Source organism: Saccopteryx bilineata, chromosome 4, assembly GCF_036850765.1.
Source record: "Saccopteryx bilineata isolate mSacBil1 chromosome 4, mSacBil1_pri_phased_curated, whole genome shotgun sequence".
NCBI lineage: Eukaryota > Metazoa > Chordata > Mammalia > Chiroptera > Emballonuridae > Saccopteryx > Saccopteryx bilineata.
In genome coordinates this window covers 205354930-205476825 of record NC_089493.1, presented here as the reverse complement: position 1 = coordinate 205476825, position 121896 = coordinate 205354930, and the positions used below count along the sequence as shown (strand labels likewise).

The window sequence follows — 121896 nt, the reverse complement described above, 5'->3', positions numbered from 1 at the left end:
GGCAGTCAGACAGACTCCCACATGCACCCGACCAGGATCCAACTGGCATGCCCACCAGGGGGTGATGCTCTGCCCATCTGGGGTGTCGCTCTGTTGCAACCAGAGCCATTCTAGCTCCTGAGGCAGAGGCCACAGAGCCATCCTCAGTGCCCGGGCAATCGCTGCTCCAATGGAGCCTTAGCTGCGGGAGGGGAAGAGAGAGACAGAGAGGAAGGAGAGGGGGAGGGGTGGAGAAGCAGCTGTGCGCTTCTCCTGTGTGCCCTGGCCAGGAATCGAACCCGGGACTCCTGCACACCAGGCAGACGCTCTACCACTAAGCCAACCGGCCAGGGCCAGGTTTATTTTTTTTTACTGTTTACTGTGCAAAAACTTTTTAGTTTGATGTAGTCCCACTTTTTTATTTTGTCACCCATGTCTGAGGAGACATATCCAAAAAGATATTGCTAAGATTGATGTCAAAAGTTTACTGCTGCCCTGGCCGGTTGGCTCAGCGGTAGAGCGTCAGCCTAGAGTGCGGAGGACCCGGGTTCGATTCCCGGCCAGGGCACACAGGAGAAGTGCCCATTTGCTTCTCCACCCCTCCGCCGCGCTTTCCTCTCTGTCTCTCTCTTCCCCTCCCGCAGCCAAGGCTCCATTGGAGCAAAGATGGCCCGGGCGCTGGGGATGGCTCTGTGGCCTCTGCCTCAGGCGCTAGAGTGGCTCTGGTCGCAACATGGCGACGCCCCGGATGGGCAGAGCATCGCCCCCTGGTGGGCGTGCCGGGTGGATCCCGGTTGGGCGCATGTGGGAGTCTGTCTGACTGTCTCTCCCTGTTTCCAGCTTCAGAAAAATGAAAAAAAAAAAAAAAAGTTTACTGCTTATGTTTCTTTCTAGGAGTTTTATGGTTTCACATAAAAAAATGTAGGTTTTACATTTAAGTCATTAATTCATTTTGAGTTTATTGTTTATTTTTATTTATTTAAAAAAGTGTAAAAACTTTATTCATTTTAGAGGGAAGAGAGAGAAAGAGAGGGAGGGAGAAAGAAGGGGGGAGGAGCAGGAAGAGTCAACTGCCCCCTGTGCCGTGCTTGACCAGACAAGCGCAGGGTTTTGAACTGGTGATCTCAGCGTTCCAGGTCAATGCCCGTTTAGTGTGGTGGCACCAAGGTCAGGCCATTTTGAGTTTATTTTTGTGTATGGTATAAGAAAATGGTCACATAACATTTATTTTTGCATCTGTCCAGTTTTCCCCATACTTATTGAGGAGACTGTCTTTACCTTATTGTACAGCCTTGCTTCCTTAGTCCTAGATTAACTGACCATGTAAGTGAGGATTTATTTCTGGGCTCTTTATTCTATTCCATTGATCTGTATGTCTGTTTTTATGTCAGTACCATACTGTTTCCAAATTTGGGAGAGTAATATTTCCTACCTTGTTCTTTCTCAAATTTCTTTTGTTGTTCAGGCTGTTTATGGAATTTCCAGGGTGAAGGACATGGCCTGGTTCAAACATAAGCATATTTTACTTTTAAGCACAAATCCAAAGAGTAAAAGCTGCATATCCAGGTCCAATTTGTAGTGGCTCAAGGAACTGAGGTGGGGTCCAGTCTTGATGGTGTGAGTTGGAAGATAAAGCCAAGACTGATTGTTTAATTTCCCTTTTAATTTTCCTCACTTACATCATATAGTCACCCATACTCTCTTAGCTAATACTCTGCTGAACCAGTTTCAATTGCTCATTGCTTTTTTTTGACACGTTCTCAAATTTTTAGATGGCAATATTCATTCCTACAGAAACAACACATGTACTGGAGTTTTAGGGAGTAGTGGTTATGCTTCGTGTGCCCCTCTCTGTCAGCATGTGGTCTGAGGCTGCTCGCTGCTGCCTCTGGCGGCTGGAGGCTGGAGGAGCCGTCAGCAGAAACACCTTTTGGGGTGGGAGTGCGAGGCCTGGAGCAAGGACAGCTGCACCTCGGCCCCATCCCCTCTGCACGGTGACACCCCCCTGCCAAAACGGCTGGGCTTTAGAATAACTGCCGGCCACTTATGTGGCGTTGAGGGTGCGTTTCCCAGACTCCTCTAAAACAAGACCATCGTATCAGCATCAGCTGTCACCAGACTAGTTTTTGTTGGTTTTGTTCTTTGCTTATCTGGGCAGCATTGGTACTCAAGTGAGAGCTACTTTGGGTTTTTTAAAATTAGTGTTTGATTAATTAAAGACATATTATAAAACAGTGTAAGTTCAGCTTAAAACTATTACTCTAGTCTATAAATACATAAATCATTACTTTTAGCAAAGCTTATATCACTTTTTAGCTTTTGATTGTTTAGTCCTATTTGAACACTTAGTTAATTCAATTTCCGTAAGCATTTAAAATTACATTTATAAATTTAATATATTCATCTAAAATAATAAAATACTATGTTAATTTGTAATATAAATTTAAGGTTTTTATTTTTAGATTTAATTTTTCTGTCACTTGTCTGACAAGACCTACAGAAGCACCTAAGTAACTTTTGTGAATTAACAAACATAATATTGTAGATTATAAGTTATCTTAACCACCTCACTATTATTTATATATTCAACCAAGTTCTCCCAAACATTTAAACCTAAAATCACAAGTCTAAAATCAAATACTCAACTATACTTTTTAAGTTGAAATCACAAGTTCAATTATGCCAAATTCTCTTAAATATTTCAAGTACTTTAAACACCACACATTTAAAGATAATTCTCAAATAGCATACGAATATTAGGATGATGGGTTCAGCATCTCTACACTCAGTACTAAGCTTTCTCAGGAATAAAAGAACCTCCCCTCGGGAAACTATTCTGTCTCAAGAAACTTGGGATAACTCAGCAGACCAAGCTTATTACACAAAGATTTGGGCAAGGGTAAGATGTGGAGCTATGGTTACTGAAGGGCTTTTTCCTCTCATGATACCAAAGGAAATTGAGCCCTTTTTCCTTCTCCCACCATTGTTAGGGACCCCGAGTGCATGCCCTCCAAACAGGGCACCTCATGTCTAACTCCCATGGATTCATGTTATGAATGACCTAGTTCTTAAGTTTCCTCACTTGTAGATCAGATTCTTTATTTTGTTGCTTGAGTATATTCTGAGTTATCTTCCTGGTCTGGCCCATAAAAAATGCATATATATATATTTAATTTAATTATTTGGGGTGACAATGGTTCACAAAATCATACAGGTTTCAAGATGTTTCAACAAAACATCATTTGCACATCGCATCATCACGCCAATTGCCACAGGCAAAGTCTCCCCCCCCCCGCCCCCTTTAGCCCATCCTTCCACCCACCCCTCCATCCTTAGAGATATTTAAATAATAGATTACTGGATTCTGCATCTTTCTCACTCTCTTTGACTATACAGCCCAGCACCAACATAGAGCTAAGGACAGTTACCTGTAATTCTGAAATACAGGAATACACCCTGGGTGGGGAGAAGAGCTCCCTTTCTTTCTTCGGTGGAGGCAAAATGTGCTCCACCCCTCATTGCACCTGCTCCCGTGCCTCCTCCTGTCCAAGGGCTCTCTCCACTTCCTGTGGGACTCCACCTGGACACGACCTTTCCCCCCATTACACACGTCTCTTCTCTTTCTCAGTCACACCTTATACCCCCTCAGGACCTGTGAGCTCGGAAGTTAGGAGGACAGGCAATGGAATTCATCCCAGTTAGTGAGTGATGGCTCAGACCCCTAGAGAAGTTAATATGATTCAAATGAGGAACTTACTAAGCTGGATGAACCTCTAATAGGAATTTGAATCATTTTGCTAAAGTTGAATATAAACATTCAAAAATCCCAGGTTGTGATCTATGGACTTTTCTCGTCATTCCCTAAACAATACAGTATAACAACTATTTGCATCACATTAAGTTTGATAGTAATCTAGAGATGGTTTATATTATGCAAATACTTTGCAATTTTATAGAAGGGACTTGAGCATCTGTGGATTTTGGTATCTGCAGGGAGGCCTAAAACGAATCCCCAGTGGATACCAAAGGGTGGCCGGGATGTTGACTGCAGACCAGGTCCTTTATTCTCAATCAGCTTACCCTCACTAGGGGGAGCCAGATGTACATAGAAATCAGCATAATTGTTGAATGTGCTGGGAGACAAGTCTCTGTGTTGTGGAGGGGAGCTCAGAATTAGCAACTCTGCCCCAGGATTCGCCAGGAAGAATCTTCATAGGGGAAGTGCTTCTGAACATGTTTCTGAGGGTCCCTGGCCAGAACAAGGAGACTGCTGAGGTGAGCAGAAACTTAGGATTTGTGTGATGCTAACTGCAGTGACGGGAGAGGAGACCTTGGCCCAGGCCTACTTTCCCGGCCACGCTCGGTTTCACCAACGGCCTGAGGGAGAGATGCCCTGCGGGTCCAGCACGGACACTTCAGGACAACACACACACCATCAAAGCCCAAGCCACAGTGAGTGATGTCTGAGGTACAGGGTTTTGAAATTCTGTTCTTTATTGCCACATTTATATAAAAAGTTTGATATAGTTGAGCTGGTAAAAGAAAGACACAGTGTATATAAAGAAAGTTGTAGGAAGTTAAAAATATATGGCTTTAGGGTTTGGAAGAGCAGTTACAAATTGCTTCTTCAGTTTTCTAATCCAGGCGATCGAAATTCTGGGTCTGAAACTCTTGGAAGTCCTCTGGGATGGTGTCTGCGGACAAGAACAGGCACAGGGTTAGCAAAGCTCCCTCCGCTCGGGAGTCCTGTCCCTTCTGCCCGGGGCAGGCGGCCTGCTGGGGGTCGCTTCAGCCAGCCCCACAAGCCTGCGGCCATTTCCTACTTTAGGCTGCTTTGCAAATCACTGCCTCGAAGTCCAGGAGTGACTCAGAGCCCTAAGGAAAGCCCGCCTGCAGGGTCAATTTTGAGTCTGTGATTACATTTGAGCCGCATGAAAATAAAGGCCACATGGAAATGAAACCTGACTGAACTTCTCACCTAACCTCTAACCCAGGCGTGGCCAACAGTTTTTGGCCCTGGGCCAGATTAAAAAGAAAATTTTTTTCACAGGCCAGACGAAATATTAAAATTAAAAAATGTTAAATACAAAAACGATTCATTTAAATAAACAAAATTTTATTATGTAATTTGTTTGTGAATAAATGTGAGTGAAAAAATTTAATATACAATATTATTTTAATAAAAATATATTTTAACAAAAATATAATTACATACCATATAAATATCCAAACTGTATCGCAATCAATCGAAACAATATTTAATTAATAGAGTAAGCTTGAAGGGGTTATATTGCAAATAAAATAATTATTTTGTTTTACAAACAGCCTGGACACGTTTTCAGTTACCAACTGCAGCTATTGTCTATGCTACAATGCCACTTGATTCAGCACACTTGACCACAAAAATAACAGTTTGACCTTGGGTGCGCACTGGCAAACTCCGCCTAAAAGAATGTGGGTTTCGCATCGCGGCTAAACGTCAAACAGTTCATATCGAGTACAGACGAGTACAAAGGTTGTAAATCTTTATAATGGGATTTTTTTTAAAAAATAAAGAAGTATCGCAAATCCATTCGACCAATTATTGGAAGTTAACCCTAGATTAGTCACACGTGGAATTGTTTTCCGCATATCACTATCTTCTTAAATATCTCGATTTCCAATAATCAAAGTCGGTTCCACTTCTGAGTAGCTGAGATTTTAAAGTAGCAGAGAAGATTAAAAGTTAAACCGCGGGCCGCATAAATTCATTATGCGGCCGGATCCGGCGTGCCCTAACCTTATGCCAAGAAGTTAGATGAAGAAATTGAGGCCCACTGTATTTATCAAATAGGAAAACTGAGACCTACCTTTGCTTCAGCCACACAGGGACTGGCAGGTTTAATGAATATGTGGCATGAGCTTTGGGCTTCTGGGAGTAAAGTATGCTCTAAAAATAAGGGGGCATCATTTGGTTAATTCTAGCACTAATATGTAGTGATAAGAATGTACATTACCATTGCAGCGGTACTTGAGGTTGGACCAAATGATGTTTTCTTGGGAGAAGCAGAACACGCCAAGCCGGCCCCCACGCATGGTGGTGTCTATGGTGACTCCGGAGTCAGCCACCAGCTCGGAGCCTTCATAAAATCGCACCCTGCAGACAACACAGCCCGAGTAGGAATCCATGAGACTCAAGCCATGCCAAGGGTGCAGCGCCTATCGCGAGCCCCAGGGCTCCCACTTCTTACACACGTGCGTCTTTGCCCTGTTTCCTACTCTGTTTTTCCCAGACCTGGACAGGCTCTAACGCTCCCCCCTTCCCTACTAGATTGGATACTCCATGAGGTCAGGGACCATGTATCCCTGTCTTCCCATCTGTTTCTCCAAAAGCCTAAGACACTGGGCACAGAGTCACACTCGGTGGGTCCTTGCTCATTAGTTACAGAGAAATCCCAATGTGACCCAGGATCAGGACGCTTTGTGACTTCATTGTCACATCTGTGAGGTACCCTGGGTAGACATCATGCTGCTTTTCCTTAGGTCTGAGTGGTTTCATGTGGAGGACTCTCAGGGCAATGGTTTTCATCAAGAGTGACAACACTGGCCCTGGCCGGTTGGCTCAGTGGTAGAGCGTTGGCCTGGCGTGCAGGAGTCCCGGGTTCGATTCCCGGCCAGGGCACACAGGAGAAGCGCCCATCTGCTTCTCCACCCCTCCCCCTCTCCTTCCTCTCTGTCTCTCTCTTCCCCTCCCGCAGCCAAGGCTCCATTGGAGCAAAGATGGCCCGGGCGCTGGGGATGGCTCTATGGCCTCTGCCTCAGGCGCTAGAATGGCTCTGGTTGCAACAGAGCGACGCCCCAGATGGGCAGAGCATCGCCCCCTGGTGGGCGTGCTGGGTGGATCCCGGTCGGGAGCATGCGGGAGTCTGTCTGACTGCCTCCCCGTTTCCGACTTCAGAAAAATACAAAAAAAAAAAAAAAAAAGTGACAAGTGACAACACTACCTGCAGCAGTTTTAGTAATTTGTGGGGTCATTTTTGGCTGTCACTGTGGCATTAGTAAAGCCAAGGATGCTGGATAGCTTTCAAGGCCCTGGAGAGAACAATCAAAACCTGTCCATTCCAGACACTTCTGCAGTGTTCCTGCAGAGCCTGGCCAGGCGGAGAGCCTGTCTAGTCAGTCCCAGGCCTGGACCAGCTAGCTCCCTTCCTGGTGGACATGTGGTTTGCACTGTTTTACTGCAGGGGGCAAAGGGAGGCTTATAGTTGTGGGTACACAACACAGTTTATTCTTGTACTGTCAATTGGTGTTTTATTTATTTGTGTTACAACTATAACCCTTCGTTTGCCCACCCCTGTATAAATAGAAAATTTCAGGATAAGTTGAGAAACTGTTGAATATTTTGTTCTGTTTGAAAATTAAAAGCTGTTCAAAAACAAACTGGTAGATACAGAACAAAAGGAAGCTTGCCAGACAGAAGGGGGGCTAGTTGAAGAAGGTGAAGGGATTAAAAAGTACAAACTGGCCCTGGCCAGGTAGCTCAGTTAGAGCATTGTCCTGATACAGAGAGGCTGCTGGTTCAATCCCCGGTCAGGGCACACACAGAAACAGATCAATGTTCCTGTCTCTCTCTCTCCTCTCCTCTCTCTCTAAAATCAACAAAATAGACATTTAAAAGCACAAATTGGTAGTTACAAAATCGTCACAGGCATGTAAAGTACAGCATAGGGAATAATACTGTAATTACTATGTGTGGTGCCCGGTGGGCACTAGAAGTATAGAAGGATTACTATTAAGTATAAAGTACTTACTGTCTAATAATCGCCATGCTGTCACCTAAAACTAATACAGAATAATATTGAATGGAAGCTGTACCAGCAGTCCCCGGGTTATGAACAAGATAGGTTCTATAGGTTTGAATATGTTTAAGTATTTATATGCATAAAGAGGTAAAAATACTATGTTAAAAAAAAATCTAATTTGCATTTAATAGGTAAATGTACCTGTTCCAATTTACATACAAATTCAACTTAAGAACAAACCCACAGAAATGATCTTGTTTTAATCCAGGGACTGCCTATAATTGAAAAGAAAAACCTGTTCATCATTTTAGAAAGTCACATTACTGTTGACAACACCATTGTAACATATAAGTCACCAACACAACGACCTGTAGAATTAGAATGTCACTGTCACAGTGTTTCCAGGGATAGGTGCAAATGTCTACTTTAGTTGGGTTTTGGTGTGGTTATGCTCAAGCATTTGCACGATTTTGTTAAAAGTATTTTTATTTCTCAAACATTAAGGATCAAACTGATTTTCTAAAACTATATGTGCAGATAGGTCATATTTCCTATTATTTCATTTTGGGACAGAAGAGGGGACATTTAAAAATGTTATAGAAAAGAGGCATTGGGCTTAACAGGGCTGAGAACAAGACATGGTTGCTGTGAGACAGAGTGCATTCTATGCAACATCTCAAAGGAGAATACAATATGAATGGCCCTCACGCTTTCTCTGTCCCGTCCACCAGGAGACTGCCATCAGTACTCCTGCATAGATGCACTACATAGGTTGGCGAATGAGAAAGTAAGTACTCTGTCTAAATTTCAAGGTTGCAGTCCTAAGCCATCCTAGCTTCTGAGAATGGTTTTTAAAGATCAGTCCTATAGGGAAATAAGGCTAAGTACACTGACTGACACGAAGGTCAGTTCAGGCCAGCAATGTGCCAGGTGCCAGGAGACCAAGATAAAGTAAGACCCCGGTCTGACCCTCCCAGAGTTTCTGTCTATGAGGAGGGAGACTCTAATGGACCCACTGCAGTGTGCACTATTCATGAGCACACTGAATGTGGCCAGACAGGGCCCGGGGCTACCACAGGGCAAGTGTGGACACTTAGCCACACGTCTCATGTGATGTGGGTCAGCATGTCAGCTCTCAGGCTTCTCTGAGGAACACGGCAAAAGAGCACTACTTCTCCTGTGCCGAACTCACCCCCCAAAGGTCCTTCTACCCTCAGTTTGGCCCTAGTGTCCATGTGGTCAGCCTGAGCCTGGGTGTCTCACGCTGCCCTCTTTTCTGTGAGCCGTAGCCTGAGGTCTCGGGGCCCCAGCAGACCCCGCTGGGTCGGGCCTGCTGAGGTGCGAGGCAGAAGGAAGGCCTGCTCTGCTTCCAGGGTGAGGTGCGACAGGTCATCCGCCTACCTGATGTAGCCCACCTGGGGCCTGTGCTGCAGGAACCACCTGTAGGACACCTTGTCCTTCCAGCCCACATTCCTGGAGTCCTTCCACAGCAGCCTGACCTGGTCGCTGGTGTCCCCAGTGTGCCACAGGGAATTTCGGAGATGTTCCCCTGGACCCGTCTTAGACTTAACAGCCTAGACAAGGACACGAGCAATGTTTTAGAACAGAATGCACAGACCAGCCTTCTCGGGTCCATGGGGTAGTGATGGGGTGAATGCATGGTCACAATCTGGCTGCCTTGGATTTGGACACGAGCATAAGCACTTGTGATGCCATTTCTACTGAGGGGATCCCAGCCCATTACTAATCAGCACTGGCCAATGCTCCACCAGCCCATCCCAGTTTCCCTGCTATAAACCCTCTGCTCCCCACACATGCCCGAGGAGGGGTCTGCCATCTGCCTTTCCTCCGGCAGGATTGACAGGCAGCCTCTCATTCCCCTGTGTGAAGTTGACCCCAGCAAGGAAACAGTTCCCAAGATCGTGTGCCAGAGACGTCTCCTCCACCTCTTGGGAGCCACTCAGGTTGGCAGTCTCATGGCTAGGGTCCCCCAGAAGTTAGAATGCGGCATGTACACAGGAATGAAAGCAAGGACCTGGTGGGCTCTCGTGTTTCCTGACTTAACACTCGCATGAATGCAACCACTTCTTAGAGGAAGTAATGCCATAAGGGAGAATACAGAATTTAAAAGGAGGGTGAAGGGATCAGAAGAAAGGCAGATGAATGACTGTGAACCATCAATACCTTAAGCTGAATGCCAGGTTCCGCGACGGCTCGGAACGGGGTGGCCTGCCAGTACGTCTGCTCTGTCTGCTTCCACATGACCACGTAGAAGCTGGAGCTATCTTGGTAACCAAAGATAAAGCCGGCATAGTCATCATCTGTCTGGGTATTGACATGGAAGGTCCCTTCGAAGTCAACTCCGTTAAAAGCCGTGTATCCTGTAGAGATCAGAGTGATATCAGAAGAATAGACAAAGCCACAGGATTCGCTAAAAAGAGTGAATTCTATACAACTGCAAACAGAGGGCCTGGACATACCTACTGCCAGCCCAGGGTCGCTGTTCATGGTCTGCACGATCTCCATGCCCTGCAGAGAGAGTTGAAGGAGGTAAGAGCAATCTTCAAAGGGACAGGGTCTGGGCTTGCCTGGTCAAGGCACATATGGGAGTTGATGCTTCCAGCTCCTCCCCCTTCATGCTCTCTGTCTCTCTCTCTCTCTCCCTCTCCCTCTCCTCTCTAAAAATGAATAAATAAAATAAAAAAATTAAAAGTTAAAAAAAAAAAAGGGACAGGGTGAGCTTGAGGAAGGCCAGGACCCTCAGGCATCATGGGTGAGCAGTCAGCGATGTCTGACCTCCACGTAAAGACTGCCTTATCTGAGGGACTGCTCTACCTTGCTGTGTGCTCAAAGTGGAATAGAAGTAATTTTGCTAAAACTATCATTAAGCTGACTCAATAAAGCCTTAATTGGAGAATACACTCTTCTTATTATTTTGAGAGAGAGAGAGACACACACACACACACACACAGACATTGCTCTGTTTCTGTATGTGCCCTGACTGGGGATTGAACTGGCAACCTTTCCGCATCAGACTGATGCTCCAACCAACTACGCCATCCAGTCAGGGCAGAACATAACACTTCTGATGAATGTCTTGCTGGGTGGTGCTGGGAAATCTACTCAGCCCCTCTGTGCCTTTCTCCTTTAGTTACACAAGGAGGACCCACGGTGGGGCAGACTACTGGAGAAATTAGGAGCATGGCTGTAGAGTCGGACTGCCTGGGTCTCCATTCCAGAAACCTCGGCCACTTACCTGCAGTGCCACCATGAGCAACCACGAAAGCTTTACAAGCCTCGATCCCATCTGTGTAACGGAGCTAATGAAAGTACTTCATCAAGGGCAGTGAGGAGTCAGTGTGACGTGGCACAGTGCCTGGCTGGCAGTCAGCACTCCAAACATTACCTGCCACTCTCAGGGGTTTATGTCGGTGTTGAGGCAAAGCTGAGATGTTGCCAGCCCTGTGACATACCTGGTTCAGGACCACCCAGTTGGGGTCAATCTGGGCATCCCCTTCAGGGTCCAGGACCACGGTCTGGTAGGCCCTGAAGTCGGTCAGGGTGATCTCAGCATTCTCCGGGCAGACATCGATCCGATCGATGACCTTGTCCTGGTCAAAGTCTGCCTCACAGGCGTCTCCCACGCCGTCATCTGAGTGAGATGAAGAAGGGGAGAGGAGCTTCCAACACCTGCACCCACCCTCAGTCCTCAAAGAGAAAGGGGTCAGGACAAGGAACACAAGTGAGCCTGAGGTCTTCCTCAGGGCTATGGCTTTTAACTGGTGTGGGTAGAGAATCCTGACACCAGCCTCTTCTGAGCCAGTCCCAGGCCGGCCCAGCGTTCTCGTGATGGGGGACTTCCTGGGGACAGCGTGCAGCGGAACTGTTCAGAACTGACCTTACTTTGGGTGTCCTCTGAGGACAGTGGGGTTCACCAACTGGCGGATCTTAAGCCTGACCTTACACAAGCAAACAGCTATAGAACTTTCTAGACTATAACGTATATAAAGCAAAGAAATTATTGTCACCAAAATTCATCTCAAAGACCATAATTTCTGATGGTTCTGAGGCACTTGGCCTACAGTGTGCTTTGTTCAGATGACAGTGTTCAACATCTGACTGCATAGCTGTGTACGGGCTGGCGCTCGCCGGCGCGCCCAGTGCCCGCCTGCTGTCTCCTCTCTGGCCTGGTGCACCTTTCCTTATTGGCGTGGTTCCTGCAGACGTAGAGTGTGACCCCACCTAAGCCATTTGCTGCCATGCCTTCTCTCTCTCCTGCTCCTTTGTTGTGACCTGGTGGAGAGCAGGCAAGCTGCAGGGCAGCTTGGCATGCCCCTGAGTGGGGGCCCTGGCGCTCCCTGTGCTGGTGAGCTCATCCTGCAGCAGCTTCTCCCTGACAGTGGGGAACGGGATCTACCCAGCGTCTACCGTCCACACAGCTGTGGCTGAGCAGAGAAGCGGTGCCCTGGGTGAGGGGTGCCACCTTGTGCTTGGCCAAAGGGAGCCTGGGAGCCCCATGTCGTCCTGGGCCGAGCTGCTTACTGTTGCTGTCCTCCTGGCCCGGGTTGGGGACCAGCCGGCAGTTGTCTGGTCCAGGGGGCACTAGGTCTGGAATGCCATCATTGTCATCATCATCATCACACTCGTCACCAATTCCATCCTTATCGGTGTCCAGCTGGGCACTGTTAATGACGTTGGGACAGTTGTCTGTACTGTCCTGGTGCCCATCACCATCACTGTGGGAGGAAGGAGAGGTCATTTGCATCACAGGTCAGCAAAGGGCAGTGCGAGCCCAGCTGTCCCGAGGGAGAGTGTGGGGTTGCCATTTTAACCAGGCCTGGTCTTTCACCAAACACATGTGGCCTTAGATAAAGCTGCCCTGTGGGCCTCAGAGACTATTTTCCCACTTCAACTTGATGAAATAATAGATCACTTCGTTGGCAAGAAGATAAGGGCCTAATTTATTATTTCGTACCTAGATGCTCCTGGAAGCTACTAGCTGATTCCCGATAGAATGTGCCAAGGGAAGAGAATGAGGAGTGTAGGGCCAGACTGCTTAGCCCCCTTACCAGCCTGTGACCTGAGGCCAGATACTGGACCCCTCTATGGCTCAGTGTCTTCACCTGTAAAGTGGGAATAATAACAGGGCCTACCTCATAAGGTTGTTATGAAGATTCAATGATTGATTAGAGTTTTGCATATTCAATTTTATTTATTTATTTATTTTTTGTTTTTTTTTTTTTGTTTTTTTTTTTTGCATTTTTCTGAAGCTGGAAACAGGGAGAGACAGTCAGACAGACTCCCGCATGTGCCCGACCGGGATCCACCCGGCACGCCCACCAGGGGGCGACGCTCTGCCCACCAGGGGGCGATGCTCTGCCCATCCTGGGCGTCGCCATGTTGCGACCCTCCTGGGTGTCGCCATGTTGCGACCAGAGCCACTCTAGAGCCTGGGGCAGAGGCCACAGAGCCATCCCCAGCGCCCGGGCCATCTTTGCTCCAATGGAGCCTTGGCTGCGGGAGGGGAAGAGAGAGACAGAGAGGAAGGCGTGGCGGAGGGGTGGAGAAGCAAAATGGGCGCTTCTCCTATGTGCCCTGGCCGGGAATCGAACCCAGGTCCTCCACACGCTAGGCCGACGCTCTACCGCTGAGCCAACCGGCCAGGGCGCATATTCAATTTTAATAGAGAAATAAGCAATTCTAAGAACCTGGTTGGAGGTACTACAATGTTTTCTTTCCTATTACTCTTCACAGTCCCTGGCCAGTGGATTTAAGAAGGATCAGCTGTGAATGGCAAAGAGATAGGGCAGCCCTTCCTGACAGGTGGCTCAGTCCTGGTCTAAAGCCCTGCTCAGAGCCCTCTTTCTTCCAGGCCCAGTGCCCTGTCCCCAGAGCTTCCCTGTGTTGCCGGCACCTCCCATGGCTATTCTGGATGAGAGCAGACACTTCTCTCACTCTGCTCCATCAGGGCCTATCTTGGGCTGAGAACTGTCCCTACATCATCCAGGATGGGACAGGGAAGAGAAGCCAGGGACCAGTCCATGCCCTCAGGCCATGCTTCCCAGGTGGGTCCCAAAAAAAGTGAGGCCAGCCTGGACCAGCAGAAGATGACTGCTCAAACAGTGGAATTCCTGTGCATGGAGCAGGGCGGCTTTTTAAATCCTACGATGGATGGAGCCTGTTCCATTAGCAGCTGTTCTCTATAGCCCTGGACATTTTTATGCAAAAATCAAAGCAGTGCCTATCCTCTTCCCCCAGGTTCAAGATTGTGGGAATTAAAATGTAGCAGAATGAATCATTTATTCCACACAGATATCTGGAGGCTAGGGTATTTCAGAAATTACTCAGACGGCCCTCAGAGTGCAGGATGACCTACACCAGGGAACGTTCTTGATGGAGACATTTAGGGAAGTTGTCAGGGCACAGGTCTCACCTTCACTCAAAAGCGGAGGCATCCTATGCTGAGTTAGGCTTGCCTTTTTCCACGCTGTTATAACAATAGCAGTCACCCTTTTCTGCAGGTCACCTGAGGACCAGTACTGTGCTGGGAGCTTAACCTACACTGTCTTTCATTTCACTATAACCTGTGAGACACACTTGGCTCAGCAGTAGAGCATCGGCCCGGCATGTGGAAGTCCCGGGTTTTATTCTCACCCAGGGCACCCAGGAGAAGCACCCAACTGCTTCTCCACCCCTCCCCCTCTCCTTCCTCTCTGTCTGTCTCTTCCCCTCCTGCAGCCAAGGCTCCATTGGAGCAAAGTTGGCCCAGGCACTGAGGATGGCTCCATGGCCTCCACCTTAGGTGCTAGAATGGTTCCGGTTACAGCGGAGCATCGCCCCCTGGTGGGAATGCCGGGTGGATCCTGGTCAGGCACATGTGGGAGCCTGTCTGTCAATCCTTGCTTCTCACTTCAGAAAAATACAAAACAACAACAACAAAAGGCACACTTAATTACTTCTACTTTGCAGGTGAAGAAATTGAGACCAAGAGATTGAGAGGAACGTTCAAGTTCAGGTAGCTGGCAGTACTTTGCAGCAGGGACACTGAACACCAGAACAAAGTTGGGACTTCGTAGGCCCTGCCTTTGAGCAAGGTTTGATTCCTGACCTGCTGTCTGCAGGCCAGCTTGTGAGAAGATGTTGAGAAGGGCAGCTATGTTTCCTCCTGCTTCGTCTTTTGGAAACCTCTCCCTCTCATCCCTGTCTCACACCCTCTGTCCTACTTCCCCATGGAGGAGAAGGGGTTCAGGGCCTGCTTCTGCAGGAGCCTCCTAGGAAGAGCTGCACATGCCTGTTTCAGTGATGTTCTGGCAGCAGCTGATCCAGCCCTGACCTAGGACTCCATCTATGTGGGGCCAAGAGGGCTGACAATAGAACAACTACACTCAAATAAGTGATGTGGAGTGAAGGCATTCCAAGGGCCATGAAGTCACACTGACCCTGCAGTGAACTGACAGCTTTCAATTTTGGGATGGCAGTGAAGCTTCCCTGAGCTGAAAGAATAAAATAGTAAAAGAGCTAGAACATATCTACTGAGTGCTATCTATGTAACAGAAACTGTAATAGGCACTTTTTGTAAATTGCAATAGTCCTATGAACTATATTCCATCATCATCATCCTCATTTTACAGAGAAAACAGGCCCAGAGATGAGGCGCCTGCCTACGGCGTCAGTTTGTAAGTGGAAGAACTGGGATTTACATCTAGCTGGGTCACTCCAGAGCCCGTCTCTGAAGTATAATACTATACTGCCTCTCTTGTAATAGACTCTCACTTGCCAGAATGCCTAGTGGCCCTCCTGACACTGTTACTGCCCCTAATAAGAACTCTCAGGGAGGTGTGGTGATCCTAACCAGAGGCAGGGCTGTTGTCCCACCAGCAGCTCAGTCTACCCAGACAGATCCCAAAGCATGGTAGCAACAGAAAGCTCTGAAGGATAAAACCCTGCCCAGATGTTTCACCTGGCCCTGTACAGCTGGGAGGTGTGCCGTACCTGTCCTGATTGGTGTCACAGGAGTCCCCAACCAGATCGTTATCCACATCAGACTGCAAAGAGAACAGAATGTGTTGTTGTGTATCCCTGGACCTGCGTGCACAGAATGTTCCAGAGAAGGCAGACCTGCCCATCACTGGGTCTCAGGAATGACTTCTCTGGAATGGGATGGGACAGAGCTGCAAAAGGACAGCACCATATTGGTGTAGGCACAAAGCTGAATTTTCAGAAAAGCCTTCCAAAATATCAAGCTACATGGATGGACTGCCCACACACTAGATGAGCTGATTGGAAAAGAGCACCGGGCAGTGGTGGCAGGTGGAGACGCAGAACACGGTACGGGTTGGAAGGGAGCCAGGGGACGAGGCACGCTGCCTCTGCCTTGCTTCTGCAGCTCGGAACTGAGCCGGAGCGGGAGGGAGTCACAGAGGGCAGCGATGAGAGGAGGCACGCTGCCTCTGCCTTGCTTCTGCAGCTCGGAACTGAGCCGGAGCGGGAGGGAGTCACAGAGGGCAGTGATGAGAGGAGGCACACTGCCTCTGCCTTGCTTCTGCAGCTCGGAACTGAGCCGGAGCGGGAGGGAATCACAGAGGCAGCGATGACTCCCTCCCGCAGGGCTTTAAATATACAAGACATTCATCCCCAATTATCCAGACAGGAAGGAGGAATGAAAGGGAAAAAACACGTCACAGACGACTTAATCTGCAATGTCCATACATAGTCTGCGTAGGGGTTTAAAGGCTAAAAGGGACATGAAGTTCCCAATGGTTAATTTCCATGTTACATTTTCATTTCAGCAGAAAAGGCTTGTTTGGGCATCACTAAACTCCTATTATTAACTTCAGAGAGCACACTACAGCCTGTGAGATTAGTCCAGAGGGACTCCGATTTTCTCTGATGTTCTTCCAGTCACCTCCAGGACTCAGTGTGCACCCTCACCCCCTCGGCTCTGTTAGGTATATAGCAACGCAGAGAACTGAGCCAGTGGGCTCTGCTGTTGGCTGTAGACACTGCTCTCACACGTGTCTTTGCAAAGGAGAGTTTGGCCTGGAGACTGAATTCCCTTATGTCCTACCAACCTGGTTAGGGTTGCTGACATCAGGACAGCTGTCACAGGCATCCCCCACGCCGTCTCCATCCTTGTCCCGTTGGTCACGATTGGGAACTCTTTGGCAGTTGTCCAGAATGTTTTTTATTCCTATGAGAAAGGGTGCTTCCGTGAGTCAGGTGGACATCAGGCAGGTCTGGAACACATGCTCCTCAGCGCCTTAGAGTCTAGGCCTGTCCACAGCACATGGGAGTGAGGTCTGCCTGACCCCCTCAGACTGCCACTACCTTTCCCAGCAGTTATCAGGAGGTAAGGTCAAAGGGTGCATTCTGGGAGACTTAAAAATGAACAGTTATCAGAGACAATGACCTAATGAGTTATAATTTGCCCAAGATATCAAAGGATATCTCTGTAGCCAGATGAAGTCATGAGGGCTTGGTGGGCTGACGCTGGAAAGGCAGGACGTTGTGGGTGTGTGTGCCAGGCCTGGGATCCCCGGATTCAGGATTCGGCAGTGGTATGCTGGAGACAGCCCCCACGTCCCTCTTGTCCCAGCTTCCCCTGCAGTCATGTCCACTCGTATTGGTAGTTTGAGCTCAGATGATGGGAGTGGCATTTACATTATGGAAACTGGCAGATGCTACAGCTTGGGCTTTTCTGGTTTGTTTTGTTGAGTTGGTTAATTAGCATAGTACTGGATCTGGGTCATCAGTTGGGCTTATAGAAGGTGAGGTCATGTTTTAGGGAGCTGTGGATATTTTTGAGTAGGTTGTGTATGTGTGCATGTGTGTGCGTGTATAATATTGTACTTGTAAGTGGATTTTCCTTCAAGGCCCTGTGATGTGATATGTTTTTCAGAAATGACTGGAACCAGCCTATACTTTGATGATGGTCATATGTGTGTTATGGAAGCTATAGAGGAACAACTGTCCTTCCTCAAGTCCTGCGGGGCACCAGAGCTCAGGACTGTGCTACAGGGGGTGCCATCCACATAGATCACAATCCGAGGCCCCTGCAGCGGACCAGGCACTGGGTACTGCAGCCACCCTGCCTCGCGGCTCTCTCCAGAACAGGCAGGGATGTCCGCATCTCTTCGGAAATGCCCGAGTTTCTTCAGGAGGAGCCATAGGTAGCCTGTGGCTCTGCCCAGGCCTGCTCGCCCAATTCTCCACCTTCAGGGCCCGCATGTGCGAGGAGGATGCTGGGCAGTGGGAAAGGAATAATCTGGGAGTCAGATACCCTATAAAGATATAGCCTTGACTAGATACTGCTTAAAGTACTTCCTACAAGGTTTCTGGCAATGATATAGAGTTCCAGAAATACCGGGGATTTTTAAATAGGGGAGTGGGCTGCCAAGTCCCCTCCCACAGACAAAAGTGGATCCTGGGTTCCCCAGACAGGCGGCATGGAACCACTCAGAACGGAGAGGCCTTCCTAGTCAGTCACTCAACTCCTGCTCCTCAAAGAGAACAGGGCAAAAGGACAAATGAGTCCCAAATACCAGACAAAACGTGACAACCCACCATCTCCATCCATGTCATCATCGCAGGCATCGCCTTTTCCATCCCCATCAGTGTCCCTCTGGTCGTTATTTAGTATGTCCTGGCAGTTATCACAGGCATCCCCAAAGATATCTTTGTCACTGTTTCTTTGGTCCACGTTGTGAGTCAGGACACAGTTATCCTAAAGGATCGGAAGACCGAACACTTACTCCGACTGCTGCTGCATCCCTACTGTGTGCTTGGTCCTGGGTGGATGCTGGCCAACCTCCACAACCCCCTCCACCCCGGGTTGTCAGAACTCGGGAACCCCACGTTTGTCAGTTTTATATTTAAACATTTGACAATTTTAAACAAAATGTTGCAATGCTATGGGAACACAGGCATGGGGACGAGCATCTGGGATGACTTCAGGGGCTTTCTTGTAGCATCCCCGGCGTGTAGCAATTCCCAGGCTCTCCCAGCAGAGCTGATACCTGCTCATTCAGGATCCCATCTCCATCGGCGTCCTCGTCACAGGCGTCGCCAATGCCATCCCCATCTGCGTCTTCCTGGCCGGAGTTTGGCACATACTTACAGTTGTCCTAAGTGGGGAAACACAGCTCAGAGAGACAGCACACCTGTCTGGTGTTTTTTAAAGCTTTATTAAGGTAAAATTGACAAATAAAATTTAAGACATTTAAAGTGCACTATGTGATGGTTTGGTATACATACACAGTGTGGAAGGATAAAGTGCACTGTGTGATGGTTTGGTATACATACACAGTGTGGAAGGATAAAGTGCACTGTGTGATGGTTTGGTATACATACACCGTGTGGAAGGATAAAGTGCACTGTGTGATGGTTTGGTATACATACACAGTGTGGAAGGATAAAGTGCACTGTGTGATGGTTTGGTATACATACACAGTGTGGAAGGATAAAGTACACTGTGTGATGGTTTGGTATACATACACAGTGTGGAAGGATAAAGTGCACTGTGTGATGGTTTGGTATACATACACAGTGTGGAAGGATAAAGTGCACTGTGTGATGGTTTGGTATACATACACAGTGTGGAAGGATAAAGTGCACTGTGTGATGGTTTGGTATACATACACAGTGTGGAAGGATAAAGTGCACTGTGTGATGGTTTGGTATACATACACAGTGTGGAAGGATAAAGTGCACTGTGTGATGGTTTGGTATACATACACAGTGTGGAAGGATAAAGTGCACTGTGTGATGGTTTGGTATACATACACAGTGTGGAAGGATAAAGTGCACTATGTGATGGTTTGGTATACATACACAGTGTGGAAGGGTGCCCTCCATCAGGTTCATTAATGGGTCCATCATCTCACATATTCTCCTCCCTCCTTTTTTGTTGAGAACATTTAAATTCTATTCTCAGCAAATTTCAATTACACCGTAGTATCATCAACTGTAATTACATTATATTTAGACCCCTGGCCTCAGCAATCTTATAGCTGAAAGTGTGTACCCTTTCCCCACTGCTCCCCATTTCCCTCTACATCTGGCTTAAGTCAGATCTCAAGACAACGGTGGATGCCTGGCTTATTATCGATGGCCGTTTTGGCAGAGCTGAGATGCAGCCACTCTAAAAATGCAAATTTCAATGGAACCCACAGTACCTTTCCTTCATATAAGATGTCACTTCAGTGTGTGTGTGTGTGTGTGTGTGTGTGTGTGTGTGTGTGTGTGTGTTTTCCTACTCGCCCTCCTCACCTTCTTGCAGTTCCTTGAAGAGCATGGCAGTTCTTCATCTGGGTAACTGTCAATGTCCACATCCTTCCCGCAGAAGTAGCCGTCACCAGCCCATCCAACTCCGCACTGTGAAGGGGAAGGCCATCAGAGGCCTGGGAAGCTAAGCCTGGCGAGAGGCTGGTGGCTGACAGAGCCTCTGTCCCTCTGTGCACATCCCCAGAGGGAGAGCCTTGTTGGGAAGGATTTTAAAACTATTAAATTGTTTTCTGAATAGCCTAATGGTTCAAAATTCAGCAGGTACCAGGGAGCTGCAGTGTAAACTCCCCCCTGTTCCTACAGGTCAGGCAGCAGGGGGGTCAGTTCCCATGCACACGTGGAGAGGCTGTGCACAGACCAGCGCACGGACGTCGTTCTTTTTCTCTCTTTTTCCTTTAACACAATTAGTAGCATACACACACACACACACTGCTATTCGGCATCTTGATTTTTTTAAAAAAAGTTAACACTATATCTTGAAGCCTTTTCTATACTACTCCTTGTAGATTTATGTCTTTTTTTATGGCAACAGATATACAGCAGGGGGTATGCATGTACCTCATTTAATTCAGCCAGTCCTCTACTGGTGGGTGTCAAGTTTTCAAATCTTTTTAGATCGCAAACAATGTGCAACAAGTAACTCTGGTACACGTATCATTCTGCTCATGTACTGGTTTCTTAGTGTGAAATTCCTGGTTCAAAGGGTGCTTGTATTTGTAATTTTGAGTTATTGTCAGAAGTTCTGCATGTGATTGTCCATTTTCTTTTCTCAGGGGAAATGTGGCATTCTCCTATCATTCTTGAACAGTCATATCTCTGAATTTAAGAGTCTTCTAGGTCAGTTTAGACCAAAGGAGGAAACTTCTAAGGTGCTTGCCCTCTATGTGTGTGTGTGTGTGTGTGTGTGTGTGTGAGAGAGAGAGAGAGAGAGAGAGAGAGAGAGAGATAGATAGGGACAGCAGACAGATAGGAAGGGAGAGAGATAAGAAGTATCAATTCTTCGTTGTGGCACCTTAGTTGTTCATTGATTGTTTTCTAATCTGTGCCTTGACTAGGGGGCTCCAGCAGACCGAGTGACACCTTGCTCAAGTTGGTGAGCCAGCACTCAAACCAGATGAGCCCACACTCAAGCCAGTGACCTTGGGGTTTTGAACCTGGGTCCTCTGCATCCCAGTCTGACGCTCTATCTACCGTGCCACTGCCTGATCAGGAAACTTGCCCTCTTTTTATATCCTTTTAACAGGTGAAGGTTCCCACAGGCATGGTGTTGGGTCTGTGCATTCATCACTTCCCTGGAGAAGTCTAGCCAAGTATCCAAGTCACACCAGCCTCTGAAAGCAAGTCTCATTGTGAGTAGAACAAGCATTACAACAGTTATTCTAAGCAGACTCTTTAGCCATTTTCTCCCATTGTTATGATGCTGCTGCAAGGTCATAGTTATCCCATTTTATATAAGAATCAACTCAGCTTGGAGTGGTTAGCTCCCTTGCTGAGGTTCTCAGAACTGGGACTAGAAATCAACCCTGGGCCAGTCCAGCCTCTTCTGCCATGGATATCTGGTTAGCGGGCACTTTGAGTTCTTCCTCTGATAATCCTCATTAAAGGCTGTTTGACAAACCAAAGAGAGAGGAAATCATTCCGCCAGTGGTGTCCTGGATATGAGATGGTACCTGGGAGCTCAGCCCAGGAGCAGTGTGGGCATCCGTGGGAGGGCAAGCAGGACAGCAGAACAGGGGAGAGAGGCCTGGTGAATGACAGGGAGCTAGAAGGACAGGGAGAGGGAGAAGAGCCTGAAGAACAGAGCCAGGGCCAAGGGGAAAGAAGCCGTACATGACTAAATGCTAAGTTTCCTGGCCTTGCTAATCAAAATTCGGTGATGTAAGAGCAGTGCCTTCCTCGGCGGCAGCCTGCGTCCTCAATCCTCCACACTCCCCTGCACCCAGAGCTCTCCCGGGCAGCTGCCAGAGACGCCCCCCACCACCTGACGTCTGTTCAAGTGCTCCAGCCGGGCCTTCAGGAGGCCTGGGAAGCTCAGATACGGAGTCTGGTTCTTGACTCATTTTAATAAAGAAAAATTTTTCTCTAGGAACAAATACATTTTTAATGAGCCATTTTCTGGCAGATTAAATTATTTTAGTAGTCACACCAAGTGTATTAATCCTTTACCATCTGTCGTGGTGTCTTATTACAAATTCAAAAACATATTAAGAGCCCCATAACTCACCATCTCAGGGGAATCATTAATTTGTTCTAGAAAATGACGGTTTAAATATAGACACATGCTTCCCTTTCAATGGTGATAAACATGCCTGATCAACAGGAATTAGGGAAACTGTTTTTATCCCCTCTGACCAGCCTGTTCCTTCATAAGGACTTTGTGTTGGCAGAGAGAGCTGATGTCATTACATTTATTTAACTTAGTTGTGACTCCTATTTTTTCTATTTGAAAAGTGACATGCTCATGGTAGAAAATGTTGCAAGTTTAGAAAAGTCCAAGTTTGAGGTACTGAGAAGAGGGAAGAAGTCTCCCAGAGCCCATCCTGCTACTCGGATGTGCTCACCAGGCACCTGTGAGTCTCAGACTCCAAGGGTCGTCTGCCAGGGCCCAGCTCACTGGAAAAGAAGGAGGAGGTGGGTAGTTGAAAATGGTTGATTATTCAGTACCTAGAATCCTCAAGGACTCGAGCCTGAGGTTTGAGGATGGATGACAGAAGTAAGTCCTCTTCACCCAGGGCCCAGTACACAGCAGCCTGCATGAGACCCAGTTCAGGCTCCCTTCCCTGCCTCCGCCTCCCACATTGGCACAGGAAGAGGAGTGGCCACCCACGGGGCTACTCCCGAACCTGGTGCAGGTGGACACCGCCGTGGGAAACGGGTTTCTTTCTGTGGGCTTACCAGAGCCTACCACCTCTCCTCTGAGACCCACTTGCTGGGGCCAGATTTTGAAACTGTATGTCTTAATGGTAGCAGTATTCTAATGATAGAAATGCAGCCCTTGGAAGTGACAGCAATATGCTAATAAGTTATACAAACAAGTCCCTTGGGCAGTGGGTGGCAGGCAGGGAAGGAGCCTTCCACAAGACAGCGCTTGGGAGTGGGCTCCCCAGTGAGTTGACAGAGGGGACAGTGTCAAACAAGGACTCAGGGAGAGGAAAGACAGCTGCTGCTTAGATGGACTTCTGATTGCTTCCCACAAACCCAGCCCAGCTCTTCTATTATTACATTCTCTGTTTAGCTTGCTCGAAATGTTTTCATTTTTGCGTACTTTTATCCTGAAGCAAGTAGAAACTGGTGTAGCATTTAAAATGGAGGAGGGTAAAACGGTAAAGCAAGCAACAGTGACTTACCACGCATGTCACGTCGCCCTGCCTTTCTTCAATGCACTGCGCATGCACGCTGCAAGGATTCAGGTCTGGGTTTCTGCAGTTTCTCTCCGTTTTACACCCCCTTGTCTGGTCTCCGGTGTACCCGGGCTTACAGGGCCCACAGCGGTAAGAGCCCTGGAAGGAGCCAGCAGGAGAGGATGAGCCAGGAGCGCAGAACTGCACGTGGCGGTTCCGTGACCGCATCTACCTTTGCATGTACCCAGTAAGGCCGGGGTAGGGCGACCCGTGCCGCCTCTGTCGACGTGCATGTCTGACAAGATGGTGTAGCCACTGGGGAAGACACCACCAGATCGGAAGCTGCAGCAGGCCGTGTAGGCACAAAGGAGCTTAAGGAGGCAGACGGCCAAACCATCAGAGGGAACAACGCTGCACGGGAGCCCTCCGCCAGAGGGAGGAACGCTGCATGTGAGCCCTCCCCGAGGGGACAACGCTGCACAGTGAGCGCTCCGCCGGAGGGAGGGACGCTGCACGTGAGCACCTCCCCAGGGGGCAACGCTGCACAGTGAGCCCTCCGCCGGAGGGAGGGACGCTGCACAGTGAGCCCTCCCCGAGGGGGCAACGCTGCACAGTGAGCCCTCCGTCGGAGAGAGGGACACTGCACAGTGAGCCCTCCCCGAGGAGGGACGCTGCACAGTGAGCCCTCTGCCGGAGGGAGGGACACTGCACAGTGAGCCCTCCCCCAGGGGGCAACGCTGCACAGTGAGCCCTCCGCTGGAGAGAGGGACGCTGCACAGTGAGCCCTCCCCGAGGAGGGACGCTGCACAGTGAGCGCCTCCCCCGGAGGGAGGGACGCTGCACGTGAGCACCTCCCCGAGGGGGCAACGCTGCACAGTGAGCCCTCCGCCGGAGGGAGGGACGCTGCACGTGAACCCTCTGGCCGGAGGGAGGGACGCTGCACGTGAGCACCTCCGCCGGAGGGAGGGACGCTGCACAGTGAGCCCTCCCCGAGGGGACAACGCTGCACGTGGGCCCTCCGCCGGAGGGAGGGACGCTGCACAGTGAGCCCTCCGCCGGAGGGAGGGACGCTGCACGTGAGCACCTCCCCGAGGGGGCAACGCTGCACAGTGAGCCCTCCGTCGGAGGGAGGGACGCTGCACAGTGAGCCCTCCCTGAGGGGGCAACGCTGCACAGTGAGCCCTCCCTGAGGGGGCAACGCTGCACAGTGAGCCCTCCGCCGGAGAGAGGGACGCTGCACAGTGAGCCCTCCGCCGGAGGGAGGGACGCTGCACAGTGAGCCCTCCGGGACGCTGCACAGTGAGCCCTCCCCGAGGGGGCAACGTTGCACAGTGAGCCCTCCGCTGGAGAGAGGGACGCTGCACAGTGAGCCCTCCCCGAGGAGGGACGCTGCACAGTGAGCACCTCCCCCGGAGGGAGGGACGCTGCACGTGAGCACCTCCCCGAGGGGGCAACGCTGCACAGTGAGCCCTCCGCCGGAGGGAGGGACGCTGCACAGTGAGCCCTCCCCGAGGGGACAACGCTGCACGTGGGCCCTCCGCCAGAGGGAGGAACGCTGCACGTGAGCCCTCAGCTCCGTTGCAGCCTCACATCCAGGGCCAGGCAGGGCTTTTTATTTATTTTTAAACAGATTTATTTAGATACAGTTTACATATTATGAAAGCGACCCACATAAAGTGTGCAATTCAATGGTTTTAGTCCCTAACAACCTTGAACTGCCAAGTTCAAAGGAAGCTCTTCAATGCCCTTTCTTGACCCACCAGCCTCGGGACTACTCCATTTGGTCAGTTCTCTCCTTTCCTTTGCTGCTTCTTTTTTTTTTTTTTTTTTTTTTTTTGCCTACTTCTCTACTTTTTGAGGTTCCTCAGAGTGCTACTTTCTACAGTCCCACCTACTTTTCTTGTCCCTAGCGGGCTGTAGTTACTACTTTTGTCAGTGAATCCCAAATCTACTCGTGCAAGACCAGTCGTGTCCTGGTGAAAAGCTAAGAAGCTCTAAATCTCTGTGTAGTCCTAGGCAGCAGAGAGTGTGGTGCGCACACAGGCTCTGCAGCCACATTGGAGGTCTTGTGACAGGTGTGGCCTTATCCACCTTACCTAACCTTTCCTGTGATTCAGTTTCTCCTGCTCTAAAACGGGCGTGGTAACAGTGCCAATCGACAGCGTCGTTGTGAGGGTTAAAATAAGTGACTAGTATTTCAAAAATGCTTTCACATATGCAGAAACTCGGAACCTAGAGATTAAGTAACTTTCCCAGGGACATATATAGTAAGTTAGAGGCAGTCATACATAGAACTGGCAGTCATCTTGGAAACTATTGAGAGGAACCTTCAGAAATATAAAACCTCTGTAGATGAAGATTTAAACTGTGGACCCTCTAAATGCTAAGCACTTTAATACAAATGACTTTCAGAAGTTTTATGGCAGTACTGCAGACCGTTTGGGGACTGTGTCATCCCCTGTAAAAATTCATATTCTGGAATACTAAACTATTAATATAAACTAAGAAGTTCTTCATATTTTTGAAATATAAGAATGATAATATTTTAGTCATTAATATTTATATAAAAATTTATCTGGTACAAAAACCTAACACTACTTTGATAGAAGATTAAAAAAATCAAGTTTGGCAGTTATAAAATTATTCTTATAAAAATTACTTATAAATTTACCATATATTAAAAACTGTTTTTCAGTACAAACTTTTATCCTCATTTGCCAATCGAATCAATTATGCCCCTATATTCTATGTGTGTTTTGGGGTTATGATTTATAAACACACTTGTGTTAAATAACTAGTCTGCTTTGATCACATCAGACATGAAAAATACTTACCAAAGTATTAATGCAGATAGAATTTAGAACACATGCTCCATTTCGACACTCATCAATATCAGTGCAGACCTAGTGCAGAAAGATTTAAAGAGATACTCTGTTTAAGTAGAAATGCAAATAAATTTTGCTGTGTTTTGACACTGCTGTGTGAAGTGAAGACAAGAAATTTCAGGCAGAATGGTAATCTGGGCATCATTTCAGCCATCTCCCTGTGTATCTGTCTGTACTTAACCTAATTTCAAGTGATAGTTGCCTACTTGGTATTTAAAGTGGTTCAGAAAAGACAACTTGTATGATTAATCTGTTCCACAACATTTATAGTCAGGAAGGTTATTCTTTCTCCTGCTGAGGACTCACTTTTACCTGAAAATTCCTGTTTCTTGCAACTCTCAGCTTCCCTCTGCTCCTATTCCTTCTACTCTTTTTTGGAAACTACAATTAAACAAATATTGGACCTTGTCATTAATCTCTTCTGTTGACTCAACCTCTTGCTCCTATTTTCCACACCTTCATTTCTCTGTGCTGCATTCTAGATGATTTTCTTAGCTCCATCTGTAAACTCCCTGTTAGCTGTCCTGCTCATCTAGTAGGTTTTTAATGCCAATGATTAAATATTTTTCACTGAATAAATTTTACTTGTCTATCTCAAACATGCCTGCCCCTGTTCTACTCTTTAATTATGGTATTTATTACTTCTTTTTTTCTCTATATCTTTTTGAACGTATACTTATCATGTTTCCTCATGGTAACATCTTCGTGTAAATTGCCATTTTTATGACAATTCGCCTGTGGGCATTCCACTGGCCCTGAGTTTGCAGTCTCTTCACAGAGTGGTGTGGCTTTGGTATGAGCCAGGGCTCTGGGGATTTCACTGCTCCAAAGCTGGTTTTCATGTTCATTTTTGGCTTGTATATCTGCATTGTATGTGTAACACAGATCTGGAGCTCACACCTGTATGTGATAATAAGCCTGGAACTTTGATTTGTTGTGGGCAATTTTCATTTGTCCCAAAACTGACATCAAGCTTCCTTGTTGATTTTGGGGGCTAGTAAATTTTTCTCATCTCTCTGTAATGTTTAGGTAGTACTTTGAGGCTCCTGGCTTTATGCAAGGGTGTTAGGTCTTTCTCTAAGGGTCCAAGACTTCATCTGCTGTACCCACATAGGTGCTGAAACCTCAGCCCCCCACTCCTGGGACCTGTACCCAGCTCCCACCTCCCCTGAGCCACGGGGATATTAGCTTCCACCCATAGCCCTGTTTTTGTTTTTTTTTGTTTCTGCCTTTTTTTTTTTTTGAGAGGCAGGGAGAGAGAGAGAGACAGGAACACTTGAGCTGCTACTGTATGTGCCCTGACCAAGGAGTAGAACCCGCAACCTCTGCTCTTTGGAATGACCCCCCAACCAACCGAGCTATCCGGCCAGGGTTCACAGCCCTGGTTTTGAGTTCCCTCTTGGTTTCCAGAACCTGCACGTTTCTTTTGATATTGGTGATGCTTTAAAATTTGTTAAGTTTTATCAAGGTGACTCCCTTCTACTTCATTTCAGTCCACCATAGTGCTGGGTACCTACTGGGAAGTACTCCTTAACAGCTTTTTTTTTTTTTTTCATTTTTCTGAAGCTTGAAACGGAGAGACAGTCAGACAGACTCCCGCATGCGCCCGACCGGGATCCACCTGGCACGCCCACCAGGGGCGACGCTCTGCCCACCAGGGGGGATGCTCTGCCCATCCTGGGCGTCGCCATGTTGCGACCAGAGCCACTCTAGCGCCTGGGGCAGAGGCCACAGAGCCATCCCCAGCGCCCGGGCCATCTTTGCTCCAATGGAGCCTTGGCTGCGGGAGGGGAAGAGAGAGACAGAGAGGGAAAGTGCGGCGGAGGGGTGGAGAAGCAAATGGGCGCTTCTCCTGTGTGCCCTGGCCGGGAATCGAACCCGGGTCCTCCGCACGCTATCCTTAACAGTTTTTGACATCAAGCCCCTTAAATTTCATTCTGTCTGTGCTCCTGGTTTAGTCCGAGGATTTCTGTCTTTGGAGGAGAGCAAGAAAAACTCTGGGTCATTACTCTAATGGCTTCTGCCTAGCTTGCCTCCTTTTTCTAGTCTAAAAAATGATGCCCTCTAAAATCCTTTGATAGGCAGCAAGGAGATAATGAACCCTGCCCTTCTTTAAAGCTAATTACCTCCCTAAGGTAGTAAAATATATTTATAGATCAACCATTTTTAAGGGCTGAAAACATCAAAAAGAATTTCACAGTCAGTCAAATAATGACCAGGATATAGAACGTTTGGAAATAAGTGGAGACTGTCACCAAGAGCTCAAGCGCTTTATGGGGATTTATAGCTTATGGCAGATGAAGTGGGGGTTTCCTCCGGGGATTATTTCTACTCTTGAAATCCTCTCATCTCTAAGACAGCTTCTGATCAGTTGCAATGACTACAAAAGTGACCTAATTTTTTGAAGCTTTTATTTGTTCCCTTATTTTCAAGTTACTCCACAGGACAAAACATTCAATGGCTACCAACAAAATAAGCCTGAAATCATGTCACATATTCAGTGTTAACCCATTCAACTGTTTTCTAGTGATACTCTGTTATCCTAATTCAAGGGTTTCCTCCTTACTAAACTGTATGGACATATATACTGAGAAATGAGTTGAAAAACACCCTAATTTGCTTATTGGCACTGTGACATTCCACATGGTACTGGCTGCTCAAGGAGGCAGAGGGTTTATACAGAAAGAGGTGGGAGCCAACCAGAGTTTTTCTGTTGGTAATTAAGGTTACAAATAAATAGAATAACCATAACTTCAGCCTACCTGTTTATTTGACTTGGCAAAACTGATCCCAACACCCTGCACCATGGACCCCGTGAAGCCCACTGGGCAGGCATCACATCTGAAGCCGGGAGCTAGGTTCACACAGCGCACACCTGGGTAGCAGGGATGGTACTTGCACTGGAGAGAAAAGGAAATTCAAAGTCATTAGTCACATGGAGAAAACACTCTCAAACTTTCATTTATTTATTGGTGTGTGCTTGTTTATTCACTTAACTATTTGTCTTTGGTGGTGAGAATGGTAAAAGGAAATAAAGCCTTCCAATTTCAGTTACCTGAGGAATCCTGACCCATACAACCTGGAGCTGCTCTGCGGCTTACAGAATGAAGGCACAGCCACGTGGAAAGGGTCCTCAGTGCCAATCACTCCACCTCCCATTGTAAACTTCCTGATACGCTAACTTGGAATTTCTAGCTTAGAACTCTCCATGGAAGGATGGTGCTCTTGGACCACTTGACAGCTGGCTGTTAGATGAGTCCAAAGGCATTACTGAACTAACTACTCACAAGAAAGGACCTCATGAGGACAAAGCTAGGGCAGTTGTTTCTTCTTCAGATGTGGTCCATCCGGGTCTGTGCCTGTCTCTGTGTCCTCCCAAGCCCATGGTAGTTCCAAGGTCCTTCAAGTTGAGAAGACTGGTTCTGATTTTTTTTCAACCACTTCAACTAATGTAAAAAACATGACCACTTCTGGCCCTTTCAAAAGGAGGAAAATTCCAGCTCACAGATAAAAACCAGATGCAGTTCTGTGAAATGTATACAGATGTTTCTGCAATTGAGAGATTTCTAGAGACCATCTTAACTGCTTACTACCTAGGGAGGTAATCAGTGGAGTGCTACCACAAACCTGCAGGAGCCGTGTGTGTCTGTGTGTGTAGCTAAGCTCCTTGCATGCACCCCTTTTCTCCATCTGACATTCCTCTGGCCGGGTGGGAGGGGAAAGGCACATTTTGATGACAGCCTTGCTACCTACTATGAACACTACTTTGGAGATGGACTAGTGACTGGCTAGTCATGGTCTTGAAATAGTCTACTTCAGAGGCTTTGGCAACTGTCCAACCAGCCCGTACTTGCTCTGTGGGTCTTTCTGGCTCCAACCCTGGGCACTTTTGGTTATTCACAGGTTCTGGAGCTTCCTCAATAGGTCTTGTTGGTTTGAGACTCCCCTCTGCTCCTCTACTTTAGGAAACTAGAAGAAATCAGTTGCAACTTCTGGAACATACCCTTACACAGACATTTGCAAAAGCATGGAAAAATCAAAACTGTAACACAGATTGCTTAAGAGAAACAACCAATGTTAGAGTATGAAGCCAGAATCTCAGTACTGTCGTGACCTGGACGAGACAGGGAGAGGATGTATCACAAACACAACCACAACCATGTGTCATGCCTCCTTCCTCCCACTGCTCCTGGTGTCTCATGCTCTCTAAGGACTCATTAAGAAGTAGTTTTTAAGTAGCCTGGGGGACAACCTAAGTCATCCCTTAGTCATCAGCCTGGATTCTTTTTCCATAAGCTGCAGGATGTGCAAGATATTTATGGAGCTCCTACCCTGTCCAGTTGAACTTTTACCTCATCAATATCAGAACAGGTGATCCCATTTCCTGTGTAACCTTCTGGACAGGGCCCACACTGAAAGCCATTTCTGGTGTTGGTACATCGGACTCCTCGGAAACACGGGTTAGAGTCACACTGGCGCACGGGGGGTGCAGGGGGTGCTGGGGGCACCAGTGTGTTTGGGGTTGGAGACTGCATGCTGAGAGGGCCTAGAAGAAAAACAATAGGCTTATTCACCACCGGGAACACATAGCCAATACAAAATAAAATTTGGTTTTACAATGAACTTCTCTTCCCTCCACCTCTGTGCCAAACCTCCAGAAACTGTAGCCAATGTAGCTTCACAGAGGCCCTTCATCTGTCTGCATCTGCTTGTCCAACTCAGAATGAGCCAGTTACTAGAAAAGCACTTACCACAAGCCTGGCATTCAGCTATGGTGTTTCGCAAAAATGATGTTTCCTTGACCTTTGGAAATGGGGAGAGGAAAAAAAAACGATTCAAAGAGAGTACCTGATACATAATCCAGGAGTGAAAGAATCCATGTGTAGCAAGTTATTAAACACTTCTTACGGTAGTTATAAAGTAAACCTTTGACAGCTCCTGCTATGCCTTAGGCAGGCGTCCCCAAACTACGGCCTATGGGCCGCATGCAGTCCCCTGAGGCCCTGCTGCACTTCCGGAAGGGGCACCTCTTTCACTGGTGGTCAGTGAGAGGAGCACTATATGTGGTGGCCCTCCAATGGTCTGAGGGACAGTGAACTGGCCCCCTGTGTAAAAAGTTTGGGGACCCCTGCCTTAGAGCCATGATGTTTTATCACATGCTCGCCCCCCAATTGTAGAGCCTCAGTGTCAGAACCCCGGGCTGGCACACTGTGCTTCTGGCCACCGGTCTGCCCCCTGCTCCACTAGCTCACATAATGAGCATCTCTGGTAATGCACGGGCTTTTCTGATGGCATGTCTTGGTGGTTACCTGCTGTCTTAGAAGATCCTTCACTTCCCCCAGCAGTTGGTTTAGTTGTGTCATTTGCCCCAAGAACTGGCGATTAAAGTCTCCTATAGCAACAACAAAAGGTAAGGAGCATTCAGCCAGTGATAGCTATTTCCATAGTGACTCCAAAGCAAATTATTTCCCAGAAAGTTATCATGACAAAAACCCAGGGTATAGGAATTTAACTTTGTGTAATGCATCTAACAAATAATGGTCATATGCCACTGGCTAGTTCAAACTTCATGTGAGTTAGGAAAATAAACAAGTGGCATAAAAGCCTGATTTCTGTAGCTATCTCCTGTAGGACGTCTGCCCACCTTTTGGTGATGGGACCCCACCCATTTGGAGGCCTGGAGTTTATCTGTGTTGATGAAGGTATGCAAACTGCCCAAGAGTCCTCACCTGTGCTTGTGCTGGCCAGTGGCTCGCTCTGTTGCAGGAAGCAGTCTTGCAGGCTGGCCACTTGGAAGAGTGAGCCTCTCACCACCAGCTTCAGCTCTTCCAAGAAGTCCTGGAAAAAAATCAGATACATACCACACAGTGCTGATGCCATATAAAGCCAATGTGTTGACATATCCACACCACTTTCATAACAGAGTAGCCCTGAATACTTGCACCCGGACAGCTTATATATTTTGTGGGTTTGCATTCTTCTTAAAGCCTGGCAACCCTATCCTTTTCACTGAAGCAACTACAGAAGGTTAGCCAGTAGCTAAAAAAAATTCAGGCATTCAACTAGGCCTGAGAGTTCAGGAAGGTAGCTCAAGAGGAAGAAAGTATTTTTCCTTTATGGTAAACAGCTATTTTATGGCAGGAGCCTCTTAATTATCTGGAATTTGTTTATGGAGTTTAGACTGTAATAAAAATTTTACTTATTCTTTACAAATTTGAAAGAGTATTGTTTTTAGGAAGTCCTGGCTCCAGGTTTTCTTGGCTTATGAGAATGAATAAACAGTATATTCTATGACTACTAGGTAGTTGGCCTCATATTTTCACTTTACTGATTGATGACAATCATTAATTGTTAGTCACAAAGTCAATTTCCTCAGCCCTTTATTTTGTAACTTTTACTTGTATCCATTATTTTATCTATATATGACAGCAAAAGGTTATGCTATTTGCCAATGTAAAACCATCACTTTTATTTTAGAAATGAGTATTCTAAGAAATTTCAGGGAAATTCTACTAAAATTTTTTTCCCCATTGATTGAGAGGCAGAGGGACAGGAGGGGAGGGAGGAAAAGAGAGAGAAAGAGAAAGGAAAGGTGGAAGAAAGGGGAAGGAAGGGAGAAAGAAGTATCAACTTGTTGTTTCATTTAGTTGTTCCATTCAGTTGTGCACTCATTGGTTGCTTCTCAGACGTGCCCTGACAAGGACCAAACCCACAATCTCGGTGCACCGGGATGACGCTTTATCCACTGAGCCATCTGGCCAGGGCCAAGGGAATTCTACTTTCTAATTAGCTAAGTTAAGCTATATCCAACATGTGCTATAGAATAGAGAGTGTGTTTGACATTGGACTGTAAGGTCTATGGAGGCAGGACATGACTATTTGTCCCACCACAGTATCCCTAATGCCTACAATGTGCCTGTTAGTTGACTAATTGACTGATTGAATAGTAAGTAACTGAAGACAGAGCACTGTGGTCCCCATTGAGAGTCTAAGGAGCTAGGACTTTTGACAAATTTCCAATAAATATAGTTTCTGATGACATGGTCATGGCTGACATCTGGCTTTCAGAAACTGACTTATTTGGTGGTAGACACTAATTTCTGAAATGGTCAGTGACATAATTTCCTTTATTCCTATTATTTTGGCTACTTAATGGGTTCAGAAATAGTTTAGCATGTTTCTCTATTCATTAATCTTTTTTTTCTTACATAAATCTACACTAAATATATATATATATTTCAAATAAAATATAAATAAAATAAAAAACCTTGGAGTTTAGTTTTCTTAAAAATGCTTTCTGTTTTCAAGCACAAAATCCTAATAACAGATTCTTGGTTTTTTAAAAAAATATTATCTAAAATGTCTTAGCAGTCCTAGCTATAATGGAAATTATTACTTACACCCTGCCTCTTTGTACAAAGGGCTCAGCACAGCTTGTAACTAAAACACTTGTAATAAAATACAAATGGAAAATGAGAATCAAGAGCTAGAAGACAACAATATGATGGGTCATAAAAGATAAACATAGTTACTGATTTTGGCACTGACTTTAATATCAAATAAAACTCAGGAACTATGACCAGTTAAGTTATAATTAATGAAAAGAATATATATATATATTTTAATTTTATATTTTATATTTTAATTTTCCCGTTGATTTGAGAGAGTGAGAAAGCGAGCAAGCACAGGAGGAAGGGAACAGGGGAACAGATAGAGCTGGGACAACATTTATCCACTAGCCACGTGGCCTGGGCAAGAATACTTTATAGGAAACAAAGCATTTCTTAGCATGCCACTCTAAAAGAAATACCAGTAGCGATTTCTATAGTAGGTGCAGTGATATGATGAAAAAAGTACCACCAACATGGCATAAAACAGAAGACAGAGAAGATGGGACTTTAAGGGCACATGGAACTAAATTGGCAATAAGGTCCTTTTGGTTAGGGATGTTCTGGCAAGATCTTGTGAAAAATGTCCCTGCTGATTGGCAGTTTCTAATCATTCTTAAGTATTCATTAAAAATAATAAATAATAGGCCCTGGCCAGTTGGCTCAGTGGTGGAGCATAGACCCAGCGTGTGGAAGTCCTAGGTTCGATTCTCGGCCAAGGCATACAGGAGAAGCGCCCATCTCCTTCTCCACCCCTCCCCCTCTCCTTTCTATCTCTCTCTCTCTTCCCCTCCCGCAGCCAAGGCTCCATTGGACAAGGGTTGGCCCAGGCTCTGAGAATGGCTCCATGGCCTCCGCTTTAGGCACTAGAATGGCTCTAGTTGCAACAGAGAAACACCCCAGATGGGCAGAGCATCGCCCCCTGGTGGGCATGCCAGGTGGATCCCGGTAGGGCGCATGCGGGAGTCTGTCTCTTTATCTTCCCCCACTTCTCACTTCAGAAAAACACAACATAAATACATAAATAATAAGTACCAAACGATTATAAATAGATCATACTATCTCTAAGATAGTCTTTAAATTTTTGCTATTTATTTCCAAACTTTACAATTGTATCCAAAACATCTCCATTTATCATCAAAAGTAATTCTCAACTTTAACTTCACATTAGACTCAGTATTATTATTTTTCTTTTGAATGAGAGAAACAGAGAGACAGAGAGAAACGGAGGGAGAGCAAGCAAGAAGCTTTAACTAGTAATTGCTTTCACTTTAGTTGTGCATTGACTGCTTCTTGTAGATACTTTGTCTAGGGGGATCAGAACCTTTGGCAAAACCCCTTTGCCAGTGACCTTGGGATTTTCAGGCCAGTGACATTTGGGCTCACGCTGGAGACCTTTGGCATCATGTGGATGATCCTGTGTTCAAGCCAGTGACGCCGTGCTCAAGCTGACCAGCCTGTGCTCAAGCCCATGAGGCATGTTCTATCCAGTGATCTTGGGGTTACCAACCTGAGACCTCAGTGTCCCAGGTATACCTGCTACCACTACGCCACCACAGGTCAGACCAGAATCAGTATTTTTTAAAATACAGATGCCTATGGTACCGCCCCCACAGATTCTGACTTAGTTTATCTTGATAGGATCTCAGCGGTTTTCCAAGTCTGGCAGGTGAAGCTACTATGCAGCCAGACCTAGACCCTCTCATAACCTCAGCACACATCTCTGCCTTCCCGGAGCCTCTCATAACCTCAGCACACATCTCTGCCTTCCCGGACCCTCTCATAACCTCAGCACACACCTCTGCCTTCCCGGAGCCTCTCATAACCTCAGCACACACCTCTGCCTTCCCGGAGCCTCTCATAACCTCAGCACACATCTCTGCCTTCCCGGAGCCTCTCAAAACCTCAGCGCGTACCTCTGCCTTCCCGAAGCCTCAGAAGCTCATTTTCCACTTTTGAGAATGGTTTGTAGGTCCCTACCTGTGCCCTCCTCTGGAAAGTCCTCAATTCAATGGCCTCAGGACTCTGGGAGAGGCCAGAAAAGGCTCTGGGGAGATTGTGAACTGAATCCACTTGGGTGCAGTCCACGTAGAGCTCTACAGAGCCAGCCCCACGCTGCAAATTGCTCAGTCTCAGCAGGACCCTGTGCCGCCTGCTGTCAGCCAGCTGCAGGTTGTTGAAAACCACCAAGTGGATCTTCCCATCATTCTTCAGGTAACGGAGGATAGCTGAAATCAAGCACAGATCAATAAATAATGATATTAGGAGGACAGGGCAGATCAATGCTGAAGGGCCTACAGGTCACAAGGCTGGGTCACTGGAACCGTAAATGTACTTTAGCTGTGTGCCAGGCGTTATTCTCAGTGTATGTTGTGCTCATAAAGAGACAGACAAAGTAGCAAATCTGAAAATAAACAATATAATGTCAGATAGTGCTAAGTACAATGAGTAAGCAGAACCCGTGAAAAATCTACTGAATCCAAGTCAGCTCCTGAGGGCATGAATTCATTAATTCACCAAACATTTACTGAGCACTGCCATGGGCCTGGGTGCGGCCTTTAGCTGCTTTAAACACTTAATTCCTACTTGCAGCAAATTTACGAAACTGGAATATCTACAGATGAGGAAAATGAAGTTCAGGTAAGTGAAGGAAATGCTTAAGGACACAGTTAAGTGGCAGAACTAGAATTTGAAACTGAGTGTTAGATAGGATAGACAGTTATCAGGGCAGAAAAAAGGGAAGGGAAAAAAGGGGGTTTATTTCACCCACTGAAGGAGGGAGTCAGCAGTCTTAAGGTCTGCCAAAAGAAAATCACCAGATATTCAAATGGCCTTGAAACCCTGCACATTAGTCCCAATAACACAAAACAAAGTCTTGAAGCTAAAAGTATAAAACTCTTTTTTTTTTTTTTTTTTTTGTATTTTTCTGAAGCTGGAAAAAGGGAGAGACAGTCAGACAGACTCCTGCATGCGCCTGACCAGGATCCACCTGGCACGCCCACCAGGGGGAGACGCTCTGCCCACCAGGGGGTGATGCTCTGCCCCTCCTGGGCATCGCTCTGTTGCGACCAGAGCCACTCTAGCGCCTGGGGCAGAGGCCAAGGAGCCATTCCCAGCGCCGGGGCCATCTTTGCTCCAATGGAGCCTCGCTGTGGGAGGGGAAGAGAGAGACAGAGAGGAAGGAGAGGGGGAGGGGTGGAGAAGCAGATGAGCGCTTCTCCTGTGTGCCCTGGCCGGGAATCGAACCCGGGACTTCTGCACGCCAGGCTGACGCTCTACCACTGAGCCAACTGGCCAGGACCTAAAAGTATAAAACTCTTAAGACCCCAACAGGCAGTGTGCTCATATGAGCTGAGTTTGCTAATTGTGCCTTGTGCCAAGTGTATAGCTTTGCTTAGTAAATTGCTTCCTTTGCTTGAACGCTGCACCCTGTCTCTTGACTGAATTCTTTCTCGCAAGTGTGACAAGAACCAAGGAGGGAGAAGCCTCAGGGACTGATGTGAGGGTGGTTTATTACATAACTCAAAGAATGCTAGGCATGAAGAGTCCTTTGTAAGCATATATTAAATTGAGTGCAACCTGTCATATTGTCCCTCAGCAAGCCATCCTCAATTTAACAATGCTTAGTTAGAAAATCAAAGGTATCCATGGTTGCAAAAAACAACCCACACACAAATAAAACCAAAAAACTAGGAGGATCCACCACCTTATTTATTTATTTTTGTGACAGCGATAGAGAACGACATAGAGAGTCAGAGAGAGGGACAGATAAGGACAGACAGACAGGAAGGGAGAGAGATGAGAAGCATCAATTCTTCGTTGTGGCACCTTAGTTGTCATTGATTACTTTCTCATATGTGCCTTAACCAGGAGGCTATAGCAGAGTGAGTGACCCCTTGCTCAAGCCAGCAACACTGGGCTCAAGCCAGCGACCTTGGGCTTCAAGACAGCCACCTTTGACCTCAGGCCAGTGACCACTGGGTCATGTCTATGATCCCACGCTCAAGCCAGCGACCCTGTACTGGTGAGCCTGCACTCAGGCTGGATGAGTCTGCACTCAAGCCAGCGACCCTGTACTGGTGAGCCTGCACTCAGGCTGGATGAGTCTGCACTCAAGCCAGTGACCTTGGGGTTTCGAACCTGGGTCCTCTGAGTCCCAATCCGATGCTCTATCCACTGTGCCACCGACTGGTCAGGTATCCATATTTTCTGTTTGTTTTTTATCTATGCATGTAGCTATGCATTTACATATCTTATTAAGCTCACTAAATCAAAATGCATGTGGATTTAAAAATTCTGGTTTTCTGTCTTGCTTTTTTATTGTCCTGAATATATTGAGCTCTGAGCTAAAGTCTGTTCTTGGATGCTGAGCCTTTAGGAGTGAAGCCCATTGGGTGAGGTTGCTATACAGAGAAAGTGATTTGCTCCCAAGGTCTCAGTATACATTAGAGGATATTGCCTGTGATTTGCTTCTTTACAAGACTGGTATCTCATGACCTTGACTTGCTACAGGGCTCATAAGTGTCATCTAAATAAATGAATGTGTTTTTTCTTTTTTCTTTCAGTTGATCCCTAACAAGTTAGTTTGAAATGTAATAAAATAAATGAAATGACAAAAAAAAAAAAAGAGAGAGAGAGGAGAGAGAGAGAGAGAGTAATGTCAGGATCACAGCTGTGTGAGAAAGACTCTTGGTCTCTCCCCTTAAAAGTTACAAGTTGGACAGCTATAATTCAACACAGGATTCCCTGCTCAACACACAAAACACATCAGAGAAATCCACACATTGAAACTTCTGAAGGTGGGCATATCAGAGCAAGCGAGTGAAGCAGAATGGGGAAGAACAGAGCAGTGAGCTGCAGATGCAGTCTGGCACATGTTGTGGTCCCAGAGGGCATGATAGCAGTAGAGGGTTGGGTTGCAATCCCCACTTGGCACACCAGTGGCTGGTACGTACTGAGGCTGAGAAGCAGTGCAAAGGGTGGCAGCTGCAGTAGAGCAGCCACCATCACTGGAGAAAAAAATAGCTGTAGATGTGTGAATTCAACCCCTCCTTCTCCTGCATCAGCTTTCTCAGCTCCATCAGATGCAACAGCAGCAGAGGCAGGTTGTGACAGGGCAGAAGCAGCTTCTAGCCAGAGTGGACTGTGCTCTCTGTGGCAAAAACCAGTGGGGAAAAAAACAAAGCCACAAATGTTTAAACCCACCTCTATCTTCCCATTTGTCCCCTACCCATCACAGTGGAGTTGGAAGAGGCAGCTGGGATACCTCGGATAGTGCTGAATGGCTGGCAGCTGCTGGATGCAGGAATGCAAGCCTGAATTGCCATCGCCCACCACACCCCACCATAAGTGTGGTTCCCTGGGACCACAGCAAGCTGTTTTAGAGGGGATACCCAATTCCTTGGGGAATATGGGGCATTTTCCATGGCTAAAGTGATGCTGCCCCACAGAGATTCCAAAAGTCCCAGTAATGCAGAAAAGAAAATACACAAAATTGAGCTATAGAACCATGTATTAAAAAACAAAAGAAAGACCTTTACAGTCCCTGGGTTACAAATGAAATAAGTTCTGTACATTTGTTCTTAAGTTGAATTTGTATATAAATTTGAATACACGTTGGAACAGATACATTTACCTATTAAATACAACTTAGACAAATGTTTGTCTTAACATAGTACTTATTTTTACCTTTCTGTGCATATAAATAATATAAATACTTAAACATTTTCAACCCTACAGAACCTATCTCATTTGTACCCTGGGAACTGCCTGTACTTATAAACTTGCTAACTAGTCAAAGGTATCAGGAACTTTAAAAGATTTCAATCCCTCAAATGCCCAGGCAGAGAAATAAGCCATTAAGTACCATAAACAACCAAGGCAGCAAGGTAGTTTAAGAAAAAAAAAAAAGAATAGAAAAATCTCCAGAAAATAAATTCAATGACAGAATTCAAGACTGCTGTTCTGAAAAAAAAAAAACAACAAATCAAAGAGATATAAGGAAAGGACAGACAGGAAGGGAGAGAGATGAAAAGCATCAATTCTTTGTTGTGGCACCTTAGTTATTCATTGATTGCTTTCTCATATGTGCCTTAACCAGGGGGCTACAGCAGAGCGAGTGACCCCTTGCTCAAGCCAGCAACCTTGGGCTCAAGCCAGCAACCTTGGGCTCAAGCCAGTGACCTTGGGCTTAAGCCAGCGACCTTTGAGCTCAAGCCAGCAACTATGGGGTCGCGTCTATGATCTCACACTCAAGCCAGCAACCCTGCACTGGTGAGTTAGTTCAGCAAGGTAGTTCATTGAGCTTAGGGATAAAGATCAATGAAGAAAAGAGATTGAAACAATAAAAAAGAACCAAACAGAAATTCTAGAGTTGAAGAACTCAATAAATAAAATGAAGAATAATAAATCAGAGAATTTAAGAAACCAGCAGACCCAATGGAATAAGGAATTAGTGATCTTGAAGACAGAAATATAAAAATGACTCAGGTAAAAGAAGAGAGGGATTGAGAATAAAAAACAAAAAAGAATGCTACAAAAACTATCTGACTACATGAGAAAGAGCAATATAAGAGTAATGAGTATATCATAAGGAAAAGAGAGTGAAAAGGAAATAGAAAGCCTATTCAAACAAATAAGAGATGAGAACTTCCCAAACTTATGAAAAAAACTGGATCTTTCAATCCACAAAGCTAACAGAACACCTAATTATCTCAATGCAAATGGACCTACCTTCTCCAGGCATGGTATATTAAGTTGTCAAAAGGTAGTGACAAAGAAACAATTCTCAGGGCAGCCAGGGAAAAGAACACTGTAACCTACAAAGGAAACCCCATTAGACTATTACTGGATTTTTTTCAGCAGAAATCCTACAAGCTAGGAGACAGTGGAATCAAATATTCAAAATACTGAAAGAGAAATCACCAGCTAAGAATAATATATCCAGCAAAGTAATCTTTTAAGAATGAGAAATAAAGACTTTCACAGAGAAACAAAAGCTTGGGGAATTTATGACCCCAAAATCTGCATTACAACAAATATTGAAAGGAGCCTTTTAACCTGAAACAAAAAGAAAAAAGGATACAAAAACTGTAAGATGACAAACAGATGGACAGAAGAAGGAAACTGCATTTTTTAGAACAGAGTTTAAACAGTTAAATATAAAGTTTAAAGGGGATAAAAGCATTAAAAAAAGATTACAAGCTTCTGCAATTTGGAAATGAATATACAGCATAAAAGGGTTAATCTGTGAAACAAAACATAAAAGGGGAAGGAAGAGGACTGAACTTGCACAGGTAAGTGAAGGTAAGGCGCAACCAGAAGAAGAATGACTGTGACATGTAGGAAACTTCCTTTTTGCATAAACCTAATGGTAACCCCAAAGAAAAATCTAAAACTGAGACATGCACCATTAAAACAAAAAGAGAGAGAAAGAAAAAGAGAAAATGGAGGGGAAAAATCATAGAATACCATCAGACTAAAATAGCAGGCAAAACCACATGGGAAAAGAAACAACTGAGAAACAGAACAACTGAAAAACAAGATAAAATGGCTACAGGAAATGCCCATATATTAATAATTATCCTAAAGTTAAATGGACTGAATTTACCAGTTAAAAGACACAGATGGATTACAAAACAAGACCCAACTATATATTGCCTTCAGGAGACCCATCTCAGCTACAAAGACAAACACAGACTCAAAGTGAAGGGGTGGAAGATGATATCCAAAGCAAATGGCATCCAGGGTAAAGTGGCTGAAGCCATATTTATATAAGACAAAAAAAATATTTCAAGATAAAATAGGTAACAAGTGTCATACAACTTAATACCAAAAAGACAAAGATTTCCATTAAAAAGAAAAAGGAAGAGAACTTAACAAACACTTCTCCAAAGAGGATACAGATGTCTGATAGACACATGAAGATGTTCAATGTCGCTAATCATCAGAGAAACGCAAATTAAAACCACAATGAGATACCACCTCTCACCTGTCAGAAATCAACAGCCTGACCAGGCAGTGGTGCAGTGGATAGAGCACTGGACTGGGATGCAGAGAACCCAGGTTCGAAACCTTGATGTCACCAGCTTGAGTGCAGGCTCACCAGCTTAAGCGCAGGGTCGCCGGCTTGAGTGTGGGATCATAGACATGACCCTATAGTCTCTGGCTTGAGCCCAAAGGTCACTGTCTTGAAGCCCAAGGTCGTTGGCTTGAGCCCAAGATCACTGGCTTGAGCAAGGGGTCACTTGCTCTGCTGCAGCCCCCCAGTCAAGGCACATATGAGAAAGTAATCAATGAACAACTAAGGTGCTGCAACAAAGAATTGATGCTTCTCATCTCTCTCCCTTCCTGTCTGTCTGTTCCTATCTGTTCCTCTCTCTCTCTGTCTCTATCACAAAAATAAGTAAATAAGTAAATAAATAAATATAACCCAGCAATCCTACTTCTGGGTATTTATTTGAAAAAATCCAAAACACTAATTTGAAAGATATATGCATCCCTATGTTCATCACAGCATTACTTATAATAGCAAGATATGGAAGCAGCCTAAGTGTCCCTCAATAGACACCTGAATAAAGAAGATGTGGCACATTCATACAATGGAATATTACTTGGCCATAAAAATAGAAATCTTACCATTTGCAACAACATGGACAGATGTAGAGGATGTTATGTTAAATAAGTCAGAAAAAGACAAATACCATATTTCACTTATACAGAACACATTCATAGATGCAGACAAAAAAGTGATGTTTGCCAGATTAGGGGTGGGGGGATGATGGGATGGGTGAAAAATGTAGAGAGATGAGGAAGTACAAATTGGCAATTACAAAATAGTCCCAGGGATGTAAAATACAGCATGGGAAAAATAGTCAATTTCATAATAACTATGTATGGTTTTGGGGCTACTAGACTTACTGGGGGATCACTTTGTAAGTTATATAAATGTCTAACACTATGCTGTACACCTGAAACTAATATTGAATGTCAACTATAATTGAAAGATAAAAGAATTAAAGGTAACAAGAGACAAAGATGGACATTTTATAATGATAAAGGGGACAACACATCAAGAAGATATTACACTTCCCAATATGTGTGCACACAACTGGGGAGCACCAAAATATATAAAGCAATTATGACAGACCTAAAGGGAGAGATTGACAAAAATACAATTATGGCAGGTGGCCTATGTACCCCATTAATAGCAATGGATAGATCAAATAAACAGAAAAGTAATAAGGAAATATTGGCCTTAAATGACATATTAGACCAAACAGATGTAATTGATATTTATAGAGCTTACAGAGCTTTCCATCCCAAAACAATAGAATATTCATTCTTCTTTAGTGCACACAGAATATTCTCAAGCATAGACCATATGTTGGGGCACAAAACTAGTCTCAATTAAAATTCAAAAGATTGAAATTATGGCAAGGATATTCTCTGACCACAACAGTATGAAAATGGAAACTGCAAAAAGAAACCTATAAAACTCCCACAAATATATGGAGATTAAATAATATGCTACCAAACAACCTCTGAGTCTAAGAATAAATTTTTTTTTTTAATAAATTTTTATTAATGGTAATGGGATGACATTAATAAATCAGGGTACATATATTCAAAGAAAACATGTCTAGGTTATTTTGTCATCAAATTATGTTGTAAACCCCTCGCCCAAAGTCAGATTGTCCTCCGTCACCCTCTATCTAGTTCTCTGTGCCCCTCCCCCTCCCCCTAACTCTCTCCCTCCCTCCCTCCCATGTCCTCCCTCCCCCCCCACCCTTGGTAACCACCACACTCTTGTCCATGTCTCTTAGTCTCATTTTTATGTTCCACCAATGTATGGAATCATGTAGTTCTTGTTTTTTTCTGATTTGCTTATTTCACTCCTTATAATGTTATCAAGATCCCACCATTTTGCTGTAAATGATCTGATGTCATCATTTCTTATGGCTGAGTAGTATTCCATAGTGTATATGTGCCACATCTTCTTTATCCAGTCTTCTATTGAAGGGCTTTTTGGTTGTTTCCATGTCTTGGCCACTGTGAACAGTGCTGCAATGAACATGGGGCTACATGTGTCTTCACGTATCAATGTTTCTGAGGTTTTGGGGTATATACCCAGTAGAGGGATTGCTGGGTCATAAGGTAGTTCTATTTGCAGTTTTTTGAGGAACCACCATACTTTCCTCCATAATGGTTGTACTACTTTACAGTCCCACCAACAGTGAATGAGGGTTCCTTTTTCTCCGCAGCCTCTCCAACATTTGCTATTACCCGTCTTGTTGATAATAGCTAATCTAACAGGGGTGAGGTGGTATCTCATTGTGGTTTTGATTTGCATTTCTCTAATAACTAATGAAGCTGAGCATCTTTTCATATATCTGTTGGCCATTTGTATCTCTTCCTGGGAGAAGTGTCTGTTCATGTCCTCTTCCCATTTTTTTATTGGATTGTTTGTTTGTTTGTTGTTGAGTTTTCTGAGTTCTTTGTAAATTTTGGATATTAGGCCCTTATCTGAGCTGTCGTTTGAAAATATCAGTTCCCATATAGTTGGCTGTCTGTTTATTTTGATATCAGTTTCTCTTGCTGAGCAAAAACTTTTAATTCTGATGTAGTCCCATTCATTTATCTTTGCCTTCACTTCTCTTGCCATTGGAGTCAAGTTCATAAAATGTTCTTTAAAACCCAGGTCCATGATTTTAGTACCTATGTCTTCTTCTATGTACTTTATTGTTTCAGGTAAGAATAAATTTAAAAAGAGATCAAAAGATACACAGAGACAAAGGAGAATGACAATACAACAGAAAATTTGGGGGATGTAACAAAAGCGGTTCTCAGAGGGAAGTATATAGCATTAAGTCCTACTTGAAGAAACAAACAAAATCTCGATAAACAATCTAACATTTTACCTTAAACAACTAGAAAAAGAAGAATAAACTATGTCCAAAATCAAAAGGAAGAAAATAATACAAATCATAGCATAATTAAATAAAATAGAGACCAAAAAGACAACAGAAAAAATTAATGAAACAAAGAGTTTGTTCTTTGAAAGATAAATAAAATGGACAAACCTTTGGCTAGTCTAAGGAAAAAAAGAAAAAAGACTCAAATAAATAAAATCAGAAATGAAAGAGAAGTTATAATTGACACCACAGAAATACAAAGGATTATACAAGAATATTATGAAAGGCTAGATATGTTACCAAACTTGATAACTTAGAAGAAATGGACAAATTCTTAGAAATATAAAACCTTCATAGACTAAACATGAAAAATTACCTAAACAGACTGATCTACAGTAAGGAAATTGAAACAGTTATCAATAACCTTCCAAAAAATGAAAGTCCAGGCCCACATGGCTTTACTGGTGAATTCCAGTAAACATTCAAATTTAATACCTTTCCTTCTCAAAATCTTCCAAAAAATTGAAGAGGAGGAAATATTTCCTAACTCATTTTATAAAGCCAACGATACTCTGTAACTAAAACCTGGCAAGGATAACATAAAAAAAGAAAATTATAAGCCCTGGCCGGTTGGCTCAGTGGTAGAGTGTCAGCCTGGCATGCGGCAATCCCGTGTTCGATTCCCGGCCAGGGCACACAGGAGAGGTGTCCATCTGCTTCTCCACCCCTCCCCCTCTCCTTCCTCTCTGTCTCTCTCTTCCCCTCCTGCAGCCAAGGCTCCATTGGAGCAAAAGATGGCCCAGGCGCTGGGGATGGCTCTGTGGCCTCTGCCCCAGGCGCTAGAGTGGCTCTGGTCACAACAGAGTGACGCCCCGGTTGGGCAGAGCATTGCCCCCTGGTGGGCGTGATGGGTGGATCCGGCCGGGCGCATGCGGGAGTCTGTCTGACTGCCTCCCCGTTTCCAGCTTCAGAAAAATACAAAAAAAAAAAAAAAAAAAAAAAAAAAAAAGAAAATTACAAGTCACTATCTCCAATGAATACAGATGCAAAAATCCTCTACAAAATACTAGCAAATCAAATACAACAATACAATAAAAAGATGATGTGGAGTTCATTTCAGGAACACAAAGATTGTTCAACCTACACAAATCAATCAATATGATATACCACGTTAACAAAATAAAAGATAAAAATCATATGATCATATCAACAGATTCAGAAAAAGCATATGACAAGATACAACATCCATTTATGATTTAAAATATTTAATAAAATGGCTATAGAAGGACATAAAAGATATAACCAATGACATACAAGACAAACTATTGGCTAATATCATACTCAATGGTGAAAAACTGAAATCTTTTCTTCTAAGATTAGGAACAAGACAAAGATTCTCACTCTCGCCACTGTTGTTCAACATAGAACTGAAAGTCCTAGTCAGAGCAATTGGGCAAGAGGAAGAAATAGCAAGTATGCAAATTGGAAATGAAGAAGTAATATTTTCACTTTTGGCAGATGACATGATTCTCTTTATAGAAAACACTGAAGACTCCACCAAAGGACTAATAGAAACAATGAACAAATAAATTTGCAGGATACAAATCAATGTACAAAAATACTTTGTGTTTCTATATACTAACAATGAAATATTAGAAAAGGAAATAAAGAAAACAATCCCAATTGCAACTGTAACAAAAAAGATAAAATACCTAGGAATAACCTTAACAAAGAAAGTGAAGGACCTTTCTACTAAAAACTACAAGACATGTTGATAGAAATTTAAGAAGGCAGAAATAAAATCAGAAATGAAAGAAGTAATGACTGACATCACAGAAATACAAAGGATTGTAAAAAAATACTATGAAAAACTATATGCTAAAAAATGGGAAAACCTGAGCGAAATGGATAAATTCCTAGAAACATAAAACCTTCCAAAACCAAATCTGGAAGAATAAAAAAACCTGAGCAGACCAATTACAAGTGAAATTCAAACAGTTATCAAAAAACTCCAAGCAAACAAAAGTCCAGGACCATCTAGCTATGTAGGCAAATTTTACCAAACATTCAAAGATAACCAATACCTATCCTTCTCAACCTATTCCAAAAAAATTCAAGAGGAGGGAAGGTTTCCAAGGTCATTTTATGAAGCAAGCATTATCCTAACTCTAAAACCAAGTAAAGACACTACAAAGAAAGAAAACTATAGGCCAATGTCCCTAATGAACATAGATGCTATAATTCTCAAGAAAACATTAGCAAACTGGAAACAGCAATACATTAAAAAAATCATACACCATGATGAAATGGGATTTATTCTGGGGAGGCAAGGCTGGTACAATATTTTAAAATCAATAAACGTGATTCATCACATAAACAAAAAGGAAAAAAATCACATGCAGAAAAAGCATTTGATAAAACCCAGCACCCATTCATGATCAAAACTCTCAGCAAAGTGGGAATACCGGAAACATACCTCAACATAATAAAGGCCATATATGACAAAGCAACAGCCAACATCATACTCAATGGGCAAAAATTAAATGCAACTCCCTTAAGATCAGGAACAAGATAGGGGTGTCCTCTTTCACTACTCTTATTCAACATAGTACCGGAAGTCCTAGCCACAGCAATCAGACAAGAAGAAGAAATAAAAGGCATTCAAATTAGAAAAGAAGTAAAACTGTCATTATTTGCTGATGACAAGATACGGTACATAGAAAACCCTAAAGTCACTGAATTTGGCAAAGTGGCAGGATATAAAACCAATATTCAGAAATCAGTGGTATTTTTATACACCAACAATAAACTGCCAGAAAGAGAAATTAAGTTAAAAATCCCATTTACTATTGCAACAACAACAAAAATAAAGTAGCTAGAAATAAATGTAACCAAGGAGGTGAAAGACTTGTACTCAGAAAATTATAAAAATGTGAAAAAAGAAATTAAAAACACAAACAAGTAGAGGCATATCCCATGTTCAAAGATAGGAAGAATTAACATAATTAAAATGTCCATACTACCCAAAGCAATCTATAGATTCAATGCAATTCCTTTTAAAATACAAATAGCATACTTCACAGATCAAGAACAAATATTTCAAAAATTTATATGGAACCCAAAGGAACTCAAATCTCCTCAGCAATCTTGAAAATAAAAAACAAAGGGGAGATATCACACTTCCTGATATTAAGCTATGCTACAAGGCCACTGTAATTAAAATAGCCTGGCACTGGCATAAGAACAATGGAACAGAACAGGGACCCCGGAAATAAACCCACACCTTTATAGTCAATTAATATTTGACAAAGGAGGTAAGAGCATACAATGGAGTAAAAACAGTCTTTTTAATAACTGTTGTTGGCAAAATTGGACAGGTACATGCAAAAAAATGAAACTAGATTACCAACTTACACCATTCACAAAAATAAACTAAAAAATGGATAATAGACTTAAATGTAAGTCGTGAAACCATAAAAATCCTAGAAGAGAACATAGGCAATAGACTTTCAGACATCTCTTGAAGCAATATTTTTGCCAATATATCTCCTTGGGCAACTGAAATAAAGGACAAAATAAACAAATGGGACTATATCAAACTAAAAAGCTTTTGCACAGCAAAAGAAAGCATTAACAAAATAGAAAGATAACCCACTCTATGGGAGAATATATTTGCTAATACATCTGATAAGGGGTTAATAACCAAAATTTAAAATGAACTTATAAAACTCAACACCAGGAATGTAAATAATCCAATTAAAACATAGGCAAAGGAACTGAAAAGACTCTTCTCCAAAGAGGACACACAGATAGCCAACAGGCATATGAAAAAATGCTCAACATCACTAATTATCAGAGAAATGCAAATTAAAACCACAATGAGATACCACCTCACACCTGTCAGAATGGCGCTCATCAACAAAACAACACATAACAAGTGCTGGTGAGATGGTGGAGAAAAGGGAACCCTCCTACACTGCTGTGGGAACACAGACTTGTGCAGCCACTGTGGAAAACAGTATGGAGATTCCTCAAAAGCTTTAAAATGGAATTGCCTTATGACCCAGCCATCCTACTTCTAGGAATATATCCTAAGAATCTTAAAATGCCAATTCAAAAGAAGATATGCACCCCCATGTACACTGCAGTGTTGTTTGCAATAGTCAAGACTTGGAAACAGCCCAAGTGTCCATCAGTGGACAAATGGATACAAAAGCTGTGGTACATTTACACTATAGAATACAATGGGGCCACCTGACCAGGCAGTGGAGCATCGGACTGGGATGCAGAGGACCCAGGTTTAAAACTCCAAAGTCGCTGGCTTGAGCGCAGGCTCATCTGGTTTGAGCACAGCTCACCAGCTTGAACCCAAGGCTGCTGGCTTAAGCAAGGGGTCACTCGGTCTGCTGTAGCCAATCAATGAACAACTAAGGTGCTGCAACGAAGAACTGATGCTTCTCATCTCTCTCTCTTCCTGTCTGTCTGTCCCTATCTGTCCATCCCTCTGTCTCTCTCTCTCTGTCTCTGTCACTCACACACACACACTCACACACACACACACACACACACAATACAGTGGGGCCATAAAAAAGGAAATCTTAGGCCCTGGCTGGTTGGCTCAGTGGTAGAGCGTCGGCCTGGCATGTGGAAGTCCCGGGTTCGATTCCTGGCCAGGGCACACAGGAGAGGCGCCCATCTGCTTCTCCACCCCTCCCCCTCTCCTTCCTCTCTGTCTCTCTCTTCCCCTCCCGCAGCCAAGGCTCCACTGGAGCAAAGTTGGCCCAGGTGCTGAGGATGGCTCTGTGGCCTCTGCCTCAGGTGCTAGAATGGCTCTGATTGTGGCAGAGTGATGCGCCAGATGGGCAGAGCATTGCCTCCTGGTGGGCATGCTGGGTGGATCCCGGTCAGGCGCATGCAGGAGTCTGTCTGACTGCCTCCCCATTTCCAGCTTCGGAAAAATACAAAAATAAATAAATAAATAAATAAAAAGAAATCTTACCTTTTGCGACAGCATGGATAGACCTGGAGATTATTATGCTAAGTGAAATAAGCCAGTTAGAGAAAGACAAGAACCATATGATCTCACCTACATGTGGAATCTAATGAGCCTAATAAACTGAGGAACAAAATAGAAACAGAGGCAGAGTCACAGGGAGCAGAGGGACAGCTGTCAGAGGGAAGAGAGAAGAGGGACAGGATCAGAGAAGGTGAAGGGATTAGCCAAAATCATATATACATGACACATATATATAGACAACAGCGTAGCAGTAGCCAGAGGGGAAGGGTGTAAAGGTAGGGGGAGGGGGACAGAAGAGAAGAAACGAGGAGGGCAAGAGATTTTGCATGGGGGCATGATGCAGTGTGCAGAAGGTGTTATATTGAGTGGCACACTTGAAATGATGTCAACAGAATACATTAAAATTCAAAATGAAAATAAGACAGAAATAAATAGAACTGGAAAAAATGGGAAAAATCAACATAGTGAAAATGGCCATATAACTAAAGTAACATACAGATTTAATGTGCTCCCCATCAAAATCCCAATGGCATTTCACAAAGAAATAGAACAAAAATTGATAAAATTGGTATAGAACCACAAAGACCCTGAATAGCCAAAGCAATCCTGAGGAAAAAAAAGAACAAAGCCAGAGGTATCACATTCCCTGACTTCAAATTATACTAAAAAGCTACAATAATAAAAACAGTATGGTATTGGCAGAAAAAACTCACATACAGATCAATGGAACAGAATTGAGCCCAGAAATAAACCCACATGTTTATGGGAAAATAATTTTCAACAAAGGAGCCAAGAACATACAATGGAGAAAGGAACACTTCTTCAGTGGGTGATGTTTGGAAAACTGGAAAGCCACATGCAAAAGAATGAAACTAAACTGCTATCTGATACTATAAACAAAAAATTAACTCAAAATGGATTAAAGATAAATATAAGAACTGACATAAGAAAATATAAAGAAGAAAACATGGGTATTAAACTTACGGACTTTGGTCTCAGAGGTTTTTGTAAACTTGATCCCAAAAGCAAGGGAAGTAAAAACAAAAATAAATGAATGTAACTATACCAAATTAAAAAGTTTCTGTGCAGCAAAAGAAACCATCAACAAAACAAAAGGGCAACAACTAAATGGGAGAAGATATTTGTAAATGATACTTCAATAAGGGACTATTATTCAAAAAATATATAAAAAACTCATACAACTCAACAACAACAAAAAATCCATTTTAAAAAAATGGGCAGAAGACCTGAACAGACACTTCCCGAGAAGACATACAAATGACCAACAGACATGTGAAAAGATGATCCAATTCACTAGCTATGAGGGAAAGGCAAATCAAAACCACATGAGGTAGCACCACATACCAGTCAGAAGGACTGTTATTGGTAAGATAAGAAATAAGTGTTGGAGAAGATGTAAAAAAAAAAAAAAGAATTGTCATATACTGCTGGTGGGAATGTAAATTGGTACAGTCACTATGGAAAACAGTATGAAAGTTCCTCAAAAAATTAGACTAGAGCAACCATATCTCTAGTCTTAGTAGCTATCCAAAAAACTTGAAAAAATTTATTTGCAAAGATATGTGGACCCCTTTATTTATTGCAGCATTATTCACAGTAGCCAAGACATTGAAACTGCCTAAGTGTCCTTCAATGGATGATTGCATAAAGAAGATGTGGTACATACAACAGATTGCTACTCAGCCATAAAAATGAATGAAATATTGCCATTTGTGACAACATGGATGGATCTTGAGAGTATCATGCTAAATGAATAAATCAGACAAGAAAGGACAAGAACGATATGATTTCACTCATATGTGGGACATAAAACAGAAAGTAACAAATGAACAAGCAAAAAAAATTCATAGTGGTTACGAGAGGAGAAGGGGGATGAAGGAAGGAGAAGGGAAGTAAAGGGAGTCAACTAAATAGTGACAGAAGGAGACTAGACTTTGGGTGAAAAGCATACAATGCAATAGACAGAACATGCATTATAGAATTATACATTTGAAACTTATATAACGTTATTAACCAATGTTAGCCCAATACATTTAATTAAAAAAAACAGAGACATTCCCAGTATTTTGTTGAGTGCAAAAACATTATGAGCCAGGATAGTTTCATTCAGAAAAAATAATATATGTGTTTGTGTGTGTGTTTATATATATATGTATATATATATAAATAAAATTAGGAGGAGATAATGTCATTAATGAGGTCAGTGCTTGGATGATGTGCTTTTTTCTTTTGCTCACCTTCATTGTCTAACTTTTCTACAAGGAGATGCGTTACTTATATTAACACAAAAAAGTAAAAAAAAAGAATTACACACATATACCCGGAATGTGCTGCTGTCAATCGGTATGATGTGCAGCAAGTATTCAGACCATATTTCCTAGGGTACCTTATCTGTAGAGTGTAAATGCCAATTTGGTGCTGCCCCATGAAGTATTGTAGTTAGCCAGAAATACCTGTGTATGTGGTAGTATTGACAAAGAAAATAATCTCTCCTGTGAAACTTTAAGGTTTTTCTATTCAGATTTTTTAGGTTAATGTTCCCACTTTTAAATACTGACTAGATTTGCTTTTCCATTTGACCACGACTGGAGAGAGCCAGCTGGCATCAGGTTCTGTGTTATACAGAGATGCCAGGAGGAGCCACATAGAAGATCTCTTCTACCTATGTGGTCACCACCACTTGCTAATCAAGAGACAAGAAGTGACAGGACCTGGCAGGACAGACTAGCTAGATTATAGAATAGTGTGTTTCCTAAAGTAAAGAATTGATAAGACTTACATAAATACGGTATATTAAGAAAAAAAATAGTGGGAAGTAAGAAAATAGACATGAATTAAAATTCTTGAGATGTTTTAAATATGGGATAGGACAGAATTTTTACCACTTTTTAAAAGTGTTGAAAATTTATAATACTAACCACATGTCCAGAAATAGGAGACATATACAGTACCTAAAAGAGCGAGAAATTAATCTATGGCAGCGGTTCTCAACCTGTGGGTCACGACCCCGGCCAGGGTCGAATGACCAAAACACAGGGGTCGCCTAAAGCCATCGGGGTCGTGACCCACAGGTTGAGAACCGCTGATCTATGGCCATACCACCCTGAACACACCTGATCTTGTCTGATCTCTAAAAGAGCGAGAAATTAAACTCAACATGCACTAATTAAAATTTTCAAACTTCTATTTTTTTACATTTCTTAACAGTTTTACAAATACCTGGAGTTTTTAACAGGTCAATAAAAATATAACTTAGACTACCAAACTACAACTAGGTCATAGACATGTATACTCAATATCTCAGTGTTCATTATGGCTACAACCTCTGTTACCTGTATTAATAGTTTAAGGGGATACACAGGGTAGCTTAAAACAAATAATCTTGGTCTGCTCCCCAAATGAGTTTTCTGTGGAATTCAAAGGACACTTTTTCTTTTATTTTTTAGGTGAGAGGAGGTGAGATGGTGAGGCAGACTCCCACATGCACCCTGACCAGAATCTACCTGGCAACCTCATCTAGGGCCAATGCTCAAATCAACCAACCTACTTTTAGTGCCTGAGGGTGATGTGCTCTAACGAACCTATCCTCAGTGCCCAAACCAATTGAGCCACTGGCTGAGGGAGAAAAAGAGTAAGAGAAGTGTGTGTGTGGCGGGGGGGGGGGGGGGGGGGGGGGGAGGAGGAGAAGCAGATGGGCACTTCTCCTGCGTGTCCTGACTGGGAATTGAACCTGGGACATCCATAAGCCAGGCTGATGCTCTACCACTGTGCCACCTGCCAGGGCTAAAGGACACATTTTCACAGGTATCTCACCTGCTTTTACAACAGGCTTTCCAGAGATTGTGGGTGTGATTTCTTTTATAACTGAATAGTTAAGTTTAATTTTATAACTAGTACCTAGTGGAGTACTTTACACATGACAGGTATACATTAAAACTGTTGTAAATAGAAAATTTTCATGAATAATTAAATGACTGCATTGAAAGCTTTCCTCATATAAACATAAAAGATCTATAAATTGGCAATTCAAGATTTATTGCAGGTAGCAGAATGTACTATTGTGTTGATGGTGCCACTTAAGGCTACTTCTGCCTTGCTTCGTGTTGTAATGCAACACTGAAATGACAAATTCTTTATGCTCCTAGATCTTGTGACAATTGTAAGAAGAAAAAAAGTTAAGAAGAATTATGGGAACTCTCATCTTCACAACATCTGTTAGCAGAAATATTATCAAATGTTTTGACATTTACCATTCTTCATACTTGATCCAATAATTCTCACATCTCTTAGGGATCCCACTTTTCATTTTTCTTTTTTTATTGCAAATTCCTTACTTCAGTGCTTCCACAGTTATTTTATTTTCAGAGCAGTAAGACTCCCCACAGGGCGACATTTTCCCATCAGTCATAGTGAGCTCAGTGCCCTGCAGCTTGCTGCGTGACCTTCTCCAAGGCAGCACCATCAGAATGGAGAGAACAGACGTGGGACGGTGCCTTCCTCTCTCCCAGTCCCCCTTCCCAGTGCTCACCTCCCCTTATCTTAGCCCAGCACATACACATATATAAATCGTCAAATGGCATTTCTGCCTCTGCTCTGTGCCATCTCTGGCTTTCTCTGTCAGATTCCTGACTCACTTTCCTACTTAAGGTCTCTTTCTGCAGTTTTTCTGACTGACAACTAGGGGCTTCTCATAGGACTATTCTGACCAAGTTACTGCCTTCTCTAAGCAATACACAAGCAAGTAAATAAAATCCTTCAATAGCTCCCCAATGGTTCCTAAATAATGTCTAAACTTATCTTAGCACTGATCCCAACCTCCCACCACCTTTATGACCCTCCAAACTGCTGGTGCCCACCCAAGCTGAACAATCTGTTCTGGGTTTTTACCTCCCTCTAGCTTTTTTCAGTCTCCCTCATCCTTTTCTTTCTGTGTGGAATGTTCTCTTCTTCCTAGTTCTCCTGTCTGCTCCATCATTGCTACACATCTGAAACCAAGACCAGCCCAAACGCACCCTAGTGTTGAAGTCTTCCTTCCTTCCACGGCTCAAAGGCGTCTGTCTCATGCACATTCCCATAGTGGTTTCTTGGTGCTTTTCTAGATGTAGATTTCCAGGACTCAGATTCCAGTTAGGGCTCAGATACTTAATAGCTATGTGACCCTGAGCTTGTTCATTTTATTAAGTGTCCATTTCTTTTTCTTTCTTTTCTTTTTTCTTTCTTTCTTTTTTTACAGAGACAGAGTCAGAGAGAGGGATAGATAGGGACAGACAGACGGGAACGGAGAGAGATGAGAAGCATCAATCATTAGTTTTTTTGTTGCAACCCCTTAGTTCAGTGGTCCCCAACCCCTGGGCTGCGGACCGGTACTGGTCCATGGGCCATTTGGAATCGGTCCACAGAGAAAGAATAAGTGACTTACATTATTTCCGTTTTAGTTATTTTTAAGTCTGAACGATATTTTATTTTAAAAAAATGACCAGATTCCCTCTGTTACATCCGTCTAAGATCACTCTTGATGCTTGTCTCGGTCACATGATACATTTATCCGTCCCACCCTAAAGACTGGTCGTGAAAATATTTTCTGACACTAAACCGGTCCGCGGTCAAAAAAGGTTGGGGACCACTGCCTTAGTTCTTCATTGATTGCTTTCTCATATGTGCCTTGACCGAAGCAGATGGAGTAACCCCTTGCTCAGGGTCCGAGTTGGTGAGCTTTCGCTCACACCAGATGAGCCCACGCTCAAGCTGGCGACTTCGGGGTCTCGAACCTGGGTCCTCTGCATCCCAGTCCGATGCTCTAACCACTGCTCCACCGCCTGGTCAGGCAAGTGTCCATTTCTTAAGCTTCTAAATAGAGTTAATAAAAGTTGCCCTTCCAAGCAGCGCAGCAACGGCGCGGCGACTCCGGGCCGTTGAGACGCCTCTTGGTGGCGCAGGTGGCTCGCGTGGACGCGGGCAGCGGAGGCCGGCCCTCCACCGCAGCCTCAGTGCCGCAACACCCGCAGGTGCATCGGGACTCCGCGAGGCATCCTCCAGCTCCCCCCCCCCCCCCCAATCTCGGTTTCCGCCCGGCCTCCCGCATCTCCCCCGCCGTCTGTGGTCTGTGCCGTCGCATCTCCTCACTGGTCTTCGGATTCAGGTCTTCGGATTCGGATCCTCGGCATCGCCCGTCACAAAACATGGCTCGCGATTTCAAACCTGGAGACCTCATCTTCGCTAAGATGAAAGGTTATTCTCATTGGCCAGCTCGAGTAGATGAAGTTCCCGATGGAGCTGTGAAACCACCCACAAACAAACTACCCATTTTCTTTTTTTTGAACTCATGAGACTGCTTTTTTAGGCCCAAAGGATATATTTCCTTACTCAGAAAATAAGGAAAAGTATGGAAAACCAAATAAACGAAAAGGCTTTAATGAAGGTTTTTGGGAGATAGATAACAATCCAAAAGTGAAATTTTCAAGTCAACAGGCATCAGCTAAACAATCAAATACGTCATCTGATGTTGAAGTTGAAGAAAAAGAAACTAGTGTTTCAAAGGAAGACACTGACCATGAAGAAAAAGCCAGCAGTGAGGATGTGACTAAAGCAATGGACATGACCACTCCACAAGCTGCCAGAAGAGGAAGAAAGAGAAAGGCAGAAAAGCAAGTAGAAACCGAGGAGGCAGGAGTAGTGACAACAGCAGCAGCATCTGCTAATCTAAAAGTGAGTCCTAAAAGAGGACGACCTGCAGCTACAGAAGTCAAGATTCCAAAACCAAGAGGCAGACCCAAAATGGTAAAACAGACCTGTCCTTCAGAGACTGACGTGGTAACTGAAGAAGACAAGGGTAAGAAAAAGGCCCAAGAGGAAAAACAACCTAAAAAGCAGCTTAAAAAGGATGAAGAGGGCCAGAAGGAAGAAGAGAAGCCAAGAAAAGAACCAGACAAAAAAGAAGGCAAGAAAGAAGTTGAATCAAAAAGGAAAAATTTAGCTAAAACAACAGGGATTACATCAACCTCTGATTCTGAAGAGGAAGGAGATGATCAAGAAGGTGAAAAGAAGAGAAAAGGTGGAAGAAACTTTCAGGCTGCTCATAGAAGGAATATGCTGAAGGGTCAACACAAAAAAGCAGCAGCAGACAGGAAGCGCAAGCAAGAGGAACAAATGGAAACTGAGCAGCAGAATAAAGATGAAGTAAAGAAGCCAGAAGTTAAGAAAGTGGAGAAGAAGCGAGAAACATCAATGGATTCTTGACTTCAAAGGATACATGCTGAAATTAAAAATTCACTCAAAATTGATAATCTTGATGTGAACAGATGTATTGAGGCCTTGGATGAACTAGCTTCACTTCAGGTCACAATGCAGCAAGCTCAGAAACACACAGAGAGGATTACAACACTGAAAAAAATACGGCGATTCAAAGTGAGTCAGATTATTATGGAAACATCTACAATGTTGTATAACAATTTTTTTTTCTTTTTCTTTTTTTTTCTGTATTTTTCTGAAGCTGGAAACGGGGAGAGGCAGTCAGACAGACTCCCGCATGCGCTCGACCGGGATCCACCCGGCACGCCCACCAGGGGCGAGGCTCTGCCCACCAGGGGGCGATGCTCTGCCCCTCCGGGGCGTCGCTCTGCCGCGACAAGAGCCACTCTAGCGCCTGGGGCAGAGGCCAAGGAGCCATCCCCAGTGCCCGGGCCGTCTTTGCTCCAATGGAGCCTCGGCTGCGGGAGGGGAAGAGAGAGACAGAGAGGAAGGAGGGGGTGGGGGTGGAGAAGCAAATGGGCGCTTCTCCTATGTGCCCTGGCCGGGAATCGAACCCGGATCCCCCGCACGCCAGGCCGACGCTCTACCGCTGAGCCAACCGGCCAGGGCCTGTATAACAAATTTAAGAACATGTTTTTGGTTGGTGAAGGAGACTCAGTAATCACATAAGTGCTGAATAAATCTCTTGCTGAACAAAGACAGCATGAGGAAGCAAATAAAACCAACGATCAAGGGAAGAAAAGGCCAAACAAAAAGCTAGAAAAGGAACAAACAGGTTCAAAGACTCTAAATGGAGGATCTGATGCTCAAGAGAGTCATCAGCTGCAACATAATGGAGATAGCACTGAAGAAAGCAAAGATGAGGCCAGAGGTAAGAAAAAGCCATCTAGTGAGGAGAGAGAGGCCGAAATATCTCTGAAGGATTCTACGCTAGATAACTAGGTTGACATGCCTGGACTATAAAGAACATTTGAGAAGTTTGTAATGGTTTCCATTTGAAACAGACTGCTGAAAGTTTTAAATTTTTATAAGCATAGGTTTTGATGTTTAAAACTTGTTTTAAGGGGGAAAAAATCCCTTTGTTTAAAAGTAATTAAACATTGCTTAATTGTGCAGTATTAACAGCTACAGTATACAGTAAATGTGAGGGAACTCCATTTAGGAAATATTGAACTGCTTTTCTAGACATTGGTTGTAGCATATTTTCAATTAGTGTGTGTAAGTTAATGTATAATTGATAGTAGAAGAAAGTTACATTTTTAAAACTGCTACTTGTATAAAACCTTTACTGTTTTCCCAACTGTGGATTTTGTGCATAGTTTTTACAAATCTTGGATTTTACCAGACTGTCTTTTCACTGTGGTTTTTGTAGAAGTTACTTCTATATAATTAATCTGTCTAAAATTAATCTCAGTCATTGTGCTACAGTATCCTGCTGCTTTGTAACAATGTGTGGTCTATATGTCTTTTTATATGACAACCAGATAACCAACTGACATTGACCTAACAATTCTACAAGGTACAAAATTCATGTTAACTTGAGAAGGCAATTTAATTTTGTGGCTGGGAATTCAGTTGCATGACTTCATGCAGAGAGCAGAAAATGGGTGTCTATAAGAATAAATCTGGCTCGAGGTTCAGCCATCTAAAATCCTTTACAGGCACTAATAGCTGAAAGTGAAAACTAAATGATGAAAGTTTATTTTTGAGACATTTCTGAATTTTTAAAGGTACACTCATAAAGAATGTCACTAAGTATTTTTTTAATTGGAGAATAATCCATGATGCTTATGCAGTAAATAAACATAAAATACTATATTAGAAAACTAACCTATTTGTAAACATGGCTACATCAGAAGGGAATTTTTATTTCTGTATCATACATGTGACAGGACTGCAAAAAGTGGAAACATTAGTTGCTCTGAGACAGTAGACAAAGTACTTGCATGTGGCATACATTGTATGTTTTTGACCTCTCATAATTTATTTTCATCAACAGGTGAAAAGTTGAATTATTTCAATAATTGGAATTTTAATTATGAGAGGTCTTAAAATGGAACACAGGACCCTGGGTTTTGAGGGAACTCTTGGTATTAACATCTGTTTGGTCCTTAGTACAATTAAAATCTGGATACTTTAGTTAAGCCATACGTATTAACATGTAAACTTGTTTTGATTAAAGAATTTTTCTATCAAAAAAAAAAAAGTTTCCCTTCCACTTCATTTTATTTTTGGTGGTGGTCAAATAAGAAAATGCAAAACACTACAGAAATACAAGGACCATAGGAAAATATGAACACTTATGTGCCAACAAATTGAACAATCTGGAAATGAATAAATTCTTAGAAACATGCAATCTCTCAACACTGAATCAAGAAGAAGTATAAAATGTGGATAGACTTGATTACAACTAATGCAACTGAAGCAGTAAAAAAAAAAAAAAAATCTACCAAACATAAGTCCTGACCAAATGGCTTCACAGGAGAATTTTATCAAACATTTAAAAGAGAACATCTATCCTTTTCAAACTATTCCAAAAAAAAATTTCAAGAGAAGGAAAAATTCCTAAGCTCATTTTATGAGGCATGCATTATCCTAATTCTATTGTAAAATCAGATAAAAAACACTACAAGAAAGAAAATTATATGCCAATATCCTCAATGAACATAGATGCAAAAATCCTTAATAAAACATTAGCAAACCAAATCCAGCAATGTGTTAAAAAGGTCATAGACGATGATCAAGGGGGATTTATTCCAGGGATGCAAGGGTGGTACGATATCTGCAAATCAGTAAATGTGATACATTACATAAATAAAAGGAAGGATAAAAAGCATATGATCATATAAGTAGATGCAGAAAAAGCTTTTGACAAAATCCAGCATCCATTTATGATAAAAACTTTCAGAAAAGTGGTAATGGAGGGAAGATACCTTAACATAATATGGCCATCTATGACAAACCCAAAGCCAACATCATACTCAATGGGCAAAAACTAAAAGCAATCCCCTTAAGATCAGGAACAAGACAGGGTTGTTCACTTGCATCACTCTTATTCAACGTACTACTGGAACTCCTAACCACAGTAATCAGAAAAGAAGAAAAAATAAAAGGCATCCAAACTGGAAAGGAAGTAGAACTGCCATCATTTACAGATGACATGATACTGTACATAGAAAACCCTAAAAATTCCACCAAAAATTACTAGAACTGATAAATAAATTCAGTAAAGTAGTAGGATACAAAATAAATATATACAAATCAATTACATTTTTATACAACATTAATGAACTATCAGAAAAGGAAACTAAGAAAACAATCCCATTTACAATTCCATCAAAAAAGAAAAAAAGAAGAAACCTAGTATTAAATTTAACCAAGAAGGTCAAAGACCTGTACTCAGAAAATTGTAAGACACCAAAGAAAGAAACTGAAGAAGACACAAATAAAAGGCAGCATATACCATGCTCATGGGTTAGAAGAATTAACATTGTTAAAATGTCCATACTACTCAAAGCAATCTCTAGATTCAACATAATTCCTATCAAAATAGTAATGGTATATGTCACAGAAGTAGAACAAATAATTCAAAAATTTATATAGAACCAATCACAAAAGATGCTGATTAGACACAGCAATCTTGAAAAAGAACAACAAAGTTGGAGGAATCATGCTACCCGATATCAAACTATACTATAAGGCCACAGTCATCAAAACAGCATGGTACTGGCATAAAAACAGACATATAGATCAATGGAACAGAATTGAGAGCCCAGTAATACACCCATGCCTCTGTAGTCAATTAATATTTGACAAAAGAGGCAAGAACATACAGTGGGGTAAAGATGTCTAGTCAATAAATGGTGTTGGGAAAATTGCACAGACACATACAAAGAAATAAAACCGGACCGCCTTCTCACACTATACACAAGAATGAACTCAAAAAGAATTAAAAACTAAAATGTAAAACTCAATACCATAAAAGTCCTACAAGAAAACATGGGCAGCAAACTCTCAAACATTTTTCTTAGTAATATTTTTCTGATATCTCTCTGTGGGCAAGGGAAACAAAAGAAAAAAAATAAACATTGGGACTAAATCAAACTAAAAATGTTTTTGCATTAAAAAAGAAACCATTAACAAAATGAAATGACTACCCACTGAATGGGATGACAATGATGCATCTGATAAGGGGTTAATATCTAAAATTTATACGGAACTTATACAACTCAACACTAAAAAAAACCCCACCCAAAAAACCCCCAAAACCACAACCCAATTAAAGAGCTGAGCAAAGGACATAATAGGTACTTCTCCAAAGAGGAAATACAGACGGCCAATAGGCATATAAAAAGATGCTCAACATCATTAATCATCAGAGAAATGCAAATTAAAACCATCTGAGATATCACCTCACACCTGTCATAATGGCACTCATTAACAAATCATCAAACAACAAGTGTTGTCAAGGACGTGAAGTAAAGGAAACTCTTGTGTACTGCTGGTAGGAATGTAGATTGTTGTAGCCACTGTGCAAAACAGTATGGTAGGTAGTTCCTCAAAAAATTAAAAATGGAACTGCCTAATAACCCAGTGGTTCTACTTCTGGGAACATATCCGAAGAAACTCAAAACACTAATTTGAAAGAATATATGCACCCCTATGTTCATTGTAGCATTATTTACAATAGTCAAGCTGTGGAAGCATCCCAGTGATCATCAACAGAGGAGTGGATAAAGAAGTGATACATATATACAATGGAGTATTACTTGACCACAAGAAAGAATGAAATCTTACCATTTGCAACAGCATGGGTAGAGCTAGAAGGTTCTATGCTAAGTGAAGTAAGTCAGACAGAGAAAGACAAATACCATATGATGTCACTTATTTGTGGAACCTAAAGAACAAAATAAATAAAATTGAAACAGACTTGCCCTGGCCAGGTGGCTCAGTGGATAAAGTGTCCAGGCACACCAAGGTCACAGGTTCGACCTCCAATCAGGGCATGTATAAGAAGCAATCAATGAGTACACAACTAAATGGAACAACTAAGTGGAACAACAAGCTTTTCTATCAATGGAAAAGTTTTTATAACAAATTGAAACAGACTCATAAACACAGATTGGTGGTTGCCAGAGGGCAGGGGTTTGGAGGACTGGGTGAAAAAGGTGAAGGGACTGAGAAGCTACAAATTGTTACAGAGGCCCTGGCCGGCTGGCTCAGTGGTAGAGCGTTGGCCTGGCGTGCAGAAGTCCTGGGTTCGATTCCCGGCCAGGGCACACAGGAGAAGCGCCCATCTGCTTCTGCATCTCTCCCCCTCTCCTTCCTCTCTGTCTCTCTCTTCCCCTCCCACAGCCAAGGCTCCATTGGAGCAAAGATGGCCTGGGCGCTGGGGATGGCTCCTTGGCCTCTGCCCCAGGTGCTAGAGTGGCTCTGGTTGCAACAGAGCGACGCCCCGGAGGGGCAGAGCATCGCCCCCTGGTGGGCGTGCCGGGTGGATCCCGGTCGGGCGCATGCGGGAGTCTGTCTGACTGTCTCTCCCCGTTTCCAGCTTCAGAAAAATACAAAAAAAAAAAAAATTGTTACAGAATAGTCATAGGACTGTAAGTACAGCATAGGGAATGTAGTCAGTAATATTGTAATAACTATGTGTGGTGCCAGGTGGGCGCTGGAACTATCAAGGGGACACCATGTAAAGTATATGCTTGTCTAACCACTATGCTGGTGTTTCCCAACGTGGGGCCCACGCCCCACAGGGGGGCAATTCGATAGTTAAGGGGGGCAATTTAAAAATGGACTCGACACGATTTAACTCTTTCGCCCTGGGCCATTTAAATGTAATGCTAGATATCGGTGCCAAATTTAACAAAAAATGCAATTCTTAAATAATTGCGGTAAATAATTATTAAGTATAATTTCGTTTGACGAGACCAAAATATCAACTGGGTGATTGGCGTCGTCAAGTAAACTTCGTCCTGGGTTCACCGCGGAGTGTGCCATCTGCCGCGGGAACCCCGGACAGTTTTAAAAACTCACTGAACAACGCAGTTATTCTCACCTAATTGGCCCATCGCAACTTCTGTAGTGTTTCACATCATTCAGTTGGTGTTAATTTGAAATAAGTGTCAGTCAAAACTGTTGTAAAAGCTCGTTGATTTAATAAATATACATATATATTGTATAGATATAATTGGTAAGTATTTGATTTTATTTTTATCAATATTAAACTCTTTATTAAGTACTTCTTGCATCGGGGCTAGAAAGCACTAATATTGTATAAATATTATTGAGGCTATAATAGTGCATGCAAGACAATTTTAATTTTAGAAGCATAACTTTCCAGAAAATTTTGTCAAGTGGAAAAAATATAGATATCTTTTGATTTGCAGTGGTAGTGTAGTAAATTGTTATATACATTTAAATAAATATAAATTTTTAGTATACGTTTACTCTATGTCACATTAAATATATTTTAACACATTTTAATATTAGTTTTTAATTGATCTTATTTTTATTTCTTATAGCCCATAGTAAAATGAATGGTGCAAGCAAGAAAAAAACTCGTCAATATTTGGAGGAATACTTAAAATTTGGGTTCAAACCCGCTGTTCACGATGAGCGGATTCCTTTTTGTCTTTTATGCCAGCAATGCTTGACCAACGAATCAATGAAACGAGGTCGTCTTGAGGCGCATTTGAAGGCGAAACATAGTGCTCATATTAATTCAGATTTGAGTTACTTTAAAACTTTAAAGAAAAAATTTGAAAAAAGAACATTAATGTCTCTATTTACTGCTCATACTTCAACTAATAATCGTGTTCTTGAGGCTAGTTATCAAATTTCTTTATTCATCACTAAAACTGGAGAAAATCACACTATAGGAGAGAATTTAATAAAACGTCAATATCAGCATTTCTTAAAACAGTTCTTGAAAAAGATGACAAAGATGTAAAAGCTATGCCACTCAGTGACAATACTGTTAGCAGAAGAATAGATGAAATGAGTGAGGATATTGAAAAACAACTTATTGAAAAGCTGAAAACAAGAAAATTCTCCTTGCAAATGGATGAATCAACTTTGGGAGACAGTGAGGCAGTATTGATAACTTACGTAAGATATATTGATAAAGGACATTTTGCTGAAGAAATGTTGTTCTGTAAAAGATTAGAAAGCACCAGTACCTCCAAAGATACATATAATAAGCTAAAAAACTACTTAGATGTCAATGATATACCAATGAAAAATATAACATCTTGTGCTGCAGATGGTGCTCCCAATATGATGGGCAAAAAAAATGGCTGCTTAAAATTGATGAAAGATGCAAATCCAGAAATGATTCTTGTGCATTGTGTTATTCATAGGGAAAACTTGGTAGCTAAAAACATCTTGCCTGTTCTGAATGAAGTATTACATACAGTAATAAAGTGTGTTAATGCTATTAAAGCTAGTGCCAAATGTGTCTTTTCAAGCTATTTTGTGAAGAACAAAATGAAGACCATGTGAGACTTTTACCTCATACTGAAGTAAGATGGCTATCTAAAGGAAACTGTTTGAAAAGATTTATGGAACTGTTTGATACTCTTAGTGATTTTTTAAGCGACAAACCTGAAATGAAGTATCTGTTAACAGATGATAAAGCATTTGTGAGTTATTTAGCTGATATCTTTGAAAAACTAAATATATTAAATAAGCAACTTCAAGGAACAAATAAAACTCTTGTCGATGCAAAAGCAAAGATATTTGGTTTCATTACCAATATTGAGTTATGTCAGAAACATATTAACAACAAAAACTTTAAACAGTTTCATTGGCTCCAAAAATGTGAAGTAACTGATACCACTTTACTTGTTATTGTCAATCATTTGAATATTCTATCGGCTGATTTAAAATATTTATTTTTTATTTTTTATTATTATTTTTTTTATTTTTATTTTTTTAGAGACAGAGAGAGAGTGAGGGATAGACAGGGACAGACAGACAGGAACGGAGAGATGAGAAGCATCAATCATTAGTTTTTCGTTGAGCATTGCGACACCTTAGTTGTTCATTGATTGCTTTCTCATATGTGCCTTGACCGTGGGCCTTCAGCAGACCGAATAACCCCTTGCTCGAGCCAGCAACCTTGGATCCAAGCTGGCGAGCTTTTTGCTCAAGCCAGATGAGCCCGCGCTCAAACTGGCAACCTCGGGGTCTCGAACCTGGGTCTTCCGCATCCCAGTCTGACGTTCTATCCACTGTGCCACCGCCTAGTCAGGCGTCTATCGGCTGATTTAAAAGAAAGATTTTCTGATTGAAAACAAATTGATTTCCCAACATGGATGATGCAGCCAATGTTAGTGGATTTGTCTGACATATCAAATATGCAGTATCAAGAAGAACTCGCAGAATTGCAAAATGATGAGTCAGTTAAAGCTTTATTTAATATCAAAGGAGCGATGGCATGGCTTTGTGAGGAAACAGAAATCAAATACCCAAATTCAACCAAATGTGCAAGAAAACTATTGCTACCGTTTCCATCTTCATTTTTAGCTGAATGTGGATTTAGTGCTGTAAATGATTTACTGGTAAAAAAAAGAAATCGGCTGGATATAACACAACGTGGAGACTTGAGACTAAAGCTAACCAAATTGGAACCTAATATAAAATCTCTGTGCAGCAAGCATCAAGCACAAGGATCACACTAAATTAAAATAATAAATTAATATAGAAAAATCTGTATTAAAATTATTTGGAATTTAAATTTCTGTTTTTCATTATGTGTTTTGAAATTTTACTTACTGTGTTTTGTTAACAATTTCATAGTGATTTCTTCCTAGAACCTATCATTTATGTTTATTAAGTGAACAAATCAATTTTTTAATGTTAAAAATTATGTATGTTACATGGGGGGGCACATAAAAATTTTAGAAAGGTTAAGGTGGGGCATGGCACAAAAAAGGTTGGGAAACATTGCTATGCTGTACACCTGAAACCAATACAAAATAAAATAAAATATAAACTGTAATTAAAAATTTTAAAAATTAAATAAACAAAATAAAATTCATTGAAAGAAAATGCAAAACTATGAACTGCTGTACAAATATAGGTAGTACTATATCTGTTTATTTTTTATCTTCCCTACTGGAGCATAAACTTTTGGTACCAGGAGTCCATTTCTTACTAATTTTTCCATAGCATGTGAAAATACCACCTACAATGATTTAATTGAAAAAATAATAGATAAAATAGAATATTCATGTGTCCACTCTGATTTTTTTATTTTATTTTATTTTTTATGAAGTTGGAAATGGGGAGGCAGTTAGACTCCCGCATGCACCCGACCGGGATACACCTGGCACGCCCACCAGGGGGTGATGCTCTGCCCATCCGGGGCGTCGCTCTGTTGCAACCAGAGCCATTCTAGCACCTGAGGCAGAGGCCACAGAGCCATCCTCAGCGCCCAGGCCATCTTTGCTCCAATGGATCCTCGGCTGTGGGAGGGGAAGAGAGAGACAGAGAGGAAGGAGAGGGGGAGGGGTGGAGAAGCAGATGAGCACTTCTCCTGTGTGCCCTGGCCGGGAATCGAATCCGGGACTCCTGCACGCCAGGCTGACGCTCTACCACTGAGCCAACCAGCCAGGGCCCACTCTGATTTTTGAACGCACAATCTTTTTAAAATGTGGGGGACAGTTTCTATTGATTTATATATGAATCCTTTCCTTCTAAATTTCACATCTTTGTGGACTTTACAATTTGAGACCTCATTCTATGGCTACATTTCCATGTCTGGATACGAGCCTGACATGGGAACTATGTAGTGTAACTTGATTAAATATCATCTCAGTGACTGGCAGAGGATGAAAAAACAAACCCAAGCAATATAGATCTGAAATATTGCTACCATGGGGAAGAATTTTCAAAAGTTGCCTTTTTTGGGAAAAATGTATATGGTTGTCAAAAATATTACGGCATGTTGAATGTCAAAGCAATGAAACAGAGAACCAGCTGTAAAGACTGAGAATGATAATATTTTGTCTGCTGAGCACAGAGGTCCAGAGTGACCCGGCCTGTGGGCAGCAAACTTGGGAAGGTAGTCTGGGGCTTTCTGCTTTGCTTGGCAAATGGCTTTGCTCTTTCACACTTTTAAATATATGATGAAAGCCACTGGTGTCACCCTTTCCCCTTTTTAAAAAATAATTGTACATTTTAAAAAAGCCTTTTTGCCATTACTGTCTCCTGTGATGGACGGTCGTGTTTGCCTTTGCTTGTTTATCTTTATCCTTTATACACTAGGTCTTTGTAACTTTAGTGCTTCAGAAATATATATAAAAAGTAAATCATCAAATTGCTTTTCCTGAAAGTAGTCTAGGTGACTTCCAGGTACGATAAATATAATCTGTGTTTTAAATTTTTCTTTTTTAATTAAAATTTATTGGGGTGACATTGGTTAATAAATATAGGTTTCAGGTGTGCATTTCTATAACACCTCATCTACACACTGTATTGTGTGTTCACCACACCAAGTCACGTCTCCTTCCATCACCATTTATCCCCCCTTAACTCTCTTCTACCTCCTCCCACCCCCCTTCCCTCTGGTAGTCACCATGCTGTTGTCTGTGAGGTGTCTTTTCTTTTCTTTTTTCGCTTAATTGCTTCACCTTTTTTACTCAGCCATTGACTCCCTTCTCCTTTGACAGTCTGTTCTCTGTGCCTATGAGTCTAAAGTGATTTGAACAAATGCAAAGTTTACAGAGTATGTGTGGGCAGCTGTGTGAGGCTCGCTCACAGGATAAACAGCTGCAGGCACTTTGCATGATTGGTGTGAATCGTGGCAGCACCAGGTGTGTGTGGCCTGTGTAAGGCTATGGGTGCTTGCAGTTGAGAGAGATTAGAGCAGGGGTCTCAAACTCAACTCAGCATGTGGGCCGCAGAGCAAGATCACAGCCGTTCGGCGGGCCGCACTAGGTCTACAAAAGGCAACTGTTATGCAACACTTTTCTCACTGCAGTTGAAAACAACAAAAAAATCAGTACAACAAGCACAATCGTACATGCAGTTTACTCAGTGTCACAAAACGACCAGAAACTGTAATTCGCATCACAACTGCTGTTAACTAAGCTAATATCTAACTAGGATGCTAGAGAAATGAAAAATACAAGTAGGCCCCTAGGCTTACTTAATTTTATCCAAAATATTTTGAACTTCGTGGATTAGTCTGCGGGCCGCACAAAATTGTTTGGCGGGCCGCATGCAGCCCGCGGGCCTCAAGTTTGAGACCCCTGGATTAGAGGCTGTGGATGGCAGGTTGGCTGCCCACCATTGTGAGGGGCCATTCTGCTATTTGCCTGAGAGGTAACTTCCCCTGCCTGTATGCTTATCTGCCATTGTGAGACTTTATTAAATGGAGTGGCCCAACCCTTTCCAGCTCTGCAGTTTCTCTACTGTCTGCCTGAATCCAATATGGACCTGCCTGGCCTTGGCCACCAGCATTACATCTGGCAAAGTGGGCAGGGTTTGGAGCAGATGGGTATAGAGCCACAGCCAACCTTGAGGGGTGGGGAAGAGGAGTGGTCATTGTTATGGCTCCCCATGGCTGTCCTTTTGGGGACTGCGAGCTGGCTGTTTTTTACAGCTCTACAAAAGGAAACCAAGAGCTCTGTGCGAGAGGTGGCCCAAGGTCTAGAGCTCCAGGGTGAGTTGCAAACTCAGCAGCAGCAACAGCTTGAGCTGGAGCGAGCACTAGTCAAGGAGGTTGAACAGGTCCGTGAGTAGCAGTTTGCCCTGGAGGTTGAATGTTGGTAGTGGCTGTTGTTGCAGGAACAACTGCAGGTTCAGCTTCAGGCCGAGAGCCGGCAGCCGCAGGAGCTGAAGATGGAGCTGTGCCAGCAGAGTGGCTCTGAGTCAGTGGGAGCAGGTGTTTCCAGCTCCTCTGCTGAGGATGAGGAGGTCAGGCTGAAGCTGCCATCCACACACTTAGAGCTTGGCCAGAGGTTGGTCCAGAAGGTAAAACCCAGCAGCAAAGAGTACCTACTGAGCCCCTGGTAGGCTTGCTGCGACTCTGAGGCATAGGGGTGGATGGCATCATGCTCTCCAGAGCAGAGTTGGAGAGGCTGGTCACTGTTACCACATGCTCCTCCTTGGGGCAGCGTCTTCAGAACTGCCATGACGGCAGGGATGAGGGGGGGAGGCCAGAGACCCCATGTGAAATTGGCAATCTACTGGTCCCCTTCTAATGTGCAGTAGATGTTGGCATGAGAAGGTAACAGGTGCTTTATTTATTTTTTTAATACAGCAGCAGCAGCTTAGAGAACTGTCAAGGTGACACAGGCCTTGAATGTGTGTGACCCTGCCAGGCCCTGTGAGCCTGTTGAGGGATTTGGAGGGGGCTTGTGGCAACAAACAGCACACTGTGGAAAGTGCTGAGGTTCATTTATAAAGAGCAGTATGGCAAGAGAAACTGACAAAACAGACAGCCAACTAAATGGGAGATGATATTTTCAAACAACAGCACAGATAAGGGCCTAATATCCAAAATATACAAAGAACTCACAAAACTCAACAACAAACAAGCAAACAATCCAATAAAAAAATGGGAAGAAGACATGAACAGACACTTCTCCCAGGAAGAGATACAAATGGCCAACAGATATATGAAAAGATGCTCATCTTCATTAGTTATTAGAGAAATGCAAATCAAAACTACAATGAGATACCACCTCACACCTGTTAATTAGCTATGGGACATGGACAAGAGTGTGGTGGTTACTGGGGGGGGGGGGGAGGGCACAAAGAAAACCAGATAGAAAGTGACGGAAGACAATTTGACTTTGGGTGATGGGTATGCAACATAATCGAATGTCAAAATGATCTGAAGATGTTTTCTCTGGACGTATGTATCCTGACTGATCTATGTCACCCCATTAAAATTAATAATAATTAAAAAAAGAGAAAAAAAAAGAGCTGTATGGCTAGTTGCCTTTACCTTGGTGATTTGCATAGCCATCTGGGCTATTTATCGTGGACTAACTCTTGGACTGTGACCAGAGGGGGGCACTGGTTCACTTGTTGGATGGACATGACATCTTTGGATAGTATGAGTGACCCTGACGGGGGCAGCGGTAAGCTTCAGTGGATGCCATCCTGCTCTGGGAAGCTGCTCTCACCCAGTTGCAGAGACACACTGTGGGGCAGCTGTGTTAGGTTTGCTCGCGGGGTTACCAGCTGCAAGCACTTGGACTGATTAGTGCATGAGCACGTGGCAGCGGCACGTGTGCACGGCCTACACAAGGCTCTGGGTGCTTCCCCTGGGCACTGATTCTCCCAGATCGCTCTCCCACCATCTTGAGGTGTGGTTCTCCTTGCTCCATTGCCCTTACTGTGAATAGCAGATTTTCCTTTGTTTATTAGCTCTTTCCTTATGGTTGTTTATTTGCTGCCTGTCTTTGTAGGCCTCCAATAAACAGGTATGGCCCGACACTTCCTGGCTCTGAAGTTTCTCTACCATCTGTCCAAATCCAATGTGGGCCTGCCTGGCCTCAGCCACGAGCATTACACCTGGTGCAGTGGGCAGGATTCAGAGCAGATCAGTATGGAGCCGCCGACACCCTTGAAGGGTGGGATAGAGGGGTGGTCGCTGTTCTCCAGTGTATGGTTCTCTGTGTCTGTCCTTTCAGGGGCTGTAGGCTGGGTGTTTTTTACAGCCCTGCAAGAGGAAACCGAGAGCTCTGTGCAAGAGGGGGCCTGAGGTTGAAAGCTCCAGGACGAGCTGCGGAGCAAGAGGCCACAACAGCATGAGCTGCAAAGGTCACTGGAGAAAATGCTGCAGATCTGAGAACTGCCAGACAGACTGCAGGCTGAGAACCAGCAATGGCGTGAACTGGAGCCAGCACTGGAGAGGGAGGCCGACCGGGTTCGAGAGCTGCATTGTGAGCTGCAGGTGGTGCCTGGAACTGGAGCCGTCTCTGGAGAAGGAACTGTGGGTTCTCAAGTTGCAGTTTGCCCTGGAAGCTGAATGTTGGCAGCGACAGCTGTTGGAGAAACAACAGCGGATTCAGGAGCTCGAGCGTTAGCTTCAGGCTGAGAGCCGGCAGCCGCAGGAGCCAAAGTGGGCTCTGAAGAGAGAGCTGCATTTCTGCCCGCAGAGTGGCTCTGAGTGGGTGGGAGCAGGTGTTCCTGACTCCTCCTCTTCTGAGGGGTAGGCTTGGGCTGCAATTGCTGTCTGCAGACTCAGAGCCCAGCTGGTGGTCGCCATAAAGGTAAAATCCCTCAGGGGCAACCATAATCTCCTCCATAGATAGTGGAGCACTCTGTGGTCCGGCCCTATCAGAGCTGATGAAGTTGGGGGTGTAATTCAGGCAGAAACCCATGGAGCTGCTGGCAGCTGGTTGCTGTGGTTGTTGGACATAGAGGTGATGGTATCATGTTCTCCAGAACAGAGATGGAGGAATTGGCTGCCATTACCACACACTCCCTCTTAGAACTGCCATGACAACCTAGGAAACCACACCCTATTAGGATGGCTGATGGCTGCCATTTGTGTGGTCTGGCAGAATGCTGGAGACTTGCTGGGAGCAGTGAGTTGGTGTTAGTGCTACAGTGAGTTAGTAAAGGTCCTTTAGGAACTGGTTATGAAGAATGCTGCTTTCTACCCTGGGTCCTGTGGGCCAGACAAGGAAATGTTTATGGCCGGGATGCAGGATCTTATCCTCTGCAGAGCCCCATCAGCCTTTTTTGGGTCACTAGTGGCTATCCTGGGTCCCTATGTGGGACAGTCCATCAACATGGTTACACAGATGGTAGCAGATTTGGGGGAGCAGGAGGCAGCATGGAATCACAAAGCTGTGAGGGCTGCTGCCTGTACTAGCCCCCGCCCGGCAAGCCTACTAAGGTTCTGTGGAGCTTTGGCAGCAGCTTAAATCAGGACAGAGATTCCAGCCACTGAGACGAACAGCCCCAGCAGCTACCAATAAAACAGTTGGTGTGTAGGCGGCATGGTTGCAAGATTATATGATGGAGACAGCTGAAGGAGAGGAAGACCCCAGGACCTGCTGTCCCAGTTTGAATACAGGGAAGGCTGAGGGACCCATCTAACAGGGATGGGCAGGACTGGCAGACACACGTGGAACTGGCTATCCACTGGTCCCTTCTAATGTACAACGGGTATTGGCCTTGGTGGATACAGGTGCAGAATGTTTTATTCTTTGTGGGAACCCAGAACAGTTTGCTGGGACCCCAGTGGCCATTGACGGGTATGTGGGCCAAACTGTTCAAGTGAAGCCAATAACTCTTCATTGGGGATAGGAAGACTGCCTCCTCAGTGATACAGGGTATATGTATCCTCTATTCCTGAATACATTTAGGGGGTAGATGTCTTACAAGGACTGTGGTTGGAAATTACAGCTGGGGAGTTCCGTCTGCAAGTCCGGTTGTAAAGGCAGTGTTGCGGGGACATGCAGCACATTCCCCCTTGCAATTACCCTTCCCTCGGCGTGTGACTAGCACGAAGGAGTACCGCCTGCCAGGTGGCTATGAAGATATCACAGGGACAGTCCTCAAACTAGGAAAGGTGGGGATCATCTGGCCAACACACAGTCCTTACAACTCCCTAGTGTGGCCTGTGCACAAACCAGAGGGAACCTGGAGAATGACAGTGGATTACAGGGAACTTAATAAAGTTGTTCCCTCTTTGCATGCTGCTGTTCCCTCGATAGCTAACATGATGGATCTGCTAAGCCATGAGTTGGGGACATACCACTTTGTGGCAGATTTGGCTAATGCCTTTTTCTCTATTGATATAGCTTCAGAGATCAAGACCAATTTGCCTTCACTTGGGAAGGTCAGCAATGGCATTTTACTGTATTACCACAGGGCTATCTGCATAGCTCCACCTTGTGCCATGGGCTGGTGGCTGCTGACCTGGCTAAATGGAATCAGCCAGAGGCAGTTTGTATGAACCATTATATTGGTGATATTATGCTACCTAGTGACTCTTTTCCAGAATTCAGGCAAGCAGTCCCTACCCTGCTATCCCATATGAAAGCCTGTGGGTGGACGGTCAACAAGAGCAAATTGCAAGGACCTGGGTTATCTGTTAAGTTCTTGGGAGTTGTCTGGTTAGGTAAGACAAAGGTTATCCCTGATGCAGTTATAGATAAGATCCAAGCATACCCCATGCCCACTACGGTAAAGCAGTTATAGGAATTCCTAGGTCTGTTGGGGTATTGGCGAGAATTCATACCCCATTTAGCTCAGTTACTACATCCCTTATATCACCTTATTCGGAAGGGGGTTTGCTGGGACTGGACTGAGCAGGCACAAGGTGCATTCGCAGCATCTAAGAGAGCTGTCAAGGTGAATGTGTTTGATCCTGCCAAGCCCTGTGGGCTGGATATTTATGTAACCTTGGAGGGGTTTGGATGGGGCTTGTGGCAACGGACAGAGCGCTTAAGGCAACCTATTGGGTTTTGGTCCCAATTGTGGAAAGGCACTGAAGTCCATTATTCATTAGTGGAGAAGCAGCTGGCAGCTGTGTATGCTGCCCTCCTGGCCACTGAGAGCATTACAACCACAGCTCCAGTTACAGTCAAGACAACATACCCTATTGCAGGATGGGTGAGAGATTGGGGAACAAAACCTCAAGGTGTTATGTCCCAAACCTCCAGCCTGGCCAACTGGGGTGCATACTTGCAACAATGCTGTGCTCTTAGCACCAGCCCGTTGAGGGCAGAACTGCAGGAAGTCTTGGGTCCAGTCACCTATGTGACTTTAGAGTCAGGTGCAGCTGGGGCTCAGGAGGCAGAACCTGAAGTCAGTCCCTACCAGGAGGGGCGGGTGCCCATCCCCAAGGATGTCTGGTATACTGATGGTTCCAGCAGGGGCCAACCTGCCAAGTGGATCGCCATAGCCTTCCATCCGGCCACTGAGACTATTTGGATGGACACGGGTACAGGCCAAAGTGGCCAGTGGGCAGAATTAAGAGCCATATGGCTAGTTGCCTATAATGAACCTTCACCTCTAGTGATTTGCACTGACAGCTGGGCTGTCTATCGTGGACTGACCCTTTGGATTGCTACTTGGCATATTAACCAGTGGATGGTAATGCACCATCCACTATGGGGTCAGGCCATGTGGCAGGACTTATGGGAAACAGGACACCAGAAGCAGGTGACAGTATATCATGTCACAGGGCATGCCCCTCTAGCCCATCCTGGGAATGATGAAGCAGAAACTTTGGCAAGGGTGCGATGGTTGGAGACTGTGCCTGCTGGTGACATGGCACAGTGGCTCCACCGGCATCTTCTCCATGTGGGACAAAAAACTATGTGGGCTACGATTAAGGCGTGGAACTTGCCTGTGTCCTATGTGGAGGTAATTGCAGCCTGTGAGCAATGTGTAGTGTGTTCCAAGGAGCACCCTTGGAGACCACTGGTGTCACCTGGACAGATCCAGAGGGGTCGTGTTCCACTGACACTGTAGCAGGTAGACATCATCAGACCCTTACCATACAGTTATCAGTATGCAGTCACTTGTGTAGATACTGCCACTGGTCTGCTTGCTGCTTACCCCGCCTGTAACCCTGACCAGAGGGCAGTCTTACAGGCTCTGGACCGCCTGAATGCTGCATACGGGCGACCGCTAGTCCTTGAAAGTGACAATGGAACCATTTCACTGGTTCAATGGTGAGACAATGGGCTCAATAGCTGGGGGTGGACTGGAAGTACCATGTCCCTACCACCCCCTGGCTGCTGGTATCATTGAGCAGTATAATAGACTCTTAAAGCAGGGACTGCGACAGGAGGGGGGCACCAGCTCCCTTACTGGATGGACACGCCACTTATGGACAGTACTCCGGATTTTGAATGAGAGACCTCGACAGGGGGCGGGGGAGCCCAGCTCCAGTGGAGGACCTCCTGCATCGGACAGCTGCTCCCATCCAGTTGCGGATATGCACCAAGGACATTTGGTCAAGGCGGGCTTTGGACATCAGGGCAACATGCTTTTGCCTGCCCCAACAGCCCTCCTTAAAGGCCAACAGCTTCAATGGAGTTGGCCCTGGACTGTACAGCCTCCCCCCCGACGATGCGTGGCCTTGTTGGCACTGTGGGGTGGGGAGTTGGAGGTGGGCCTCCAGTTAACTTCTTGGGCAAAGTGCTCAGGCAGACATTGTGAAGGACATCTTTGCAACTGTAATTATTGTGTAACTTTTGCTGTTGCTGTGGTCTCTGTTTCCTGTCATGTAGATTGTGAAGCAAACAACCCTAAAGGGGTGGAATGTGGGGCAGCTGTGTTAGGCTTGCTCACAGGGATACCGGCTACAAGCACTTTGCCTGATTAGTATTGCGAGTGCATGGCTGTGCCACGTGTGCATGGCCTGTATAAGGCTATGGGTGCTTGCACTCGGGAGAGATGGGGACTGTGGCTGCGTGGACTGCCTGCTTACTGTTAGATTCAGGGAGTACTGGGGCTGCCAAAGAGTATAACTACTGAAGGAACAGTAAGTGCTGATATGGCTCCTGTGAGGCTGGGAACAGAGAAGGTCAAAGACCCTTATCAGAAGTTTAGGTTTGAAATTGCTATGCTGGCCCCTGTTGCTATGCTGTGTGTGACCTCCCTAGCCAATAGCTAAACTGCCACATCTGCTTCTGTACTATGCTTGCTCACTTAGGATATATAAGGGCCTGGCTGTAAGCTCCGGGGCGGCTCCCATTTACAGTTCCTTGTGAGCACGGTGTCTCCGGACATCTCGGGAGTTCACCCCTGCGCAGGTTAAACTGGCCAATAAAGTAACATCTTAACTCCTGAAAGTCTCCGACGTTTGTTCTTGTACCTGGTGGATGCTACACTTACCACTGTGAGAGGCCATTCTGCTGTTTGTTTGCCTGAGAGGCGTTTCCCCTGTCTGTGTGCTTGTCCGCTGTTGTGAGACTTTATTAAATGGAGTGGCCCAGCACTTTCCAGCTCTGCAGTTTCTCTACCGTCTGCCTCAATCCAATGTGAACCTGCCTCTGCAACTGGAATTACAGTATGCACATATATGTACACACACACATGGACACACAAAGCAAAGAAATCATCCATTGAAAAGCAAAGCAATTATATTATACATTTGCAGAGAGCTTTATATTTTGAGAAATCATGAGACTCGTCACTGTACACAACTATCTGGCAGGTGACAAAGCAGTGCATAAGCATAAAATCCCAAGTACATGTTATAGGAAAGAGTTACAAAGCAATTTTCTTATGTATAAATATTTATTGATTGATTTTAGAGAGAGAGGAAGGGAGAGAGAAAGAAACCTTGATTTGTTATTCCACTTATTAATGGAATTCATTGGTTGACTCTTGTATGTGCCCTGACCGGGGTCAAACCTGCAACCTTGGCATATCAGGGCAACGTTCTAACCAAGTGAGCCACCTGGTCAGGGCACAAAGCAATTTCTTAAGTGCCCAAGTAATCTCTCTAGCCTTAGAAGAGCCACAGAATATTAGCACTGTAAGTCATCCAGCTCATTATCTCACTTCACAATTCTTTCAATACAAATCCAGCCTCTATCACCACATTTCCAGTAACAAGGAACTCATTACTTTGTAGAGAAAACCATTTCACGTTTGAATTTCTTTCCAAGATTTTCCTAATACAGAACCAGTATTTTTTTCCTCTGACTTCGACCAAATGGGTCCTAATTTTGCTCTTCATCAGAGCTACAGATAAATTTAGACTTATCCCAAACCATATTCTTCAAATATTTATAGTTTAAGTCAATTTTTTATCTCTCTCATGTGTTCCATCTGGCTCTTTTATTTCTCCCGTTGTTAACTTTTTGACTTTTGATGTAAAAAGTGAGGTAGAAAGGGATGCTGTTTGGGTGACTCTCAAGGTAATCTCTGACTTGTCAGTGTCCCTGTGAATGTGTCCATAACTAGACACAATATTCTAGATATGGCCTGGGCAGTTCAGAGTACAGTGGAACTGTTAGCTCCCTTATTTGGTCACATGCATCATTAACAAAGCAATAATTTAAGGAACCTTTACGAACCATTGTATTACTGTATCTGCCCATTCAAGAAGTCAATATTTTTGAGTAACCACTATGTCAGGTACTGTGCTCAACACTGACTGGTTCTTAATGTTGTTGACTAGAATTTTTTTTTTTTTAAGCAAGAGAGAGTGAGCGAGCAAAAGGAACAAACAGGGACAGACAGGAAGGGAGAGAGATGGAAAGCATCAATTCTTCATTGTGGCACTTTAGTTGTTCATTGATTGCTTTCTCATATGTGAATTGACCAGGGGGCTCCAGCAGAGCGAGTAATCCCTTGCTCAAGCCAGTGACCTTGGGATTCAAGCCAGCAACCATGGGGTTATGTTTATGACCCCATCCTCAAGCTGGATGAGCCTGCACTTAAGCTGGCAACCTCAGGTTTAGAACCTGGGTCCTCAGCATCCCAGGCTGATGCTCTATCCACTGTGCCACCACCTGGTCAGGTCTGACTAGAACTCTTAGGATAGATCTCCCACTTCCTGTACTTCTGCAATTTACTTTTCACTCCTTGATTGTGATTTACATATTTCTTATTAAATTTCATCTGACTGATGGTGGCATCTTTTATCAGTCTGGTAGGGCCTTATAAATTTTTTTTTTACTTTATTGGAGTGACATTGGTTCACAAAGTCGTATAGGTTTCAAGTGTACAGCTCATCAAAACATCATTTGCACACTGAGTCATATGCCCATCGTCACAAGCAAAGTCTCTTTCTATCTCCATTTCCTTTTCCCCCTTTGCCCTCCTCCCTGTACCTCTATCCTCCCTTTCCCTCTGTCTGTCTCTACGTGTCATAAATCTTGACCATAGCATCTAATATGTTCAACTGTTTTTTCTAGCTTTGTTCCAATTACAAACATGATAAAATACTGTCGATGTCTTCATCTAAGTCAGTGCTGGTCAACCTGGTCCCTTCCGCCCCCTAGTGGGCATTCCAGCTTTCATGGTGGGTGGTAGTGGAGCAACCAAAGTATAAATAAAAAGATAGATTTAACCATAGTAAGTTGTTTTATAAAGATTTATTCTGCCAAACTTAGCAAAAATCCGACATAAAGTGCTTGGTAAGTAATTATTATTATATGTTTTAACTTGCTGTAAATCTATCTGCTTTATAAATTTTATAAAGTAAAGTTACTTCCCTACTTTATAAATCACCATTGCAGTGGAACTGGTGGACAGTTAGAAAATTTTACTACTAACAGAGATACAGAAGTGGGAGGTAGGTATAAAAAGGTTGACTACCCCTGACCTAAGTCACTAATAAGTTGAACAGTTAAACGCCCAAGAGAGAGACTTGTCAAAAATCACTAGATACTTTTCTATAAGGCAACTTACCAACTCCTAACAGCAGTATTTAACCAGCTCATTCTTTTTAATATAATTCCAAAGGTATAATGAGTAACTTAACATTCTTTTCTGAAGTCAAGATATATTAAGCTCACAGTATCTTTTTGATCTATCAGCTTAGAAACTTTACTTACAAAAAAAGGTTAGCATGACTTATTTTTAGTAAACTTATTTGTCTTAAAATAATCCCAGCTTTCTTTTCCAGGTTACCATACACATATGATAATAAACATTGCTCACAAAAATTAGAGGATCAGGGAACGTGCAGATACTCCAGTACTTGCAGCCTTTTGTACAGTGCATTTTCACCAATGAAATTAAAGTTGGTTTTGCATCACATTTGCATAATCAAACTACTTTCTTTGACTTGTCGTTTGCTTTTCTGATGTTCTTGTTTAATAAAAAAAAAATCAAATGCTCCTTTTCTTATTGCTTCATATTCATTTTGAAATATCTCCCAATTTTTGTGAGCAGTATAGTATCATATATAACATTCTGGAGTTTTACCCTAAAGTTTACTAAAATTTTTTAATTTTATGCATATAGCCACTTTAAAATTGAGCTCATTCAAGGGCACATTATAAGGATACAGGTATTGATCGACTTACAACCTATGCAACTTACGACCATTCGACTTTACGACCACAATCACTAGCCATGACTGCTCCGCGTCTGGCAGTGCAAGCGTTGCCCAGCTGGGCGTACGACAGTGCGGACCAGCTTCCGGCAGCACTACCATCTCCGCGTGCACCATTTCAACTGTTATCCCAGACTCGGTACAGCAATTTGTGTTTTGTGTCTTGAATATTTTTCATCAAACCCCTCCCAAGATGTCTACCAAGAGGAAATTGTCTCTGTCTTTGACTTTAAGATTTTTATAACATCATTTCATAGTGCTGTACATATAGCCTACTCAACTTACGACCAAATCGTGTTATGACTGGTCTGTTGGAACCAATCGTGGTCATAAGTTGAGCACTAGCTGTATTGTGAAAGCTAGAAGGAAAAATGAGTATTGAGCCTCTTGCACAGTCCTGGTACACTATAAGAGCTCCATTAGTATAAATGTCTGAGGCACCTCATTTATTGACCATCATTATCAAATTCTAATTTTTAAACTCTTCCATCTCTTCCAAGTTATATCTTTCTCTTTAGCCCCACAGCCTTCAGAATCACTGCCCGGAACTACCAGACATCTCCTACACTCAGGCTTAGGAGCTTGACTCTCTCCAGTCATTACTGCAAAGTCTTGGTGTTCCCTTCATTTCTACAGCACCAAGCTGTTCTGTGGAGATAAAATTAGGTCTAAAGAAGCAGTTCTTAGGACAGATTGGCAGTTGCAAAACAGTCACAGAGATCTAAAGTGCAGCATGGGAAATACAGTCAATAATATTGCAGTAACTGTGTATGGTGCCAGATGGGCCCTGGAAATATCCAGGAGATCACATTGTAAAGTATATGCTTGTCTAACCACTGTGCTGTACACCTGAAACTGATATAAGTAATATTAAATGTAAAGTATAATTGAAAAAATAGTAAAAAACCCAACAGAAACAGTTCTTCTCATTTGTTTTTTCTAAAAGGGGAAGTTTTCATCTGGGCAAGCCAAGAAGAGTTCACCAAGTTATCACCTTTGCAAGATGGGGGTTACCGAATAGCCAAAACAATCCTAAGGAAAAAGAATGAAGCTGGGGGCATTACAATACCTGACTTTAAACTATATTATAGGGCCACGATAATCAAAACAGCATGGTATTGGCAGAAAAATAGACACTCAGACCAATGGAACAGAATAGAAAGCCCAGAAATAAAACCACATATATATGGTCAAATAATCTTTGATAAAGGGGCCAACAACACACAATGGAGAAAAGAAAGCCTCTTCAACAAATGGTGTTGGGAAAACTGGAAAGCCACATGCAAAAGAATGAAACTCGACTACAGCCTGTCCTCGTGTACTAAAATTAATTCAAAATGGATCAAAGACCTAAATATAAGACCTGAAACAATAAAGTACATAGAAGAAGACATAGGTACTAAAATCATGGACCTGGGTTTTAAAGAACATTTTATGAACTTGACTCCAATGGCAAGAGAAGTGAAGGCAAAGATAAATGAATGGGACTACATCAGAATAAAAAGTTTTTGCTCAGCAAGAGAAACCGATATCAAAATAAACAGACAGCCAACTAAATGGGAAATGATATTTTCAAACAACAGCTCAGATAAGGGCCTAATATCCAAAATTTACAAAGAACTCATAAAACTCAACAACAAACAAACCAACAATCCAATAAAAAAATGGGAAGAGGACATGAACAGACACTTCTCCCAGGAAGAGATACAAATGGCAAGCAGATATATGAAAAGATGCTCATCTTCTTTAGTTATTAGAGAAATGCAAATCAAAACTACAATGAGATACCACCTCACCCCTGTTAGATTAGCTATTATCAACAAGACAGGTAATAGCAAATGTTGGAGAGGCTGCGGAGAAAAGGGAACTCTCATCCACTGTTGGTGGGACTGTAAAGTAGTACAACCATTATGGAGGAAAGTATGGTGGTTCCTCAAAAAACTGCAAATAGAACTGCCTTATGACTCAGCAATCCCTCTACTGGGTATATACCCCAAAACCTCAGAAACATTGATACGTAAAGACACATGTAGCCCCATGTTCATTGCAGCACTGTTCACAGTGGCCAAGACATGGAAACAACCAAAAAGCCCTTCAATAGAAGACTGGATAAAGAAGATGTGGCACATATACACTGTGGAATACTACTCAGCCATAAGAAATGATGACATCAGATCATTTACAGCAAAATGGTTGGATCTTGATAACATTATACGGAGTGAAATAAGTAAAGCAGAAAAAAACAAGAACTACATGATTCCATACATTGGTGGAACATAAAAACGAGACTAAGAGACATGGACAAGAGTGTGGTGGTTACCAGGGGTGGGGGGAGGGAGGACATGGGAGGGAGGGAGGGAGAGAGTTAGGGGGAGGGGGAGGGGCACAGAGAACTAGATAGAGGGTGGCGGAGGACAATCTGACTTTGGGCGAGGGGTATGCAACATAATTTAATGACAAAATAACCTAGACATGTTTTCTTTGAATATATGTACCCTGATTTATTAATGTCATCCCATTACCATTAATAAAAATTTATTATATATATAAAAAAAGATGGGGGTTAAATGGTGCAGCGATATCTAGCTCTACCTCTCTTTCCCTCCTGTTTTCTTCCCTTCCTTCTGGAAGACCCTGAAGGATTTCTTTGAGCTTTGCAGTATAAAAGAGTTATCATACTTCATGTAATTCCCTTCTTGCAATCAATCTGTGAGGCAGCTATCATCTCCTCCCCACTTCAGAGATAGCAAACAAAGCTAGGAGCAATTGAGAGGTATTCACAGTCAGAGAGATTTTTAACTGTAACTCAAACGCAGGATACTAACTGGAAAGTTGCCTCCATGCCAGATGTTAGAAAAGCATCAACCATATTTCCTATCCAGTCAGATGGTTTCTATAGAATGCTTATTTCTATCAAGATTATACCACCTGTCTTACTTATAGATCTGATAGATCATTCTGCCAGAAGTACTACGTATGTTTCTTTTATAGTCTCACCCAAATGTCTCTAACATTCATTCATTCAAAAATGAATCTGAGTCAGACCAACAACATGCCAGGCATTCTGTATCTACAGAATTGGTACAATAGAGTATGGCTTCTTTAACAAACAAGACTATTCTTCTCAGCCTCTATTTATTCTATTCAATCTGTTCTTGAGTCACTTCTATGTGTGAGCCACTGTGATCGGGGCAGCAGTAGACACAAAAGTGATTTAAGGGATGTTTAGTCCCTGCTTTGAGGGAGGCTTACAAACTAGGAAAGAGAAGACCTAGAAGTAATTCAAGTACAAGACAAACTAAGATGAGTGCCTTCCACAGAAATACAAAGTTGCATAAGGAAAGGTGTCAGAAGGAGTTTCAACTGCGTCTTGCATGTGTAGAATTTTGGTATCTGCAGAGAGAGCAGGATGTGCATGGGGGAGCAGAGGGCGAGAGCAAGAGGATGGAGAAGGAAAGACAGCATGGGCAGGTCCTGTGAATGGTAGCTAGTCTGTCGAGCTGAAGTGTAGGCTGCATGGAGGGTTGGAAGGAGGAATTCATTGGAAAGGCTAGTTGGGTGTCATGCCGTGGAAAGCCTTCAATGCACAGGTGGGTGTTTAAACTTTATTTAAGCCTGGTGTCAGGCATAACTTGATTCAAGTTGTGCTTTGTAAATAGTAATGAGACTGTCGTGGGTAAGGTAAACTGGAGAGGGTGACAGTAGGAGCAATTGCTTAGTGGCAAACTTGTTTTTCAGTCTTCATGTGATACACTTTCGTTTACTGTAGGAGCTCTCTGAGGACCCAGACAATGAAACCCTGCTCTTTGATACTATCTGTATAGTCACCCACTCCCAAATCATGACCTTTAATGGAGAGAAAGGTGGGTCCTAGTTCCCACTCAGTAGAGCTACATCTTGATTTCTTCTGTTTTACTGTTTCCCATGCAATCAACAGAACAGATCAACTGAGCCTTGCCAGTTGAGTAATGACTGGGGCTCACTTTCTCCCCCACTCTCCATAAATTATATCAGGAATGCATGGCCACCACTGAATACTGCCATGGGGAGCCACAACCATATGTCATGTCCTTACCTGGGACCTGTTGGACCCAGTGACTTTTTCTTTTTCGAATCAGAATGGGTTGCTGCTCCTTCCTTGAACTCTCAGATCCACCAGCAGTAGGAAATCTCTGTACTTTTTCCTATTGCTCCAGTGAAACATCTCTAGGTCAAACTCTCCAAACTCTAATACTAGTATAACTTCCTCATATTCCAAGAATTTTCATTTCTGTATTCTTTTAAAAAAATATTTTCTAAGGGCTACTGCTCGCCTCTAATAGATTGGAGGGTGCAGAAGTGTTCATCATCCCTTTCATCTTTTCTAACACAGCGATCAGCGGGGAGTTATAGCTGAATCACATGCCTGGTGGTTCTTCAAAGGAAACATACTAACAACCCCCTTACCTATCCTCCTAGCAGCCTATATATCTAGTGTTACTCCTGCTTACTAAACAGGAAGAATAAGTTCAGGGTAAGTTCCTTCTTGTGTTTCCAGGCAACACAGGCTTTCCACAGTAGTTTCATATATACTAACCAGTTTAGAAATAGAGGGTGAGATTCAGCGAGGGTGAAAAGCTAGAAGCAGAGTTTTTCACTCTACAGAGAACCTTTTAGCCACTAAGCTGAGTGAATTACATAAAAGAAAAATCTTTCATGCATTTAAATAGATAGTTTAGTGAGAAGCTACTGCTCTTTAGATGAAGAGGGTGGTTTTCACATAGTGTTACAAACTGAGTAGCTGGGTTGTGAGATGTGCAGTTCCTTCAATAGATGTGAGGCAAAGTGGGGCTGATTCAAGGCAGAGAAATGGGCGAAATTACCCCTCATTAGGGCTGAAGATGGGGCAAAGGGAGAGGAATGGCTGAACCATAAACCATGTCCCCAGACTGCATATGTGAAATCTTACCACAACCCAAGAGGCTGTGATGCACAGAGAAAGCAGACTGTAAGTGGGATGGTAAAAGGGAAAGGGGACGTTGGAATTTGACATAAAAGAAGGGGTTAGAACCTCATTCCTCTTGCTTTTAACTCTATAGTCCCATGAAGGCTATGAAGGAGGAATGTCTTCCAGCAGCTAATGCCTCTGACTCAAGTGTTCAAGCACAGTCAAAGTCTAAGAGTCTGGAGCACTGGAAGTATCTATGTACTTTATAAAGCAAATTGAAATAAACATTAAAGGCCCTGGCTTCTTGGCTCAGTGGTAGAGGGTCAGCCCAGCATGTGGATGTCCCAGGTTTGATTCTCAGTCAGGGCACACAGAAGTACCCACCTGCTTCTCCATCCCTCCCCCCTCTCGCTTCTCTCTCTCTCTCTCTCCCTCTCCTGCAGCCATGGCTCGACTGGAGCTAGTTGGCCCTGGGTGCTGAGGATGGCTCCACAGCCTCTGCCTCAGGTGCTAAGAAGACCTCGGTTGCTCAGCAATGGAGCAACAGCCCAGATGGATAGACATCATCTCCTAGTGGGCTTGCTGGGTGGATCCTAGTTAGGGTGCATGCAAGAGTCTGTCTCTGCCTCCCCTCCTCTCACTGAATTAAAAAAGAAAAAGAAAAAAATATAACATCTAGACACAAAGACTGTTCTTATTTTTTTTAATTTATTTATTTTAATTTTTTTTTGTTAAAAGCAAAACACGTATCTGTCACATTACTCAATAAGTAGGAACAGATGTTTTCCCCAGCACATGGGTGGAAGGGAAGGAGATGAAAAACTAGTGGCCTTTTTCTTTGAGTCATTTTTTAGTACTTGTAGTAACTGATTTTGACAGTAAAACATTTGACAGTGGAGGTGCCAAACAGGTGACCACTGTGTATGAATTGGCATGAAACAGCTGGAAGAGAGAGCTGTCCATTTAGTTCTACTGTCCGAGGCACAGTCTTTCCATCAAGTCTGGGAAGTGCTTGCAGAGCTAGGAGTTAGGGCTGCTAAACTACATACTTCCAAGAGAACATAAAATGGTGTGGGTGGCTGTTATGCACTGAATGTTTGTGCCCCCCCCCCCAAACCCATATGTTGAAGCCCTACCCCCATTGTGATGGTATTAGGAAGTGGGCCTTTGAGAGGTGATTAGATTTATATTAGATTGTGAGGGCAAAACCCACATAATGGTATTAGTGTCCTTATAAGAAAAGAAAGACAAAAAGCTCCCTGCCCCCCAGTGACACACAATGAGGAGAGGACATAAGAGGACACATAGAAGGTGGCTGTCTGCAAGCTAGGACCCAAGTTCTCTCCTGGAGCCGAATCTGCTGGCACCATGATCTTGAACTTATCAGCCTTCAGAACTGCGAGAAGTAAATGTTCAAGCTGCCCAGCTGATGGTGTGTTATAAGCCACCTGAGCTGACTGAGATGGGGGCCCAACTGTCCTGGGTGCTGTCCCTTCCAGAACTGGACCCAGAATAACATGAGGGACAATGTCAGAGGGCATTGTGGCCACACGCAGTTCTTCATTCTTTCACCCAACATCAACTCGCTCTCTCTGTATAGGTGAATGGACAATAAGAAGAATTCAGTAGTGAAAACTGAAGTGAACGGTAAATGAGGGGGAAAAAAAGTTGTACAAGGGAACCATCTTAAAAGTAGATCTCAAATCCTGGAATAGAAAAAGAGGATTTTTAAGAAAATGATTTCTGCAAGTTTCCTTACCTTTGTTTAAGCGTCCCATCACAGTGAATTCAACATATTTGCTATTGTCCGTTGAAGAGTAGAGGCCAAAGATGGTGGCTGAACTTTTACTCTGCAGCTTGATGGTGGAGATCACGTAGAGCTCGTTCAGGCTGGGGTCAGTCAGGATGGGCCGCAGAGCACTTGGGTTCAGCCTCTGGCTGGCCGACGGGAGAAGGTCAAACACTAGGGAGAGTGGAGAGAAAGGCACAATCAGTGGAAGATTTAACTTTGGGGCAAAAGCCATTTGAGGAGACAACTTGACAGGAAGCTACAGTGGCTGGACTCCCGAACCAAAAGGAATAGAGCACCACACTTATTACTAGGTCATGGCCCCCACTCAAGGAAAGACTAAGTTTGCAAACCCCAAATTGCATGTGGCTGAAGAAGTGGCTTTGAGAATGCCTGCTGGGCAAAGCACTGACGGCTGAGAGTACAGGGGGCAAGGGAGAGCAGCTGAGTCACTGCTTTTCTTAGGTCCCCAGGCAGTGAATTTCAGGGGCCCTTGGGGTTCGCTCTGCACCTCTTGGACCAGTGCCAATTGTTTTGTCCTAGTTGGTGATAAGTGAACTAGGGAATACAGCAGAAAGCATGGCTGTGGTGGGAGATAAAGTGTCAGAAAAACGGTTTGCTCCTTTTGTGAGACCTAAGTGTTCCCTTTTTGCATCTACAGCTCTCTGATATTTGTTAACAAATCCCAATGCAGAAAAAAACAAAACAAAAAAGAAAAACAACGTGGTCTCTATTTCTTGATTATAACCTGACTGATAGAGTTGGTATACAAAAACTAGAATAAGTTGCTTTTGTTCAAGCCAGCAACACTTTCTCTCCAACTTTTTGATATTTAAGAAAGGCATGAGAGAGTACATCTAGAGTTATTTAAAAGGTAATGGCCAAATTTGGGTCTTCCTCACTATGAGTTACTTACGCAAATATTGTTTGAACAAGTCCACAGATGTCTCCTGGATACAACGATTTGGCTACCAAAAGTGTAATAGTATTCATAATTAAAAGTAGCTCTTAAAAATCAGTAAAATAAACATCCTTAAAGAAAAATGGGCAAAAAGCAATTTATAGAAAAAGAGTCACAAAGGCAAAGAATTATATATTTATATATAATTATATATATATATATACAATATATATATATATAAATGTTCACATGCTTAACTAAAAATGAAGGAATTGCTAACTTAAACAATTTTCATTAAATTGCAAAAAGCAAAACAAAACATAGTAATACCAAACTGTTGGTGGAGGGTTCAGGAAAACGGGGACTCATATACCCATGGGTAAGATCTAATTAGTATAGACACTGTGAAGATAGTATATTGAAAACAGTTTAAACAACAGTGTCAAAGGCTCTAAGACACACATGTTTTTTCATTTAATTGAACTTATTGGGGTGACATTGGTTAATAAAAATATACGTTTCAGGTGTACAATTCTATAACACATCATCTGTACACTGTACTGTGTGTTCCGTGACCATTATCCGAAGTCAAGTCTCCTTCCATCACTCTTTATCCTCCCTCTACCCTGTTTCACCTCCTCTACCCAACTTTCCTCTTATAATCACCACACTGTTGTCTGTATGAGTTTTTTTTTTCTTTGCTTAATCCCTTCTTCACCTTTTTCACCCGGCCCCCAACCCCCTTCCCCTCTAACAGATGTCAGTCTGCTCTCTGTATCTATGAGTCTGTTACTCCTTGCTTTGTTAGTTTATTTCGTTCATTAGATTCCACATATAAGTGAAATTATATGGCACTCATCTTCCTCTGACTGGCTTATTTCACTTAGCATAATTTTCTCCAGGTCCACCCATGCACATGCTTTTGATTCAGCAATTCTACTTGCAGGAATTTATCCTAAGGAAATAGTGGATAATATAGTAAATTATTTAAGTACAAAAATATTCACCACCAGTGGTATTCTAGAATTCTGTTATGGAAGGAATTATATAAAAATTCAACGGAAGAGGTGGGACGCCTGAAGCTCTCTTGGCATAGCACGTTATGAAAAGTGTCCCTAGCAGAGAAAAAAGGGCTCGACACAGATTAAGCCATCCTATGTCACTGCAACTGTTCAACAGATTATTACTGATAATATCTACATACTGGGAACAATGAATATTAGTGCCCTGGATGGATATATTTTGGTCCTTCCAAAAAGTATAATACTATCTATTAAAAAAGGTAGTGCGGCTGAACACTTATAGACATGGAAAGTTGTTCATGGTATATTAAATGGTAAAAAGAGATTATAAAAAATATACATATAACCAGATCCCAGTTGAAATATAAATTTGCATAGCAAAAGATTTGAAAGCCAACACAATAAAATCCTAACATGAGTGAATAAGAAAAATAAATAAAAGTTATAAAACAAACAGGCAAAAACCTACTTAAAAATGTCTACTTTTTAAAAAGAAAACTTGTCTTTAGGCTGAATTTGTATTTTTCTTTAATATGCACCAAGGACTTGACACAATAATGAGCTCACTCCTAGGAACACTGGAAAGCAGAAGAGCTACTGCGTCCCTTCTAGCACATCCCACTTTCCCCAAGCACGAAGACTGCCGCCTACTGTACTTCCAAAGAGAAATAGAATTTTTAAATTTCCAGAGAATTGGAAACTTTACATTTCCACCAGCGAGGGCAATAAGTCAATACGTTTAAAAGTTCTATTCAGGACAAGACATCTTCAGAAAAGAGATGTGTGTTGAAAGTGTGGGAACTGCATTCAAAACTAAACTTAATAATCCCTGATTCTTATTTTGGACTGTGATCATTTCCATAATTTAGTTCAAGCTAAATCTGTCCTATTTCAGTCTGTTTGGTTTGTCTAATCCACTGGCTTCTTTCTCAAGAGACAGAGTTGGGATTAGTTGGTGATGAATTTAGAGAGTGTTTTGAAAAGGAAATGAGACACTATCTTTCTTTTAATGTTATTACATTTTAGTAATAGCACCAGGATCTAAGCACAACTTTCCAGTGTCAGAGGTGAAATTACTGCTGTCAATGAGCCCAACACCATGGTATAAAAATTGAACACATACTAATAAGACTAATAATGTTAGCTCAGAGGAAAAAGGAGATAAGCAAATTATCCAACTGAGCTGATAATTGCAAAACTAACTCAAAGAATCTATCAGAAACTTGACTTAGTCAGATAATCTATAGCAACTACAAAAACCAGATAATTTAGGTAGTATAGCCTGATTTCAAGTCTCCAAAAAAACAGGCAGCTCTGTCTAAGGGGAAGTGATATCTATGCCTGTAGCACATCAGAAACTTGTGTGGTCAAGTGTCAAAAATTTATATAACACCAGGCCTTGGCTGGGTGGCTCAGTGGATAAAAGCATCGTGTCAGAACACCAGAGGTTGTGGGTTCCACCCCCATGTCAGGGCACGAATGAGAAGCAATCAATGAGTACACAACTAAATGAAACAACTTAAGAGAAACAATGAATTGATGCTTCTTTCTCTCTCTTCCTTTCTCTCAAATCAATGGGGGGAAAAAAATCAAATAACACATAATACTATACTCATAAATTTGAACCAGCCTAATAATGTCTGCAATAAGAAAACTTTTGAATATTAAAAAGTTTCCTTTCTTACACCAATGGCAACAACAAGCGTAAACAAGTGGGACTACATCAAACTAAAAAGCTTCTGCACAGCAAAGGAAACTATCAACAAAATGAAAAGGCAACTTATTGAATGGGAGAAAAATATTTGCAAATCATATACTGCTAAGAAGTTAACATCTAAAATTTATGAGACTCATGCAAAAAACCCAAACAACTGGATTTTAAAATAGGCAGAAGATCTGAATAGGCATTTTCCAAAGACATACAGATGGTCAATGGGTACATGTGAAGATGTTCAACATCAGTAAACAAATACAAATCAAAACCCCAATGAGCTATCACTTCACACCTGTTAGAAGGGCTAATTAAAAAGATAAACACCAAGAGTTGGTGGAAACGTACAGAAAAAGGATCCCTCCTGTACCAGTGGTGGGAATGTAATTGGTGCAGCCACTGTGGAGAACAGTAGGGATGCTCCTCAAAAATTTAAAAATAGAATTACCATATGATCCAGCAATACCACTTCTGGGTATTTATCAAAAAACAAACACAAAACACTAACTTGAAAAGATATATGCACCCCCATGTTAACTGCAGCATTGTTTACAATAGCTCAGATATGGAAACAACTTAAGTGTCCACAGATGAATAAATGGATATAGAAAATATGGTATATGTGTGTGTGTGTCTCTCTCTCTGTGTGTGTGTGTGTCTCTGTGTGTGTGTGTGTGTGTGTATATATATATATATATATATATATATATATATATATATAAAATGGAATATTATTCAGCCATAAAAGGATGAAATCTTCCCATTTGTGACAACATGGATGGATCCAAAAGGTATTATGCTAAGTGAAACAAGTCTTATGGAACAGATATGTTATTGCCAGAGATCAGGGTTGGGGGTGGGTGAGCAAAATGGGTGAAGGGGACCAAAAGAAAAATACTTTCAGTTATAAAATAAATACTGTAAGTCATGGAGATGTAATGTATAGCATGATGACTATAGTTAATAATGAAAGTTATTTGAAAAGTTGCGGCCCTGGCGGATGTCTCAGTGGTAGAGTGTTGGCCTGGCATGTGGATGTCTGTGGTTCAATTCCAGGTCAGGGCACACAGGAGAAACGACGATCTATTTCACTACCTCCCTCTCCCCTCTCTCTTTTCTCCTCCCGCAGCCATGGCTCCATTGGTTCTAGCAAGTTGGGCCTGGGGCTGAGTATGGCTCCTTGTAGGCTATGGCCCTTGATGGACAGAGCATCTTGGCAGGGTAGGGGGCTTGCTGGGTGGATCCCAGTCTGGTTGTATGTGGAAATCTGTCTGTCTCCCTTCCTCTCACTTAAAAAAAATTTTTTTTAAGTTGCAAAGAGAGTAGATCTCAAAAATTCTCAGCACAAGAAAAAATTTTTGTAATTATGTATGGTGATAGATATTAATTGGACTTATTGTACATCTGAAACTATTCAATAATATAACATTACATGTCAATTATACTTCAATTAAAAAAAACTTTCTCTGGCCCTGGCCGGTTGGCTCAGCGGTAGAGAGTCGGCCTGGCGTGCAGGGGACCCAGGTTCGATTCCCGGCCAGGGCACACAGGAGAAGCGCCCATCTGCTTCTCCACCCCCTCCCCTCCTTCCTCTCTGTCTCTCTCTTCCCCTCCTGCAGCCAAGGCTCTATTGGAGCAAAGATGACCCGGGTGCTGGGAATGGCTCCTTGGCCTCTGCCCCTGGTGCTAGAGTGGCTCTGGTCTCGGCAGACTGTCGCCCCCGGAAGGGGCAGAGCATCGCCCCCTGGTGGGCAGAGCATCACCCCTGGTGGGCGTGCCGGGTGGATCCCAGTCCGGCGCATGCGGGAGTCTGTCTCTCCCCGTTTCCAGCTTCAGAAAAACACACACACACACAAAACAAACAAACAAACAAAAACTTTCTCTTACCTTTCTAGAAGCAAGGTCACAATAAATAAATATTATTGACTATAGCATTTCAAATATATCAATGCAAACTAAAAGTGGTAAAGTACCCCCTGAAACGATAATTCTGGTTGCCTGGTCTGGAATCAAAGTGAGTTATTTGGTGAAGTTTAATTGGGCAATTACTGCAGTGAATTTGAGAATGCCCTCACAGACTTTCTTTATCCTGGTTTACTGAGGAATAACTTACTTCAAGTTGTGTCTCCCAGCTTTATTTCCTTGGTAATAAATCAACACGGGCACCAATTTCAAACAGATGGTCAGCAAGATATTTTTTTGCTTAAATAATTTCTTCCTTTTGGCCTTTACAAAAATTTCTGTTTAGCTTAAGTGCTTTCTGCCTAATCGTTTTTACCCCATCTCACAAAGGATTTGAGGTTTATCCAGGTGTTTTTTCAATTACTGTATTTATTCATTTTTTACTTCTTCATAGAGAAAGACTGATTTCTCAACCCTTCCTGTTCTGTTTATCTCAGGAATCAAGGGATTCCCTAAGGAGGTTTTGGGGTCCAAGCAAAGTTAAGAGCAGAAAAAGGTGAGTGGCTGGGCAGATAGAATAATGCGGCGCCATTCCCGGCTTGTGGGTCCCAGGCTGTCTGGGTGAACACCGCTCCCGCCACCTGGAAGGATTTATGAGGCAAAGGGAAGAGGAGCGGGCCAGCCGGACCGAGACGCGGGGAGCAGAACCGGGTTTCGTCTTACTCCCGTCTAGGGCCGTGTGGGGGTCAGCTTTGAAGTGAACTCGCATCTTTACACAGACTGAAAAAATTCTCCAAGTGTTGTTTAAGGAATTGGTTTCATCGCTGGGTAGTGGAGTCTCAGAAATTCTAGACTCCATGCACAGCTTTCAATCACAGAATGCTTTGACTCGGGTCCCGGAGCCCCCCCAGAACAGAGACGTGCTTAGCGACGCCCCAAGGGGGAAGCCGCGGAGAGCGGGACGGCGGACTCCGCGAGGGAAGGGCCTGGGGCCGGTGGTCCCTGGCGCGACCCGAGCCCACTTACCCTGAGGGGCCTGGGCGCCAGCCCCCGGCCACGGCTGCAGGGCCAGGTGCAGCAGGAGGAAGGCGGCTCCGCGCGGGGCCAGCATGTTGGCTCTTCCTGCTCCCTGGGGCGCCGGGCGCTGTGTCTGGCTGGACCCCCGAGCGGGCGGCACAAGTGGAGGCGCGCGCTCTGGGCTGGTACGGGACCCGCGTCCCGGGCTGCCGTCGGGGCCGGTGCCTGCTTCCCGCGCTCCGCGGGGTGGTGTGCTTGCGGCTGGGCTGAGCGGCCGCGGCCCCGGGGCTTTATGGCCCAGCGGGTCCTGGAGGAGGAGGGCCGAGGCGGGGGCGGCCCCCTTGGCTGGGATTCCATTTTGCTGGGAGGAGTGGGGATGGCCGGAGTGTGAAGCGTGGGGGGCGGACACGTAAGAGCCCTGGACCTCGCGGTCCTCGGGTGGGCGTGGAGGCAGCCTCGACGGCGAGGGTGTTTGGCGGAGTGGGGGGAGGGGCTGAGAGGATGGGCAGCAGAGAGCTGGTGAGAGGCCCACACGATGGAGTTGGAGGAGAAAGAAGAAAGGGGCGAAAGGGGGAGGAAGAAAGTGACACTGACCCGCTAGCGTTAGGCATCATCAGTCCTCCCTCCCCCTACTCCTGTTTTAGAAGAACTTTTGGACAGGCTTTTGGGACCTGCTCTGAATAAATTTGGAAGGCTCTAGACTAACTGGTTTCTTTCATTTCTTCAAGCTTTTCTTGAATACCTCAAATGTGGAATATTTTTCCCATCAAGTTTTGAGACCTGAACAGTGAACATTTGAGAGTTTTTGCATTTTTAATGGAAATAGAACACATCTGAAGGAATCCATCTGACGGAACCGTTTATAGGATAGTGGTGCTTTATGGAGAATTTACTTTCAATTCATTTCTGTCTCCCTACTTCCATTCTACCCTTTCAGAAGATGCCCTGTGACAGTTTAAAAGCTCAGGAGTAGGACCTGAAAGAGAGGGACAGAGCATAAGGAATTAGTCTTCCTCCTGGGCAAAGCCCCCTAAAAATAAGGGGGATTAACTAGAAAAATGTCAGCACAAGGGGAAACTTTCCCTCTGAAACAAAATAGACTAATGGAGAAGATCCAGAAAAGTATTACTATCCATCTTTATATCTCAAAGAATTTCTTTCCAAGTTTAAGAAGCAGTCTGCCACCAGCTGGAAGATGAACTACTCATCAGCTTATTTCCAAACTCTGCTAGAATAACCCCTCACCAATTAGTGTTCTCCTTACAGCTAATGACCTGGAGATTTACGAGTTATCCATCAAAGCTCTTTTTCATTCGAGGTCTGATATGATTCTAATCCAGGCTTCATTTAATACCTCGTCACACTAAAGTCACTGTATGGAATGAGACACCACATATGAGAGCACTGAGGAAACAGGGTATACTTGTTTCCAGCAGTGTTACTGTTGCATCCACTGGGTATGAGGACAAATGTCGGAGACTTTCAGGAGTTTAGATGTTACTTTATTGGCCAGTTTAACCTGTGCAGGGGCGAACTCCCAAGATGTCCGGAGACACCATGCTCACAAGGAGCTGCAAACGGAAGCCACGCCTGGCGCTTACAGCTAGGTCCTTATATATCCTAAGTGAGCAAGCGTTATACAGAAGCAGATGTGGCAGTTTAGCTATTGGCTAGGGAGGTGGCACGCAGCATAGCAACAGGGGCCGGCATAGCAACAGGGGCCGGTTTTAGCTTAGTGGCGAATTTCAAACATAAACTTCTGATAAGGGTCTCTGACCTTCTTTGTTCTCAGCCTCACAGGGGCCCTATCAGCACTCCCTGTTCCTTCAATAGTTACACTCTTGGCAGCCCCAGCATATCAGTACTCCCTGAATCTAACAGTTACCATAATCAAATGAGATGAATTAGACTAGATCTTCAGGTCTCCAGACTGTGTCCCAACTTCTGTTTCAGGAATAGCTCTGCTTGTGTATGTTTTATACAGTGAGGACTTGGGAGTAAGCAGAACTAAACTGTAAGTTATTTGAAGGCAGATACAATTTTTTAGTCATTTTGGTTTTTTAAGTCGTTTTGCTAGGCATCCCCAATTTCTTGCAGATTCCCAGGATAATAGCTTGTATTGGGCACGCAGTTCATACTGGTTGAAACTAGATGACTACTAAGTGTAACCAAGCAACAAAAGAATCAAATGACTTTCTGCTAGCTAGCCTAACAGAACTTACAATCTAGTTTTGCCTCTAAAGAGCCTGCATTTTTATGAAGCTGTTCACTGGGAAATCTCAGGAAGCTTTTTTCACTTTGTGTCCTCAGAATTAAGAAGAAATTTGATTACAATAAAATTTATTAAATTGACTATGAAATCTATGGTAAAGGAGGTAAAAGAGTTAATCAGTTACTTTTCCATGCTACATTAGAATATGTTGTACTTATCACTTAATTTTCATTTATTTTTTCCCTAATATCAGACTCTGTGCTTCCTATCACTATCTCATTTATTTTTATAGTGCCAATTCCAAGTACACTGCCTAGCACTTAATAGTTAGCAGCTCATTGAATTGATTTTCCTTCTCTTCACATGGTAAAGTAGGATAAGAGGTGATATGTTGGTAATCCATTCATGTGGCTGCAAAAAAAATGGTCCCAATTCTGTGTTCTTCTATATATACATCTTTGCCTTCCCACTTTGACTTTAGGCTTGGCCATGTAACTTACTTGGACAATAGAACTTCAGCAAAAGTGCCACAAGAAGAAGCTTAAAAAGTACTCATACAATTTGGCTTGCTTCCTCTTGTGCCTCTGCCTTTGCTGTGATAGCATGTGTGTCTGTGCTAGTCTGTTGGAGGATGAGAGACATGTCTCATATACAGTTTGCCCTAAGTACAGCCAGCTGAGATCAACTGACAGCTGACTCAGACAGGTGAAGGAGTTCAGGTACTATCAGCAGAACTGTTTAGGCCTCCAGACATGTGAACAATAAATGTTTATTTTTGTATGCCATTAAAATTTGAGGGTAGTTTGTTATGTAATATTGTAGCAACAGAGAACTGATATACTAGGTTCCCTTCCATTCTAACTGTTTTAACACAGAGTGTGACTCCTTTTTTGGTATTTGCTGACAGTTTTTATGCTCTATATCTCCCCACCCCTTGGCCCTACATCTGTGTAACCTGAAGAGAAAGCCTTTGGTGTTGGCAGGAAGTTCAGACTGGGCAAGCCCTAGACCATGCACTGGAGCCCTCACCCCAACCCATTCCCTATACACCACGAAAACTCCAAAGCTATTTTCCTTTCCCTGATCTTTCAAGCCATTTTCAGACTGTCCTGCTCTCTCCTCATTATATGAGTAATAAGTCTTTTCAAACCCTCCGCCGCATGTATTACACTATCATTGATCTCGATATCCAAACCCAACTTTGGGGATGGGCTTACCCATCCTGCTACTGCTGTTCTTCAGAAGTAGGAAAAGTTGCTCAAATTACTGCTGTTTGGCACAACTAAGTAGAAATTTCATACATATTTATTAATTGATATTTGTATAAAGTTATCATTAGTTCTGTCAGGTTTTTCACTTGAATTCTTGTTGGGAATAGAAATAGAAGATAATTAGTAACATTTAAAGATCTGAGGCCTGACCTGTGGTGGCACAGTTGATAAAGTGTCTACCTGGAACACGGAGGTCACTAGTTTGAAACTCTGGCTTCCCTGGTCAAGGCACATATGGTCGTTGATGCTTCCTGCTTGTGGGGCATCTGTGTTAGGCTTGCTTGTTGTTTTACCAGCTGCAAGCCCTTTGCCTGATTGGTGCGTGAGCACGTGGCAGCGTCACATGTGTATGGCCTGTGTAAAGCTATGGGTGCTTGAGCTCAAGGGGATTGCGGATGGCAGATTGCCTGCCCTCCACTATGAGGGGCATTTTGCTGTTTGTTTGCCTGAGAGGTGGTTTCCCTGCCTGTGTGCTTGTCCGCTGTTGTGAGACTTTATTAAATGAAATGGCCTACCCCTTTCTGGCTCTGCAGTTTCTCTACTGTCTGCCTGAATCCAGTGTGGACCTGCCTGGCCTCAACCTACTATCATTACATTGGCATAGTGGGCAGGGTTCAAAGCAGATTGATATGGAGCTGCCGACACCCTTGAGGGGTGGAGTGGATGGATGAGTGTCTGTTCCCAGTGGCTCTCCTGGTGGGGCCCATGGGCTGGGTGTTTTTTACAATCCTGAGAGAAGAAATCAAGAGCTCTGTGTGAGAAGCTGAGTGAGGTTGAAAGCTCCAGGATGAGCTGCGTACTGAGCACCAACAATGGTGTGAACTGGAGCAAGTGCTGGAGAAGGAGACCGACCAGGTCCGAGAGCTGCAGTGTGAGGTGCAGGCTGAGAGCCAGTGGCGCCTGGAATTGCAGCCATCTCTGGACAAAGAGTTATGGGCTCACAAGTTGCAGTTTGCCCTGGAAGCTGAATGTTGGCAGCAATGGCTGTTGGAGAAACAACTGTGGGTTCAGGAGCTCGAGAGTCAGCTTCAGGCCGAGAGCCAGCAGCTGCAGGAGCCGAAGTGGGCACGGAGGATGGAGCTGCATTCCTGCCCGCAGAATGGCTCTGAGTGGGTGGGAACAGGTGTTTCCAACTCCGCCTCTTCTGAGGGGGAAACTTGGGCTGCTACTGCCATCTGCAGACTCAGAGCCCGGCTGGTGGTTGCCAAGAAGGTAAAGACCCAGCAGCCGAGAGTCCCTCAGGGCAGCCACAGCCTCCTCCCCGGGTAGTGGAGCACTCTCTGGTCCAGCCCTGAACCCGGGCAGAGCTGATGGAGTTGGGGGTGAAATTCAGACAGAAACCCACTGAGCCCCTGGCAGCCTGCTTGGTGTGGCTGCAGGACATGGGGGGGGATGGCATCATGCTCTCCAGAACAGAGATGGACCCTAAGGCTGTGAGGGCTGCTGCCCCTGCTGCCCCACCCCCGCCAACTAACGAGAGAAACGGGCCTGTGAAAGTTACCCAACACAGATGTGGGTAGAATTGATTGCAGCCGGGGTGGATACAGAGAAATTAGACGGCAAGCCTATAGAGTCTTGTTGGAGCTTTGGTGGCAGCTTGAGTCAGAACAGAAGTTCCATCCTCTGAAGAAGCAGAGGAAGTGAGTGGCCCGGCATCTGTTAGGAAAATGTCTGGCGTTCAGGTTACAGGATCCCCAAGACCCATTGTCCCAGTTTGACTAGGGCGAAGGGTGAGGGACCCCTCTGACAGGGACAATCCACTGGTCCCCTTTTAATGTGCAGCAGGTGTTGGGATTAGAAGGTAATAGTGTTTTGTTTTGTTTTTTTGTTTGTTTGTTTGTCTTTTAACAGCAGCAGGAGCTAAGAGAACTCTTAAGGCAACACAGGCCTTGAATGTGTGTGACCCCGCCAGGCCCTGTGGGCTTGAGGGGTTTGGATGGGGCTGTGGCAATGGACAGCACACTGTGGAAAGTGCTGAGGTCCGTTAATAAAGGGCTGTATGGCTAGATGCCTGTAGTGGACCTTTACCTTGGTGATTTGCACAGACAGCTGGGCTGTCATGGACTAACTCTTGGACTGAGACTAGAGGGGAGCCCTGGATTTCTTGATGGATGGACTTGCCACCTTTGGACAGTATGAGAGACCTTGGTTCGGGGCAGGCAGTTCCGGTGGTTGCCCTCCTGCACCGGGAAGCTGCTCTTGTCCAGTTGGAGAGATGCACCAAGAATACCTCAAGGTTTCCATGGACATAGGCCTGGACTACACAGGCCCTCCCACCTACCGTGGGGTAGGGGGCTAGAGAAGGGCCTCCATTTTGCACCTTGGGCAAAGAGCTCAGGGAGACATTGTAAAGAGCACTTTTGTAATTATTGTCATTATTGTGGAACTTTTGCTATTGCTGTGGTCTCTGTTTCCTGTCACATAGATTGTGATGTGTGCAACCCTAAAGGGGTGAAATGTGGGGCAGCTGTGTGAGGCTTGCTCATGAGTTTACCAGCTGCAAGCCCTTTGCCTGATTGGTGCGTGAGCCCGTGGCAGCACCACATGTGTGTGGTCTATATAAGGCTACGGGTGCTTGTGCTCAGGGGGATTGCGGATATGCAGATTGCCTACCCTTCACTGTGAGGGGCCATTCCTGCTGTTTGTTTGCCTGAGAGGCGTTTCCCTGCCTGTGTGCTTGTCCACCACTGTGAGACTTTATTAAATGTAACGGCTCAACCCTTTCTGGCTCTGCAGTTTTTCTACCATCTGCCCAAATCCAGTATGGACCTGCCTGGCCTCGGCCACTAGCATTACACTGCTCCTCCTGCTTCTCTTTCTCTCCTCTAAAATAAATAAATAAAATCTTGAAAAAAAAGATTCTACAAAGGAACTATGGTTTATACTCTGGTGTTGTGACATTGACATCACAGTGCTGGAAAACGTAGACTTTGGGCTACTAGTTAGTTCTGTGTTAATAACTGTAATGCTGGTGGCCAAGGCCAGGCAGGTCCATATTGGATTCGGGCAGATGGTAAAGAACCTGCGGAGCTAAAAAGTGTTGGGCTATTCCATTTAATAAAGCCTCACGACTACGGACAAGCACACAGGCAGGGGAAATGGCCTCTCAGGCAAACAAATAGCAAGAATGGCCCCTCACAGTGGCGGGCAGGCAAGCGGGCAATCCGCCATCTGCAATCCCCCATCTCTCTTAAGCACAAGCACCCATAGCCTTATATAGTCTATGCTCATGTGCCTCTGCCACATGCTCACACACTAATCAGGCAAAGGGCTTGCAGCCGGTGAACAGCAAGCAAGCCTAACAGCTGCCCCACAATAAAAAGGAAGGTGCTTGATAGGTGACAGGAAAATTGCTTCTCTAGAAACTAGTTAGCACAAGTAAAGGCCCAGCAAATGAAGCAGGGGGCTTTTGATTACTGTGCAATGAAAAGTAAAAAACTTCCTGCCGTGTTCCCCCTCCACCCCACCACCAAATTTGTAAGATATTTTGCTTTAGCAATTAGGCACTAAAAATTGTAGAAGGAAGTAAAGTGTGTAAAATCACTTATTTTCAATCTCACTAAGGGTCTAAATGAATTATTTAAAAAACCTCTCATTAAACTTCTTTAATATACCTTTATTAAAAACTAAATATTCTTTAGAAAAATAACCAGAAATACAACTGTGAGAACATTTGTTACAAATAATAACTATGTCTACTGAACTTGAAGTCCAGAGAGAGTTTTTGACAACTCTCATTTCTTTCCTTTTTTTTTTTTTTTATTTCTCTGCAGCTGGAAACGGGGAGAGACAGTCAGACAGACTCCCGCATGCACCCGACCGGGATCCACCCGGCCCGCCCACCAGGGGCGACGCTCTGCCCACCAGGGGGCGATGCTCTGCCCCTCCGGGGCGTCGCTCTGCTGCGACCAGAGCTACTCTAGCGCCTGGGGCAGAGGCCAAGGAAGCATCCCCAGAGCCCGGGCCATCCCTGCTCCAATGGAGCCCTGGCTGCGGGATGGGAAGAGAGAGACAGAGAGGAAGGAGGGGGGGGGGTGGAGAAGCAAATGGGCGCCTCTCCTATGTGCCCTGGCCGGGAATCGAACCCTGGTCTCCCGCACGCTAGGCCGACGCTCTACCGCTGAGCCAACCGGCCAGGGCCGACAACTCTCATTTCTTAAAGTAACTACTCTCTATCATTAAACAATACATTCATCCATCCACATGGGGGTTCCTGCAATGTCCCCCATGATAACAATGATTATGGTGCCAGAAAAGTCCCAAACTTAGTACCAGATGTCTAAATGTATTTGCTATGAACATATGATGCAGAGTGCAATGCAGTAGTAGGATATAAAGCAAACTTGTGGCCCTGGCCGGTTGGCTCAGTGGCAGAGCGTCGGCCTGGTGTGCAGGAGTCCCGGGTTCGATTCCTGGCCAGGGCACACAGGAGAAGTGCCCATCTGCTTCTCCACCCCTCCCCTTCCTTTCTGTCTCTCTCTTCTTCTCGTGCAGCCAAGGCTCCATTGGAGCAAAGTTTGCCCGGGCACTGAGGATGGCTTTGTGGCCTCTGCTTCAGGTGCTAGAATGGCTCTGGTTGTAACAGAGTGATGCCCTAGACGGGCAGAGCATCGCCCCCTGGTGGGCATGCCGGGTGTATCCCGGTCGGGTGCATGCGGGAGTCTGTCTGACTGCCTCCCCATTTCCAACTTCAGAAAAATACAAAAAAAATAAATAAATAAATAAAGCAAACTTGTAAAATATGCTAAAATTTGATTCACTTGGAGTGTAGAATTTGGACTAATTTGGTTAGAATTGGATTGAATTTAGTGTATGGGGAAATGTTTGTAAGCAAATGAATAATATTACTTGAATTCCTGGGGGGCATGTTTAACCTAACTAAAAGAACACATGAAATATTTTAGTAGTTAACTGTCAATAGAAAAATTTTACTGCTAATTACAAATGAGCCCTGATGTTTTTATAAAGCAGCTGAACTAGATAGATGCAGTTCTTTCAACTCTAAATTAAAAAATTATGTAGGTTCACTATCCAATCATTGACAAAAGTATGAAAATGAATAGTTTTTGATCAGGTATGAAATCTTAATTCGAAAATTTTTACTATTGCAATTAGTTATACAGCAATAATTACCATGTATCCATTCACTGATCCATTCAAATATTTATTGACAGTCTTCTAGAATGTGCCCAGCACTGTTAGACAGTGGGCATACAATGGTGAATGACACATATTTCTTGTTCTTCAACTCATAGTCTCCTCAGACAAGCAGATGACATAAACAAACAGAATAAGGGTTGTGACAAACATATGTTCTAAGAAATAAAAAAAGAAATGCTGAGAAGAAAGCATCCTATAGTCGGAGAGTTAGAAAAGGCTTCCTAGAAGAGCTGGCTTTTCATTTGGGTCATGAAGGATGAGGACACATTCTCCATGTGAGAAAGTAAGTATATTGCAAGCAGAAGGAATGCATGTTATGTGCAAGACCATGAAGGGAGATGTCAAAATACCCATACTGATGTCCAGGGTTCTGACCTGGGCAGCTTGGCATATTGTAGTGCCACTCCCTGAGATATGAAGGTAGATGATGATTTGGCTTGGCCACCCTGAGTCTAAGGCATCATCAACACATTCCAAAGGAGCTGTCTATTAGGCATTTAGTTAATGGGAGATAGGTTCATAGGTGTGGGCATCATTCATTCAAAAGTAGCAACTAAAGCCATAGGAGTAGATGAAACTAAGAAGAACATGTAGGATGAGGAAAGAACACCGAGGAACATTAATATTTAGAGACTTGTAGAGAAAGAAAAGCCAGCAATAAAGATGGAAAGATGGAGCCCTGGCTGGATAGCTTGGTTGGTTAGAGTGTCACCCTGAGGCGCCGAGGTTGCCAGTCTGAGCCTCAGCCAAGCACATACAGAAACAGGTTGATGTTTATCTCTCTCTCAAATCAATCAATAAAAAAATATGGAAAGGTAGAAAAGAAATCAGGAAAGTATGATGTCAGGGAGGCCTGGTGAAAAATAGCTACACTGGGGAGATCAAGCAAGATAAGGAGGTGAAACCATGCTTGGGTTTGTCAACACAGTAGTCATTGGTGACTGTTGAAAGTAATTTGGAGTAGTGTGGATGAAAGAAAAGCAGAGCACTGCCATTTGAGAAATGAGGGTGACAGTCAGCCACAGGCTCTGTGTGCAGCACTTTGTTGGTTCCCACCACAGTGTTGGGTGCTTACAGGTAGGTCTTTGGCAAATGGTCCTTAATCTTTTGGGAGGTTCATAGCAAGAAAAAACAAATAACAAATAGGGGAAGGCAGATGAGAAGGGATGTACTGGTAAATCAGAATGGGAGGGAGTAAGAGAGGAAAAAATAACAGATAGGGAAAAGTGGATGGGCAATTCAATGGGTTTAATGTGAAGAATACAGTTAATATATAAAATGTTCTAGGATTGGCCCCCTGGCCCACAAACCAAATCTGGCCCACTGCCTGTATTCATAGGGTCAGAAAGCTAGCAATAGTTTTTACATTTTTTTTTTCATTTTTCTGAAGCTGGAAACAGGGCGAGACAGTCAGACAGACTCCCGCATGCGCCCGACCGGGATCCACCCAGCACGCCCACCAGGGGCGATGCTCTGCCCACCAGGGGGCGATGCTCTGCCCATCCTGGGCGTTGCCATGTTGCGACCAGAGCCACTCTAGCGCCTGGGGCAGAGGCCACAGAGCCATCCCCAGCGCCCCGGCCATCTTTGCTCCAATGGAGCCTTGGCTGCGGGAGGGGAAGAGAGAGACAGAGAGGGAAAGCGCAGCGGAGGGGTGGAGAAGCAAATGGGCACTTCTTCTGTGTGCCCTGGCCGGGAATCGAACCCGGGTCCTCTGCACGCTAGGCCGACGCTCTACCGCTGAGCCAACCGGCCAGGGCAGTTTTTACATTTTTAAATGGGTAGAAAAAACTTTAAAGTATGGTTTCTGGCATATGAAATTCAAATTTTAAGGTCTGTCAGTAAAGTTGTTTGGAACACAGCCATGTTCACTTGTCTATGACTGCTTTTGTGGCATAACCACCAAGTTAAATGTTTGCAACAAAGACCATATCACCTGGGAAAGCCTAAAGCAGTGGTAGTCAACCTGGTCCCTACCTCCCACTAGGGGGCGTTCCAGCTTTCATGGTGGGCGGTAGCAGAGCAACCAAAGTATAAATAAAAAAGATAGATTTAACTATAGTAAGTTGTTTTATAAAGATTTATTCTGCCAAAATTAGCAAAAATCTGACATAAAGTGCTTGGTAAGTAATTATTATTATATGTTTTAACTTGCTGTAACTCTGCTTTATAAATTTTATAAAGTAAGGTTACTTCCCTACTTTATAAATCACCATTACTGTGGAACCGGTGGGCAGTTAGAAAATTTTACTACTAATAGAGATACAGAAGTGGGCGGTAGGTATAAAAAGGTTGACTACCCCTGGCCTAGAATATTCACTTGCTGGACCTTTACAGACAAAGTTGCTGACCCTTCTTCTATACTAGACATTTTCTGACAATCCTTTCTGTAATACCTGTGGCCAAGGCCAGGCAGGTTCACGGATTCAGGCAGACTGCAGAGAAACTGTGGAGTGGGAAAGTGTCCGGCCATACTTGTTTATTGGAGGCTCGCAAATGAACAACAAAAGAGAAAAAGTGAATAAACAAAGGAAAATCTGCTATTTGCAGTAAAGGCAAGGGAGCAAGGAAAACCACACCTCACAGCAGCGGGAGAGCGCTCTGGGAGAATCACTGGCCAGGGGAAGCACTCAGAGCCTTAAGTAGGCTGTGCACACGTGCTTCTACCACGTGCTCATGCACTGATCAAGCAAAGTGCTTGCAGCCAGTAAATTTGAAAGCAAGCCTAGCACAGCTGCCCCACACTCTCCATTATGTTAGACTGACTCATTAGGCATAAAAGCAGATGGAAAGAGGAAGCAAATATTAATGAACTCTTCTTGGTGCTGATATTCCATTTCTTACCCTCCTGTCTTCTACTCAGACCCAGGAATTGAGGGGCACAAAGCATTAGAGTTACATCTGGTTTCTTAGTACCACAAACTTATAAATATTACATCTACAGTGCCTCTCCTTCCTCCCTTTAGGGACAATATTTTCCCAGTGGCATTAAAATGGACCAGCTTTGTATCAATCTCAGAAGAAATGGGAGGAAATTGGCCACTATCCGTAAAAATGTGATTCCTTTTATGGTTCTAGGGAAATTGCAAGCATATTTCATTATTCCATTTGAGCATTACATTTCATTGCATGTTTATCATACATGCCAGTTAAAAGTCCAACCTATGTAGTTCTCAGGAAGAGATTACCATAGGGGCATACTGGCATATCCCTTCCCAAGAGCAATTCTGAGTGTGGCTCTAATTGCTAGTGATATTGATTATTTTCTTTTTTTTAAATTATTATTATTATTATTTTTGTATTATTTTTCTGAAGTTGGAAACAGAGAGGCAGTCAGACAGACTCCCACAAGCACTCAACTGGGATCCACCCGGCATGCCCACTAGGGAGGGATACTCTGCCCATCTGGGGCGTTGCTCTGTTGCAACCAGAGCAATTCTAGCACCTGAGGCAGAGGCCATAGAGCTATCCTCAGCACCCGGGCCATCTTTGCTCCAATGGAGCCTCGGCTGCGGGAGGAGAAGAGAGAGACAGAGAGGAAGGAGAGGGGGAGGGGTGGAGAAGCAGATGGGCGCTTCTCCTGTGTGCCCTGGCCGGGAATCGAACCCGGGACTCCTGCATGCCAGGCTGATGCTCTACCACTGAGCCAACCAGCCAGGGCCAATATTGATTATTTTATTGCTGCATTTAAAGATTGACCAGTGGGAAAGAATAATAGATGTGACCAATCCAATAAAGTAAAAGTTTGAGCAGAAAAACCAGAGGTGAGCAAACATAGTGGAAGAGTTGGGGAACAGAGGAAAACAAGGGGGGACGGGATGAGGAAGGACTGTGGAGGGAAAGGTTAGACAGCGGCAGCAGAGGGTCCCTCAGGGACAAGCGTATTTTGTCCTGCGGCACTGACTGGTCATTCCTTTGAAAGTACCTGTCAGAGTCCCATGCCCCATCTAATACTTCCATCTTTCACCTGCTGCCCCCCGCAAGCCCACACTTGCTGGATATAAGGGCCCATTTCCCAGGGCCCTATGGGTGGCGTTCCGTATCCACTGCAGCTTCCTCAAGTTGCCTATGGGATCACAGGTGGAACAGTCCCTTGAGGGCCACTGTTCCTCTATCTTGGTCACAGCAGTAAGCTTTCAACATTATCTGCACATCTAAAAGTTAAGCAGCTAAAATCAGAAGCCTGCAGACTTGCCCTAACACACTTCATCAGTTCCTTCCTGTGAAATTTTGACTAGTTTTTCATCTTCATTTGCACAACATAACTTAAACATATGTACTTGTGCACACATTTGTGCATGCATATATGTGCATGCACATGCATAAGTACACACACATGACATACATCATCTTTTTCTCTTTTCTGTGAAAGTGTCTTAGTAGCCCACATAATAATAGTAATCAACTTTAAATAATTCAGACATAAAGCCTTATTTTATATTTAATCTATACAACAATGAGGTAAGATAGATAAGATGATTTAAATTCCCACTGTACAGACTAGAAAACGAAAGTTCAGGGAGGTTGGACAACCTTCCCAAGGAAATGCCAGAGCTTGGACTCAAACTCTTGTCCCTGACCCCAGGCCCAACTCCCTCGTACTCTGTTGCACTGCTCTAGGGACCATGAGTGTCTGAGCACTGCATAAAACACTGCTTCCTGAGCAGACTAGGGGAAATGAGGCTGTAAGTATGAATTTCTTATTGTTAATTTAACTTATTTCCTTCCAGTATAATATATGAAGCCAAAAGTTCAGTCTTCTAGTATTTGCTTTTTCTTCTTCTACACTTTTTAAAGGCCATTGCAAAAATGCATGTGGTCATGTGGTCACCAGCACAATATATCATGGCCTCGCCTTGTCCTGTGGAGGAATGCTATGATCTGAAGAAGGGGCCTGGTGGAGCCACACGGCCTCGGTCCTTTATTAGGCACATGACCTTGGGGCATTCCCTTGACTTATGTCTGGGGACCAGGTGAAGTCTGGTTTCCTCACTGGGAAGTGGGAGCGGCACCCACCATGGGAGTGGTAGGAGAACTAACTCTAGGATGCTGCCAGGCAGACTGTGGCTCTCAATAAGACAGTAGTTATTTATTTCTGGGTTGGGACTCTGACTTCATCCCCAGGATGTTGCGAATTTGAAATATTTCTGAAAAAAGCCAATGAAAACAAGCAGAAACGCAGCAGGCTCTGTAGCCATACTGTCTGGCTTTGATCCTGGTTCCATCACTGTGTGTCCTTGGGAAGCCATTTAATGCCCCCCCCCCATTCTTTGGATGGGCTTGGGATTCAATATTTCTATTTGTAATTAACTTTTAAAATCTATTATTATTCAGAGCCTAAATGAGAGGAAGTGGGGAAGCAGTAGATTTTGGCGATTATCTTTAAACAAATAGAGCATGTTGTCTGAGGGAGGGGGTTCCCAACCCCCCCTTTTAAGAAAGGAAGAACAGCGGGGCTGAGGAAATTTCAATTGCCCTGACTACAAGAAGAATGAATGATTTTGGCTGCCTTGATAACCTAGGGCAAAAACTGAACTCCCAAATCAGGGTAGGGGAGGGGGGAATTGTGTTACTCCATGGAAACACACAATAATCTCATTCCTGGGTAACTCTGTGTATGTGGGTCCAGCTAGCCATGTTGGCCAACATACAGATCAGAAAAATAGAGAATTTGTGGCTGGTTTGGGCCAAGTAAGATCCCAGAATAAAAATAATCTGTCATTGACACTGGGGAATAATTATTCTATTTTAGTCAAGGGCTCTGAGATTCATGGAATGTTATGATTCTAAGTTTTTCTTGTTGCAGAAGAGATAACATTTGTTAACTTTTCCTTTATTTCTCTATTTTTCTTTTCTTTTTCTTTTTCTTTTTTTGTGGCAGAGACAGAGAGAGGGACAGATAGGGACAAACAGACAGGAAGGGAGAGGTGAGAAACATCAATTCTTCATGTGGCACCTTAGTTGTTCATTGATTGATTTCTCAGATGTGCCTTGACCGGGGGCGGGGGGCTACAGCAGACCGAGTGACCCCTTGTTCGAGCCAGCGACCTTGGGCTCAAGCTGGTGAGCTTTGGTCAAACCTGATGAGCCCGCGCTCAAGCTGGTGACCTCGGGGTTTCGAACCTGGGTCCTCCACGTCCCAGTCTGATGCTCTATCCATTGCACCACCACCTGGTCAGGCTCTATTTTTCTTTAATAAATATCCCTGTTTATCAATTGAGGCTGGAGCTCCTACAAATGAAGGATTTGATGATGATCTACTCAGCTATCTAGAGGAAAGGTCTACCCTTGTTCTTAAGTGGGGGCTTGTGTTAAGGGAAGTGTCACATCTTCACAGAGCATCCCAAGTCCACAACAATAAAAAATAAAATGTGAGAGAGATTCAGTAGTCTTTAATAGTCTGTTCTTATACAAGCAAATAAAAAAAGGAGGTATTATCCTTGTCAACAGGTCTATTTCTATGGTTGTTATGAGAGAAAGGTCTTTATGATTTAGTGGGAAGGTGTTTTTTCATGATCTAGCCTTTCATTATATATGTATATGTTGTATGAAATGTAGAAACATGGCTTTACAATGATTTGAATAAATAAACATAAATTAGGGGAAATTTTGACTTGATAGAGTTTTTTTTTTTTCTGTGTTGAGACAACTATATTTTCAACTGGGTAGTTAAAAGGTAAATATACTGGATTTAAAAGCAGCCAAGATAAAAGACAAATCACTTCAAATTAGTAAAAATTTGAGTGATAGCTCTGTTTTCAATAGCATTAATGGAAGCCAGAAGATACAGAATAGTACCGTTAATATGCTGAGAAAAAATAATTATGAGTTCCAAGCTCTACAATTAATAAAAAGATTTTTTAAGAATAGGGGACATTTTAAAATAAAATTGAGTATAAATCCTCACAAAAGGAAATTCTAAAGAATAATTCTTCAGACTCAGAGAAAATGAACTCAAATTGGAACCTGGAATGTAAGAAGAAATAGTGAGCAAAATAATTAATACATAAATTGAAACAGCCATATAAAAATAATAGTGCTGTTTAATTTGCAGATTAGAAGTCAAGGTAGAACTAAAGTACAATAACTACAAAGTTGGGAGGGAAGCAATTTGCTATAGTCTTATAATGTCCTTGTACTTTTCTGGAGCAGATAAAAAAGATTGATTAAGTTGAAATTTTATTAAATATTAAAATAGTTATGCTAACCACTCAAAAGATAAACGGAGGATGTATTGCTCAGAAATTATAGAAGAAAAAAATGGAACAAGGAAAAAATCCCTTAAAAACCACAAAATTCTATTGGTTTGGAATTCCATTGGCAATATATCAATATATTGTAGGATTGTCATCATCCACATCACTGAGTTTTTCTCATATAAAGTAAGAAATTTTTTTCAGAGCCAAGTGCCAAGAAAAAGACTTGTTTATTTTGAGAAGTTTTCTGTATGGGTAATAGCTAATATTATATTTACTACATTTTCATTTTTGCCACCAGGAATCCCAGCACAAACATTGGCTTACACTTTTAGTATTTATGTAGGAAATCCTATCCTATATATTTTTTAACTTCTCCTCCTCACTTTGATCATCTAACATTTATTTTTATTTTTCTTGATCCTGATTTTCATCTTGTGTTCTTGTCATTTGCTTTAAATGCTCTGTGGAACAAATTAGGTAGAAATAAACAAGTAGATAGTTGAATGGACCAATAAATAACAATAAAGTGATTAAAGCCAATAGAAGATTGAAATCTGAAAGTGGCAACTATTTCATTTGCTCTTTACTCTTCTTTATTAGTGGCAGCACAGAGACTGTGTGCTAGATTAATCTATACTATAGTATTTGAATCAATTCATACAAGGTTGGAAATACAGGCAGTTTGTCCACGTTTGGGTTTTTTTAGCAGCTACTAGTGGCGCAAACCTCTAACAAGACAAGCAAAATCTATTATGAAAAAGAGAAATGGAACTTATTACCTAATGTTGCAATACTTTACCGACAATTTTAGAGCTAGTAGTAATAATATATGTATATTTGTTCATCATTTATGGACACAGTTTCTGAAATAGAAATTGTAATGGGGAAATAACCTGTTATCCTTTGATATAATAAAGCTGATTATGACAGTTGAATTTGTCATCTTACTTAATTCAATTTATGCTAAAAATAACAATCTTTTCTCCACTCAGAAAATCAGTGGAGACATTATAAAGAACACAGAAAATAAGAAAGGAAGTGAAATAAAACAAAATGATTTTTGAAGACTACCGTGTAGGTGTTTCATGGGAGGATGGCAAAAATGGGATGACCCTGAGAATTTGGCTGTGGAAGGAAATAGCCTTATGCCAGCTGAACACATATAATGGGTAACCCAATATTCAGCCACATCTTTTTTTAAAATTAATTTTAATGGGGTGACATTGATAAATCAGGGTACATATGTTCAGAGAAAACATCTCTAGGTTATTTTGACAATTGATTATTCAGCCACATCTTATAACATACAGAGACTTGACTCTAATCTGATGATGAAAGGTTTTACCACATCTAAGGGAAGATGTGTCGGTCAGAAAGGAATTGGCCCAACATTGATATTTGGGAATGGGTAGCATGGGAACTACCAGTGAATCAAAAGCTGGCAGTGGACATGTGCATACTGTCCAGGGAGGGGTTGTCTTGGCCCCAGACACAACCCCTCCCTGGACAGTATGCACACATCCCACTGTGGCCCAAGAGGAAGATGGGCCACACGGTGGAAATCGATGCATCAGGTAATCATAGTTTGACCTCATTAAACAACAGCCTTGTTGCTTGCTAAGCAACTTTCTGTTAAATTGGATTCCTTATGATTTGTCTAAGGAAGTTTTTGCCAGGATGATGCTAATATCTACCTTGTAAAAGACACCTTGCTTTTTAATGACAATAATGTCAGCCTGCTGATTATTCTTCATGATGACAAGAGAGGAGTTTCTACAGCTCTGAGACTGAATCCCCAACCCTGCTCTCTGGTGCTTTCATTATGTAGAGGGGCTGTCTGCCAGCTTCCCCTGTGACATCGGGCTTCCCGGGGATGTTCCGATCAGCAAACATTGTACTAATGATAAAGATGATGTTATTTCAATGAACTACATGATTATCAGAGGTTCCTTATTGTAGAATATGCTATGAAAATATGCATAGTTAGGATGACAGTTGGAGAAAGCGAGGTGCCCTAGGGCTAAAGTCCTGAGTGGATGTGAGTCCAGGGGCCTCTCTGACCCATATGGGAAACAGTGTGTGCTGGAAACAGCAAAACAGCAGGATAAGATTCAGTAACAGAACTGTTTAGACTCTCAGAACAGAGATGGGAAGTCAGCATGTTCCTTGTCCTTTACTTCAGCCCCTGAAAACTTCTGCTGTCTGCTTCCTTGAGTTATTTGTACTGGCTAATAAATATCTAAGTAAGGCTGGGGACAGGGCTTTAGTCTTTCAGTCTGCTGACCAGGGCTGTTGCCTCCCCTCGGCCCCTTGGAGAATTTCATCTAGTCTCTGAGTAGTTGATTGTCACCCTGACACCTTATCAGAGGGGGAGTGTGCCAGAAGGCATAAGATGAGCTCCAGAACTGGGTTCCTCTTTCCTGTTACATCTCCTGAGGGCACTGGCTATCTCCCACCCCCTAATAGGTGAGGTGGGCTTTAACCCTTTAGAACAGTGGTAGTCAACCTGGTCCCTACCGCCCACTAGGGGGCGTTCTAGCTTTCATGGTGGGTGGTAGTGGAGCAACCAAAGTATAAATAAAAAGATAGATTTAACTATAGTAAGTTGTTTTATAAAGATCTATTCTGCCAAACTTAGCGAAAATCCACATAAAGTACCTGGTAAATAATTATTATTATATGCTTTAACGTGCTGTAACTCTGCTTTATAAATTTTATAAAGTAAAGTTACTTCCCTACTTTATAAATCACCATTACTGTGGAACTGGTGGGCGGTTAGAAAATGTTACTACTAACAGAGATACAGAAGTGGGTGGTAGGTATAGAAAGGTTGACTACCCCTGCTTTAGAATATGCCTTTCTCTCTCCCTAGGGACTTGTGGGCTTTTATAGAAGTTCTCTCACTTGTGACCAAGCCATGCAAGCCCCAGACCCCTCAGTCTGCACAAGACCCCTTGGTCACCTAGGAGAAATCCATGCCTGAGAGACTCCTACTTAGCTCTTGCTGCCATCAAATCAGTGCTAAAGAAACAAAAACTGTCTCTACCACCTATTAGGTCTTTGTTTTAATGCCAAAAAGGAAACTGTGATAGTGTAGCATCTTTTTCTTACTTTATCCTCTCTCATCTAAATTTGCATAATGTTCTGAGGTTGAGTACTAAATGCTAATTATTTTAAAGGATGTAAGTTTCCATTAAAGATGACTTACTGAATGCTAATATTTCCAAGTTCTTGGGAGTTATACATTTCAACTGGGAAGGAGTATCTAAATCTGATAGTGATGGAATAAAGCCATCAAAGAAAAGGCCTCAGTTATCGAGTACAACCCCCTTCCCTCCTTTCCATATGTGGATAAGCTGAGGTTCACAGATGTTCAGTTACTCCCCCCAGAGACAGTCAGTGGTGAACCAGGAGGAAAACCTGGAGTGCTCCACACTCCTGGTGCAGCTCTTCACACTTCCCCACTGAAACACTGTGCTGTAGCTCAAGCTCTTCATTTGACTCCTACGAGGATCCCAGATAGCAGAAGAGCATGCCCTGGCTCCCTGCCTATTTTGCTCACCTTGCTTCAATTCACGGTCTCCTCCACTTCCTTCAAACTCCAAATTTCTGTACTGTGGGCTATAATATACATGTGTCCATAAATAAATATGGACAGCCACTCCATTTTCTTCTGCTCTTCCACCAACCATTGGCCAATACCACACCCTTGGGCTCCAGCACTACCCTTGGTCTCATTCAGCCTGAGCTGGTTGCCACTTCCAAGAATCCTGCAGTGTGCACAGAGCACTCATCTGCTTTTTTTGGAGGTAAAACCACAGCTGCTAAAGAGCCCTGTCATGTCTGCTGGGGACTGCAGTCCTGTCTCTTGGAGATCATCTTTCTATCTGTTGGGAACCCTATTCACGTCTACTAAGTACTGTTGTCACATCAACTGGGGATCATGGTCAGGTTTGCTGGATACCATCGCCAGTCTCCTGTGTACCCTCTGATACTCTGGTCCTGTGAGATTCCAAAGCTGCACAGCGTTTTGAAGTGAAGTTTCAGTGACTGACTTTTTCCAGGTTAGGTGGAGTATATATATTTTAGGAAGTTGTGGCAGTGCTAAAGCAACACCTCAAAGCTTTAAAGAGTTATTTTTAATGAAATAGCTCTGTTCATATTTACTTATAATCCCACCTCTATATGAGATTTGATGATGAATTATTGGGAAGCTGGGCCAGGAGACAGAGTGAGGTCTTATTACTGGGTCATGTTCACTTTCTTCTTACCATAGGGTATATTTCCTCCAAATAGGCTTATTTATGGGGTAGCTACTACTATAGCTGTCATTTATGGGATGCTCATTACATCTAAGCCCTATGCCAAGAGCTAATTTTACATCACTAGATTCTTACAACAGTCCTGTGAAACAGATACTTTTACTACGTTCTTATTTTACAACAGGGAGGTGCAGGCTTGGGGAGAATGCATGACCTTTCCAAGGCCACCCTGCTACCAAGTGGTAGAACTAAGACTGAAATGCAGACCTGTGGCAGTCTGGAGCCTTCACTCTCTCCTATCCCCCATGCCTGGCTATGACGTACTCCCGGTGTGGACACAGATAGGACTCCAGGTAGGCCCCTTTATGGAGACATCACTTTGTTCTTAAAATATCAGTATGCAGGATCCTGAAAAGACTCCTCTGCAGTTAAGCAATTAAACACTTTTTGGGGGTGGAGCAGAAACTTGCTCCATTTTGAGGTTTGCTGTGGCCCTTTCTATATGCAGCTAAGAAGTTGCCTGTATTTCAGCACTGGTTTGTGGGAGAGGATGGGGACTAGGGCATAGGGGACAGGAGAGAGGATCTTTGACAGAGTTAAGTGCTGTACAGGAGAGTCCCAGGATGAGGGTCCAGTGGAAAGACTGACAGGAGATTTTCTAAAGATACATTTTCATCTGAAGGTATTAACACTACTACTTCAGTGGAATGAAATTTCCTGAGTATGAACCTGGACCTTAGTCTCACCATGCTTGTAGGTGGGGCTGTAGACTTACTCATTAGGCATATGTAAGTTATTAGTGGTGGAGAAACCGGATTGCTTCAAATGATGGATGCTAGAGGTCAGGATACTGAGGCAAGGGAAAATCAGGATGCCACAGCCATGAGGAGTAGGGGGCTGTCTCCATAAGAAGCCCTGAGGCTTCATAAGCTTGTTAGCTTCAACCTGTGGTTGCAATTTGTCCTTGGGGAAGAGACCGAGCACTTGGGGTATCCATCGGCCATTCTAGAAGTCAGACATATGAGCTACCTCCGTTTTTGTCTCTATAGTTTCACTATGATTTTCCTGTTCCTGCGCTCTGTCTCCTTACTCTGTCTTATTCCAGCTTCACAACAGAATCAGTTGGTTGTTTAGTCCCATGCTCTAATATGTGCTGCTATTGGTAAGAGTTTTATTACCATGCTTCTTTAGAGGTTGCAGTTCTCCCTATGTTTAGCCAATTAATGGTGTATTTTTTTTTTTTAGGTGAGAGGGAAATAGTGAGGTGGACTCCACCGTGTACTCTGACTGGGATCCACTGGGCAACCTTATCTAGGGCCAGTGCTAGAATACAGAGCTATTTTTAGTGCCTGAGACTGATGTGCTCCAACTGAGCTATCCTTAGCATCCAGGACCAAGCTCAAATCAATCAAGTCACTGGCTGTGGGAGGGGAGAGAAGGGGAGAGAGGGAGGGGTAGAGAAGTAGATGATTGCTTCTCCTGTGTGCCCTGACCAGGAATTAAACCTGGGACATCCATACACCAGGCTGACACTCTATCCACTGAGTCACTAGCCAGGGCCTTGATGACATCTTTTATAAAAGTTTCAGTCCTTGGTCCAGTGACAGGAACTCGTCCAGCTGCTTTGTTTAGAAAGAGGAGTAGGAAGTACTTAAGATTTTCTTAGCGTCCTTTCTTTCCAACATGCCATTATTATGTTGAAAATCCAAGTACCACTAATAGGAAGTAATAAATTTGTATGAGTGCTATGTGATTTGTGTCTGATTTCAGTCAATACAATTACTGTTTTCTTTGTAGAAGCAGAATCATATTTCATTATCTCTTATACTCTACATTAAGTGTCCCACTCTGATATATAGTAGCTCTTTAAAAAGCATCTAATTCCAGAAGTAGAAATAGAGAGAGCTCAAAGTCGGGCCTTTCATGAAGATACTGCTTTACTTGGTTCTCATTGTGTCTGAAATTGTGGAGAGTAGACTGAAACTTGTCCCTAGAAATTCTTCCTACAGAGCTCTGGGGAATCTGTGATGTCTTATTCTAAAATCTAGCTAAGTTTGGTGAAGTCATCACTACTTGAGACATCATTGGATATGAGCAACCTCTCAGTTCTTGCCCCATTTTAAGCTCTTTTTCTACATCTGTGTTTTGTGGGTTTCTTCTTCAGTAAAATAGGTTTTGATCTAAAACAGTCAATAAACTGTACAAATGGAAGCAGTGATTTTCCTTTTGCCTGGTGACTGTTCCCCAATATCCATTCTCCCCTTCCTTCCCCTCTATAGCTAGGCATATGGCTGCTGGCTAGTCTGCATTTCCCAGACTACTTTGCAGCTATGGTGGCTGCTTTAGACATTGTGGATAATGAAATGTAAGTTGAAGGGGTTTCTGCAACTTCCAGGTTATAACCTGTCATGGCTGCTGGGCTGCACTGAGAGCTATCCCTCTGGAAGATTGTTGGCTGAAAACCATCTTTGGGAATTGCCTCAGCTGGAAAGAGCAGACTCATTCGAGGCTATCCCCCCTTCCTGCAGCAGCTTGACGCCAGTAACTGGTCAGGGGACACAAAGGCCCAACTTCCCATCCCAACTCTAAGGACCAGCTCTGTGTCAGTGCTCCTCATAAGATCAGTTGAGACCTTGAGATTATCCTGTAGCCTAGTTTCTCTCTCTGCCCAATTAGGCTTCCTGCCTCCCCCTCTTCCCTTAAAAGGTGTTGACCTTAGGAGTATTTCCTAAGGAACATCCTGCACACTAATCTCCATCACAAAGTCTGTTTCCTGGGAAACTCACCCTGTAACACATCTTTAAAAGAAAGGTATTTCCCCACTTCTCTGCCTACCTTTCTACAGGTTGGAACACAAGAAAGTGGTGATGAGCCAGAGTTGACCATGTGGATAGGGAGAATGACTGATAGGGTGAAGGAGCAATAAAACAGAAAGTACTTGGGTCACTGGATGACTTCATGTTTCCCATGAACACTGGACCACCGACCACCTGTATGTGACAGATTAATCATCTTCACTCTTATTTGAGCTGGTTTATTTTGGAGTCTGTATCTTAGAGGAGCTTAGTCTTACCCTAGGAGCTGGGGAAAATGATCTACTCCTGTCAGATAATTTAGAACCTTGCAGTCAGGAATCTGGACTTTATCTTAAGGGCAATTGGTCTTTGCTGCCTCTTTAAGATTGAGTATATTGTTTGTCTAAAGCAGGGGTCCCCAAACTTTTTACACAGGAAGACAGTTCACTGTCCCTCAGACCGTTGGAGGGCCGGACTATAAAAAAAACTATGAACAAATCCCTGTGCACACTGCACATATCTTATTTTAAAGTAAAAAAACAAAATGGGAACAAATACAATATTTAAAATACAGAACAAGTAAATTTAAATCAACAAATTGACCAATATTTCAATGGGAACTATGGGCCTGCTTTTGGCTAATGAGATGGTCAATGTGCTCCTCTCACTGACCACCAATGAAAGAGATGCCCCTTCCGGATGTGCGGCGGGAGCCGGATAAATGGCCTCAGGGGCTGCATGTGGCCCGTGGGCTGTAGTTTGAGGACCCCTGGTCTAAAGAAACAACTGTGGCCCAGAACTGAGTTTCTTCATCCTTACAGCAGAATTGCTTAACATAACTTTTAAAAAAAATTACATTCGTAGGAATATACCCCTTACGTTTAGTTAGAATGACTCAATTAAAAAAATTTTTTTTAGGCCCTGGCCGATTGGCTCAGTGATAGAGCACTGGCCCAGTGTGTAGATGTCCTGGGTTCAATTCCCGGTCAGGGCACACAGGAGAAGCGGCCATCTGCTTCTCCACCCCTCCCCCTCTCCTTCCTCTCTATCTTTCTCTCTTCCCCTTTCACAGCCAAAGCTCCATTGGAGCAAAGTTGGCCTGGGCGCTGAGGATGGCTCCATGGCCTTCGCCTCAGGCACTAGGATGGCTCAGGTTGCAACGAAGCAACACCCAGATGGGCAGAGCATCGCCCCTGGTGGGCATGCCGGGTGGATCCTGGTCGGGTGCATGCGGGAGTCTGTCTCTCTCTGCCTCCCCGCTTCTAACATAAAAAAAAAAAAAATTAATTAAGTAATATTTTTTTTGCATTATCCTCACAAAATATGCAGTTATATATTTCAAATTATTAAAAGCAAAATAAGAAGTGCATATATTCTCTTCGGCATTTTCTTTGAACCACTGTTCTTTTGAGTCTCCCTTACTGGAAGTAGATTTGATATTTCACTCCAATCTGGCAGTCATGTAGAATTTGAGTGGAAAATAGAGTTAGAGCTGAAAATTCCTTGGAGAAGGAATGATTAGTGATTCTCTCTATACAACTAAAGAACAGTAATTACAGCCACAAAGAGATGAAAGGTTAAGGCTTTAAAAACTTCTCAATAACATGCATAACCACATTACCTTCTTGGTTTTGACAGCAAACTAAATTAATGTTTTCTTGAGGAAAACAGAAGCAACAGCACCTTAGCAAAATTCCCTGTCAAATTCTTCTGAAAATCATACAGTAAACAGTTTTACCATTCTGATTCTCCACACATCACTTGGCAATTTGTAGTTTTTGGACACACACCATGATTATTCAGCTAGGTGGTCTAGGTTGGAATTTCACTTACTGCTATCCAAATAAAACATGCCTTTTCCAAAAATCAGCAGACTCTGTACTAACTGTTCTTTCAGAGCTTGGATGAGACTATGCTGGGAACCTGAGCCTTCTCATGAGTACTTCCTACCACCCTTTTCTCTCGGAGCCCCGAGAGAAACAGAAGCTTCTCTAATAGAGCCTCGGATTGGAAAACAGTCCCGCATCCACTTCCCATCAGTTCTCCATGGCTGTCTCTCTCTGGATACTTTAAAATGAAATTGATGTTTAAAAACATCAAGTATGGCTTTCCCCTTCTGTCTTCAAGACCAGGCAGGCTGGTTTTCTACCAAAATACATGTACCACACTTAGTTATGTTAAGTTTCCTCCTTCAAAACAGTAGTCCTCAGTCAGGGATGATATCGCCCCCCCCCCCCCCCCGAGGTTATTTGGCACTGCCTGGAGACATTTCTGGCTGTTAAAACTAAAGGATGCTACTGCCAGGCCAGGGACACTGTTGAACATTCTGCAGTACATAGGACAGCCTCCCAACAAACAGTTACCTGGCCCAAAATGTCCGTAGGGTGGACATTGAGAAACCCTGCGTCAGTGAGATATAAAATTTTATTGAATTATTTTCCAAATTTATTGGTCATCATATACTTTGGATTTTATTTAGGAACAGTATTTGGAAACAAAATTTTCCCCTCAGATTATAGTTGACACATCTAGCAAGTAAAAATACAAGAAACTGAGCTATATTTGAGGTTTTTACTTATATGAAAAAAATTATCTGTTATACATATGAAATTAAAATTAAATCATGCAGCTTGTATTTTATCTGGCAACTTTACCTCAGATGGAGACATTTTCCTTCATTTTGCACTGGTAGGACTGTTTTTACATCTTCATTTGAAGCACTGATTTTAATTAAAAGATGCTCACTGGTTTTAAAACTCTTTTATGTTAATGTGGTACATAAACAAACTAATTATCTTTCAAAAAGACCATACTACCATGAACACAGCCTGAGGCTATCTTTAGTTTCTTCTTTGAAAATTATATCAATCAGATTTTTGTTAACATTGATGTGATATGATCATAAACATTTTTATGCTCTTATGCTCTGCTAGGAATGGCCCACATTTATTCTGGACCTGAGCCTAGTTTGTCCTAAGATTTTACCCCAAAAATACAGATCAGGGTCTTTTAATTTCTTTCTTTGTAGGAGCATCTGTAGCCTTTTTCCCTCTCAAAATAAAACTAAGTAGTTATTATTTGAGAAGAATATGAATAATCAGCACTGATAACTCAGATAAAATCCAACACACCATCCATATCACCAGAAGAAAATGAAAATAAGACCCAAACAATAATATTTGCCTTTTATAAAAATACACGCTGTTTCCAGATGAGCTGGGATTAGAAGAATTGAATCTGGCTGAGGTTCTGCCACCAGCTCACTCTGGGCTTCCCATCAATTCTCGGAGCCTCGGTTTCATTCACAGACAAGTTGGGCCCCTAAAGCAGGTGGACCTCCAGAGCTGTGTCAATTGACAGGATTTTAGCGGTGAGGCAGAACTTGGCTGAGAAGCAGGATCTGGGTAGCAGCTGAGTCCTACAGATGGAACAGTGATCTGCATTGTAGAGGGGTTAACTTTGAACATGAGCTACTTGGCTTCCTGGTACAGATGAATTCCAGGAGATGCTGGGATGTCCTTGCACTAAGCTCTACTGTAGTTGACTCAGGACAGCACGGAGGCTGTGCTTTCAAGGTCTGTAAATGTGCCATTGGTAAATAACACTAAATATCAAAAAAAATATTACTACTGTTAAATTGACTTAGTTCTTTTAGACTGTGTTATTGTATGTTTGTGAAATTTATCAGAAAAACCACACTAATTACTCCCCATTAGTATCCAGTCTCATCATGGTCAAGTCTGGTCTGTGTGTGTCTATGGGCTGTGGAGCTATGCAGCTATGGATGAGGATAAATACTTCTGGGTTTCATACTACTGTTCATTGGGCATCATCCAATCTCCCTCCTTTCTTATCCTTCTGGGACTTTGATGCCCTTGGCCTCATACTCTGGAATGTAAGCTCCATGAGAGAAAGCACTTTTGCCCATTTTATTTGTGCACCTCAGGGAATGCCTGGTATATATTTGGTGCCCAGTAAACATTTAAGAAATGAATGACTGGCGTGCCTTTTTCATTTTAAGCCAGCTTTGCAATTACAGTTAGAATTCTTTCTTAGCCATTCCCACTTCAGATGTTTTCACTGTGAGATGTGCCAGCAGGGTGGTGTTGACCTCCAGTGGAGGACCAATTTTCCTGTATAAATGTAAGGAGTTAAGAGAATCCGAAGGAAGAGGTTGAGCTCCAAAAAGAACTAGAACAAGGAGAGTTGACTGAGCTGGGGAAAAGAAACCTCTTGATATTTTATAGCTATAAGTGTTGGAGACAGAATAAGCCAACAGGGTATTCTGCAGTTTGGATATCTTGGGGACAGAGGTGTTGGGCCAAACCCCCCACCCCACCTGCCTAGTTAACAAAGAGCTGTGCTTCACTGCTCTTTCTGCCCACCCATGTTCCCTGGAAGAGACTGGAAACTAGTTTCTTATTGGTGAAAAGTTAGATTGAAGTATGGTGGGGGTTGTCTTTGAGTTGCCTTGGAAACTTAATTGAATTGTTAATGACCCACGTGTGGCCCAGGAATAAAGACAGATGTCTTTCTGGGGGCAGCCATTGTTGTGGCTCAGGAACAGTAGTAATTGTTGGCATGGCATCCTCCTGAACCCATCTGTATGTATATATCTTTAAGTCTCTGTCTATCTTTAATTCAATTTCATACCTTTTCCCGCTCAGGACCCCGGAATAGACTTGTTGCAGCTGGCACGCAACATATAAGAGTAAAAAGTTTCCTAATTACTTTTCTGAAAACCATTATTTTTCAGTAAAACTGAAATGCACACAAAACCCTTCCTTTCAAAACAATGACACAAACAAAATATAAACTTGTATACAATGTTCCAGGTTATAAACTTCTCTATCATGTATCACCTCTCTGGATTCTTACAATGCCTCGCCAGCCAGGCAGAGGAAGATCAGTGCTCTTCCTTACATAAAACAGAACTCTTAAGTTCAGGGAATTGGAGCAAACTGCTCAGGCCAACATGTGGCAGAACCTGTCCCAGACCCCAGCTCACCAGAATTCACATCTAATGTCCATCTTTCGGAGCCAGGCGCTCTCTTTACAAAGTTTAAGATGCTTTGTGGTTTAGGAATATTAAAATATATTAGAAATGACTTAATTTAATCACAAAATGTTATGTCTGGTAAATTAAATTTTAAAGGATAGTTAATTCAGATAACTGCCAATTTGCCAAGTAAATTAACCTTTATCTATACTTATTATTACATATGGAACCACAATCTGCTAAACTCTAAGAAATTTGTAATCTATTACTTTCTACCAATATAGAAAAAGCTGAAGAATACTACATTAAACATGAAGACATTTATAATATTTTCTGTTTAGTAGCACTGAGGCGCTAAAATAAATATTCACACAGAGCTAAGAAAAAAAAGGAAAACCCACATTGTCCCAAAATATATTGAGTGTAACTTTTCCACACGGACTTTGTCTCATTACTGTCATTTCTGAGTTCTCATTATTATTCTAATTTTTAATTGATTTTTATTTTTTAAGTTTTCTACAGTTGTAAAATGCTCCTAGTTGCAGCTTTGCTCAAATGGGCAAACCCTTCTCTAATCTTCCACCTACCTGTTCACTCCTAGATTTTCCTGAATTTCTAAATCAAATCCACAGACTACAGAGATGGGGAGACTCTATGAGGTGAGGAGCCAGTGTCCTGAAAAGGTCTAGCATGCATGATGTGTCTGGCAGGATCCCAGATCTGTGTCTTGAGAATGAACATGATGAGGTATTATTGTTCTGTGTCACCAACATCTGAAAGCCTAGCCCTGAGGTACAGAGTCCTGACTTTCCCAGGTCAGCCAAATGCAGAGCTGATCTCTAAAACTTTTCTATTTACTTCATTTGGGGATAAAAATAAAACCTTAATTCACCCTTGAATGACACCCCAGAAAACCTAATTCCTAACTTGCAGCTCAGCCACTGTGGTTGGGGTTCCTTGTGAAAGCTTCCAGCTGTGGTTGAGGAAGATAAGCTGGAAGATTCTCAAAGTCCTCTTGGTAGTAAATAGTAGTTGCCTTTATTTTCACCTGTCTGGATGTGATTCATTTATGCCACGTTAGGAGAGTCCCAAGTATAAGTGACTTGACCCCTACTTTCTGTCATGTGTTTCCCTTTGCTCAATTGCCCCTTTAACTTTTAAAGAAACAGCCTTGAAGAGGAATCTTTAAAACCAGTAATATATAAAGAACTTCTTCAAAATCTCTTACCAATCTGTTTCTGATGATAAATACCAGATGCTATAGAGGAAGATTAACTAGGCAGATGACTCGCATGTAAATTATATAGAAATGTCAAGAAAGGGATCCTAAGGGATATGAGATTTCATTTTGAACTTGGCTAAGCCTTCTGCTTCTGCCCCCAAAAAGTCATTTAGAGCTGTTTTAGCTTCATCATACATATTTGCTCATTGTTTTCTCTTTTCATTTTGATGGAATCACATTTGCTGTCCATTTTTTTTTCTTTTGGAAGAACTGCTGTCGTGCTTTTAGGTCTGGGTTGTAGAGATCAGAATGCCATGATCAGCTTCTTGACCTCATATTTGGTAAGAAATGGTTAGAGAGCTTATTCAATCAGGGCAAATCTAGCAAACAGCATAGTGTGCCCTGTGACCTAACCCTTTACAAAGCTCTCTGGGTTCAGAATCACCCCTTCTCTTATTCTCTCTCCCTACTTTTTCTCCTCTTGGTCTCATCCCTGTGTCCCTTTGATCTCTGTCTTGCTGCTTCTTTCCGTTCCCTAAATATTGCCTGGCACCTCCAATTCACTTTTTGGAAGTTATGAAATGTTTCAGGCATATGTAAAGGTATAAGGAATAATATAACAAACATTCATTCTTACTGTTCAGCTAAG

At 43.4% G+C, this 121896-nt stretch overlaps 1 protein-coding gene, 1 non-coding gene and 1 pseudogene across 2 annotated transcripts; 2 read left to right on the top strand and 1 right to left on the bottom strand.

Annotated features, from left to right (window-relative positions):
• Window positions 1-471: 471 nt before the first annotated feature.
• On the top strand, window positions 472-547 carry TRNAS-AGA (transfer RNA serine (anticodon AGA)). Its single transcript has one exon. It is a non-coding gene; the product is annotated as a tRNA-Ser (tRNA).
• A 3901-nt stretch (window positions 548-4448) lies between these two features.
• On the bottom strand, window positions 4449-92455 carry THBS4 (thrombospondin 4). The gene is made up of 22 exons (XM_066273659.1): window positions 92137-92455; window positions 85545-85748; window positions 35637-35884; window positions 31998-32106; window positions 31578-31660; window positions 31020-31071; window positions 30621-30814; window positions 29031-29168; window positions 26218-26286; window positions 23390-23542; window positions 20028-20132; window positions 18776-18883; window positions 18324-18483; window positions 16832-16950; window positions 15753-15805; window positions 12303-12496; window positions 11234-11412; window positions 10241-10289; window positions 9945-10141; window positions 9162-9334; window positions 5976-6115; window positions 4449-4673 (listed from the first exon to the last, which is right to left on the bottom strand). The coding sequence occupies exons 1-22, from the start codon at window positions 92219-92221 to the stop codon at window positions 4615-4617; spliced, it is 2871 nt and encodes a 956-aa protein (XP_066129756.1). The 5' UTR covers window positions 92222-92455; the 3' UTR covers window positions 4449-4614.
• LOC136336226 (PC4 and SFRS1-interacting protein pseudogene) lies at window positions 55787-57027 on the top strand (annotated as a pseudogene).
• Window positions 92456-121896: the final 29441 nt, after the last annotated feature.

Bases quoted from the DNA above. Each gene is read 5' to 3' on its own strand.
- THBS4 (XM_066273659.1), bottom strand. From the start codon at position 92,221: ATGCTGGCCCCGCGCGGAGCCGCCTTCCTCCTGCTGCACCTGGCCCTG. The intron at 31,661-31,997 runs GTGAGGACTCTT...TTGTTGCTATAG, and splicing joins ACTGGCCAGCACAAGCACAG to GAGACTTTAATCGCCAGTTC. The intron at 23,543-26,217 runs GTAAGTATTTTT...GGCTCCTTCCAG, and splicing joins CTATCTGCATTAATACTTTG to GGCTCTTACCGCTGTGGGCC.